Genomic DNA, 141,336 nt, shown 5'->3' on the forward strand with positions numbered 1-141,336 from the left:
GTTTGGGGAGTTCCAGCAAGTGAAAAGGAAGAATGAAGATACCTGGAATGTAGTTTCTTGCACAGACACTCCTAGCATTTACCACATACCTGGTAAATGCAAATGCCTGGAAATGGGGTGGGTTGCTGCTGATGGTCCCATAATCACTGGGTGAGACATTTGGGTTAAGACACACATACCGTGTATATACCTCAAAAGCAGTCAGATGGTCTATCTTACACTGAACTTGCGGGTTATTTGTAGCAGCTGGGAAAAGAATGGTAACAACCACAGTCAGCAACTTCTGGAGATAATTTTAATATCAAATGCATTGACATTCTCATAGCACATATGTAAGAAATCTGAAAAGGCAATCCTTTCGTGTTATAAAATCAATTTAGAAAATTGCATACATTTTGTTTTTAAATATCTATAAACCAGTCAATCTAAAAAAGAACCAATTGCTTAGTGGTAAAATCTAACTTTACCATAAGAAAAACCCCAAACTCTTTTTTATAAGGGAACACTGAAAATATTATTCAATTAAGAAAGGGAACATATTTCTGCATTTTATCCTTTGTTTTACAATAAATACACTTATTATTCTTGTAAGTAATGCTGGTGTGATTTAGGTGCCGAAGGACACAACTCTGGAATAAGAAGATGTTGGGAGGCAGGGGAAGAAGGGGCAGTGATAAACTACAGAACTAAACTAGAAACCAAGACAAGAAACATACAGTCATTGCACAAGGCTGCTCACAGCTATACAGAAGGTAACTGTGCTCAGCAAATTGTTGTTTCAAAATTGTGTCTCTCCCCCAGAAAGAACGCTTCCTGGTTTTAGAAACAAAAGGGGGGTGGAGGGGTGTTGGATGACTGTACAGAACCTGAAATAATAACTGGATTCTCCAAATATCAGGTTTCAGAGCAGTCTTGAGGGAAGGGGCCCTGAGAATTTTGCTATGACATAAAAATGCTCACATCTTTGGGTTGCCCTCAATTTTTATTTTAACTCTATTGTACTTCCAGCTTTAAGAGCTCTGTTTTTGTAGACTATTTTATGACACAGGTGGTTTTGGTGGCTATCTGATACAGTCCTTTTGAAGGGTCATGTCACTTAGGTATACTTATGGGGGGAAAAGGAGAAAGCATCCTTTTAGAACAGTCACCTTCTATCATGCAGTGGGTACAGAAAAAAGTGCACACATCAAAATATGATCACTGTTCAAGGAAAAGCTACATAAATACAAATTAAGACAGTGATGAACTTGTGATAGTTTATCAAATCAAGTCTGAGCTCAAACACTCAATATTCAGTCATCTTTACTCAATTCTCCTGAGCAAGGTACAAATCCTGTTTCTCTTATATGTAAATCACATATCTTAATGACCTTACTTTCAGTAAAGCACCTCAGACTTTTGAGGTTGTTAAGCCACAGCCTGCTTGCCTTGCTAATGCAGGTGATGTCTTAAGATTTGTAGGAATTATTCCCCAAAATCAGGTGAACAGTGTTAAAAGTCTACTGCCTACACATACTGTATTGGTATGTACTCTGAGAGCAAGTTTGTTTCTAAAATCTGCTAAGGAAAAAAAAAAAAAAAACCTTAAAAGCAAATACACTCCTGACTTTGAAGTATTTTGTCACTCTCAAACAAATGTCTTCCACTTGTGGAAACACACTTTTATGAAAATGCTAGGAAGGGGGAAAATAATTTTTTAAAAAATCATGAAAACTTATCAGCCTCAAATCTTGGCAGAGTTTTCTGACACATGCAGATTACTTCTGTTCATAATCAGAAACAAAACAAAAAATACATCTCCAAAGAGAGTCAATATAAAAGCCTTAAAGTAAAACAATACATAGTATTCACTCTGTCTGTATCAGCTGGAAATCAAGACACAATATAGGATCCAGATCCTGTCTTCAGGCCTGACTCCTACAGGATCATTTAGGTTTATATAGAATTATAAAGAGCAGGTTCCAAAAGACAAAAGTATTTTTACATCCTTGAAGCTGTACCTGTACGCAGATTTCATATTCCAAGACTCAACTAGTAATCCATATGCACTGGCTTTAACTTACATATTTACATTCTTATCTACACCTTCTCCTTTCCCCCTTCCAGCGTTGTAAGACCACACAACACCAGTGGAAAAAAAATAAAAATCTTTAAATAAATACATGCTGAACAAAAAGTACTCCTTATGCCTTTTCTTTTTTTCTTTCATTGCAAGACAGGGAGAGACCAAACATCACTAAGCAGAGTTCCAGTTATTTTATACAGCTGTGTCCTTTGCCAGGACTGCCTTATTAGATTTATTAGCTGCTGCTGCCACTTTGCTGTTGAAAGTGCAGTTGCAAGATCAGGTCTCGAATTTCTTCTCTTTTGTTTCTGATCAGCTGACGAGGGAACCAATTCTCCAGATGCAGTGGTTGTTCAAAATTAACTATGGGATTCTGGTAAGAGAAAAAGGAATATTTATGGAATGAATTTACTAACACAAGTTTCAGAAAGAATTTCAAACCCTTTCCCTGCTGCTGAGATCAAGAAGGCACAAACAAGTTTCCATACAAGACTGACAGCCTTCAAAGTAAAACTGCAGTTCCTTCATCGTGCCCTTACCAAAAGGTACTCATGGTAAACACTGAACAGGTTATCATCATTCTCCTAAAGACACATCAGTATTAACACACATTAAAGGCAGATTTCGTGTATTTTGACAAAGTAGCCATACTTTTGATATCTAACAAGGAACAGATGCATTTTAGTCACAAAATACATAATTACAATCATACTATAGCAAAGAATCGAGCATACAGTGGTTAAGCATGCTGAGATTTTGTTGTCTTAAGCACGTGTTTGTTCTGTCGTGAAAAGAAAATAGAAGACTACAAAAAAGTGAGAATACTGATAACAGTTTAGCAGGACATGAGATGGGGAGAATTTGGAACAAAAGAAGATGGCAAAATGAAATAGCTGAGAGGTGCTGGCAGACTTGATAGTTTAGACAACAACATCACATCTGACTTGCCAAAACAAATTTTTTTTCAACTTTCCCTCTTCACTCTTTTGCCATGCTTATATTTCACTTTCTCCTTCCTTTGAATGAAGTAATTGATGATAAATTGAAACAGTAAAGAACACATCACATTTTGCAGTCTATGAGTCCTGGAATGTTTAGGACAAGTTACAACCACCTTGTCCCAAGCCTTGCTTCTTCAAGAAGAAGTCCCTATTGTTAGAGAATGGGCAGTTCAAAAGCTTTGGCAAATAATTTCATTTTCCACCTACACAAGAGCCCAACTCATCTATTACAGAACCAAAGAATGGCTGGAGATTGAAGAAACTTCTGGAGTTTTAGATCCCCAACCAGACCTTCCTGGCTTCCAGCAGAGCAGCTCTCCTCATTGAGTCACCTGTCATTTGGTCAGGAACTCTCCAGGAAGCTGTCAGGGTAATGTCACCCAAAGGGTCCAGTGTCTTTGAATGTGAGGCTACTTTTACCTGTCCAAAGGTGTTCTTGTTCTTCCTGATCAGGTGGGTGACAGCAGATGCCCACTGCTGTGTCACCCATGGTACTCTGCTCTTTACTCACTACCCAGAACCTCTCAGATGGCTCCTCAGCCTGCCCTAGGCATAGATCCATGCATTCCAGCTGACCCACGTGAAGGACAACTCTGCCTCCTTGTGTTCTGTGCAAGCGCTTCCCAAAGAGCCAGTATCCACCCACAGCACTCCTGCTGGACACGTGATGTATCCAACAACATCCCCATGACCTGGACAAGATCACAGCAGGCAACTGCACACGGAGTTCCGATCTCTGCGCCCTCCCTCAGCACATGTACCCGTGTACAGGTGCTTTGGAACAGCAAGCTGTTCTCTACAGCAGAAAATCCTGTCCATTGCCCAAGGCCTCACACAAGGCTTTGCACACACAGGAATCTCAGAGAATGCAAACCACACCCATCAGGCGTCAGACAAGCAGAGCCGTTTGAAGGACAGAGCAAAGGGCAGTGTGCTGATCAGAGGGAGGAAGACTTGGGGACACCCTAAAAGACAGTGCCTGAAGCCCAGAATCTGAAGGTATTTAAAGGTACATGCTGAAAAAGAAAAAGATGCTCCCTTAGCTCTACACATTCCCTTTTAACAATTTCCCCTCTCCCTCTCTCTGCTGCCTGCAGACCCCAGTCAAAGACCAATGCACAAGCTGACAAAGTTTTAGATACTGCAAAAAGAGACAAAAAGATATTTTTGTAACATCTGTAGGGCAGGAGTGCATACACTAACAGGCTTCAAATATACTCAAATAGTCAGGGATACTGCATGCCTCAATATAAAAGCAACATGAAACTACAAAGTCAGAAACATTTGAAGATAGACACATATGAGAAGCCAGTCAGACAGACCCCTGCCATTACTTAAGAATGGGTTTCATCTCCTCTTTCTCAAATGGCTTTGACACGTTTGACACTTCACAGTTTTTTTTGTGTCTGGCCATTTTGCTCAGTAAAATGGGTTTTTGTGGTTTAAGATAATTTGGGGGAAAGGGGAAGGTAGTTTGCATTTGTACCTGAAAGAAGCTTTCCACATACTGCAGTAAATAGACACCACAATCACTGCTGTTATCTTGTTTAGGCACTCTGGGAGACAGATCAATCATTGTTGATTTACTGAATTCCCGATGTGTTTTTCGTTTAGCTTCCCATTCCACTTCAAGGTACCTACAAAAGAAAGTAAACAGTTTAAATACTTGAGAAATAACTGCCAAGCTCAATGCCTTTTGGAACACTACTCAAGGTTGTTCCAAAGCTGGCCAAAAAACTTAGATAGCTTTAGCCAAATTATTTCACCAAATTTGCCAAAGAAATTAATGTACTATTTCCACTATCCAGTTTCTATTGCACTCAGAGGCATTTCTAGCACATAATAGGCAATATACAAAACAAATATGCATGATGTCATTTAAAATCAGCTACTTCTGCAGCGTTTCTACAAGCTATCAGGATACTAGGACAATTTTATACCTTAACTAAAGGAGTAATTTTCTTGGCTATCACACGTTTTTCCTGGGTTCATTCTAAGACGCCAGCAGTGCTTTTTCAACCTAAGCAAACCATTAAAGCCCTGCTTAAACACCTAACAAAAAACTTCAGTTACAATTGCACCAGTATAACCCTTGCAATCTAATAGTGCACAAGGTATTTAAAACCTTAGAAAAGCTCTTCTGTAGTGATTAGGACTTATTTGTCAGGGTTCTCTATTGTTCTCATGCTTCAGTAGCAACTCCCTGACCCCACATTCAGGGCTGACTGCTGATTTTAGAGATGGGATGGAAAACCTTAAGATCTGGTTTTCAAAGGCAATAGTTACCTATATTTTTCCCCTAGCTTTAGATAGACTTACGAAGTCGCAGAGCTTCTGAAAATCAAACATAAGGCCTCTTAAGAGAATAAATACAGGCATTAAGTCAGACCTTGTGTTTGATTTCACATTTGATAAAATGATAAACCATTTGATCAAATGATAAATGCCCCAAGTCCTTGCAGTCATGAGAATAAAAATACATACAGAACACTTAAAACAGCTTTCGGGGAAAATGCCAACTGTGAAAAAGCACCAAATGTGAAACAATTCAAAGATTTAAGACATTTCAGTGAAACACATTTCCTAGCAACTGCATGAACCTATGACTGTAGATTTTTTAATTCATTTGTTTGAGCCTGACCACTGCCCAAAGCACAACCAAAATCAACTCAGAGAAAAGAAGATGTCATAGAATCCCTGCATAATTTTCCTTAAACTTCTGCTTCCAGGGTGTAACTGGAAATTGAAGGAATAAGAGGTTTGCTTCCCAAACTCCCTTTATCTCACAACTCCACAGGTCTTCACTTGTTTTCTGACTTTTTTGTGACATCTCTCTAAACTCCAAAAAACCCCAGTCTGCAATTTCAACCTCAGGAGTAGCTCAAAGAATACTGCACTAAAATAATACATCCCACAGAGATTTTTTTCAATAAATAAATAGAAATTGCTATTTCATTCTTCCTTCCAAGACACATGGCAGGAAGGCCTCTCTATTTAGGGAAAATATGGTTTCACAAAGATGTCTAAATCTCATCTAAACTTTACATAGCATTTTGAAGAATTTACTTTTACAAGAAGGTGGTGCTATTTAGTTTACAGGTTTTCGTACCTTTCCGTGAAAGGAATAGCAAAGAAAACAGAAAAAATAATTGCATTTAGCTTCAGATATTTAGCAATTTTTTAGAAGTTGTTGATAGGCATTAAAGTCATTAGAAGTGTGTAAAAGTACTGAAAGTTTTTATTACATTCTTGCAATACTCACATACTTTTCACAGAATAGAAAACTGAATAAAATTTTACACTTTTCAAAACAAATACCATTCCACTATAACTCTGCTGACACAGCAAGATTTTAGACAGCTTCAGTCTAGTTTCTGCATTTTTGCACATAGGAATGGATTTAACACTAATTCTGTAAGTGTCATCAGAGACACAATCCCCTAGAAAATGATCATTCAGGTTTCAAAGTATTCATTTCATTAGTTTTCATTTTAAATGTTTTTCTACCCTTAAAAACACCTTCAGTTACTAGACTAGATGGGATAAATCCTCCCTCCACAAAAACAACACTAGCAAAAATCCCTCTGTTTTTCTTTTTTCTCCACTCTCTACTTCACAGTTTTTGAACCATATGTGGATTGCAGAATATAGGCTTTTCATGGAAGCCTCTGTATTATAATTACAATTTCCTTAGTCATGACTCTTCATGGATTTTCCTTTAGCATTAGAAATATACAGTTTTCTAGACAAACTTATTTTGTATATAGTAATTTGACCAGCAGCATTTACTGCTACACGACAGAAACTGTAATTACTTACTCTCTCAAAACCTGAACTGTTTTCTGCACAGAACATGCTTTCAAGGAGTCTAAGATGAGTATACAAGGCCTGTACACAACAAAAACAAAAACAAGTCATTTCAGTCTTTCATCACCAACACTACTGAAGAAAGTATTTTGTTTGCATACAGCCTACCCAAGAGTATCACTATCTGAACCAATGTGGTACATACAAATGAACAAGTACCTACAGATGTGATTTTATGACAATACCTGAATTACTACAGAATTTCATAATTTAATATTACAATACTAGAAAGAAAACAGAAACATACCTTTTACAAATCTGCTTTTTGGAATTACTTAGGGAGATCTGAGATAAGAAAAAAAATAAATCTTAAAAACCAACATCAATTATTAACTCTAAGATCTTCATAAATTAAAAGGTAGTTAGGGAAGCTAATTTCAGAAAGGTAGAAACTGATAAATCAATTTTAAAAACAGGTGAAATCATAGCAGAGCAAATAGGTAAGCAAAGGAGGACAATGTTAATTTAAAATGCCTTGCACATGCTGCAGGCCATGCAAACATCAGTAACTACTGCAAAAAGATGATGCAAAATCCCTTGGACAAGTCTCACAGCCTTCAGAAATTCAGTAATATATTCTCTTTATCAATACAAAAAGGAACTTACTTTAGAAATAGCTGAATATAGAACTGAAGCAGAAGCAGCAATTTCATTGCCCCCTAGTACAAAAGAATAAATAAAAAAAAGTTAAGAAAATAATGCCTAAGCGAAGTATTTTTATTTTCAAGTTCATGATTATTAGTATTCAAAATATGAAAGTAAAGAACTAATTTATAGACAAAATTTTAACATTCCCTTCTGAATCCTGAAATATCAGAGCTACCAAAGGTCTTCCCTCCTGCTAAAATTCCTACTGAAACCGAATGACTTTCCAATCATTCCTCATTTTCCATGTCCCTCCCAGTGTTTTCCAGAGTTGTATAAAACTTGCAGTCCTTACACTGCATGGGTACATAAAGACATACTACATCAGTCTGGAAGTTTTAGAAGTCATCTTTCACATAACTTCCCTCCTTCAAGGACTAAGACACTTAGAACTGTTTATGGCTTGACATGACTTTCTCCTAGAGGACGTACCTTTAGAGAATAAACTTCTGTTACCATCCATCTCCTCCTCATCCTTGAAGAGCACAGAACCAGCTCTAGGGTTCTCACTCTCTGGCTCAACTGGAGACTGCTGAGGCCGGTGAGATAATGAATTCTGATGGGGACACTCCTCATACACAGCTTCTTCTAACCAAGGAAAACAGATAACTGCAATGTACCAATGAGACCTGCCCAGCAGTGAGGAGAGGGAGGAAAAAATGTCAGAACTCGGTAACATTTGGTTCTGAAAAGGCTATGGAAAGCTTTTATAATATTGAGAGCTTGTGGACAACTGTTCTGTGACATACAACCATCGTTGCCATGTTCTCTTCATGGCAAGTCATACTAATCCTCTCCCTCATTTTTTTACTCTGCACTGTGGCATAATAGCAAAAATAACTATCAATTCCATTAATTTTTAATATTTAAATATCAATTTAAAAACCCCAAGAAACCCACCACAGCAATTTATTGACATTTGACCACCCATTCCACACTTCAATCAAAACACAAAATAAAAAAGTACTAATAATTAGTTATGGTCATCCCAGTTTTGAATAGAGCTGAAAGTGTGCTACCTTTCCACAGCTGTTTCACATTATGTACCTTTCAATGACTGTTCAGTTTTGTCCATGTGCAGGTCAATTATTTTACCAGGGAAAGGCACAGATTATGGATGTTCTACTTTTATCTACTGACACTCTGAGTTGCTGTGACTTCTTTATAGAAATATTAATTAAGTGCATAGGAATCATCATAATGACACACAAATTATTTTGAAAAATACCTAACGGTAATTTTCAATAAAACAAAAACCAAAGGTACAAAGTTGACAGCTGAATAAACATTTTATCTTTTGCCCAGTTTTCACATATTACTCATTCCAATGTGTTACTTCTTCAAAATCTGATCTATCATGGGCAATGATCCAACTTTACAGCCATAATTTTTTACCACCACAAAATTCACTGAGATCTTCAAAAATCAGAAAAGGTGTTGAAAACATAGACTTACTCCTCATTCACAGGCACAAAGATATAATCTTTATTGAAGATATTTATATGGCGAGTCCATGTTCTTACTCTTCTGTGTCTTCTCTGTGCCACTCTGAAACACACAAATGACAATTGCTGTTTGGTTTTGTTCTTTTTAGTTAAGGCAAAGCATAGGGATTAGTACTCCTACTCAATGGGTTTTTAATTTACTCTAGAAATTTCCTAGAGAGATAAAAAATAAATCAGCGCACCATTGAGCCCAAGTGACTAATGAACTATTTCTGAACCATCTTAAGTTCTTAAAAAAAAAAACCAAAAAACCAACAAATCACGATCATTCATAGATTTGAATATATTTCTTGAAAATTATTAATTACTGCACTAAAGGCAAAAACCTCATCTACACCAGTCAGTGTAAATACAGATCTAAAATAATTTAAAAACCTCATGAATTAAGCTTCACAACACCACTTTTGAAGGCCTATCTGAATAACCTTATCTCTTGAAGGGAAAAAGCTAAATGCTTTGCACATGCATCCAGCACACCTGTAGCAAATACAGGTGAAACACATGCCCTCCAATCCTGAGATTAAAATGCTGGACCACACTTCATTTCCAGCTCTGCAGACAAAGCATGAGGACACAATACAAGGAAAATAATAAAAAATGAGAAGATATTTAAGTTTGGATTTAGTTTGCTCAAGCTGAAATGGAAATCAACATTTCACAGAACTTTGCTCCAATATGAAAGCAAAATTCACTCAGCAGACATCCCTATTATCATTGTGATTCCATTCTCATCTTTGATAACGAAGCACAACTTCAGAGTAATAGCAACAGGAGAAAATTAGCGAGGAGTGGAAAATCAAACTCGTGTAGGACTCTGCATGGGCCAGCATTAAGACTTACTGCAAATTTCCTCTGCTATATGACTGTAGAAGCACTGGCAAGTTCAAAGGGGAAGGCCTGTTTATAATCTGAGAAAGCACCTATAAAAGCAATTTGCTCAATCCAGTGCCTGAGCTGTGCGAAGAAAGTGAAGGAAAGGGTCTTTGAGTAGCTACATCTGTTGAGATTCACTTCATTTACAACAGAGCCAAGATTTTCACTAGCCATTTATCCACAAGAGCCCACTGAAACAACTAACAACCCAAACCATCTGCAGTCACCAGGTGAGTATCTAAGCCCAAACACAAAACTAGACTTTCCAAAGCTATCTCCTAATCCAGAAAAGCCACAGTCCTTGAAATGTGGTAAATTACAAGTGCCATTCCTGTTCTTCCAGAAGATTATGGACAGTCCAGCCTCATAAAAGGAATCGGACCAAGGCACAACAGCATTCTTATCACAGATAGTTTTGTCTTCACCTCAGAACATTCTAAGTCAGAAGATGTTCTTTCAAACACAGTTACATGAATTTTCAAGACATCCTTGAGAATGTTACAGAAGTTTCACTTCCCTTCATCACAGCTTTCACCTAGCAATGACTGTCACCTAAACAAGATGGCACACACGCTTCTCTGTGCAGATAGCCTCCTTTTCCAGTAGAATGAAAAATCTGGGGACTTCATGGATAACAGAATATTAAAAAAAAAAAAAAATCACTTCAGAGAGAAACTAAAAAGCCTTCAATAAGCTCAATGATGATGCTGATTGATCTCTGTAATAACCTGGATGGTTTTTAGTGAGGTGGGTGTCCTTCTATTCTCCCAGGTAACAGGCAACAAGACAAGAGCCAACAGGCCCAAGTTGTGCCAGGGAAGGTTTAGATTGGCTATTGGGAAAATTTCTTCACCAAAAATTTTCTATGGACTGGAACAGGCTTGCCCATGGAAGTGGCTGAGACACCAGGCCTGGGGGGTATTTAAAAGACATGGTAGATGTGGCATTTGGGGTCATGGTTTAGGGTAGACTTGATAGTGCTGGGTAATAATTGTTGGACTGTATGATCTTAGAGGTCTTTTCCAACCTAATAGATTCTGTGATGCTGTGGACACAGAATGAAAGTTGGTAGCTTTGCTCTCAAACACCGCTGTTGAGAAGAAATTGCAAGTGAGTTAAGAATGCTTCCACCCTTTAGACAGTTAGCAGGAAACACAATGTGACACAGGGCTCCCGGGCTGCTAATGATATCTCTTTGGGAAACTCTCCAATTTAGTGAGCTCATATCTTAAAAAACAAATGTGTAAGCTGGGTGTACAATAAAATTTTCTTACTAAAACTTTTTTTTTTTACCAATATGTAAAATCTATTTTTACCAAAAATTTTTTACCAATATGTAAAACTAAATACGTGGTAAATATAAAAATGTATTTTATATATTTTTATTATATTTGTTATTTACTATTATAGATAATTATTATAATTATATGTTATATTATATTTATTATTTATATCATATTTATTCTAGTATACAATATTATTATCCTTTTATAATATAAATATATATAGTAGCATAATTTCTTAAAATTATGCATGTCTTTAAAAACTGTGCATTTATGATAAAAATATCAAATAAATAATTGGCTGAAGTAAATATTCAGATGAAGTTGGAGAAAGATGATAACATTTTCATTCATATTCAGTATGAATCACATTGATTTTAAGGAAAAACACCAATATGCTTAAAGTATGAGTTACAATATTTCATCACTAATTCTTTGGAAAACACCAAAAACTATTTTATGTGCTGATTAGTAGATGATCTCCAGAACTTCGAATTGTTTGATAGATAGATTGTTTCTGTTCATAATGGCTTATAAAATGAACTTACGAAACTTTGACATCCCCCTCAGAGTTTTTTTCTGTCCTGGTCAGGCACTTGTAGAAGAAACTGCTAAAAATGTGTGTACGGTCAGCAATATGTTTTGGTGCCTTCTCCAATAAGAGATATCTACCAAAGAAAAAAACCAAGAAAATTATTAAATTATTTTTTCTAGAAAATACTATTACTGCTAAAAAAAAGTTATTCTAATGACTTATCATACTGAAGTTATGCTTAGTATCAGCTGCCTTCACAGCCACTGATCATGCCAAACTTTTCTATTTTAACTATACACATGGATGTGCATCATCAGAGTATGTAACAGCCAAGCAGCTACCAAGAATCAAGTTATTTTTTGTCCCTGATTTTTTCTCCAGTATTAACTTTATTTTGAAAGTTAGGTGCCTAGCCCTTATAATTAAGAGAGACTTGAAAACCTAACAAAGTATAAACCTATAGAAAACTATATTTGTGCAAAATCAAAAAGCATGGAACAGGTCAGTTAAATTGTCCATTTCACTTCTGCAGGTTGTGCATGTGAAAGCTATTATTTAACTGCTGATAATTTTGTTATGAACATCAGCTTCAGTGTGTATTGTCATTCTAGAAAGCCAAAGCTCTCATAATTGCAGTTATCCTACACAAGGTGCCTCCAGCTTCATGTGATGAATTGGGCAACACAGTCACACATGACATTGCTTGCAACAGAATGAAAACTGAGAATGAATGTAGGAAGTCTTAACAAATTTTAAAAGCAGAGGAATTTCTACAACAATTGCATTAAGTTCTTTCATTTAAATCTTCCTTTTCTGTTGAGAAGCTACAACTATTCAGAAGACCATGATACATTATTTAGTTATAGTTTAGACCAAAATACAAGGGGCTTTGCTGTAAAATCTCACTGAAACACTGTTATGCATTTCCTTTTCTTTATCCTCTAGACGAGTCTTCCTATTGCTCACAGTGCTTGAACCCATTTGAATGACAAATAAAATGCAATTCCTGCTGATATGCTTCAAAAGAACCAGAATTCTTCTTAAGTCTAAGTCAACAGAGTGAAAAAAACCCACAGTTTTAGGGACCAGTGGCCACAAGGCCAGTTCTTGAAAAATTGCTTTCACAACCAACTTCAGCAAGATGGCTTGAAGTAGCTAAGCCAAGCAAGATCTCCTCAAGCTGTGTTCCTTTCTGCAGATCTGAAATTGCACAAAATAGCAGAGGATACTCCACTTCATGCAAAATTAGTAAATAAAATGGTACTACAGACCGTCTAATTTTTTCAACTGCCTACTTAGTATTTTCTGTTCTGTAAGGTCACCAAGAAGCTTTTTTCCTCCACTTATTCTGTCCAGTTTTTATCACAGCCCTTCAAAGGGACAAAACCAATGAAATTAAAACAAATTTAACTGCTAAGAACACAAAAAAGCTTTTTTTAAAAAGTCTAGCACCCAATTCGTCACATTGTCATTTCTGAAATTGTTGTATTGTTGCATTTAGTGACCAACATTTCCAGTAACATTCAACATTCAAGTCCACATCACGCCACAGAGAGTCTGAAGGGTACAAGAAGGGCTGAGATTACTTACTTAAGATAGAAATCAATGATGACATCATTGAGAAACTCTCCATATTCTAAGCACTCCAGGTCTTCTCTTGTGACTCCCAGTCCTCCTTTTGCAGGTGGGGGTGGATAAACAATCAAACTAGAAAACAAATCATGCCATAACAGTGACAAATTGGTTTATGTGACATTGTTCTGAGTATGGCTGTCTTATATGCACAAGATTTTCTAGAAAACCTGTGGAAAGCAGTAGGTCTCAAAACTTGACCATTTCCTCCTCCAACATTTAGGTGTTACTAAAGACGTATCACCTCAAGGCACCCTGAAACTTTGAGAAAAACTTTTGAAAAGCACACTATATTTTGCCTTCATCCTGTTTTTCTATTTTTAATCATAGTATTTGAAAAATGGCTATATAAAATGTGAAGAAGTAACAGAGGACAAATGGTTATAAAAAGATTGAGTGTGACAGAACAGTAAAAAACCACATTGTTCAGATTTTATAAAAAGTTAGCTTAACTTTTAGTTAAGTTTGCTAAAATAGACTTGAATGGATATTGACAGAACCCATGAGATCCCTACCATCCCTGTTGATGCACCCATGATATGGCCTTGTAGTCACAGATCAGATTTGCCCTAATTTCTTTGAGACTAATCCTATAACACACCCATATTGTCTTTTAACAGATAACTACACTGATATTTGCTAATATTTTCAATTTGAAGAGTGACTTTCATACAACACTTTCAAATCAACTAGAGAATGGCAGTTACATGAGGGCTTTTATTCCAGTAATTATTTCATTCAATTTTTTTATATTTTACCTTTCTCATTTACATGAAATACACTTACTTCTTAACTGTTCCCATTTCTCTTACTTCTTTCCATTCTTCATTCAGTGCAGAGGACAAAGAGATACAATAGCAGCCACTATTCTGTTTATTTGCAAGGGCATAACTGGGCCTGATCACTTTTAGCTTTGATTCCTACCAAACACAAGCAATTATAAAAAGCATTATACACCTCATAAATACATAAAACACAAGACAAAAAACCCAAGCCTAAGGCACACAGGAGCACGCTGCATCACTGAAGGGAATTTTTGCTAGAGATCCAAAGTATAAACTTTGGCATTTGGGCAAACATGCCATTGGTCAGACAACTAAAAAGTTATGAGTATTTTAAAAAATAATGACAGATCTTAGTTCATAATCTCTCTCTAAAGCTATTCAAGCATTATTTAGCCAAGTGAACCAAAAATTATTCTGGAGAAGAAACATGAAAGACAAGTATCAGATTGTGTTATCAGGAGCTGTATATGCTTGGAATGTTTGAAAAATCTAGTCCTTGAACAATTTGCCTAAAAAACAATACATACTTGGGCTGGCTAGCTTCCTTTTAAATTCCACAATTTCATGGACAAGATTGATCTGCTGTCTCTTGGCTTTTTACTGATGGGAACAAAGATACGCAATTTCTGTGTGACAATGATGTGGGGTTGTGTTTAGACATTTACTCAAGAGATTAAACCAACACATTCATTTGCACAGACTCATCTCCCCAGGAGTCTGAGGAATAATTCAGCATTTTCAAGCTGTGGCAGCCCCACAAGTACATCTAAAGGTGTCTGGAGGGCCATCTACACAGCTCCTCCTCTGCTGCAATTCCAGCTCAACCAAAAAAAATGGTTCCATTACTCATTACTTGATTAACTTCCTGCTTGCTGCCCTAGAGACACCACAAGGGCAAAACACCCCGGTGGTTCTAAATTTACACAACTATGAATTGATCTAAAGCATTGGTACTTGCCCCTTACTGATGTGGTCTACAGATTATCCCTCTGTTGACACAATCCAGCTGACTGCAAATATTGGAGTATCATGACTGGGGTTTTTTGAGCTATGAATTAAGAAAGAAGGATGACCTAAAATTTACTCAAATGTGTGAATGCCACCCAGTGGTGATGAATGAAGAAACAGCTATCCACTAACCTGAATGACAGGGTCATGAGCATCTGAGGTATTCTCTTTTGGCATGTATTGCTTTAGTAGATCCATATTGCAACTCATGAAAGAGCTTTCTTCAGGAGAAAGACCCTCAAACAAGGCTAATGCTTGTTTCAAAGATAAAAACTCAACAAGATCTGGTGCTCTGTTCCTCTTGCTGATGTGTGTAATCAGTTCAGTCAGTCTGTCTTCTTCCCATTCTGTGAGTGGCTGAGACAGCTCAAAAATTACAAATTCATTGGATTTGGCTGGAAAAAGGAGAGAATGGATAATATTAACGATTAGATTATGTGATAGAAACTTGTCTGAACACCCACAAAGGAACTTAGAGAGACAATGGCAAGAGGGGAAGCCCAAACAATACCCTGCCAGGTTCATCACAGGGGCCATCAGCCCACAGAAGTCCCACTTTCACAGGCACAGAGGGGCGCAGCAAAATGGCAGGTAGGAACCCAAATTCAGGACTGAGGAAGAGACACACAATTGGGGTCCTTCCCAGGGTTGTCTCAGCCCAAGGGTCCAGACCCAAAACCCATCAAGATAAGTCAATGCCAGGGCACTTTTTGGACTGAAAGGGGGTTTCTGCTGAAGCATATAGCACACATGAAAGGGGAATAGTATTTTGGGATTGCACAGGACTTAATATAGGCTGTTTAAGGAAATACGTAAAGGCAGCAAAGAGAGACATTAAGGTAATTCAGGGAAGAATTAGTATGGGAAAAGAGAGGGTTAAGGGCATAAGAAGGACCAGTGACATTTAAATACTCTGCTGGTCAGTGCACTTGTCTGGCCATGCCATGGGCATAGACCAGCACAGCCTATCCTGTCTTCTTATTAAAGTCCTTTCTAACTCTCCTGGTTGAGAAGCTCCTCTGACCCCTCTCAGGCTGTCAGATCCACCATGATATATTTTCCTCTAATATTAACACACTAAGGCAGCAGAGCAGAATCACAGTAACCATTTCCACAATCTGCAAAACCACCACTGATTTTTTTCAACAAGTCTCTAAAAACATGTCAAAACATTGACATTACTATGTACAACTAAAAGGTAAAACAGTCAAACATAGAAATTTAATAAAAATTCCTGATGGTTTCTCCAACAAGAATGTAATGAATGTAAATAAACCTAATATTAAAAGATGCCTTGCATCTTCATACTCACATTCCACTCTTTTTACTGGGAACTGTGTCTATAGAAGGTACCAGTAACTTTAATAAACTTGCCTCAACTAAAAGTAGCTCTCTGCTGAAATTTCATCCAGTATTTTGCTTCAAAACTACTTGTACTACTTATGCAAAGCTGACATTACTTAAAATTTTTCTTCATATGTATACTGTATACAGTGACTGTATATGGAATACGTACTATTAAATGTCACACAGACAGTGCTGACATAATCTTTTTCATAGATGCTATTTACAACAATTTTGCTTATGCAAAAACCTTTTATGATTGTGCCACTCCAAACATGTGAGCCAAAGTTATACTCTATTTTTTTACAGAGCTTCATGCTAGACAACTAAATACAATGAGTCCATAATACCCTAAGACTAAACAGCCCATTCAGCCTTCAGTGGAAATTTTCTTTAATAATAATGCAATGGCTCACTGCACTCTTGTCAAAGGTCACCTCAATCTTTACTTGCCAAGCCTTTTGTATAGCATATACAATACTCAAGAGTAAGGTTATTTCAAACATCCATATATTTTAAAGGGAGAGATGCTTTGTTCTGACTGAGACTACAATTAAATTGTTTTGACTTTTTTTATAAAACAGAAGTAGTTTTGAATCATATTATATTAGGAGTTTTTCTTCCAAACAAAATTACAATTAAGCATTTCAGAAATGCATAATTAACCAACTTATCTACACTGGTACAGCCTCACCTTGAGTACACGTGCGCAATTTTGGGCACCACAATATAAAAATGACATTAAGCTATCAGAGAGCACCCAAAGGAGGGCCACAAAGATGGTAAATGGCCTTGAGGGGAAGTCCTATAAGAAACAGCTGAGATCACTTGGCTTGTTCAGGATAAAGAGGAGACTGAGGACAGACGTCATTGCAGTTACAACTTCCTCATGAGCTGAAGAGAAGGGGCAGGCACTGATCTCTTCTCTGACTAGCGACAGGAATGGCCTGAAGCTGAGTCAGGGGAGGTTTAGGTTGGATATTAGGAAAAGGCTCTTCACCCAGAGTGTGGCTGGGAGCTGGAATAGGCTCCCCTATGAAGTTGTCAAAGCTTCAGCCTGCTGGAGTTAAAGGAGTATTTGGACAAGCTATCAGGTATATGGTGTGATTCTTGGGGATGGTGCTTTGCAGGGCCTGGAGTTGGACTCTATGGTCCTCCCAACCCAACATCTTTTCTGATTCTGTGGTCTTTAAAATGCTATAGGCTTTCCTCTGCATTCAAAAAACACAACTGTCAAAGAACCATTTTACTGACATGACCTTTTCATTGCACTTGGGGAAAACAATTACTCACATGGCTTGCTGGTAACTAACTTTCCCATCTGGGTTTCAATCTTTTCTACATAATCCGCAGACAACCAAAGAAAAATAATTGTTGAAGAACAGTCACCACCACTTTTCCACCAGCCAAATCTTCTCAGATCCAGTGTATCCACTGTCAGCTGAATATTCTTAAAAGACACTGTAGAAAACAGAATTCATAAAAGCCATGCTCTTAACAACCACAGATAGAGTCCTACATGTTATAGTAATTACATACTGAGAGGTATGACCGGAGTGTATTAACACAGTACTTCTAGATTTTATTCCTTGCATTGCATAAAGAGAACTCAATATTTAAGTCAATTACATCAAACTCTATAAAACAAAGTTACCAAATTCTAACACAAAAATATAAACACCTGCATGCAAGATTCTTCCTGAAAAAAAGTTGGCTTTTTTCCTCAAAATAGCCACCGTTAATACCTACAAATATGGAAAAAAGCAAATCATTAATTCCTACTTGCTTCCAGTCAACTCAACTTAGAACTGCTCATAAACCTTTTCCTACCATACATCATCTTGGCAAATCAACTAAACACCAATCTATGGTTATATTTCTCTTAGCTTTAGTCTACTCATACATTTTTGTAAACCTAAGGATCTAAAATGCTAATTTGAAAAGTTCAGTGTTTCACCTCAAAAACACGCACAGTCCTATCTACTATAGTTCAACACCTAAAATAGACAGGAATATGGGAGGCAAGCCATTAAAACAAGTTCACAAGAAGTTGTTAATGCTTACACTGTAGACACTAAAACTTTTATTTATTGAAAAACAAAAAATTAAAAACTATCTAATATCTTTGTGAACTATTACAAATTGTTAATAACAGAAATATATACTTAGTATTCTAATCCAATACTTTAAATATATAACTAAGAAAAGGCTATAAAAAGAAAATTCTCTTACCCTGAAATGGGATCACAATATTTTTCATTGTAAACTGAAACAAGATTTTAAAAAATATAAATTAATTTACATTTTACAAATTGATTAAAACAATTTATATATTTTTAAATTTCTGCATATCTTTCCTTATAGTGAAATAAACTGAAAATAATATAATATAATCATTCAGGTTGGAAAACACCATTAAGCTCAAGTCAAATAGGCTTAGTTTGAGACTTCATATTGCCTATATCACCTAAAAAAACATTCCTAAAGACATTGCAGAATCTAAAGGACAGCAAGTAATTTCAGAGATGCAAGACACTGAGAAATAAGCAAAGTTGCAGAACTGCCTATATGCTTCTTAAAAAGAACAGAAAAGATGAACACGTGGGACAGAAGGAATTAAAGCCATGTGTGAGAAGCTGTCAGATGTGCTGCTTGAAGTAAGGACACAATAGAAATGGTTCAACTCTATGCTGGTATTACTTTACGTCAATCTTTGAATTAAAGGCCTTTAAGGATTCCACTTGCACTGCTACTATGTTAAAGTGAGTTTGCTAAATGAAAAATGCTTTATTGTCACTTTGACAAAAGGTTATATACATTAACAATGGATGCCCTGTGGAACCACAAGAGGCACAAAGTTGTGTTTCCCAAGGAAAATTTCTACTTCACACCTAAGAGCATTGATTTGAAATTATTTCAACTCATCTTTAAAATTATTTTTGCCTATTAATTTAGAAAATTTCCATTAAATGTTTTTGTAACTGCTGTTTTGTGAGAAGCTGAAATTGTTATTACAATTCAAGATTTCAAAATGTCCTCCTGAAGGCAAAAGTAGATACACAGGTTGAAACATCTCTTTTTCAGTTGCTAGATACAGAATGAACGAGGTTAAAGATCTGTTGAAACTGCTGGAGCTGGTGCTCCATTTAAAGAATACCTTCACCTTTGTTTCTATACCCTGTGAGTAGCATATTGTCTACACTATAAAGCTTTTAGTATTGCTTTTATGATCTCTGAAGCCACAAAGCAAACAATTTTCTGTTTAAAAGGCAAGAGCATGGTATATATCTGAACTCTGATCATTATGAACCACTTTATTAGAACACAATTGTTATTTCTGAGAAAAGTAAGTGGTCTTTCTTTTAAGTGACATTAATTTGCCATTAATATGGCCATTGTGTTCTGTTGGAATTCATTAAAAACTTTCTCAGTATGATTTGTGTTCCAGTACAGCATTTTACAGAACCTTCACATGTGAAAACTGTGGCCACAGTGAATCACAGTTAGCTTTCTACTGACAGCAACCCAAATGCTCAAGGCAATGGACCACACACTCCATTATTTAGCCAAAGAAATTTAATGCAACAGTAATAAAATCTCTTGTGTGTTTCCACACTAAGTACCATTGACTTCGTTTAACCAGAATTTCAATTTTTAAATATTCACAAAATAGCATAATAGAACAACTTACCCTAGCAGGACCTGTTGATAAACACTTAAATTTCCCAATGTGCAGTCTATCAAATTCAACATCCAGTGCCAGGTTTGCCTGCTTTATAGATGTGCTTCCAGAAGGTAAGCTGACAGGACATTTATCTTCAATTAACTCTGTTAAAGACTGGGAAAAAAGTGTATTTATTACAGGACTTGTTAGATACACCCCTCCTGTATACCTTTCTTCATCCTTGTAAGAATTGACTCCCAAAGCCAGCTTCCACATAAAAAAAATCATATTAAAAGGCTCTAAGTGTTATTACATCCATTACTGACAATTTCCTTAAGGGTCTGACAGTACCTTGCTATACTTCCATTACCAACACACAATCTGTGCTCTTGACTTCGTTCTCAGTCAGTAAAAACCCAAACAACAGAGCAACAAAATAATACCCTTCTATTCATAGCAAAGCTTCAGGATCCAATTCAATGCTTCTATAATTGAATTGATTACCTGTGAGAAGAGGCAGCAATGGCTCTTGTGACTTGTTTCAGGATTACAGAGATAACCCAGATCCAGGTCAGAGCAAGCAGCCAAAGGCTAATCAAGTCCAAAATGGGGAAAACAACCTTATGGCTAGTTTTAGATTCAAGTTCTACAGTTAGCCTGTCAGGAAAGGGAACTTCACCTTATCTCTGTCTATTGCCAATGAAGATCCTTGAACTTCAATAAGCACTGAATTACAACAGATGACGGGATGACAAAAAGAAACTATGATCAACGTAAAAGTGCATGGAAACAAATTTTACCACAGATGTATCTTCATCATGTCTATGTCTACCTCAGGTTACTGTTTGATCTTCCTGTTTTCTGATATTAAATATTTCCAAATGTTTTCAAAATAGGAAATACATTATGTAAAGCAAAAACACCCAAGTTTCAGTACCAGAGATATTCTCTGAAGACTGTCCAGTATTCTATCTGTGAAATAAATTACTGCAGTTTCTGCTTGTGGCTGGGACCATAATAAACAATCATTTTCTATAACAAACATTACAGATAAAAATTGAAGGCTTGGCATAATAATACATAGGCCAAAAACTGGACTACCTGCTCTGTGTGACTTTTCATCTTGTCTCCTAATTGCTTGGCTGAGAAACAGCAGTCAGACTGTTGGTCTGTTTCTTTATCTTCACCGATATTATCCTGCATCAGCTCTGAGCACTGTGATTCAGAAGGTCCATCTTCATCATCACTGGAAAGGATAACTAAAAAGGAAAAAAGTATACATATACTACAAATTACAAACTTGAGAATATTTCATTCCTTGCGGATTTCAGACAAGTAAAAATTCTGTTTTGCAGTATGTGATATATCAAAGTACACTGCTCAAACCAGTCAAGATCTGCACGCATGGAAGCGTATGCAACAAGCACTGCTCTGTATTTTTACGAACACCTTTTATACCAGATTCTTAAAATTATTTGTCTATTAAATGAAACAGGACACAGCACAGCTGCTTCAAAGAAGAGAGTAATTTTTCTCAGTTTTAGCATCATTAAAAACTAAAAACTCCATTTTTCCACAGCCACCAAATCAGCTGAAAAAAGAAGATTGGAATTTGAGACTCTTGCTGTCTATCCTGTTTCTCAGGTACAAGATCCAGACACTGGGCACTATTCTCTAGCTTGCACAATGCATTGCTAACAACAGGATGGCAGTCTTCAATCTTTTGTTCCCCATGTCTCAACTAGTCAGTTATGCTCGAGTTCTCCTAGCACCTAAGCGTACCAGCAGTAATTGTCATTAGCACAGATACAGTACATACTTGGGTCAATGGAAACAAGTTGCTGATTACCCCTGCAGAATCTGTTCCGCAGCTTGCTCAGGTACTGCAATTTGTCCATCTTTAATTTCCTGATCGTACTAACTTGTGGTGAAATCACCACCTCACTGGTGGCAGAAAGCTGTTTCTTTGACAAATTTCTGGGAGGAGACTCTGAGGCAGAGTCCTCTGTGTGGCTATGAGCAGGTGAGCGGCTGTGGGTGGAAGAGTCTTTAGAGTCTCTCTCTGCTGGACAGTCTGGCACCAGAATAGGATTAGATCTGTGATCTTGTCCATCCTCACAGGGTATTCTGCAGCCAGGAGACTGAGCTGAACTCAAACTTTGCTTTTCCTAAAACAGGAATCAGAAACAGGATGTAAGTTTATTACTTGACATTTCTAGACATATCACTGATCACTGATATTACCTGTGCCCTAGAAAAAATAATTATAGCTTAACACGGTGACATTTAATACTCGATTCAGGATACTTTCTCTCTCCTCGTATTCCAAAGACTATTATTACGTAAAGGCATGGGGGGACAACCTTTTAAAAGGCTACAATGACCTTGTAGCCTTGTTTCCAGTTCAAACTGAACAAGGAACTATTTCTGATAGCAGCTGTGTCAGTGTCAGACATGGTGAGGCCAATAATCAGTGCTGTTCTTTACTTTCCAGAAGTGTGGCTTGGTCAGCTGGGTTTAACAGGCTTGGTAACTGCCTGTCTCTGTAGGATTTAAATCAGAAGGCTACAGAGATGCCTTTATTGTTTATATACAAATGCTTGAATATAAATCAAACTTTGTACTTGACTGATTCCCTCTGTCTTATTTGTTGGGTTCTTTTCAAATCCTAATGATGGATAAGAAGAAAACTTCAGGGAAAACTACAACAGACTAAGGAGGAAGCAAAAAGATGACATCTGCAAGATTACAATAACCTCAGGTACACTTCGCAGTTTTGCTGTTAATGACCCTTATTCTAGATCATCTGTGAAAGAAGCTTCACTTAAGTAGCTAGATGCCTTATTTTCCAAACTGTTTGAATCTATGCTCCTGTCTGAAGCAAACACTCTCATTCATCTTTCATAAGCTTTCTGCTACAAGAAGCACATCGTGATAATGTGGACAGAAGAACATTTATTCACTCCTTGTGATGCATCACTGAACTACTTTCCCTCAACATGTATGTAGTTGTATATAATACCTGTATAATAAATCCTGTTAATTGGCATAATCCTTTTATTTGGGATATTGCTACTGCTGCTACTGAATCGTGTGTGAATGTGTGCTACGATTAAGTGCAACTTACAGAGAGTACAAGTGACTTTTGTGGAATGTGTGCATTACAATCATCAGAAATATGGCCACTATATCTTCTTTTCCTTTTTTCAGAATCAAAAGAGCTCGATTCCTTCTGACTAAGTGCAGTGCTGTTTGTGTGTCTGCTCCGCCTCTCCAGTTCACCACAGTGCTTGTTTTCTGTGTAAAAAAAAAAAAGTAATTTAACATATTATCCTTAAAAACCTTTACATTTCTTCATATTGTTTATGTGTTATATAAAATGCATGGAAGCAGGTATCCTCCTCAATAAGTTATTTCCTTTTTTAATTGTATGTGGCTGCCAAAGCATTTTCCCTAAAATTATTATTATTTTTGCACAATTAGTCAAGGGTATAACCAAATTGATAGCTCCCTTCCAAACAAGACTTAGCACTTTATACTCCACACTCTTTATCTTCTGCCAAATGCAATATTCTCAATTTCCTGTTCTAATCTGCAAATATTAGTAACCAGCATAAAAAGACTGCACATTATCCCTGGAGAGTATGTATAGAGGTCATAATTCTTCAGCAGTGAAAGCAAATATTGTCTAGCATGAATATTTTAGCAGGATTCACAAACCATTTCAGCATTCTTAATGGACTGCATTCTTTATTATAAGACTTTTTAGAAAACTCAAGATTGTAATAGTGCAGTGAGGCTGCACTCAATCTCATTTTTCTTCCACAGATTTGATTCACCATAGCTTTATTCCTATTTAAAACCAGGCAGTTTAGATATAGATATATTTTTACTGTATCTGTCAAAAAAAACTAAAGAAAACATTCTGAGGAAACATATACACTGTATATAACACCTCAATTTATTTCTTTGCTCTCCTCACAATACTAGAGCAAAAAAGTTAAATATCCCAATACTCTCCAAAATTCATACTTAACTGCCAGGTGACTGCTCATTACAAACCTTTCTTCTGCAGCTCTCGTCTTCTGAGAGTGACAGCATTAGTTCTTTCTACTTCCTTAGAAGCCTTTGTCAATTTACACAGTTCATCATCTGTCCTTCTCAGGCAACGTTCAGACCTGTAAATAATATTAACTATGACTTATCTTTAATTTTGAAATAATACTGAATAAAAATCCCAACAGAAATACAAGTTGGTCAGTCTTCAAAGTTCTGTCTCTCCTATAAGCATGTGGATCCTGCCTAATGAAACACAAATTAATTCAGTCCAGTTGTGGAAATACACAGATTCTCTAACACTATTAATGAAACAGACGCTTCTAAAAAGCACAGTATGAGAGTATGACATGCTTGAGACCAGACACTGAAACATTATTTTGCTGTAAGGAATGACTGCAACAAGAACACGTAAGAAAAAAAGAGAGAACAGTCAGTTGATTATCCTTGCCTTTGTAATGAATATGGTGGGAATGTAGTGTATTTTTAACTTAGATTCAGAACTGCTGATAGAATCCATTGAGTAGGATCCTGAAATGTGAAATTATTCGAAACAGAAATTCCTGCACAAAAGGGCCTGAAACAGTAACTTTAAAGGTGGTGGAGAGAGCTGGGACACACAAAGAAAGAAACAGAAAAGGATTACAGTACTCAATCCAAATAGATTTTGTGTTCATCATTTTATAATGTATTCAAGTCAGAATGCTGCAGCCTCAAATTTTCAAAGAACTAAATGATCATCACAATTCTTGATATCACTGACAGCCAAGCTTCCTAAAAATCATCACCCACCATGGCAAAAAATATTATTGATATCTCTAACCAGACAACCAAAACTGTTGAACACTATTTGAACAGATGACTACTCTTTAGAGATCAATCTGTAAATTGCAGTATCTGTGCTCTTTGGGAATTCTGTATGAAGTTTTTTGGGGTGCTCCAATACTACAGTGATGAGCACTGTGAAAAAATTACTGATTTTCTTTCCATTCACAAAGAATCATGAATTGGACCACATACAGAAGTAGTTTCCAGTAAATGCTATTGTTCATTCTGTATATGGAAGAAAACAGTCTTCCATAGACTAGGCAGGTCACTATAGAAAACTTTAATTTGGAACCCACCCTTCTCTCTCCACTAAAATGTCTGCATGCATAACAGCTATATAGATTTGACTGTCTTAAAAGACCATACAAAACCATCAAGTGTTTATAAGCATTTGTTTCACACCAACATCACAATTCAGGGATTTTAACAACAGAAAATCCCTGAATAGGGCTGTTTCAGCTAACAGCTTTTCCTAAACATATTTGCTTTATACATAAATTCTGCACATTTTATTTTGAATTCCAGCTTTGCTGATAATTCAGTTTCAAATGCACCCCTTAACAGATATAAGCATCACCTATGAAGCTATGGCAATATACATTGTAAAGTGTTCTCAACGACCACGAGAAACAAATACTGTAAACACTTTAGAACCCTAAGTTTCTTTACATTTAAAACCTACCTCAAATTCATTAATTATACTGACAAGTCAGTGCTCACTTAAATAAATGCATTTCACATTGGGTTACAGTAAAGCAACAAAAATCCACCAATTCTGTAATACAAAGAGCAAGAATAGAAAGAGGCAGCTGGCAGTGAGTTCTAGTTGATAGAGGTAAGTTAACTTATTACCACCCTGTTCTGATGACACACAATTCTTTGACTTGATCTGAAATTTCCATAGTACAAAACTAGCACGATTTTCAGCAATACAAAACATGCATTCTAGCTTCTCTAATGGTACAAAAGATTCTCTGTATGATCATAAGCATACATATGCATAACATTTACAAGGGAGGAGCTTTTATTACTCTCCTCCAAAGAAGAGACCCCAAAAGAATCAGTGCCAAGTGTATGTAATGCACTGACTTTACTTACAGACAGGTGGCCAGGATTAAGCCATGACTTTATTGAAATCACTCCTAAATTCTCCATTGCCCATATGGTATCTATTACAAATTGCACTGAGGGAAGGGTGAAAAATCATCCTAATTGGTTCTTGACAACAAGCCTTTTACACAATACATTATAAAACCATGCAGGTACAGAATATTAATCATTCAAACAATGAACCACTCCTAAAATCTAAAGCAAGTTAAGTTCACAACTACTAAAAAAATTTACTAATTTAAACCATTATTGTGTTTAATATATGATAATGTGCTCCAGATATAAGCCAGAAAAAATACACAAGAGGTACCCTCAGATTTAGAGCATTAAATACAAGAGCTCATGTTTTCCTCTCTATAAATCCACTACCTTCCATCATCCACAACTTTACAGAGTGAAAAATTCAGACGCTAAAATATTAGTCTTATCTTGCAATAAAACAAAACAAACCCCCAAAAACCTAAACTCAAAACAATCCAAACACCCCACACTTCAGCCAGCCTTAAGTTACAGAAAATTGTTAGGAAGAAATATGATACTTTAAAATGAGACAGCCTAATAAACTGTTCTCTCTAAATCTCATTTAAATTGCAGCTTTGTCAGGTTAATTTAAGCAGCAATGGGCAACTCAATAGGAAAATAAAAAAATTGCTATTAATTTCAGTTCTTTAAGATGTTGATGTATCAGAATGAGGAATATGACTGACTTTTCTCAGTTTTAACCTGGGAACTGTTAATTACTCCTGCCTTCAAAAAAACTCCACATCATTCTTCTCTTCTTCATTTTTCTACTGTCTTCCTCAGTAGGGTTTTTTTCCTGGGTTGTTTTTTTTTTCCTGTGGAAAATTTGCTGTTGGAGCAAAGACGTAGCCATAATAGGCAAAAGGAGACAGCTCATTTTGAATGCAACTGCCACCTTAGACCAAAATAGATGTTATCTAATGCCAGTATCTGATTTCTTTTAGTTTTATGTGCCAAATATTACTGTGATGCTGGGTCAACCTACATATAGGAAGAAAAGATTAAAAGTAGATGTTAAGTGGTAAGAGGACACACACAGCCCTTAACCAAAGCCACCCTGTTAAGAATACTGAGACCACCAGTGGGTTAATATGAAAAAAAATTCATTATCACAGAGAGTTATTTGGAGAAATTTTTCAAAAGAAGTTATTTGAAATCATGCTAGAACACATTAACGCCAACAGGAAAGCAAGATTTTGGTTCTGGACACAAAACCAACTTAGATGTGTTTTAATACTTGTGCATCTTCCAGATCAAAACAGGGATGCACTGCAAACAGAAATTCTTTCTAAGAAAGAAAAGTAGCCTTTTAACGTCAGGTTCCACAAACCATAACAAATGCAATGTTAAAAGGGCTCATTGTAGAAGCATGTTAATTTGCACTCAGGAAACTGATCTCCTGATTAAAGGGAAGAGTAGAACAAAAGTTGTTTCAGGGAAATTCTTTTCCATTGTGAAGTTATGTTATTTCAGGAAGACTGGAAAAATCAGCAGTGAGTAACATACCTTTCAGAAAGAAAAGAACTTTCATGAGGAGAACTTAATATTTGACATGTCTGTAGGCTGGCAACAGCTGATGAGGGTAGTTGGCCCGATTGCAATTTGTCAGCAGCAGGTAAATTTGCATCAATTATTACGTGGCTTTCTATGTACTTTCTCCCAATTTTCGTACTCAGGACGTTCGTCAAGATAACTTTGGGTTGCCTGCCATACATATAACAGCAAATCATAAGTACTGCGCTGAAATCTAGTGAAACAAACTTCTTGTTAAATTCATGTATCCTAGAGGCTTGACAATTAAACAACATTTTTAGGCCCTCAGAGGTAAAAAAAAAAAAATCAAAAAAAAATCAATCTCATTAAGAAACTTAAAATACAAGGAAAACAGATAAACACAAAATAAGATCAGGGTAAGAAAAACTAGCCGTGTAATTTGCCCTTAGCCAGATACTACGCACACTGCATTGCCTCTAACATATCACACAGTATTGTTTAGAAACTGGTAAATATTTATCTCTAAAAAGCTTTCATGTAGTATCTGTATACATTTCTCAGGACTCTGGAAGGAACAATCTTGATTTTCTTTTGAACAAGAAGCCTCCAGTAAAACAGAGCAAATTTTCTAAAGCCCTTAGTGAAAAGGTAAAAATGTAGCATGTACCAAAAAGGTAGCATTAGATTTTATTCCACTCCTCAACTATGACGTGGCACTCTACAGTATAGCAAGACCCAGAAAAACACCCCCAGGTGTTAAAACAGACAAGCATCAAAAATAAGCCAAGCAGAAACATAAAGATGCAACTCCCATTTGAACACACACATGATGCGTAAGAGCAACTCAATTTACTTCATACAATGCCACAGTAGCCAGCTTGCTGTATAGCCCATATCCACTTCCTTTCTCACATTGGGATTTAAATTCTACCACTTCCATTGCAATTTATTTTGGATTAGATTGTAAGGCTACGGCCTTTTTGAATGTCTTTTGAACACCACTGCCTTTTGGGTATTGACTGCATAATTCTGTTGTCTGTCTTGATCCACAGAGCACATTCCAGCACAGACTGTGTGATGTCTGGAGAGCACTCAGATTTCCTCTTGCACCAAGATGCAAATTTAGTTTTCATCAGGAGACTACCTTCCAGACATGATTGCAGAGACCCACAGGGGGTAAACAATTAAGAGATACAACTTAAAGAGCAAAATTCTAATACTGAAAAACATGTAGGCTGGATGTAACCTCCCGTAAAGGAAGCCCCTACACAGTCATCAGAAGCTCAGACAGAAAACCCAGCCAATAAAGAACTCACTCTCACCATACTTTTCCCTGAATTTCTACAACTGACCACTGCTTGGAGGGATGCAAAGAAGATACTGGACTTGATATGCTTTTCTTCTGATCATTTATGCCAATTTTCCTATTTTCATGAGTAGTCTAAAGCAGTAACACTGAAAATACACCTTGATATTTTCTTTGAGAAAAAGGCTGCAGTTAAATTCAAATGTATTTTTTTCATGAGAATAAAAAAAAGCCAAACACCTGGAGAATCCAATGGTTAAACTAGAATCAACTGGTCTTGACAGTACAGGACCATCTAGAAGGCATTTTACCAGAAAAAAACACTACAGCGTGCCTGGCACCATCTCTCCCAATGATTATCAAAAGGAACCAGGTACAAGTGCATTCATTGATGTGAGATAAAATACAGTTCATGAACAAGGAAGCTGTGGTACAATAAAGAACACTTTCTCATAGAGAAATAACTGCAAGGAAAATTATTTTGTTTAGTGACATGAGGCAAAGACAACATACCTTTTAGACAGAAAAAGACTTTGGAGAGTAGGGTTTAAAATCTGCCATATCTTTACGCTGGCAGCAGATGATGAGGGTGCTTGATTTGACTGCAGCTTGCCAGCATCAGAAAAATTAACACCAGTTTTAGGTTGCGCCTGTGTATATTTTCTTCCTATTTTCGTCCTCAGGACATTCGTCAAGATAACTTTGGGTTGCCTGCCATACATATAACAATACATTAATAATAGGGTCCTGAGAACTTTTTAAGTCACATGAATTCAGCTAAGATATTCTGTGAGTTCACTGTCTCTGCACCATACCTTAGAGAATTAAGGTCACTGCCCTGGCAATTTAAAAATCAGTCCTCTTTGGAGAAGAGCAATCAAGATCAAACTCATCTTTTGATCAGGACAACCTTTCAAGGTTTCTTCTTCTGGCATGAATGACCAACATAACCATGTGTCATACTGAAGAGGTAAACTTTCAGTGCAGAAACACTGAAATGGGAATTTTGGTGCATCTTGTTATCACAAAATGTTGGATGTAGTGTCACTATAGCCTTACAAGCTATTCTGAAAGTATATGCATGACCATTTGCAGGATATGAAAATAGGCACTTATTTTGTGTCATCTTATTTTAAAACCATGAATATTATTTGTTCCCATACAGCAGATTAATTATGATCTTGCTGGGGAAAAAAATAAGTTATTATAAATCTCCCAGTTCTGAAGCTACAATTATTTCTATTCAATTTCACTGAACAAATTACTTAGAATTATGAATTACAAAGTCAGTAAAAATGCCCTACTGAAGGTGTTTAAAGAAGTATCTATACTTTGGTAGTTCTGCTAGATTGGTACTGAAATCTTCACATAAAGAATTAATTCTGCAGTATAGCTAGTAATTTAGAGAGTTTTCTTACAGAATCATAGGGGTTGGAAAAGATCTCCAAGATCAACAAGTTTTCAACTGACTACCAGCATGTCCACTAAACCATACTGTGAAAGTCCCATGTCTACTCGCTTTTGAACAATTTCAGGGATGGTGACTCCATTACCTCCCTGGGCAGGCTATGCCAGTGCTTAACTACTCTTTCAGTGAATACATTTGTCCTGATATCCAACCTGAACCTCCCCAGTACAATTTGAGTACATGTCCCTTTGTCCTGTCACTGACTGTCTTGGAGAAGAGACCAACACCCACCTTGCCACAACCTCTTTTCATGTAGTTTTAGAGAATGATAAGGTCTTCCCTTCAGCCTTTTCTCCAGAACAAATAAGCCCAGTTCCCTCAGCTGCTCCTCACAGGAATTATATTCCAGACTCTTCACGAGCTCCACTGTCCTTCTCTGGACTCGCCCCAACACCTCAATGTCTTTCTGTTAATGAGGGGCCCAGAACTGGACAGAGCCCTTGAGGTGGCCTCACCAGTGGCGAGTACAGGGGGACAATCACTGCCATGGTCCTGCTGGCCACACTACTGCTGATACAGGCCAAGTGCCACTGGCCTTCTTGGCCATTTGGGCACACTCTGGCTCATGTTCACTGTGTTGGTTTTGTATTAATCAATATTTAGTAAAAAAGAAGACACTACTTACAGAAATTATTTTTCTGAGAGAAGCTGCTGAGAGCTTCCTCTGTGCCTAGAAAAAACTAGTAGCTGGCTAGTTCTGAGACAGACAACTGATTAAACTATTTAGAGATTAGATCTGCTTCTCTGAGATCTACATTTTAAAAACAGACAAGCCTGAAAAAGCTGTCTTGGCTTCTGGCCTCAAAAGGTAACTGAGCACCATTAAGGCCTTTTCCCCCAGGCACTTTTCCAGCCCTTCTTCCCCCAGCCTGTAGTGCTGCATTAAGGTGGTTGCGACCTAATGGCAGTGTTGGGTTCAAAGGCACAGAGAAATGTGCCTTTATCTGTAATACCTGGCTCTGACACCCAAGAGAGCACTGAATTTCATATAACACCATGGAGACAGCTGTTAAAGTAGAGAAACTGGGAATGTGAGTGTGTAAGTTAGAGTTTTCTTAAGTCACTGGATGAGAAAGTTAGAATTTATGATTTAAGCTATTTTAGAAAACAAGAGACAAGATGGAGGATTTAGGCTGTTGTCCCCTTCTCCTTCATCTTCTTCTAGGGATTTTTGGGTAACAATAAGTGATTGGACAGAAAATGCTGCAGTGCAGCACACAGGTGTCAGGTCATTGGGTCACTAAGAAAAATAATTTACTTGGCATTTGTTAATTGGACAAACAGACATATAAAAGACCTTGAAGAAGTTCTTCATTAGCCATTTTGTACCTCTCTATTTTACTGTCTATAGCTCCTTGTACTCTGTATATATGTAATACAGATAAGGAAAGAACTACCAAGTCCAAATATGAGAAGACAGCCTCTGTCTCATCACTCTCACTCCCGGGGAAAAGAACCCAGTTACCAGTGTCACATCCCGACATGGCAGGACTTCAGCTTATAAAATTTATAAATAAATAAATTTATAAGCATTATGGATCATAGATGATTTGTCAGGATTTACTTTATTTTCAAACCTCTGAGTACTAGACTTGTTTTCCAAGAGCTGGTCCTACAAAAACACTGAAGTTCAGGATGATTTGTTGGGTTTTAAAAATTACTGAAGCGAGAATTGGGTTTTTTCCTACTGCATGCCTTGCCTAACAAACAAAAATATTGTTCTCACTGTAGAACAAGCCTTTTTTTAATAGCTAGGAAAAAAAAATCTTACTACTCACATAGCTGTTACACACATGCTACAGTAACATTTCCTAAGCAAAGGGCTGCTATTCCTCAGTGCATTTACAACTCTGCAAGTGACTCTAATTGTCCCACTGACATGCTGCATCCAGCTCAGCAGCCCGGCTACATGGTACCTAGAGACAAATACAGGTACAGCATGGAACCCTTTTTTGGTAAAGGACAGACATGCTAGAACCTCCACTGAGGGCTGGAACTGCCATGCTAGTGAAACGCAATGAACTTGGGGCAGATGTCCCACACAACCCCTTTATTTTGCTCTTTCAATCTTGACATTGAGATTTCCTTTCCCTAGTTACTTACCATCGTCACAAGACACATAACCCCTCAGAGAATCTGAAGAGACATGTTCCTACCCACTTGGCAGGGGACAGCCTTGGACAACTTGCCCATAAGATGGATGGCTGTCAACCTGATGAGATCTCTGTACCCCTGAATGCCATAATGTGCTCTCTTAGAGCTCTGCGATGCTTTTCCCACACCAGCAGTCTCCAAAATGTTTTAATCACACATCCCTATCAGGAATAAGTATTCTGAGCATGTGCCTTCTACAAAGTTTATTTAATTAAAATCTACAGAAAAGTACTAGTGACAGGCTGATCTTAAAGGTCTTTTCCAACCTCAATTCTATGATTATAAAACACAGGAATAGAAATTTTGAAAGGAATGCAATAAAGATGATATAAATATTTTGTAATTGTACAAAAAATATTTCCTTCCTGTATCCCAGTGAATTGTCTCCACACTTTGCAGACCACTGCAAATGCACAATAAATCTAAATGGCTCCTTTTCAAACCTAAGTAACTTAAGCTCAAGTGAAGGCAGTTTCCTTCACTGTCTGAACTTCTATGAGAAGTTTCCTGAAGAAAAATTGGTGCAAAAGAGCTAAGGCTTTATCTCAAGTGAAAAAAAAAAAAAAAAGCACCAATAAAAAATAACCCCAAAATGCACTTCAGGCACTCTGATCCCAAGGACATGGACACCGGACAAAGTATTATGTAACAGATTAGCTGTTGAAAAAAAAAAAATCCTGGGTTTTTCAAGTGAGACATTGGCTCTGTGAAAGCAATAAAAAGTCACACATGCAAAGGCAGTCTCATTTCAGTACCAATATAAAGCACAGTAGAGCTCCAGAATGTTTTATTCAGTCTGGGAAAGGCTTTAACCTTTATTTTCTTTCACCTAGTTCTGTATGTAGTCTATGAATGCTAATACAAAAATGTGTTCCAAGAACCTGCCTCAAATACTGCAGATGTCAGAGGCTTGTCCAACACTGAGGATCCAGAGACTGGAGTTGCATTTCAGGATATGTTTCAATTACTGAAAAGCTTAGAAAGTGAACACAGATCCTGAGTTTAGGTATATTAATGTCTTAAATGGTAGAGCTCAACTGTAGCAGCTTAGTGAGCACATCCCAAGTCCAGTAAATGCTCTTGATTCAGCACAGGAAGCAAAAGACTTATTTTCCTATAGAAATCCCTACTAAAGCTGAAGTTCTGTCTTTCTTCTGGACTTCTCAAACATTGAGTTTACACATGAACCACAATTTAATACCTCAGAAGAGCTTATAGCAACCAGACTTCTTACATCATTTGTTGTTTGTCCACTGTAATGTATATAAGAAATAATAAATAAATAAGCAGAATCCAAGGAAATAGAGAACACATATTTAAGAAACATGGTCAATTAAAAATTCAGCTACATAAGAACTTATTAGGCTGTTAGGAAAATTTACAGCCACTGAAGCAGTTAAGGGAAATTTCAAGGTAAAAGTCATCAAGAAAATTTATACAAGTTATCTTTTGAAACTAGACATTCACTCTTGTTCTGTCAAATTCCTCCCTAAAGACAAGTACCCAAACTACTTTAGAGGGCCAGTACTGAAGACTAAAGAACTGAAGTCACTTCAGGTCTTGGGATGCCAGAAGAGATGATGCAATCAAAGACTAAGTCAGCTATTTCCCCTCCTCCTCCAACAGGACTCAAAATTAAAAATCAAACCTTGAAGTAACTAAATGGAGTTTTTTCTTCTAAATAGAGAATAGTCGTAGAAGTAAGCCCTAGCAATATGCAGATGTGAACCAGAAAATTGCTTCTTAATGTTTTAAAATCATTAAAATCTGGGGAACATGAAACAACATAAATGTGCTATTCTCTATGGAACACTTCAGCTCTCCTGACTAAAAACAAACCAAGGCTATCAGTTTCCCAGATCTCAATTCTTTCAGTTTTCATTGTTCTACCCCACAGAAATGACATATTTTTTTCTTTTGATTTCTCAAACATGATATCACAGTGAAATGTTACTAAATTAGGCTCAAACAGCAAGGTAATTAGTCCAGTGGGTACACACAATTGAAATAAAGACACTGTGACCATGTACAATCAAGACTTGTAAAGATAACAGAAAATATTCCAACACTGAGTGTTTAAACAACATAAGGAAAAGCCCACAGCACAAGGTAAAGGAGTCAGAAGCAGAATTTCACTACCTATAGGTTTGTTGGCCGTCTTGAAAATCCAGGTCTGACATCCCTTGCTCACACAGTCTAGACCTTAACAGACTCCAGGGTCCTCTATTTAATTACTGATTGTAATTATTTAATTACTGATTGGTACTTGGAATTACTGAATGTTCCCCATGCCCTTGATTTAAATGGGGTTTATAGATTTTAGGCAAGTACATTAGCAAAAATGAATGTATAATTTCAAGCACACACACATACCATGAAGCAAGCTTTGCACTGTCAATCTTTTCAAAGGAGGGGAACCTTAAATAGGGAAGTCAATGGTACACACTTGTCAGTGCCAGGCCAAGGCATCACTTCCTATCTGGCACCAGGTTTTGACTGAAGTTTTTGAACCGGTTATGACCTAACCTTCAGAGCAGAAGAGCAGCATAAGAACTTTCAATGGCTTTCCTTTCTAAAAGGGATATGGCCTCTGGCATTGTTTCTTGAAAATCATAATCAATCTATACTTCAATGAGACTGGAAGCATAATAGATTAAGGGAAATATCTAAACTTAAGCCAGCCTGTACATCTGTAAACAATGGCTGGGACACAGATCCCTAAATTATCTGTTAAATTGTCCACAGATTAAAGTGAGCAACTCAAGCAAAAGACATTTCAAAATATTAAAGTAAGTGTCAAACAGAAAAAAAGCAAAGCATATGTTAAAAGCAAGATCCACCAATAGACCCAGCAAGCAATTTGTAAAACAATTACACTGGAGGCATCTTGGTGAAGGAAAATCAAAGACAATTTTTTCTGTTTCTAAAACAAGTACCTACCATAGTCTCTCATTTACCTCCCCTAAACTGAAAAAAATACAAAAGCAAAGGCAATGAAAACATACTTATGCATGTAATGATGGAATGACAAAAAAAAAATATATTATGAAAAATGCTGTTAGCTGCTCCTGACAAGTCTCATACTGCTTTTCACAGGGAAGAAAAGAATTATCCTACCTTATAAACCACAGGACTAAAAGCTATTAATTGTTTATACCTCTTTGGGGAAAATATTTGACCTCTATTTCACACAATAATGGCAGCTGCTTGATATGGTTCCTTACCCAACCATCATATTGTGTATACACACCAGTGCTGGAACTCCCGTCTCAAATTCATTCAAATTTGTATTAGAAAGTGATCAAAATGAGACAAGACTGGCTCATTTGGGACTAAACTACTATTAATTGTCTACACCACTATCTTCATGGCCATATTATTTTACCCCATATCCAGACCAAATACACTTGTTAGGGCAAGGGGGACCAGTATGTAAATGATTGCCACAAAAACCTGATTGCTACAGGGTCAGTATTTGATTCAGCTGTAACATCTATTTCACTGAACACTTAAAATATTGACCTGAAAGAATTGCACACATCTTATTTAAGTATTCCTTCCACCCTTCCCTCTAACTAGGGAAGTAACCTACCCCAGGAGCCCCCTCTGGGACCACAGACAAACCTCCTGACAATCAACTCTCACAAGCCCAGGAGCAGAGCTGTACCAGTGAGATCAGCTGCAGTTGCTGCTACAAACCCCCATGAGCTCACATCACAGCACAATTGACAGGTAATTGACTACCAAACTTTGTAATCCAGAAGTTGAAAAAAAACTCCATTTGAAGGTGTAAGTTTGTGCTAATACATCCACTTTGTCCTTTATGACTAAAATTAGGTAACAGTCCTGAAGCAACACTTCAGACAAAACACATCTCCCTAAGCATCTGAGATTGGCTCCTATCAATACATAGATTGCTTTTAAAATATCAGGAGCTAATAGGAGTTTGTCATTAAGACTTATTTCCAGCTTTGCAAAGCAAATGAAAAATTCCTCACTGGGAATAAAAACTAATATACCATAAAGACCTGCAGCACATAACTTCACTCTTTTCTGAGTTTTGTTAGCTCTCAGACTCTTGCTCAACAAACATCAGCTCTTCAGAACCTGTGTGCTCTTTTCACTTATTATGCAATGAGGTCTCCATGTTGATGCTAACTTACTGAGAAACACTGAGTACCCAAATGGAACACTTAGCACAAGCTTCATTTCAGACAGGAGAGTAAATTTATTTTACAGAGAGGCTCCAGCTGGTCTCTAGACACACATCTCTTTTCAAGGAATTGAAAAATGTACAGGCTTAATATCAGAATATTTGCTGTATCCTTGTAGTCTAAATAAATTCTCACTATTGCACTACTAACAATTTGTGTACAAATTATGGAACACCTAAAAATGCTATCTGAAAGTCTCTAACATACTGAAATAAGCATATGCAACTGAAAATTAATACACAACAGATCTAAAGATAGCTTTAAAGAAACCAAACTTCTCAATGTTTGAAGATCAGTTTAAAGTTTCCTGAAAGACCTTTAGAGATTGATATCTTGATACCATATATCAACCATGCCACAACATAGAATTTAATTGCAGTTTCTTGAATTTTATTTGTTAGGTTGACCCTGTAAGCTGGTCTCTCAGTTAAGAGTTACTGACAGAAGCTTTTTGAGGCAAGTACATGTAAACAGACAGCTATGCCTCTGAGGAGGTATGAAAAATAAACTCAGCATCTTCTACAATTTTAGCTCTTCCCTGCAACTTTGAAGCATTCTGAATATACAGACCAGGCTAAACAATGACTATTCATAAACCAGAAGCCTACAGAAATCAGCAGTGTCAAAGTCACCTGCATTTTCATTACCCGTGCACTTTGTTTTTTGTGAACAGCCTCTCCTGAAAAGAAACCACTTATGGGTAAGTTTAGTTGCAGCCAGAAAACAGGGCAGATAATGCTTACTCATTTATTTAGAATTAAGTGATTTGGGGAATAACAATTGTTTCATTACAACAAACATATTAATTTTGTCACAAAGTCATTATGTTTCCTAGCTGCTGCTAATAAATCTAGTTCTACTATCTATTTTCATTTCCATTTGTTAGCTACAGAAATTACAGCTTCAAAATATTCTTGGATAAACAATTACCTAGGTGACAACTCTGCAGATGATGATTTATCTTATAATACATAGCATATCAATTTGCCATAATCTCAAAGAAACCAAGATATTTGCTCTTGGCAATAGAGAATAAAGAAGCAGCACATCAGCAGTCTTAATTACTTAAATGCCATGACAGTAACACCAAGCTGAAAAAGATTTCATTTTTTTTTTATCTTCCTTCCACTACTAATCACCATATTGTTTAAGGTTTTTTTATATTGTTTTAAAGAGTTGATAAAGCTTAGGCTAATGGGAGTGGAGTACAGAACAAAAAGGGATGAGAAAAAGAATTCTGGGAAGCTTCTTACATATCTAAAGATATCTAGGGCTAGAATGACGATTTACACTTAAAGAGCAATGAACCCCTTCCAGGACTCCAAGCAGGTTAACAAGCAGTAATTCCTCTAGTAAGCACTCTCATTCTAATGTCAGTCTTGTGCTTCCATTACACAAAGGAAAGGTTACAGCTGCCATTAGACCACTGAAGCATGATTGTCTGAAGGTGAGGCTTGAAAACCATCTCTGCATGACACAAATAATTAGCTAGAGACCAGAGACACTCATCTTCAAGAAAGACTCTGAAACTCTGAATATACAAATAGAGACAAACTGATTTTGAGATTACTTCTTACCCAATTGATTCTTCATCATTAGAGCTTTGTCTGTTGCAATCCTTTTGCTTTTTCCCTTTTGTGGAAGGCTTTCTGTTGTTGGCACTTAATCTCCACTGAAACAAAACAAATAAAATTAGCAGATTTCAACAAACCTGAATATGTCATAATGGATAATGCACTAGAAAATTGGGACACAAACAATGCAGCTGACCAAATATATCGAAGTTATGAAGAGCATATACAGCAATTTTGCAAAGAATTTGCTTGATTGAAAGAATCCACATACTACCTGATCTTGAATATAATTTTTTTCTCCTGAAGAAATATCTTTATATATTATTATCTATATATTTCTATTGTTTCCCAGTTTCAAGAGGGACTAGACTAAACTCAGACATAGGCCTGTTCCACATAATCACAAATACACAAGACACAGAAAGTAGAGGCTAACACTGTGCATTTAGGCAAATTGTACAGGTTACAACATGGATATAAAAGATATAAAATTCTGAGAAGGAAAAGCAATTTGAAGGTGTAGTATTTAGGTGGCAAACCCCAGAACAGCAAGACTTTATTTTTCCCAAATTGTCTTACCTTACCAGAAAGTACTTATATTTTCAAATCAAATAAATGAAGCTCCATAACAACATAGTTATTGCTGCAATTCCAGAAACCACCAGCCTTCCAACCCTTCTCCTATCTTCCTCATTTCTTAAAGTTCAAAATATAATAAACCCAAGAGATGCTTGAAAGTTAGGTTCAGGCTACCACTCAGGCTGAAAGTAGACAAACTTATCTTCATTTTTGATTAAGTGTGGTTTGGAAGGGCACCTGAAAAGTTCATGCCCATCCACATTCTACATACCTTAGTGAAGCCTGAAAGGTGCATCCCAAATCAAACTTTTCATTACCATAGGGACTAACTCTAATGCAAAATAAGCCCATTACTAAAGGTGGCAGCAAGAAATTGTCTTGGGCTCTCCCCTTTTCCTGCCTTCAAACATTATCTAGTTCACCTCATACCACTGGTGTTCAAGCACAGGAGAGATCTATACATCCAAATCACTGAAAACTGCACAAAGTTTCTCAAATAACACGGTCCAAACTCTGACAACTCATGACCAAGTGTTTTTAAAATAGAACATAAAAACTAGTCAGTGTTTGAAGCATTTGAAATCTCCCAGTATGTGGAAAAGTTCAAAGTATATAGACATAGGTAAGAAAAATAAGAAACAGAAAATTAGACAACATCCAGGAAATAACAAGGAAATGAAGTATTTTTCAATTCACCCATTCAAATCATTATTTTTATAGAGGCAGAGATAAATACAGGAAGAACTCCATGCAAGTGCTGTGTGAATCTGCCTGAGAGGTTGCTGCTGTAGGCACAAAGACATCACCTCCACTTCAAAACCTGACTGCAACTGGATGCTCTGCTCACTGAAAGCATTACTAGCATAGAACACAACCCCACAGCAAGGCTCTATTGCAATGTTCTCAAATGACCAGGCCCACCAAGAGACCTGGGTCACATTACCACCACTACTGTAAGTCAGAAAAAATTCCTACCTTCCCTCACTACACCTTTCAGCCTCCTCTGAGGGGGAGGAGGTCTGTTTGTCCAGGCCCATGATTCTGAAAGCACTAAAGCCAGCAAGAAACTCTGGATGCTGAGCTGAAGGAAACAAGAGTAGCAAAATATGTTTCCAACACTTGACATCTGAAATGCTTAGTAAATTCGGAACAGATTTATAGAGGCAAATATTTGCTTCTATGTATGACTGAGATGATCCAGACACTCAGTTATGATAAATGCCGTAAGACTCTTACAGTCTTTTGGTCTTAATACAGTTATTTCTGTATTAGCACCTAAAATTCTGTCAAGAGGCATACAGTACTCTGTATATTCTCTTAAAAGCTAAGCTCTTGGATAACTGAATACTCAATGTAAAGGTTATTTCCATATAACAGTAAGTTTGGTAAGTGATCTGAATATAACGTACAAGTTCAATAGTCAGAAGACAATCAACTAAAAAAAATTAAATATCATATTTACCTTTAAATTAATGATTTTCGAGATAGTTTCAAACTTACATTTGAATACAAACTGCTTTTCAATTATTTAGGCTGGAAACATGGTACTGAGACTCCCATTTCTGTAAATGCACGCTTGCAAACAGATTTTAGACTTAGACACCCGTCTCTCTCAAGACAATCTAGATGAGTTATTGGTCACAAGGCAGTACTTATTTTTGAAAATACCCAGCCTCCAACACTAAACCAAAACCTCATGTAGTATTCTCCTACACACTTTACACTCTGAAGAACTTCTCTTTACCTCTTTTAAAGGGTAGTCACAATGGTGGGAGCTTGGGAGCCTTGCCAAAGGGGACTGAACTTGGACAGCACCATCCTTGGTGTTTTTCTTCTTTGGTATACGAAACTGAAAATAGATGATGTTACACATGGTAAAACTAAAGTATCCACTGTGCTATGAGCTGACATACAGCCATGTACAAAGCTGTCTTAACTGGCCAAAATAAAGTTGTAAGGGAAGCCCTGACCTGTGACTTTACTTGAAATGCATCCTCATGAATATTTGATCCCAAATCATGTGTCATACCACATGATGAGCTAGTTTTAACACATGAACCATCTGACAAAGCTCTATTACATTAACTTTACATTTTCAAATGTGACACAAAGGTGACAAACAATCCACTGGCACAGTTTTCTTAGTTCATTCTGATTTGTTTACACTCTAGTTTAACCGTCTCAGTTTAGAGAATGATAAAGCAAAAATGAAATAGCTGAATGTCACAACCAGGTTTGCTTTCTCAAAAGAAAAGATTCAGGATGAAGAACAACTACATATTATAAGAGTCCAAGTATTCTGGTAAGATAATTTAGCATCAAACAGACTTTAATGTACTCAAAATGGTACCAGCTATTCTCATTGCCAACACCCACAGAAATGGAGCCAGCACTTTTAAAATAATTATTGAAAGAGAAAGCAGTTAGTAATCCACAGAAATTCACTGTGTCTGAAAAGAAGATATGTAGGAAATAAAGGTTTGTTTATTGAAAATCAAACCAAAAATAATCAAACTAAATTTGTACCAGTTCAAGACAAGGGAACAGGATGATATTTCCTATCAGTTAATTAAATCAGTTAAAATAGTACGATCTGAAAGAATACAAGTACAAGCATTGCTATTGCTCCAGGCATCCTGAGAAACAAAACCTGACATTGCAAATACTACCAGATGAGGATGTATCAGAGAGAGAATGCAACATCTACACCTCTTAGATAACTGAGTCTAGCTCAGGCAGGAAAAAGCTGAAGCTACTGATGGACACTGTAAAGCGTCCAATAAACTTGATTTGCAAGCCACCAGATGCCTTGCAGTGTAACATGAAATTACAAGCAGGGATTCCAGAACAGTGACACTAACAACTTAATTATTAGCAACATAACTGCATTCATTAGCTCAGTAGGTAGTCCTTCAGACACACCATAATGAAGCATGCTGCACATAATGAAATAATACTTCAATCCTTCAGTCTGAATCGTGAGTGCTCTTACTCCTTCTCTACACTTCTTTGAAACTAAGATTAAAGTTTTTTTGTAATTAGACCCAAATTTCTATACAGTACCTCAGGCTGCCTTTGCTGGTCAAACACTGTAACAAATACAGATTCCTCAAACTCTAAAGGATTCAAATATCACACACAGGCAACAACTTCTCATACAAGCACCTCCCTTCATTTTTCAATCAACATGGAAGGATTGAAACAAGGTATTTTGTTATTCAGGAACTTTTATAAGTAGATTGCTTCAAATTAGTTTGGTTGGTTTTGTTTTAGAAGTGGCCTATAAACACGTTTATCAGTCAAAATGTATGTTTCTGATCTGCACTGTAATGGCTAGGAGCAGATTTCTTACTTCAGACCTCCACCTGCTGCCTAACAGCTTCTGTTAAGAGATTACAAAGAACACATAGTAATCAAAAATTTTAACATACATTTAAAATTAGAGATGTTCTGATAACCTCTGTAAAGACTTAACAGACAACATTAAGTACAGATAAAGTCAGACTCAGTAAAAAGAAGAGAAAACTGACAGAAAGGGATAAAAAGCACAAAATACATTAACCAGCAACATCTCCAGCTCACCACACAGCATCTTCCCAATGCTTGCACGCATTAAGAAGATGTCAGTTTACAGTGCCCACAATAAACTTAAAGAACAAACACAAAGTCAATAGGCAAAGAGAGGTCTGAATCTATGCTAAACGTGAGGTATGCAGTTACCTCAGCTTTTCCCAAATAAAAAGTGACTAACTCTACACATATATGTGCATACGCACTCAGCAGACTCATCTAAATCAGCAATACTTTCCTGAAGGTTCCCACCTGTAAAAGCAAGGGCCAGAGAAAGTGCATAAACACAGTGCTGGAAACAGCTTATTTCTAAACCACTAGATCACCCAGACCCTACCCAATGACACCAGTTCCTATGTCCACCATTTATTCTCACCAGTACTCCCACTGCTAGAAACTATTTCTAATAGGGATATTTTAGGAAAACGTATACACCAGCATAAGAAGCCTCTGAGTACATCTCTGCAGATAACCAAGTTTTACACCATTTGCATCTGTTCTACTTACTTCAAATTACTCTAAAATTTGAGGTGTTAGCCTAGGTCTTAAAATAACTTGGAAAACACCCTGCTTATGTGTAATCAAATACTAAGCCTATAATGTATTAATTGATGTACAACAGTAGACATTAGTACTGACTGCTACCACGATAAACAGTTTCCCAAGAAAGCATGTTACAACAAAGCAAAAGTTAGATCAGTGAAGAATGAATTTGGTTGTGAAAATACATCAGAACACCCTAGGAAGACCACAGCCTCAAAATAAAATGTTGAAAATTTCAGGAACACTTACACTGACATGACTTGAAGATGATGTTCTTCCTGACATGGTTTTCGCTACTGAAAAAAAAAAAAAAAGAAAAAGGAAAAAAGAAAAAAGAAAGAAAGAAACTTAACAATTTCTGGTATATTGATTAAGAGGAAAAGTAAAATCACAGTAGTAGGCACTAAGAAAGAACAAGAAAATAATTTTTGAGCAAACTATAACAAAGAAAACACATTCATAACGTAGCTTGAGTTGGATGGGGATTTTAAATTATTTTATAGCCTGGCCCTCCTGCCATGGGCAGGGACATCTTTCAACCCATCAGGCCTATTCAGCATGACCTTGAACACTCCCATGTGTTGGGGCACCCACTGCTTCTGTCTCTGGGCAACCTGTTCCAGTTTCAACATCCTCATTGTAAAACATATTTCTTCCTCATGTGCAATGTACACCTACCATCTTTCAGTTTATGACTATTCTATCTTGTCCTGTCACTACAGGCCTTGGTAAAAAGTAATTGACAGCCACAATACAAGCCAGACACGCACCTAGGCAAGGCTCTAGATTGTCAGCATAGGCAGAATTGTTAATGAAATTGTCCTAGAATTTATCCTTAGCTAAGACATTTACTGATTAACTCCTTGCTGCAAGCACACAACTAACAAGCAGTTCACACTTGGACTACAGAGTAAAAAGGAGTAAAAGAGAACATCTGTACCACTGAAACGGCTCCAAGAATAAATAAAAGGCAAGGATTCCTGTTAAATCTATAAATTTCATGACTGGAAGAACACAGCCTCAGAGCTTCCAACACTTCGAGGCATTCTGTTTATACATACCCTATGTGACTGTGGTATAAGACCTTCAAAGATTACAGCTGGCTTGGAGTCTATCAAGAGGCCAAGTTCGGGGACTTTTACTTATCTCAGCGTCTCTTTTAACTCAGAACCATAGTCTCCCAGCATGGTGAACAGACCGATAAAGGAGAGCTAAAGTGCTGCCAGTTCCGACGCCTACGATGAGGAAGCGCCGACAAACGGGGGCCGCCTGACAGCTGGGGGGAACAGGAACCGGCCAGGAGCGGCCGCGCCCGGGCTGTCACCGCATGAGCCCGGCCCTGGCACACGGCTGCCCGCCGGCGGAGCACTGCGGACCCCGAGCTCTGCAGCCCCGGCCCCGGCTCCTCCCGCTAGGAGGGGAACGGCTTCCCTCTGACAAACCCGCAAATCCCGAGGGCCTGAGCCAGCGACTCCACTTTTTCACACTCTCTCCTCAGCCTTCTCCCGGAGACGCAGCTACGCCGCCACCAGCCCTCCCTCCGTCCCTCGGTGCGCCCCCGCCCTGCCGGCTTCGCTCCTTCGCGGCAGACACCAGAGGTGCTGCCGGCCGGGTGCAGCCCTGCCTTCTTCCCCTCTCCCCAGCCGAAAAGCCGGCAGCGGGTGGGATCGAGCGGCCCCGGCAGCAGCACACAGCACTCACTCACTCACCGCCACTGCCGGAGCTGTTTACCCAGCCCGGCGCCACCGCCGCCGCCTGCGCAGCTTCCCCCAGTACTTCCGGGCCGGGCCGGGCCGGGCCGGGCACCGCCCCGCCGGGCCGGGCGCGGCCCCTCCGGCCCTCCGAGCTTTAACCTGCTCGGGACAAGCTCGGCACTGACCCGCTAAAAGCCACGGAAGAACCGAGAAAACCATGCTTTTAAAGAAGCAATAGCGAGCCCGACACAGGTTTAAGTTGTACCTTGCTAATGATGTTTCCCTCAGCTGACAGCCACAGCCCGCCAGGTTAATCCCCTGACGGGAGGATGAACAGCCGGGGAGCGCTCTCATAACCCCGGCTGGCCGCGGTTTGTAGCTGCTGCCCTTAGAAATCCTCCTGCAGCCAAGGGAAGACGAAGATTTGCTGGGTGGGAGTTTTTGTTCTGTGCTTTGTTTTGGGTGTCTGGTTTTTTTATTTTTCTTTGTGGTTTTGTGTTTTTTTTCAGGACAGCTTCAGAATTGTAAGTTTTCCATGGAGCTTTCTGTTTTGTTTTCTTCTTGGTAGTGGGACTGAAAACTGGTGTGGACAAATGTTCAGCTTCATACTCGAGGTTTAGCTTTAACTTATTGTCGGGTGTGAATTACAAACATAAAAGGTTAGTTTATAACTGGAAACTATTTGGAGCGCTTTACATGACCACAAACTAAAAGGTATTGGTAGGTTTTGTAGATACACGCCTAGGTACGTAAAGTAATGAAAACTGAAACCATGACTTGGTTTATTTTTTTCACGCAGAGGACTTGTCTACACTCTACATTCCCAGAGTGAAAAAGATTTCCCTCTATGATGATGACAGATTTTACAGGAGACCATACGGTAATATCAGGCTTTAGTAGAATAAGGTGGTTTTAAATGGAAAACTAAGTAATATTTATGGATATTTTATAGTACTGATACTGCAGTAGTGTTTAGAATATGCTAAATGCTGCAACAAGCACCAGCTGAATTTACATCTGAAGCATTTCAGAATCTGAATAGAAAAGTGGGAGGGAAGGAGGGATTAATTTTCCCCCAAAAGCAAATTTTTAAAATTAAGGTAGCAATTGTATATGCTGGCAGCCTTTACAACCTTGAATATTGTGTTTATCTATAGACAATGAAGTACAAACAGCTATCAATGCTGATTTAGAATGCAGACTTACAACAAAGAAGTACATGCATTATACAGCTGTATCTAGAACAATCTGTAATTGCTACTTTTTAATTCTATAATTAATTGTGTTACTACCATAAAATCAGTCCTCTGGAATAATAAGCATATACTTTTAAGCTGCTATTTAAGTAAACTCTTAAGTGATAACCCATTATTAATTGCCTCAAAACTTTTCATTTTGCATCTTGAAGGCAAAGGAAAGTCATATGTGCACCTTATATAAAACTGTGTTTGTTTGTTTCTGCCTCCAGAAATCTTCAGTAGCCCTTCACTTACATGAAAATATTCAGATCACTTTTTGTCCTAGTAATTGGCTTTATCAGATGGTACAGTGACTGTTAATATAGAATGTAATTTACTGTGTTCTATAAAACTTCTTTTAGTTCATGAAGAAAAACTTACACAGTCTAACTTACCAAATATAACTTGATTTAGATAATTTACAAAAAAACCAAACTGTATTAGTAGTAAACTTCTGTAAAGATAGGATTCTGACCACACCAAAGGTTATACCCTATTTGCCATTCTACAGCCAGTGACAGTCAGTAGTAGATTGAAGAGTTACTAGGAAAATAGAAGGTTCTGCTAAGCTTAATTTCTCAGCTGCACAAAAATCACTTCCTGCTATAATTCATATCAGTCAGTACAGATAACCTGACATTAGAGACCTCAGTCCAACATCATGATAGTTTGCTGCCTGGACTTTCTTTTCTCTGGCTCCTGGACCACAGTGGCTAGTTTATTCTGTCATCCATTCCTATATTTCCATGTGGCAAGTGCTTGCAAGGATGAATGACTAACTAGAGTGATTAGCAGAAAGCAAACACATACATGTATTTATCTGTTCTAGCACAGTTGAAGGTAGAACATGGAGAGTATGCTGGTACACAAGCAACAGGAAGGTTGGAGCCCTTAGTAAGTGCAGCTTCTTTTCTTTAAAAACTCAGGATCCAGTATGACTTTTGGACTATTTCCAATTGCCAAGGCCTGTATTTCAAAGGCGGCCTTGGAACTCGTGGAGTTCCAAGAAAATGGCTAGGACACAGTGCAATAAAAGTTGTCCAAGTGAACAATGAAACATGTACATGTGCCACCTTCTTAAAGCCTTTAATTCAAACTATTGTAAACAGGTCTTTAAATAAACATGCTAGCTTACAAATTTTTAACTACCAAACAAAGTAAGGCCTAATAAATGCAGAGGAATTACTGCTGTTGGAACTTGGCAACTGACATCTCTAAGAGAATTTAGAGGCAGCTGGTTTATTATACATCACCACAAAATACTCTGGATCAGCAAGTATTTCATTTTTAACAGGTTTTAAATCTGAATTCTAATGCAAGGGGCGGGGGGATGTGTAGACAGGTGTTGTGTGGAGGTCTATCACTACTTTGCCATGATAGTCTTCTTAATTTGTAGTGGTTACAAATACAGCGTGAACTCAGTTTGAGGAAACTAACAGAGGGTTCACAGTATCAAGAGGAACTAAAATATGACTTCAATATAAAAGGGGAGCTGAGGCACCTGGATACAAATGAGTCCTTTGTTTTCAATTACTACAAGAATGGACATGAGCAGAATCATAAACGCTACGAAGTTCTGGGACATTTTATTACCCAGTATGTTTATGAGCTCCTGGAAAGAGTCTGCATGCTGCAGAAGGTTTATATTCCTACCGATGCTACACAGGATGAACCAAGAAGTTTCTTTTTCATGAGCAAAAATGCACTAACAAGTTCCTCTAGCCTAATTATTCTTCTTCAGGACCGTGGAGTTTTTTGTGCTGGACAGTGGGGGCGAAGGGCAATTGTCAGTGAGGGCCTGAGACATGGAACACAAATACCATTCATCAAAATGGCCCTGCAAAGCCAATGGGAAGTGATTGTACTGAACCCCAATGACAACTTCACTGATCTGAACACTGAAAATGAGAGATTTTCTGCCAGGGAAGAAGCACTTACTTTTACACAGTCTGTCTGGTGGATCCCCAAGAGGGGCAGCAGCAGCCCTGACGAGCATACCATGTATGTATGGGATCATTTCATTGCAAAGAGTGCAGCCAGGAATGTGGCCTTCATTGCCCATGGCTATGGGGGGTTAGTGTTTGTTGATCTGCTGGTGCAGAGGAAACATGAGGTGATAAATAAAGTGTACTCAGTGGCATTCATCGACTCCACGCACAACATGCAGCACCAGAGCAGACACGATCCAGAAATACAGGAATGGATACGCAGAAACTGCCGGGAATGGGTGTCAAACAGTAAACCCCTAAATAAAACTGTGGGCTTTCTCATGAGAGTAAATTGTCCTACTTTGTCTGCTGGAACAGAAAAGTATGGTTTAGCACCCTCCTGCTGCTTACAACCCATCTTTAAGTACCTGAAGAACAAGCTGAAAGCCAAGATCACAACAGCCTTGAGGAATTCACCTGTTGCAACCAGAAGCAGCACATGTAAGAAGAGAGACAATAAATAAAGGTACACTTGTTTGTTTTTGATAAAAGGAAGTGGTCTCTTCCTTTTGTAACTGCCTCTGCAGCCTGCCGTCACCTAAGCACCTTCATCTCACTGGAGAAATTCACAGTTGTTTGAAACTAGTTTGGTTTTGAGAAGGAAAAGACAAAAGTTAACTATTAGGAAAGAAATGCATTGTTGAAAGCCTTAAGCCAAAAGCCTTTGGCTAGCTGTGAAATTTAAAGTTGAATTAAAGATGTTAAAGTGCACAAACTCTCATCTATCATTTTCTATAATAAACATTCTATAGTTACGGCTGTATAATCAGACTAAACTATCAGGAAAACATTTGCTTAAGTACTTAGCTTCATTAGAAGGCCAAGTTTGGAATAGAAAGAGCATGTACAAAATCTGTTTTCTCCCTTCTCTGTACCATGTGTTGTTTAAAATCTTTCAAGAGTTGGAACATTCACCTTCCTCCTTGAAACATTTGCTGTTAAGCTGAACAATGCTCCAGGGAAGTACACACTACTTCCTTCCCTCCAGTTAGACTTGGTGTGCCCCAAACATGACACATGGAGGTGAAATAATTTCCATTTTAAAGCCAACCAAGACAGTGAGAATTCTGGACGTGAGTTGCTATAGATACAATAGTCCAGCAACCTGCAGTTACCAAACTGATGCAAAGTACTGACATTGCTGTTTCCTCTCAGCTGTTTGACTTTAGACAGAGATGGGAAACAAAGTTTTTAAATTTACATACCCAAGGCTTGCAATGTGTACAAGCAGAAGTTCAAATAATCTTTAAAGTGAATGTAAACAAAAGAGTTATTCTTAATTTTCAGTTCAAGCCCATGGGAATCATAAGTGTTCAATAGCCACAAAAATCTCTTGAAGGATGACAAAACCTTCTCCTACAAGTGTAGAACATTCCAATCCCAGTCAAAAAGAGACTAGCAACTTCCCTTTATATCCATTTCAGATTTCAGTCATCATCTCTCTCAGAAGAAACTTCTGTCCTGTTTCGCAGCAATGGGTAAAATGTAAAATTCTATGGGAAAGGCACATTCAGTTGACTGCTCTTGAGAGCAAGCACAGCTTTTTTTATTAATGTCAGGTTTACTGTTACTACATCTGAATGAAAATGGTACTAAACAGCCAACTAACAGAGTGCCTCAGTTCCCTGAAGAAGGTTGCACTGGACATGGAATAGCTGAGGATGCACAAAGCCTGCCTGTTTTGTAAGGGCTGGTCAGCATGCAACTCAAAGAACAGTCACTTGTGTGAACTCCGTTCATGAACATGTAGCTTTATTTATGAGAGAAGCGTGAGGTGACAGAATATCTGTCTTCAGAAGGAGACCAATATGATCCTTCAGGATAACTGCTCAAACTGTCCCACAATGCCAGAGGAGGCCAAAATCGCTCAAAGGAAAAAGGGATATACAACATCATCCATTTGTGCAATTCTTAGGTCAACCCATTAAATTCCTTGGTAGAGAAGGTCATATTTAGGAATGTTGTTGGGGTCAATAGGACTTCTCACAATGAGTTTTCCCCGCATTGCTCCACGGTAGATCACTTCAATCAGATCTATAAAGTCTTGCTTTGTTTTGAAGCTTCCTACAAATTTGGTGTGATCTGGAGACCTAAATATAAGCATAAGACAAAGGCAGAATTTAGAAGGTAGAAAATAACATTAAAATATTCAGAGAAAAAACACCTAAAAATGTGAAAAGATGCCCAAATGAGATAAGGAGCTCTGATCTAGTCATTCTGAAAGAATGAACTAACTTTGTAACAAGTCAGGAATATGCTGTGACCTCCAAAGGTCAAACCGGTGCACTGTCATTTCTAAGATTTTAACCATTTCTTACTATTTTTTGCAGAGTCCGACATATTTCACCTACTTATTGTATCAGAGCATATTTCAAATTACTTCCCTATTTTACATACTTCTGGCTTCCTACAGAATTCTCAATACAGATGCTGGTAACAACATTATAATTTTCAAATGTCATCTTCTCCAGACATGGTAACATAGACTGATAATTCTTACAGGCTTAATATACAATGGTAGGATGACTTACCCATAATCAACCTTCATGTGCTGTCCATTGAAGAAAAATACAGTAGATGGAATATAACTGATGTCAAAATACTGGGTGTACACTGGGACATTGTTCACGTCCACCAGGTAAATGACTGCCATTTTACTCAGGTCATGAGCTGTTTTTGCAAGCTTGGAAAGAGTGAGAAAGGCAGATGACAATTACAGTGAGACATGAGGAAAAGAGGGTGGCAAGCTTTATAAAGCCTGTTTCTCTTATGTTACTAGCTTAAGCAGGTATAGAATATTACATCTTGTCTACCTCAAGCACTTTGTTCAGCCACTACAGTAGTAATAACACAGATGCTTACTTTTCAAACTTTTTTATAAATATAATTTCATTCTATATTTAGCACCAAACTCTTCATGAGTCCCTATCTTAGCAAAAGCAACATTTTCTTCTATGCACCAACTATACTTGTACAATCCGTAAAAAATAAAAAAAAAATTTAAAAAATTGTCTTACAATATCATCGAGCTGCAGACAAACAGCATCATTATCTCTTCCAAAACGGAGAACCAAAACCTTCTCAGCGACGCTTTTTATTGCCTGATCCACTTCCTTCTTACAGGTCAGTTTGGGCAGCAGAAAACTCATCGCGACAGACCACGGTCTCCACTAAAATCCCTACCTGACAGGGGAAAAAAACCAACAAAACAAAGCACATCAAACAACAGCAACCTGCGGGCCAAAAAGAAGCGAAACTTCTCTGTGCTATTAAAATCTTTAAAAGGAAAAAAGGAGGGGAGGGGAGAGAAGAGAGGGAGAGAGGGAAACGGAGAGAGACTTCACAGATCACCAGGCCGGGCTGACAAACCCTCGGGCCCAGGAGATTGCCGCACGCCCCGGCCCAGCGCGGCGGCGGGGCTAGACCCTGCCCCGCACCAGGGGCGGCTGCAGAACCCACCGGCAGCCCCCTCAGTGCCCGGGGGCTCCCCAGGAACGGAATACGGGAGAGTTGGGATCGCCGCCCGCCGCAGCTCCCGCCGTGGGGACGCAGACAGCCCGGAACGCTGGCGGCGCAGCCGCGGAGCGCCGGGGACAGCCGAGGCACGCACCGCGGCCGGGCGGGCGCGCCCCGCGCAGGCGCAGCGGCTCCGCGAGGTGAGCGGCGGTGGCGGCGCGGTCGGGGCCGGCGGTGACCGCGGGGCGGCTCCGGGCCCGCCCGGCCCGGCCCCGGCCCAGCCCGGGCCCAGCCCGGCCCTACCCCGACCGAACCCAGCGGGCGGGAGCGCGGCCGCAGGTCGGCAGGTGCTTCTCGCCACCCGCGGCGCGCTGCCCCGAAGGCCGCGGTCCTGGCGGGCCCCCGGCGCAGCGCGGGGAGTGGGCGCGCCGGTGTCCCCGGGAGGGCTGGGGGGCACAGCGCGGGGCTGGGGACTGTGAGCGGGCGCTCCGCGGCTCGGGTACTCGTGGGCTGGTTTAACAGTTGTTAAAGAGCGTGTACGTGCAGTGCTGGTCCCCTGCAGCCGGCCTCATCAGTGAGAGTCTAAAGCGAGTGCCGAGAGTATGGGTCCAGGCTCTGCCCCGTGGTGCCGAGCCATGAGACAAGAGGCAGCGGGCAGATAGTGGGGCACAGAAGTTCCACCTGAACGTGAGGAAGAACTTCTTAACTCTGCAGGTGACCGTGCACTGAACAGGTTGCCCAGAGCTGTTGTGCAGTCTCCCTCACTGGAGCTATTCCACACCTGTCTGGATATATCCCTGTGCCATGTGCTCTGGGATGACCCTGAAGGGTTGAACCAGATGATCCATTGTGGCTCTTTCCAACCTTAGTCAGTCTGTGATTCTGTGGTTTTGAGCGGACAGTTGTGCTGGAGGAGTAAAGCAGGTTGTTCAGTCTCTGAAATATCAGTGAAGAGCCTTTCTGTTACTGAGATGAGTTGCAGTGAAGTCATGCTAGCAAAGAAAGAAGAAGAAAAATACTTTCGGTGCTACAAATCTAGATTCTTCAAAGAGCCTTAGCTTAATTCGTACAGTAATGATGTTAGCTTGATTGACACACTGGAAGGCTCTGTCAAAAGCTGTCATCAGGTATTGTAATGGTGTAAATTCAGTGTTCAATATTGACTTAATTTGAGCTCCAGTAATGTAAGTTAATTGAGGAACTGATCCCTTGATTTCTCCATGCTTTTTTGATTATTACTTTTGCCAGTAGGTTTAATGCCTCAATGTAAAATTAGGGATACTTCTGTTGTAACACTTACAGATTTTCACATTGTTAGGTTGCTTGGTGGTTCTTGTTTTTTTATCTTAATAATGGTAGAACATGAGAGGTAAGCCACCAATTTGACCAATTACTGTATAGTAAAACACAGGCTAGGTTATATAGCATTTCTAGATCATACACTGCGTCTTCTGTGTACGTATGTATGTAAATACATACCTCCATCTGAGCAGGTATGTATTTACAAACCCAGTATTCAGTTTAACTTCTTGTTCTGTGTATCACATTATTTTCAGTTTATTAGGAAGATTGTGAGTTTTGATCTAAAAATTGGGAATTAATTCTAGTTTTGTTCAAATCATGTTTCCTCAAGCACTGAAACTTCACTGATACTTAGTTCAGTCGTATGCATAGGCCAAGGAAACTATTAAATGTTCTTGGGTGTTTTTCTTTCTGCAGGCCTTTCATATTTATATACAAATGTGGAAAAAATTAATGGGACCGGGGGGGGGGGTTTATGTCCTTAGCTTTATGTGCCTATTCCAATTTCACAAACAATTTAGAAAAAAAAAAAAAAAGATGGTCTTTTCCTGTACTAGTTGTCATTCTTCCATCTCTTCTTTCTGTTTTCACAGGATAGATAAATTACTTAAAAATACTTCTGGTTTCCATGCAGTATTTTCACTGACTTTGGTTGTGAAGGCTTGTCATGTGATACAGATAACTTAAAGAGATCTTGGACAATTCTTGAAGGTTGTTTGACTACATTTTGAATTGCAGTAAGTATAGTTGTTTTAAGCTGGTTTTATTTAGGAAACAGTAAAAAATTCATAGAAGGAGAAATTTCTAGCATCCTTCAAGAAGTAACCTATTTTCTGTCAGTGTTACTAAGAATAAAAATCTGCATATGTTTTCTTTGTGATTTCTGACAAATTTTTTTCCCCTCTTATTGGTGTTTTGCAGATAAGAGTTGCAACACAGCACATGCCTAAGTATGCAGTCTGCGAATATGCTTCTTAGAAAAATTTTAAGAAGTTCTGGCCTTCCATTTGCTGCACAACATGGGATGAAAAAGGATTTGCTTCCACTCAGTAGAACTCTGAGTTTATCACTTTGTCTGAAGCAGGACAAGGCATGTGAACCCTCAGAAAAACTAGATTTAGATGAGTGGAAGAAGGTAATGAAATCCGGGTTGCAAGAAGAGGTCAGTGAGATGGTCTCGGAACCTAAGGAGCTTTCCAGTTTGGCTGCTGCACGTGAGACTTTGGAGATGTGGAGACTAGCTGGCAGAGCAGTTCCAGAAAATATTAGTGAAGAAGAGTTAAAAACTTTTATGGAGTGTCCTTCTAAGTCAGCCAAAAAGAAGTATGTAAAATATTTGCATCTCAAAGAACTTCACAAGAAAAATGACAAAAGAAAGATGGATGAGAAGAGGGAAAGGAGGCTGGAAGCACAAGATCAAGCTTCAAAAACAGATGAGACGAAAAAGAGTCCATTCATATGTATGTGGTCCAGCACTATGGATAAAGCATACAACTGGAGGGCTGCTCAATCCATGATCTTTGGCCAGCCTCTAGTATTTGACATGTCTTATGAGAAAGAAATGTCTGTCCGAGAAGTCGCAAATACAGTGAGACAGATAGTAATGAGTGAAAGCTGCAATCGGAAATCTGTGGATCCATTCCATATCCACTTCTGTAACTTTAAAGATGATAGCCTCTATCATAGGGAATTTATCAAGAATTATAGAGAGGCATGGGACAGACTGCTTATCACAGTGACAGACCGGTGCTACACAGAAATCTTTCCAAAGGATAAGCTTATCTATCTGACAGCTGATTCTCCCAAAGTAATGAAAACATTTGATCACGATAAGATCTATATTGTTGGGTCAATGGTTGACAGGAGCATAAAAACAGGAGTCTCTTTAGCACGGGCAAAGCGATTAGGACTGGAGACTGCAGCCCTTCCACTGGAGAAGTATTTGCTTTGGAGTAGTGGTGCCAAAAATCTCACACTGGATCAAATGATGCATATTTTATTAACCTTGAAAGATACTGCTGACTGGAAGAAGGCTCTGGAATTTGTTCCAAAAAGGAAATATTGTGGTTTTGTAAACAAACCTGTAAATGAACTGAAAAAAACGTTAGACCTGGTCAACACACTTAAACTTGGAAAGGCACGAGAAGAAGTAGAAAAGCGATTTGCCAAGAGCTACCCCAAGAAGTATAAACTAAAGCAAAAGTAGAATGATGGGGAGGAGAATGAAATTTTTACACACAAGCTGTGTCCTTTAATGCTTCGGCTTCTCGGTACATCTGGAACTCTGTTCAGCTCTTCATCCCAGAACATGTTTTGTTGCTTACATTTGAAATGATCATTGTTAAGAGTTGGGTTTTTTAAATTACTTTAGTAGTCCAACTGTTTAAATTTGTTCACACATTATTGAAATTATGTAAGAGAAATGAGATAATCTGTTGTAAAAAAAAAAGAATAACTCTACACGAAGACTGTCAGTCTGTTCAATAGAACTGTGCTTGGACAAGGGTAATTGTTACTGAATGCAAAGGTCTTCAGAGCTCACTACTTTGGAGGCTGTCTACAGTTTTATTCTAAAAGATTACTAAGATGAAGTAGAAGAGACCTCTCCCATTACTTCCTGAGTCCTCTTCTGTGCAGATGAATTGACCTTTGGTAGCTGAACTAAAATGGTTAGAACCTTGCATGAGTTTGGGGTACTGCACCATTTATTTCTGGATGTTCTATCTGGCACAAATCAAGTCGCTGTTTGGAAGGAATAAGGAAAATTTCTTGACTGCACCAAAAAAAAAAAAAAAAAAAACAACCAAAAAACAACTTACCTTCTTTTGTGTAAGACTTTTATCCCAGAGTACCTGTGTTTTCAGGCCATGTAATGTAGATTTCCCAAAGTGCTGGAACTTACGAGATGGTAAACAGTCCTATTAGTAAATATTTGGAGGAGCAGAGAGCCTTTTAATATTTCTCACAGCTCAAAATGTTTTGGTGTCTGTGAAAGTCTGTGTTCAGGCTGCAGAGCTGCCATGGGCAGCTAAATACAGGCCTGCTCTGCTGTCTGTAGGATGAGGAGGGTTTTCTTTGTGAGTGATGGTTGAAGTCAGTGATGGCAGATGATGAGCTGGTGCTGACCCACTCCCTGGGGACCTCTTCCTACGTGCTGTTGCAAGGTGGGGGTTGGAAGGCAGAAGGTTCACTAGCCCGATACTGCCCTTCACTGCCTGTTGTGAGGTGCAGGGACCTCCAGGCATGGATAACCTTGGCACAGGGAAAGAGCTGCTTCCTTTCAGCTTACAGTGGTTGGGAAGTACACAATGCTTCACCTTAGGGTGGTGTTCCAGGTGATGATTGTGAAAAATGAGGGTCACATAATTTTTATAGAATTTAAAAGTTTAATAAAAAAAAGACAATTCGGAGGGAAAAAAAAAAACTATACAGATACAGTCGGGTCTCTGCATTCAGCCAAGAGAGCACACCTTACTGACAAAGGATTATCCCTTAAAAACAGAATCCTTAAATCCAGAAACATAGCCATAAATTCTCATACATATTCATACACTCATCTTAGGATCTTTGGTGTTCTTTTGTTTAGTTTTCTCTTGCCCCCTTCCCAATAGATCAATCGTCTTGGCGCCATTGAGATTTACATTCCCTGATACCAGAAATGTAATAAATTCCTCCCCCCCAGAGTTCTGGTAACTTCTGTCTTCATCTGGATAAGATAGTTTACAAATGCAGGAGTTCTCTAGCTATTTCTTTTTTTCTCAGTCTTTGGGTTATACAAACAAAAGCAGTTTTTATTTAAATACTATGCTGTAGCCTAACATATATGTATTATACTACTATTTCTAAGTTTTATCAATAACAAAAATAAAACTATATTTACACAACAAAATTTCCCATTCTTATACACATAACATTCATTTTAATATTTGTGAAAAGCCAACAATATAATATGTATCTATAACATGATTGAGAGCTGCCTTCAGCTCATGGGAAGCCCTTAAGTGTAAGGACTGGCTGTGTGAGTGTGTGTGTGCTTCACTCACTTTCTGCAAAGGAGGAAGAGACAGCAAAGGTGCTACGTGCTGTTGAATGTCAGAGAACTGGGGAATGGTTTGGGCAGGAAGGGGCCTCATCTAATTCCAACCTCCTGCCATAGGTTGGGTACCATGTCCCTTCTGTCATTTGCGCTCCCTCGATACAAACAGCCTCTTCTGATCTGCAGACTGGCTTGCACGCTGGGGTGAGGGGAAGGTGATGTCACTGCTCACTTGAACTCGTGTTACACAATCACAGACTGGGTACTTTGGAAAGGGCCACAATGGATCACCTGGTCCAATCTCCCAAATCATGCAGGGTCATTCCCGAGCACATGGCACAGGATTGCATCTGGAGGTTTCTTGAATATCTCCAGTGAGGGAGACTCCACGCTCCCTCTGAGCAAACCTGTCCCAGTGCTTGGTCACTGCACAGTAAAGAATTTCTTCCTCAAGTTCAGGTGGAATTTCTGTGCATCAGTTTCTGCCCGTTGCTTCCTGGCACCGCCGAGCAGAGCCCGGATCCTTCTTGGCGTACCACCTCCACACACTTTAGATATTTATAAACACCGAGGAGGCAATGAGATAATACTTGTGAATCACGGAAGGTAATCGTTAAAACCACGCGCAGTGTGGAGGGCGCGGCAGCGGACGTGGTTCCTTCGCACCCCCGTGAGGCAGAGGCTCAGGGTGCGATGCCGGGAGTGCCGGGGGGGTGACCGATCCCGCCGCTTTCCCCTGGGGAGGGAATGGAAGCCGTGCCCACGTGCGCAGCGGCTCCGGACGAGTGTCACATCGGCGCCGCCCGGCGCGCTCCCCCCGCGCCATCTCCGCGCGCCGCAGGGGCGGGGCCGGCCTGGGCGCGAGCTGCGCCTCGCGGGGGCGGGCCCGAGCGGCGCGCGTGCGCGGCGCGTGAGGCGGCGGAGGAGGCGGGGGAAAATGGCGGACAGCAGAGCCGAAGGGGAGAAGGCGAAGCGGCCGCTGCCCGCAGGAGGTGAACATGTAGCGCCTCTCGCCGCGGAGCTGTGGGGTGGGAAAGGGGTCCGGGCTGCTCCAGAGGGGGTGGGGGGGAGAAGGGTTGGTCCAGGTGTGCCTCACCCGGCCATGAGTTGCCTGGGCCGGGCCGTGCGGTGCCCGGCCCTGCGGGGATAGTGGGTGGACCGGGCCTGAGGGGGCTGCGCTGAAGGAGAGGCCGAGTCGGGCCTGCTGTGCTCAGCTTTAAAGGCGCTTTTGTGAAAATACACCAGCTTCTCCTTGTCCATGCGAATGCGCTATTTCTCTCCCGTAAAAATACATGGAGTACTTACGCCGTGTTCTGAGAGAAATACGACTGTTGCTGGCTGCAAGGATGAAGACAGAGCCTTAAAGATTAACTTCCAACAGTTATGATACCTTTTTTATTAATGGGTACAGTGAATATTCTTTAATTGCTGTTTTAATAATTTGGGTTTTTTTGGTTTTTTTTACCTGGCAACAATCTGTAAGTTTCCTGTTTGGTCTTACAGTATTTGTATTATGACTGGACATTCCTGTCATTTCTGCACTATTTGGTTCGAAAATTTTAATTGTATGTTTCTTTTCTTCTTTCTTTACTTAAAATTGAGAGGACAGTGTGTTTGCTTTTCTTTTTTGGTGTTTTGTTTTTTCTTTTTGTTTTAGTTGGGTTTGGTGGTTTTTATTTTGTTTCAGTATATCTGTAAAGAGAGGGCATTTCTTAGATATTTTGAAAAATTAAATCAGGCTTGTAAACCAATCAGGATAGCCTCAACAGTGAATGGTTTTTTTTATAATCGCTGACATTTGAACAATACTGATTTTAGGTAGTTCCTTGACCCTTGGTTCTCTGTTGGGCCTCAGTGGCTTTTTGGTTTTTATTTTTTTGTTGATAGTATTGGGTGTTTTTTTGTATTAGTAGTACAGTAACCGGACAGCATCAGTGTATCATTAATTCATCCTGCCCTGTGTACTGTTCTGTGTGCTGAAACATGATCTGAATGAGTAGAGAAACCATGGCTCTGGGGAGGAATGTTACCTGAGGATTTTTGAAAGCAATTTGCAGTCTTTAGCTTTTGCCAGGATAGTGGGGCTTATATTAACATTAACTTATTAGTGTAGTTGTGACTGGTTTGTTCCCACATGCCCCAGTGGTCGCACTCCCAGGGACAACAGATCCTGAAATGCTGTGCAGCTGGCACTGTCACTCTTGTCACTTCAGCCACCTGGACAGTGGAAGTTGTCCACTTGTGTGGTTTGTTGATTCACATGAGTAAAACTTAGCTGTGAAGTAGGACAATTTTTTACTGCAATCCATGAAAAGGGCACTAGCCAGTCTAGTTTGGAAATAGTACTGGTGCTTTCTGTAGGTGAAGTGTGACCTCCAGGAAACAATAAAGCAGCCTTGGTATCTTGGAATATTTATATGGACTGGCATGGGAGATGGTAGAGACCTGTTTAATGGTTAATATGTCTGCATTTCTGTTTCCTGCAGAAATCAAACAGCACAACGGCTCCCTCCCCACCTTCCCCAATTGTCCTGTGCCCCTTACAGCTCTTGTCAAACATCAGCTTTTCTTTCAGCAGTCTGGAGTTCATCCTTTGGCAAGCCCATTAGAAATAACACTCAGAATGCAGTGCTGATAGGAACTGATCCTGAGAGAGTTGCTCTTTAGGATTTGGTGAGAAAACAGATGTGGGTAGGTTGTACTAGGCTTCACCTTGTGCTTAGCAGCATTTGAGAATTTGCAGTTAAAAGAAGTAAGCTGTAAGAGGCAGTGTAATAACCTTCAGGCTAGCAGAAGGTCCTTTAGTCCTAGGACCTTTAGAAGGTCCTAGACCTTTAGTCTAGGAAACTGGACTGGTTCCCTGTGCCCTGAATTTTGGGCTGCTATGGATTTTGTATGTCATGAAAAAGAAGACTTAACCCTGTGGTTCCAGCGCTTTTAAGGCCAGTGAAACTTTTACCTACACTAGCACAGTCCCTAGTGTACTGAGGCTGGGCTTGGAACATTCTGTTTAGTGTGATTTCATGGACTAGCTGTAAGGATGCTCTCTCATAGTATCTGCAGACTGCTGTTTGGTAAACTGTGCTAAGACAGCTACCAGTGCCCAAGGTCACTTGTGTAAATTTTGATTGTTTCTCTTTCCTCCTTTGTTTTTCATTTTTATATCTATATTTTCTGGATCAAATTTTAGTACCATTTTTTAATACAGTGAAACTGATTAAAGTTACAATTTTTTTTGTGATCTGCCATATTTCTGAAGGTGAATGATAAATCAATTTTGGTTTCAATCACTTACTATCTTGATACCCAGAAGAGTGGGATAGAAATATTCTGCTGCTTATGATTTGGGAAATAGCAGACAAATATATATATAGATTGAGTCCCTAGTTTTTCTCTTTCCTGATGTTGTTTGCTTCTTTTTTTTTTTTCTCAGAACTACAATCTTGTTGACCCCCAGTTCAGACTTTCTTCTCTCTCATTGCTTCATCCTAGTAGCTTTTTGCATTAGCAGTGCAAAGAGCTTTTTCCCCTGATGGTCGGAATTTGCTGTGCATGGAAGGTGCTGTTCTCCATTTGATGTGATGAGGAACTTGTGCTAGCTCCAGTTGTTTTAAACTGCTACTGTGAGCACTTCCCTGTCCATTCCTTAATGTGTGTTGGTTTTTCCCCCCTTCTGCTACTGCAGTGGTTTGCTTATTTCAGCAGCAGGGAAGTGTCTTTTTGCTGAAGCATTTACTCTGTTCAGTATGAGTTTTCCAAGGACACCTTTGTCTCTTGGTGTAGCTGAAGAAGCTGATTTTATAGGAATGGAAGCGTTACTTGAATGTTTTTTCTCTGTGGATCACTGTTCAGCTGCTATGTTTTCCATGACTATACAAAAACAGAAAAGATGAAATCCATATATATGTTTTTTTAGTGCTGATTCCTTCCTCAAGCAGAGCTTGGCAGATATATTACAGATGAGATGTGGACAAGCAGTGACTTGAAACATGATTGAGACAGCCGGCCTCACTGTAGTCACTCCCATGATTTTAGAGTTGTGCCAGACAAGCCTAGAGACTGGCATGGACATGATTTTGTAGAAATTTAGTAGAATTAATTTTAACTTAGATTATCTACTGTAGATTTGGAATTGGGATTCCAATTATGAAAGCTTATCTGTGGCAACTTAAAAACTTAAAAAGATTTAGTCATCTACATTTAATTTACTACGTGAACTTTGACTTCCATACTAAATAAAGAGATGGTGCTTCAAGATTGTTTTCCTGGCTCATACAAGAAGTTCTTTACAAGTAGTGGAGTGCTTGCAGTTTCTTCTCCTCTTTGTGTTTTGCTGTCCACTAAATATACATTGGTGGAAACTGCTGTCACTAAAAACATCTTACCTATTGCACCCAAAGTATAATGCTTTTTGAGGTTGCTGCTCCCATCAATCTGCTCAGTAAAAGTAGCTCATCTTGGTAAGTTGTTTCGACTTCACCAGGACCTGAAGAAGAGGCAGAAAAACCTGTGAAAACTAAGACTGTTTCTTCCAGTAATGGAGGAGAAAGTTCGAGTCGCAGCGCAGAGAAACGGGCAGCTAATGAAGAAGCTGAAGACTTCACCACAAAGCCTGCTCCTGCCAAAATGTCCAAGTTTGGATTTTCCATAGGCAGTCAGACAACAAAGAAGGCATCTGCAATATCCATCAAACTGGGAGCAAATGTAAGTTACTGAGAGCTTTTAATTTTAGGGAACTGAGGGAAAAGGGAAGTACTTTGGGGAGGCTTCCTTGCAGAAGGAAACCTTGAATTCCCATGAGGGTAACTTGGGTAAAGTTTAAGCAGGCATTGCAGGGCCAGCTAGTCATGCATGTGTAAGTACTTCAAGGTGATTAATATCAGGTCAGTAGTCTCAGGAATCATAAGACTTGATTGAAATGAACTGTAGATCTTTGAACATACAGAATAATTTTGTAATGAGATTTGATAAGTCTGCAATAATTTCCCGAGGGAAGTGAGCAGACTTGTTAAGCTGTTGAAGGTACTTTGAAATGCCTGCTGGGAGCTTCATTGCATAGGATGCTTAAAGCTAGAAGAAAACATCTAGATGGTTTAATAGGTTGTCTTCCACTCCAAAGGTCTTATTTTAGCAGGGGGAGTTGTAGCATATTTCCATGACTTTGCAAGGTCAGTATGATTTATTCATGTTAAATGCAAGAGATGGGGCTTTGTTACATAGGTTTCTAAGAATTCTGATCCACTTGATTTTCCAGCACAAGATATCCTTGTTCTTGTTCAGGTGGGAATCTGATGACTGACTGTACTTCCAGAGTAGTCCTCCACTGGCTTGGCCAAGGACAAGCCAGGGGCTGCGTCTCTGTTTAATAGAGTTCATTTACAATTCCCACCTGTTTTTGTGATGGATATGTTATGAGTAGTTGTCTGCACCAAACTCAAACTCTAATCATGAAAACCATGTACCCGCAATGCCAGCATTTTAGAGACCTGCAGTGGATTAAAAGGGTGCTCGGTTATTTTGAGATGGAAGGGAGATGTGGGCTGGCAGCATTCTTGGGTATAAATGCAGTCAGGTCAGCTCAGACTTTGGAAAAATAGACAAGGCTTCCTTCTCTGAGCTTCTAGCATGCTTTAGTTTCTCATGTCCAAAGTGACAATAAATTTGGCTCAGGATTACTGGTTCACTGAATTTAGTGGGTGACTGACAGTGCACCAGATGGCACAGTGCTGAAATTTACCCTGTTTCTTTTCAGTCATTTTTACTCCCCTAGTACATTCCCCATTCCTTGGGCGCAGATGCTTTAAAAATGGTGTGGTATTTATATGTTGTGCAGTATCAGTAAAGAACAGCTGTAGGCAGTTGCATAAGGGCTCTACTGCAGTACCAGCTTCTAGGAGTGTGTTTTAAAGAATTGCCAGTAAAGGCAAAATGGAGAAAGCACTGTACAGGATTGATTTAGTACCATAGTGGCAATCTGTTACTAGTAACTTGTTTTTTTCTCAGTGATGTTGAAGTAACTTTTGGTACCACTGCTGTGTAACATGTAACAGTGACAGCTTCCTACACTTCAAATAGAAGAATGAAAAATTGGAAATAAAAGAAATACTCTTTAAAGGAACTTTATATTAATCGGATTTTGTGCTAGATACTATTATTATCTCTACTGTTAGTTTAAAAGCATTAAATTGTTTTAAGCCAGAAAGCTGTCATGTTGTTAAAATAGAAGAAAATAAACATATTCATTTTTTTCTGACATTGATGGATAAGAATATCCCAAAAGAATAATGGAAATAGTGACACAGTAAAATTTTGAATACCACAAGTTGTTCAGGTTCTGTTTTAATTGTTCACGTCATGCACCAATGGCTGAGTACCCCTGCAGTGTGCTAGAAAGTTAAGACCTGCCTGTGGAGTTGTAATATGAGAGGGCTCAGCTTGCTGCTCGCAGTGGTCACAAATAAATGAGCAGTCCTTTTCCTTTTTCATTAGAGAATCCTTTATATGCTTGATTCAGACAAAAATTTATCCCCCTGGTTGCCCATTTTAGTGAAGGTGTTTGACTTAATTTTACCAAAATACTTTAAAAGCCAAGGGTGGCTTTTTTGAGTTAGTAGACTTACGTTACTTGTGCGTTTTGTCTTTTCCAGAAGCCGAAAGAGCCTGTTCCAACCCTGGCTCCAAAAACGCTTTCTGTAGCAGCAGCTTTCAACGAAGATGAAGATGTGAGTAATAAGCCAGTGATCAGCACAAAATACCATTGGTGTGGTAGGCAGAGAGAGTGAGTTATTTAAGGTTCTTAACATAAATGTCAGGAATTTTCAACCTAGAAGCATCTCTTTTGACTCTGATTTAGAACGTACAGTAGCTCTGTGTTGGTTCAAGAAATCATTAAAATGTCGATAACTTCTCCCTGCAAATGAGATGCACAACATAATTTGAATTAATACTTGCTTTCTCTAGGCTTGGTTGGGGGAGACAAAGGAAAGTTCTGCTTCTGGTTTGCTAAATATTTTGTTACATTACTGCTCCTTCTTACATAGAGTTGAACGGAGGAATTTGTATTTTGTTCTATAACTGTGTAGGACCTCCATTTTGTCCAAAGTCACTTTGCTGTCCTGTAGGGCTGTAGTCCAGCCTTTATCGTGTCAGGCATTTGAAGTGTTGAAACACAGGCGCTCAGCCCTCCTCTGACCTCCTTTGTCCCTGCAGAGCGAACCAGAAGAAATGCCCCCTGAAGCCAAGATGCGCATGAAGAACATCGGAAGGTAGGGCAGCTTTGAACTATGCTGTGGAGAAGGGTGAATGTGTGAAGTACCTCCCTGGCTCAGGGCAGATCTTAAGGATGGTTTGAGAATACAAATACCTACAGGGAGGTAGAATATGTTGAAGAAGTATTTCTCCAGAAACAAGATTTTCAAATGTGTCATCTACAGGTTAAAAATAGTATATTTGCATTTGAACTTTGAATCTTATTTACCTTTTTTGAGGAAGTAATTGAGTTTGCATTAAATAGAAACTCATTTGTTTCTTGTAAATGTAATAGGTAGGAATTCCTGCTTGTCTCTACTTTGTATTTTTCTGGTTCTCCCTTTTATAAATAGCCTTGAAGTAGGTAGTCTGGTCACATTTTTAAACTCATGTGCAAGGGGAAGATAAGAAACATCTCTTAGAAAAACAAGGACTTCATAATTAATCATGTAATTCTCCTGCTTGCCACAGACACGGTAGGGGACCAGTCCTAAAATAAGTAGGGACCTTTTCAGAGGAGACACCACTGGAATTAGGGGTGAATTTTGAGAATTTGTATTTTAGAGGTGTTTATCATGACTTCTTTTAAAGTCAGGCACTCTGGAAGTTCTCTAGTATGATAGTTTTTCTTTTTTCTCCAGTAGCAGATTTGAATCCTTAAGTTTCTTAATCTTGGTAGCTGGCAGCAATTACTGCCACTGCAACCTCCTCTCCTGTCCCATCTCATCGCTCTGTTTTGACATACTGGGTACAGATCAGTTCTGTGGCCAGTTTACAGTTGCTAAGAGTGAAGGCTCCTGATGTAGCAGAAGGAAATGTGTGGTAGTTTCTGGGGCAGACAGGGCTTGAAATTGTCATTTTCAGGGTCACATGGCACAGTCTACTATATTTGAGCTGGCTTTCTCAACTGCTCTTGTTTTACTTTTCACAGGGATACACCAACCTCAGCAGGACCAAATTCATTCAATAAAGGAAAGCATGGATTTTCTGACAACCAGAAGCTATGGGAACGAAATATAAAATCTCATCTTGGAAATGTCCATGACCAAGAAAATAACTAAATGATGTGGATTACAAGTTGGGTGTTTTGGGGGGAGGGGAGGGTGTAACATTAAAGGAACAGTTTCCTTTTTTAAGAATGGTATGAGACTATCTTTGGAGCCACTTTTTTAAGACTTTGAGTGGTACACTAATAAATGAGTTTGAAATTAGAGGTAATTTATGTTTTGTATACAGATTTCAAGGCATTTGCTAATTTTGTAGTTCATGTGATTAGTTTCAAAAGGTTACAGATAATAAAGAAATTGGAGTGGTACCTTTTTAAGATAATTTTTTTGTCAGTGATTAAATAAGGTGGATGAAAAAGGTTACTGTCTCTTTAATCAGGTTAAAATTGAATGCTCTTGCATTCTCACTTCTGGCTCCCTCCTCATAACAGGAGAAACACTTGACTCCTAGGAATTCTGCTAACGAGAGCGAGCATGGTCTTGTGCTAGAAGTGTTACTGGACTATTAATTTGAATATAATCTTACACAGGAAATAATAAGAACCTGGATTTTTTTTCTCCCTGCAGTCACCTTTTGTTAAGTCTCTGCAAACTAGGAATTATGTTGCTCTGAGTGGCTCTGGTAACTTAGCTCTGATTTTGTTTAAAACTTCATGTAGGATGTGTAACCTTCAGTGGCCTGTTCTGTCCTAAGGAAATGGGCCTTGTCTGTATATTAGATACAGTCTGTAAAGAATAGTCACTACAAAGGTAAAATCAGTCTTTTCAGTGTGCTCCTTTTAAATCATTAGCCTTGAGTAGTGCTTGTTAGCATTTCCTAGTGGTACACAAAAGCCACCACCAAAAATACAAGCTAATGTACATTAAGCTTCACCTTTGGTTGAAATATGTTTCTTTACTATGCCTAGAAGGAATAAAAGCCACACCAAAAATCAGTAACTCACTGCTTAAGTATGAAAAATCTAAGATGCACTTTCCCTGTCTTGCCATTTAAGACAAAATGCCTTGATGCCTATGACCTCAGTGGACACTATCAGGTCGAGGAATGCTGTATCACACTCCTGATGTTTCTAACAAGTGTCAACTTTGGAAATAAAACTTGACCTTTTCCTGCCTGTCTTCCTTTTGCAGTGATTTTCAGCAGTGACATGAATCTGGTCAGTTTATTTCTTAGCTTCCATACTGCAGGAGAGTGCTGAAGGATTTCGGTGCTAGTAATGACTGTCTAAATTTCAGTCTAATTTAGATTGTGTATTTGTAGAACATTTTACTAACAGAACTGGCTAAATATAACATCAACAGCAACACCACCACCTCCCCTACCCCAAACAAACATAATATTTTTTTAAAACTCAAATACCTGATAGTGTCAACCACTAAATTAATTTCAGCTGGAAAATGGTTGTAGCATTCAATACATTAATTGTTTTCATCTTGCCTCTAAAACTGTCTTCTTGCTAAAGTTGAACTTGCAAGTGCAGAAAGGAAAGTGCATCTTGAAATGTATTTTTTTATCATTAGTATTATTATTATTATTATTTTAGGAAAGCTCTGACCACTTAGACTTTTGAGTTTGTAAGTTCTAAAAATATTTTTTTGTATTTTTGTATTGTATGTGTAATCTTTTTTCTTTTGAAGTCTGATGCAGTTGAATACCTGTAACTGTTTTCTTTTAAAAGCCTTGTTATAAACTTAACATAAAAATGTATACATTATTTTTCTTCCATAGCAGAAATATTTGGTTTATTTAAAACTAAACACAGTTTCAAAAGTGACTTTCAGGACTTCCAAAACCAATTTGGGCATTAATGGAACGAGCCAAGACAAACTTTTCACTTTTTTTCATCACATGTGGTTTTGTTTGTCTAAATAAATCCCTTTAAGATAGTGGTAATCCATAGTGAATAGCTATTTTCTCGTGCTCCTCAGTAGCTGGTTCATTCTGTATCAATCTCTTGTATAGGAACAAAGCAAAACAGAACTCCAAATACGAGAACGACTCAGAGATCTGTTCCTTGTTTGAATTAACTTACCACCACTTTTTTCCACATCTTTGTCTCAAGTAGATGTTCATACCCAGAATTTCATTTAGGAAAGAGCTAGGCAGAAGAGCAGACATGCTATGAAATACCTTCCATGCAACTGAGGGAGCAAAAGTTATATTTATCTTCTTCTATGGTCAATAAATAATCCTAGACCTTGTGAGAGACTGCAGAAACTTGTAAATCTCAGCTGAAGGTGAGCCATGATCCTGCCTCACCCAATGCAAGTCTCCTCTTCCTTCTCTGTGCTTCATGGGAGCAAGTCCATCAGGATGGCCTCAGTCTCCTCAGGACTGGGGACCAAACAAGCTGGATTTTGTCACTCCCAGGTGTCTCTCCTGGTGTTTAATGTCTGATGCTTGTGAGGACAAACTGATCTGAACAATATCATCAAGGCAAATGTTAGCTGGGATTAACTTGAAGCTGTAGGCTCTTGTTAGAGTAGTCATGTTTTTTGCATGCAGAGAGCCCTAGCTTGTTTTTGTTCTTGGTGTGATTTTTTTGTTTGTTTTTTTTGTTGGTTGGTTTGGCTTTTTTATCTAAGGATGTCCAGGAATCCTGTAACTCATGATAAACGATCTGATGTAGTGAAGTGCTTCCTGGAGGTGTGCTGCAACCTTGAACTGCTTAGAACAGCACACTGTGTGCCTGTCAGTGGTTGAAATGCCAGCTTGTGTGGTTTTATCCCATGGGGCTCATACTTGCTTAGCAGGAATTGACACCTGAGCAGCCTGCAGAACATTGATGACATAAGGTAAAGCTGTGAGTAATTACCCAGTAACCTTCTCTATGCTACCCTGCAGCTGGCCTGTTCTGAGCCTGCTGGCTTGTAAATGGAGCCAAACTTACCTAACTATATTAAAATAACCAAAAAGCTCAACAACCCACCCCCTCAAAAAAAAACCAAAAAAGGCAAGAAAAGTCCTCACCCAAAAATCCGGAAACAAAATAGCCCCACCATACGGTGCGGTGAACTGCTGGTGGCCGTGTTTCAGGCAGTGCTGGGCCTAGCCCCTTACTAATTTAACTCCTTTAAAGCATGGCAGGCGTGTTGTCCAGATTCTCAGAAGTTTGTATCAGCAGGAAGGAGTCCCCAGCCTGTCTCTAAGGTGGGTGCCAGTTCACAGCTTGTGCCATATTGGAGATGACCCAATCCCGGTTTTCATTGAACTTTGGCAAAACCAGCTGTGGTCCTCCTGGGAGCACCACGGCAGCAGCCACAGCTGCCATCAGGCCTGGTGAGCTTCATCTCCACAGCTGCCAGGTTTGTAGAGCACCCCTTTGTCCGAGCTCACAGGACTCTGCTGAGTTCCACGTGCTGCCAGTGGCTTACCAAAGTTGGCTTTTCAAAGAGACTTGGAGGAGGACAAGTCAGCTTTTGAGAAAATGGCAACTTCTGTTTCCTGAAGAGGCAAATGGGTTTTAAACTATTTACTTACTCTGTAAATTAAACTATTTAATTCTGCTGTAAGATAAGATAAATCCATTAGGAGAAGTTACAGGGTTTCAAGAAGGCTTTTTATCTGTGTATTTGGTAGCCTTAAACAGTGTTCTGCAAAGAGGTTTGGTTTTTTGGAGTTCCTTATATAACTACCAAGTTGAGGAATGCTGAGTAGTTCTGCCCTTAAGCTACACAAGGGAAGGTTATGTTCTAAACTCACCAGAATTTGTTGTCTAGTGTCTCTGGCACAACTCATTAGAACACCAGAAATATTGGATAATTAACAATTTGCTTTTTCACTTTTTCCTATTAACACATCCTTTATTTCTTCTAGTTTCATTAACAAAAAGATTTACTGTTGTCTAATTTTGAAATATTTGCATCTTATATAGTGCTTACTTAGGAAAGCTGCTCGTGTCTAATAATGTAGAGCCAGTGCCTGGGGGTAGGTGCATAGTTATCCATGGAATTAAAAGCAGGGAACATCAACTGTTACACTTTACCTCTGGACACAGCATGTTCAGTTTGTGTTTGCAAACTTGCATTTAGAAGTCTGTAGTGGTGGGAGCCCAAGATTTACTGCCCAGACCTCTGCAGCTCTTTGAGGTCTGGACACTCCCTGAGGCTGGGTGAGGAGGCAGGAGTGGCTGGTAGTTGGAGCATGGACTTCCTGATACGGTGGCATGGAACGAGGTCTGGAAAACCTCTGCTTGGTGTGTGGCTCAGTTTATAAATTTGCTTCTTGGGATTGGATTTCCTGATGAGATGTATATGCAAAAAGTGTGGTTCTATAGCAAGAGCTCCACTGAAACTTGAAGTCATGAGCCTGTATTGATGTTTTCCTGTCAGTACAAGTTATTAACCTAAAGTTAATGAAAGTTATAATAAAAATGTAATTATCTCTCCTTTTCTCCCCCAGCTTCCCCTAATTTGTGAACATGGTAGTCACATGTAAGGTGTTGGCTGATGCTCAGTAGGTCAGTACAGAATTACAGCAGTGCCTCAGTGACAGAAGTGTGGCTGTGGGAGCCCTCCCCACCCACAGCAGCTGCGATCTCTCCAGCAGCAGGCACTGAACAGGTAACTGAAACACGGGCCTAAAGGGCTGCTTTCGGTCTGTTACTCAGGTGCTTGTGTGACAATCCTGTTCACGTGTAAAATTTAAAGCCGCGACAAGAAGAGCTTGCACTACGCCACATCTAAAAGCACCACTTAAGTCAGCCATGCTGGAAGGCAGGGCATTTGACCTCTGAGGAGGGACAAAGCCTACAGCATGAAACTTTTCCTGGGGGAACACCTTTCTGCTAAATCCTTTAAAGGTCACACAGGACTTGTAAGGATGCTCCCCAACAGCCCTGCACTTGAGGGTGACAAGAGAGTGACCAGGGCCTCTGGCCTGCAGCAGCTGGAAGTGTTCTGCAGGAGAACAGGCCTTGATCAAGAGCTGCTCCAGAGATGCTGGGGGGTCCCACCATGTTCTTCGGCTGCAGCTGTAAGACTGGCTCCTGAATGTCATCATTATACTAGGTGCTGTAGAAACACATGGTGCTTCCTTTCACAGCAAGTAATGATGTGGATGTAACTCCAGTAGAAACAAAGCTGGGCACAAAAATTATCCACACATCACTTGGCTTTTGTGCACCTATAGTTGCATCCCTGTTGAACTGTTCAACAGGAGCTGCCCTTGCTCCTTTTAGCACTCGGCCTTTTGAAACGCCCACTTTTGTTTAATTACAGACTTAGCTTGGTTACTTACAGGGGCTCACAGAGGAGTTCAAAAGCTCCTACTGTTCCCATAGGATGAGCTTCAGAAGATAATCAGGCTTTCTGCAACATTGGTGCTGCCTTGAAGTTCCTGTAACAGCAAAGGGAAAAGCACGGGACACTTCCCAGACCTGGAGGCAGCTGGACAGCTCATCCTTCAGTCAGGAGAGTGACACTGGAGGGCAACTTCCACACCACAACCCCTGCTCAAATATCCATCCCAGGGCAGAGACCAAGATGGAAGTGCTGGCTGATGCTTGCTTTGGGATGCAGTGTTGTGGACACCCAAGTCAAGAGAAACACCATCTGAAACAAACCAAGATGGTTACAGCGGGGTACCAGGGGGCCAAGCAGATAGCTCACCCACCCTGAGGACTTGCAGCCAAAGCAATTTCAGTATCAATATACACGTTCTTTCACTAGCACTGTGCTCTTGTACAGCCATGTTCTGACACAATTCAGGAGCGCAGTGTGTTTCCTTTCTTCACACAACATAAGTCTTTGAGCTTTAAGCAAAAATTAAAAAGTAGGTGTTGCCAGAACTATCCAGGCCAGAATCTGTCTGCATACGGAAAGGGAAATGCTGAAGAGAAACCTGCAACACCTTCTTTCCCTGGAAAAAAAAAGTTTCTTGAAAGAGCAATTCATGGCATAGCTCAGTTTATTTGATGACAGAAATAACCATAACTTTATACATGTAACACTAAATAAAAACAGCAGAATGTACAAATCAAATTCATTATGTACAGGAATTCACTAGGAATACTTAATGAACGGACACTTTTCATTATCTTTATTTAAAAAAAAAAATCAAATACCAACTGCGTATTTGCAGTCTGATTTTTGCAGAAGGGTAGTGAATGTCTTAAGTGCTGAAGTCCAAAGAAAACATAAGGCAACTCCACACAGATGGGAACAGCAAAGCCAAGAGTGACACTCCCTGCTTACCTCATGCCCTTCTGAAAAGGTAAGGCACAGCATGTTAGGAAAGGGGTGCCACAACATTCAGCTTTGACATTCCTTGCTGAATCTTGTTTAGAAAACAACCTTTTGTGATTAGTTTGGTTGGTGGTTGTTTTAAAACAGCAGATCACTGAGTCAGTACAAGCATTTTGACAGTGGATAAGAAGGCTCTGAAATTCAGATTCACTTTTGCTTCTTCCATAGGTTGGGCCAATAAATAAATGCACCAAAGATTAAACTAAGGTGCTGGTAATATTCTTTTTTGTAAGGTAACACACTAAATATACAAATAATGTTCTAGCACTATTTACAGCTATTTTTCCTTGAACACTTCTTCACTTTAGTAATACATAATTATTTTTAGGATACAAATAAAGTAAGTTTTCAAGTTTACCTAGTGCTTTTTTAAATCTTTTTCCATCATAATGGCAGTATTTTAATTTTAAGCAGGATGGCTATCTCCAGATCTTTTACCATACAAAAATTCAAGTTATAGCAAGCAGTATTTTTTTTTTTTAATATTCATTTTAGTTTTACTCCATTTGGTAATTAGAAAATAATACAATTGTAAAGGGGTGCAGGATATATAAATAACTACATTATTTCTCTGAAATAAGACCCTGACTTTTGAAATAGGCATCTACAAATTAATTTGAATCCAAGACAGGAACTCAAACATAAAAAATTTTCAACAACTGCTTATCTACAGAATTGCAAAGTATAAAAAGAACAGTCCATTCTGTAGCTTAGTAGACAGATATCCACATAGTTAAATAAGACAAAAAGTAGAAATACTAATTCAAACGAGGTGGTTACTTTGCCACAGGGTTTGCTGAAATTTCGTTCAGCGGATCTGTTTCACAAGTAGCAGAGTTATATGCATGTCACTTTATTTATGAAGTTTACCCTGCCATATTAAAAGTTTCTGACTGTTTGGGTATCTTGCTGCTGTCCAGGTTAGGAAACATGTGATACCACTATAGACTGAGAAGAATTTAAAGACTACAGCTCTGATTGTTCACATGCAAAGCACTTTCAGTTTCCTTGACAGACATGCTGCTTGCTTAAAAAACCCACACAGCAGTAAAGGAACCCATACCTTGTACAGATAAGCACATGCCCTGTTTGTGGTATTAATCCAGGGACACGGAAACCTGGGCCAAGCACAGCTGTCATTCACACTTGCAGGAGCACCAGTAAGGATTTTTCCAACAATGTGGTGTAACACCAGGTATCAACTGGCCCTAGGAGTATTTTTTTCAAGCAGCAATAATATGGTCTTCTAGAGATTCTGGTAATTTTGAGACAAATTTAATTTTTACCCCATCCTAAGATTTTTGTATTTCTCTGTCATGTGTCCTGCTTGGAAATTAGCAGGGCTCCACCCTTCAGTACAATACAAGATTAGTCTGTAACTAGCTGGACTTCCTCAGTTCCAAAAGAAGTATGCCATTAGATCTTTCTCCTTTGACAGTTTCTACACCAAATATAAAGCAAAATTAGAAGCATCCATCATCAGGCTGCCTGCTTTGGGTTCACACATCAGTGCTGGCAATAGCTTCCAAACAAACATGGAGTTAAACATGGCTGTGTGCAGAGGCTGCTGTGTCAACTTCTCCCTTACAAAATAAAAGGAATTTACTTTTCTAACTGGTCTCCCTGTGGTGGGCCATCCTCTGGTCAACTTAAATTCACAACCATCTTGGAGAACCACTTCCTTGGACTTCAGCAGATCACTGCCCATTATCTATAAAACATTTTACAGGATTTTGCTGAACCTGGGACCAGCCATGCACACACCTGGAATTAAATTAAGCTCTTCAGAACTGGGATTCACTAACTACCAATGGTGCATTTGCCCAGAGAAAAAAGCTTCCGTTTTTCTGTATACCACATGAAGCACAAGCCTACGCAAAGCATTCCACCACTTCCCTTGCCTTGGGAGTAAACAGACAGAATCCAATATAGGTAATTTGCTCACAAACTTGATGAAATGCACATCAAAAAAAACAAAAAAGCTACCAGTAGTTGTGCATTTCTAGTTTTTAGTGCAGCCTTTTTATGTTTTTTCTTTTTAATTTTTCAGAGTTATAGTATGATACCACATACACAAAAACATTATTTTAACCTGTTGTTTTTGTTTGATGTTTTTTTTTAAGATATAGCCAGTATAGAAATCTTAGCTTTCAAAGCCTCGGGCCACACTGGAGTATTGTACTTTTTCCCTCTAATGCATGGTGCAGTATTCTGTCATCACAACATTCAATACTGAGGATTAACCATTTGAAAATAGGCATCACTGAAAGCCTCAGAAAACCCATTAAATACTTGGCTGTTACAGATTATAGAACCGTACCCTCCTTGCTCTCTCATATACTAAATTGACTCTGTCGTTGTTACATGGGCCACTTCTACTTCTACAGTTTCAATGGCCTGTGCCACTTCAGCCATTTTCTGTCCTTGCTGTTGTGCCAGCACGTAATTTACCACCTGCATGATGCTTTGGTCAGAAAGGGTAGAGACCGACGTGCATTCCTCAGAAGCTGCAACTGCTTCGATGGCTTCGAGCGTCTCTCCTGTCACTACCACAGTCTCGCCCTCAGCGGCGCCAAAGCTGATCTCAGTTTCTTGTTCCTGCATGTCTGACGCTAAGATGCTGATGGCGTGTTCCACCTGCGTGCCCTGGTTGTGAAACTGCAGAGTATCTTTTTCCAGCATGATTTTGCAGGGTATGTAGTCCCTGTGGAACTTGGTCATGTGCTTGCGCAGGGTGCGCGCGTCGATGTAAGCCTCGTTGCACACGGGGCACACGTAGGGCCGCTCCCCCGTGTGCGTCCGCACGTGGCGCTTCAGCGAGCGCGCGTCCGCCCAGGCCACGCCACACGTCAGGCACTCAAACGGCTTCACACCTGCACGGGGCAAAGCCAGCAGAGGTGACACAGCTCACAGAGAGCAGCAGTGACACAGAGAACAGCAGTGTGGAAGAGCTGAGCAATACTGTCATGTTTGCCGTGTAAGAAAGAGATCCCGATTACATTTCTGTGTAACAATACAATGCAAGCATAATGCATTCAGGGGCAAGAGCTTCCACAAGTGCCCACCCCAATCCAACACCTTACTTAAAAAAACTTCAAGATTCCTTTTAATGCAGTTTCCTCCTTATTTAAAGTGCAAAATGCTTAATGTAATTCTGATCATTCTGATGCCTTTCTGAAGTCATGCTTTACTTCACAGAATTTGTCACATTTCTAGTCACCCTTGCTTCTGTAAATCCTTCTGCATACCTACAGCTCTACCCCTTCTCTTCCACACATATGTTCAAATACAGCACCTGACGTTTGAATGATCTTATTTTCCCTCATAACATCTGAGTTCTGTGGTCTGTAATATTGAATGGGGCGTGTGGGTGGTGACAAACACCATCTCACTACTGGCTTTGCCTCTATGACAGTTACTGGAGATTTAGGCTAGGTAACTACAACAAGACACTTTCTCTGTCTAGAAACAAACACAAAATCTCTATTTGAATACTTAGACAGCTGTCAGATTTACTCTTAGGAACTCTTTAAAAGGAGACATGCTTTAAAAAAAAAGGTGGGTTTTGCCCTGGGACAGGAAAATATACAGACTCCCAAAACAGCTGAAAGAACCAAATACTCAAAAATAAATTTCTGACTTTATATCTAACATGAAAGTGTACACAATTATTTAACAAAAAATATAAAATGTTTTCATATTTTCCCCAAACATCATATAGTTTATCACTTGTCATAAATTAAGCTGATCAATTTCCAACATCCATTTTTTTTTTTTTATTTTAAATTTAGGTCAATCATTCTGCTATTTTAAGAGTACTTTGTTAACAGTGTGCACCTTTGAAAACATGAAATAGTGCATCCAATTCTTTGTCAGATTTACCCCTCTTAATCACTTGTAAAAACATTCCTATTCAGGTTCTGAGGACAAACTGGCACAGTCCCTGTGTGTGACTGGAGTTTTAGGAAGACTCCAACAACTTCTGGGAATCACTGGTAGCAAGTTACCAAACCAGGATTTGCACAGAATGGAGAATCTGTAAAAACCCCTCCATGTCTTGCCAAACAGGACACACACAGACTCAAAGAAACAATTACCCCTTGAGCATTGTGTTTTTAGGGGTTGAGGGATGTAATGACTATTTGTGTTCTACATACCTTCATGGTTGTTCATGTGTCTCCTATATTCCCGAAGTTGTGTGAATTTTCTTCCACAGTGTTCACAAACTCGTTCCAGATTTTGTTTTGCTCTTCCTTTTTTACCATGTGTGGCTTTCTTTACATGTCTTCTGTACAAAGCTTTCTCATAAAATTCTTTTCCACATACGTTACACCTAAAATGTGTTAAATGAGAAATCTATTAAAACCATTATTGTACACTTATGTTTTTTAAGCCAACATCCACTTTAATTATGGTAGCCAAAGTTTAATGACAATACCATCTCATTTCCTTTTATTCACAGCCACAAAGCTTCCACTTACCCTTTCAGAGAAGTGAGATCATGTTTCTAACTTCACTGATTGTATTTATCCTCTTATGAATTCCCATCTTAGTTCAAGCACTGTGCCCCAGGTTAGCAGCTAACTCACACAATTTAAAGTCAGCCCTCCATCCTCAAGGACTCAAGACCCCAGTCACCAACAATGCATTGATACTTTAAATGCAGACTAGGCAGTGGCTTGCTGACAGGCTGTGGATCTCTATAACCTCACTTTGATTAGTACGTTTCAGTTGTTAAATTAATTTCCTCTTACCTGTAAGGGTCTGTGACAGAATGAGACTTTACATGAGAATACCAGTCTTTCTTCCAGCTGTAACATTTTCCACAGAACTGACATTGAAATGGCTTCACACCTAAATGCTTATTCATATGCTGCCGAAGATCCCGAGCTTCATAGAAACTCTTGTCACACCTGTAACAGCAAATGTTTTAGCATCCCCTACAAAAAGGGATTCAGGACTGATTTCAAAGGCACAGGGACACTCTTCTTTAATGGCAATTGAAGACTGAGAACACCTATTGCATCATCAGTATTTATTTAAAGCACAATCCCATTCTAAACTAGGAAAAATGAAAAAGAACAGCACTTTTATTTGAAAGCCTGGAATAAAACTTGAGGGCCTCTGAAACCTTTTTGTCTGCTAATGAGTAACTATATTCTTTCTGCAGCTTTAACAGTGATTAATCTAAGGCAAACCAACTGGGAGACATCAGAAATTTGTATTATACCATATGAATGTATGAAGACAGCAACAGCTGCTTCTTCCCTTAACCATGAGGACTGACACATAGACAACTGGAATTTGTTGTTTTTAATGCTCAAATGTAGGGAGTTGTAAGAAATTAAAAAAAACCAAGTTGATAATCCTTCAAGAAAGCATCTGAAAGCAGTGATACCCATTCTTTAGGTTGCTGCTCATACACATCTTAACCCATGCTAACTTAAGGTTTTCCTTCACTTATACTTTGCTGTAGCAGCTTCTCTTGGTATGAAGACTACAGAGTTTGGTCTAATCAAAAAAATGGTTTCTCCATTTGAAAGAAATTCTGCTGCTCATCTCTCTCTTCCTCATGTGACAAAATACAGCTGCATGACTCAAGAAATGACAGAGCGATGCCAGCAAGCACAGGCAGATGATTCAACTTCTATAGTATCAACCACTGGAGTGAGGGAATCTCAGAAGTCAGTATCCAGTGGAATCTGAAAATGAAAAAAGCTGCCATACAGGAACAAAGCATTTGATATTACATGGCCTGAATAATGGGCATTCTGGAAACAAAGAAAGTCTGCTTTTGAAGGAGAAAAAAAAAATGGGTAACAGTCCTTGAGCCACCCAAACAATCACCTCCCCCTCCTCCTTGTAGGCTGGAAAATCTGATTACTCCAGTACAAATAGGGTTCTTGGGGATCCTCAGTTTGGACATCCACATAAAAAAGTATCAGAAAGACCCCTCAGGGGCTTAAGTGGGGTTGGCACTTGGTGCTCTCTCCTCAAGGACTGCGTATTTGGAAAAGCCATTAGAGAAGTAAAAACCTCAAGCAACCACCACCCTCTAACATTGTCACGCATTACTGCAATTTAATCAAACACATACTGCAAAACTTCCAGGAACATTTTCCTAAAATAACTCGTGGTCAGCGTTGCTTAACTGGGTCAGAAGTTCAGACTGAAGCCTGACAGGGAGGTTTCCATTCCAAGTCACCAAACTAAAAAACTGAAGTCTGGTTATTGCTTACTGAAGCTCTCTAAACCACGGGTGACAACATGAATTATATCCTTAGTAGAGACCTTCGCTGGAGAAGCAGCAAGGACTGTGTCTGTTTTGAAGAAGCTGGGGAGACAAAATATCTTTTCTGTCAAGGTGATCTCTTGCATCCATGGCCCTACTGCTTTGAGTAAAAAAAATTTTGCTTTATAAATATATATCACCTTCAAAACTAAAATTGCCTTCCATAGTATGTTTCATGAAACAGTGTCTGTGCAACCTATTAGCTCTGTTCTTTGTATTTTTAGAATTAATGCTTTTAGCATTAAAAATCATGAAATAAAAACACTGCTGACAGAAGTAAGTTTTCATCATTTAGAAACTGTTACTTTTGCTGTCATGCAGCAGCACCGAGAAACTTTAACAATTCTTTAGATTACTGCTTTCTTTAAAACCTTGAGTTGATACAGGCAATCATAAATTGTACCACTCCTCTTAATATCTGACAAGGGACCTCACTGTGAGTTCCAAAATTAAACATTATTTGTCCTTCTGCAGGGCACTTGGAAGGAAAAAGTAGCCATGTTTTGCTAATGCACTAAGAACACATTTTCCAGTTACAGTTTCTTCTTTGCTCAAGTCCACAATGCTGTCATTTAAATAATAATAAATGTCATTATTAATAAAATACATGCCATTTATTGCAATATTTGAGTGGTCATCTGTATTTTATAACCAAGAGAACTGCAACAGTCAGTAAGTCTCAGTTTGTGATGTTCCTGCAGAGCTGTTTGCTAAACACAGCATGTTTTGGCAAACACTGCACACAAGTGCAGGACACTGCAGACTCTACAGGACAGCTTCAAATCAAACTGAAATCAATTATCACACTACCAGAGGGCAAGAATCAGGCTGAAGGCTGGGCCTCTTACAACCTCACACTCTTTTATCTGCCCTACAAAAAAGCTCTATATCCACACAGCTATTGATTACAGCACCAGTTCCAGTGCAAAGTCATTAAAGAACAGCTGCATGAAACTAGAGCTAGGTAACAGCTTAAAACCAAGCCTTTGTCTCCAGCACGTGCATTTAACAGAATGCATTTTTTTATTCTCATGGTTTGTGAGTCTTATCCCAGGCCAGTGGAACAGTTTTAGGCTGCAACAAGGAGCTGCTTTTAGTCTTGAAAATGACTAGGATCATTAATGTGAAGAAAAAAAGCCCACCAAAACCACCCATCACCTAACTTACTGAGTACACTGATATCCACGAACTTCAGGCTTTGGCTGATGTTTCTTTATGTGTTTACTGAGTCCTGATGCCCTGTGGAAAGCTTTTCCGCAGATGGAACAAAGATACTTGGATTCTCCTAGCAAAAACAAAACAAAATATGTTACCAATATAGGCCTCCATTTCTTTGGAGCGCTTTATGAGATGGATTTTTAATTCATATATAACTTTTTAAATTCATATTCATAACATTAATTTAATTCATACATAACTTAAGTAATCAGCACTACAAAGAGAAGCTTATTTAATTACACACTGATGGAATTTTTAAGTGTATTTCATATGTGCTAATGTAATAATACACAACGGGGGGGAGTAGCACCTCTAATTTCATGTTTTTAAACACAGGTACATCACTGCAACTATGATTTAGTGAGGAAAAGCGAGCAGCCTAAAAAACTGCCCTCTTGTGAAGAAAAACACAACTTCCTGTGTTTTTATGCATTATGCAACTTCTTCAGACACACAGCATTGCTTATGGATTATTGCTTATATCTTGGATTTGTGGAAAAACACCTTGAAATAAAAGTTTCTGCTCCATTTTATCAACATAGGAGTGATGACTACTAATATAAATTCCTTAATTTCAGGAAGAAATTATCGTAACTGAATATCTCTCTTGATTCTGCCCAGCCCAAAAAAACAGAAACACAGACAACCTTTACAAATTACAATTTTAAAACTCTGATTCTATTAAATTATTATATAGTTATCTTTCACATGCTAAGATCTTCCCAGACACTACGCTTTATAAAATGTCAGTATTAATACAGAAAATCTTGTAAAACTTATATGGAGATTCTGAGAGATTTAACTTAGCCTGTTTTCCTCTAAAAGGACAGGCTGGAAGATTAAGTGCACTGGAACATTCCAGCCTGTTGCCTATTTCATGTTGAATTGACATGATACAGGCATTAAACATATACATAAGGCTACAGGAACAGATAATTCCCTGTTCTTGTATAGAACATTTGTATAATAACACTAAACTACGGTAAAACAGCTCCAAATGACTACTAAAATGACTACTTACTTCTATCTCAGCTGCCTGACCAGAAGAAAAAGAACAAACTACATTTTTTATACAGTTCCTTTGACATTGAAGAACAACGTTAAAGTTCAGCAGCATACAATAGCCAAGCAAAGGAAAAGGATTTCCTTTCTCATCACTTACCTGTATGAATGCTCATATGTTCCTGAAGACTTCTTTTTGTGACAAAAGACTTCTCACACAAGTCACACTTGAACTGTTTCTGTACTTCATGGAGAGCTAAGTGCATTTTTAATCCATGCTTATATGTAAAGGTCTTTCCACAAACCTAAAAAAATCCGTATGTGGTGGAATAGGACAAATAAAACTAATTATGTAATAGGTGTTTAACTTCAAACAGAACAAAACCTCCTGTATTTCTTGGAAACTAGGATGGCCAAGCCTGTGATTTTGCACCAGTCACAGAACAGGTCTTTTAAAAAAAAAGGAATAATAGAAGGAAGACATTCTTCTATACACAAGAATATGAACTTGCACAACTCAAATTAATTCTAGTTTTCTCACTTCTGGACTGCAAGCAATTTCATCATGAATGTTACACTAGTTTTCCCTATTGCAAAGTGACCGAAATTAACATAAATTTTAGGGCAGAGCATCAATAACAAAATATTGGTAATAGAGAACATTACTAATCTGACTAGAGAGCAAAAGGACTTTACCTTGCATGCATGGGGTTTGACACCTGTATGTTTAAGCATGTGTATTCTGAGAGAATAGAGCTTAGGCAGAGTTCTCCCACATATGTCACACACAAATTCCCGTTTGGTTCTCCCTTTCACTGAGGACACGCCTGTCCCCTCAGCACCTGGAGCTGCAGCGGTGGCTTCCGTCTTCCGCGTGTGCCGCACCAGATGGGCCCGCAAGGAGGCACCGTATTGGAATTCTTTCTTACACAACTGGGACAGAAGATATTACAACTTCACTTTGCATGCAACACACAGAATTACTTAAAAAAAACCCAAAGTAATCAAATGTTTTAAGTACAGTAACATGATGAGTTACATCTATAACACAACTCCAACAGCCATGTTGTCTGAGGCCAATGAATAGTTGTAAATTTTTATTTTATGGCTACTGACAGAACCACTGATCACTTCCCAGCGAGACTAACTTCCAAACTACAACACACATTTGAACACAAATTTACTGGTAGGGTTAAAAGCAAATCCCATCCTAGCACTGTCTTGAGCAGCAAGTCACACATGACTGTCAGGCCAAGTGGCTGCACTCTATTCTACCTCATCCCATCAGACCTAGGCTGTATCCAACTCTGAAATCCATAAGGAAAAGATATGTATGTACCAAAAAAGGCAATGAAAAATAACTACTAATATAATTATTGACTTAATTTTCATGAGGAGGAAGGTTTACACAGAAATAAAACCCCAACCCCTCAACTTACCGGGCATTTATATTCTTTAGATCTTTCATGTTTCAGTGTGTGCATAATAAGTGCATAGCGCCGATGGAACACCATTCCACAGTCAGTGCATTTGTGCTGAGCTTCCACTTCGTTATTTTCTGTGGTCTCTCTTTTGGGCTGTTTCATTTTTTTCCCTCTTTGTACCAGCTTCATGGCAACCTAAGTTGGAAAAACAGAACTTCTGAATGAATTTTACTGCACTGTACTTCATGCCTTGTCTGAAGTTTGTATTAAAAGCCGATGTTCTGTGTTACTGTAATACCTCTTAATTTTGCTTAGCTGACTTAGTTGCTCAAAAGTTACCTTGTTTCAGTTCACTTCAAAATTACAGATCTCAAGGTGAGTAAAAAATTTTATTTTTTCAAAACTATAAACTTATTATGATGATGGTCACACAGTGATTTACCAGTTCAGGGATAACGAACTCTTCAGCCCCGAATAATTGCCTAAGTGACAGCTATGGAACAGTTACAAAAGAATCACAGAGTACTGCCAGTACAGTTCAGAGCATTTCAGCTTTCCTAGAGACTTTTCATCTAGGAATAAGGCACTAGTTTTTATTAGGTGGTACTGGCAGTACTACATGGAGCTGATAATCTCATCTTCCTTTGTAGAAACTTGCTGCCAAATTCTTTAAAAGCCAAATTCTAAGTGATCAGCTTGAAATGTCCGTATTAGGTCTGTCCCCTTGGGGCTCCTGAGAATAAGGCAAGGGAAGGAAGTACAAGCATCCCCATTTCTTCATCCAGTTCTCCCAACAAGTGAGTTATCTAGCAGTTTTTTAAAACATGCTAGCCCTTCCATGCCTCTGAAAACCAAACTGAAACTTGACACAGACAAAACTTTTCAACGTATTTTTTTTTAATTTTCCTGTTGCTCTGAAAACTTACGCAAACTTGGCTAAATTGCAAAGCCACAAAAATAATTTTGTTCAGTACCCCATTAATAAGAGCTAGGAAGATAATTCCTACAAAGCACACCTCAGCCCCAATATCTCCACGCCAGGTTCAAGTACTGTAATTTAAATCAACAGCAATTTTATGCAATCTTGTTATTCTTCCAGCATCAAAACTGGGAACTCAGGAGAGCTTCTCCTTCCCGAAGCTTGTATGACATCCCATGCCATAGGGGAGTTGAGGGATGCACAAGACAAAACACTAAAAACTACAAAACAAGTTAGAAAAGCAGAAACCTATTCCTGAGTCCAATCCGGAGCAATCATCTAAACCAACTGCTTTTTTCCACAAGTCTGTGGACTTCATCTGTCAAGCAGCTGGATTTAAAAACTGCAAAACACCTTAACAGGAACTATTCCCAAAAATAAGTATTCCCCTTTCCAAAACAGAACAGAACTTTGGCGGTCTCCAACCAGCATAAATAGGTTACTCAAGTATTTTGATTGTGCTAGATTTAGCGTCTGGGCTTTAAGCTGTCCATCTGTAAAAAAACACTAATGCTACAGCTTCTATCTACCAGAGAGTTGTAATGATAACAAATTATTGTCCTGCGTGTGGGACTGGTGGTTCTAGTATGCAAAACTCTCAGGATTCCTCTGGAAATTAACAGTTCTTCAGAAGACTTTGCCAATATGCAGTGAAGTGCACTCTGTCACAAACTAAATGCATGAATGTTCAATGAGACGACTGCCAACTATCCGTGGGGACTGAAAGAGGGAAGGCTCTCAAAGGGGAAAGAGTAGTAAGATGTTTTCATAAAAAAAAAAAAAAAAAAAAAAAAAAAGTAACTGGAACTAGTTCAATTACTAAACATTTAGTATGTTCAGGTGCTAGTTTTTAACACCAGTGCCCTTTGATTCTTTCTCTGAACTGACCCCCATCAGAAAGTATCAGGAATGCATTATTGTGACTCATGATTACATCTTAAGATCTACATGGGATGTAAAATTTTTCATTCCCAATACTGTTGTCAAGTCTGAACAAATGTAGGATCTCACATCTCTAATAGACAAATGTATGTATCTGTGACTGTCTCACACATGAGCTGGCTCAGAATTAAATTCACATATTCAGAATTTTGGGGAGATGATACAACTTCTGTGCAACCATAAGAAGCTGTGAGAAGAGACTCAATATAGACTCTGGCCACTGAGCATTCTAAGGACCTTCAACATGGAAGGAATACTTTGACATTTGATGCCAAATCAACAGTTTTGGGATTTTGTTTGCACAACTTTCACAGCTTAGAAATTACTCTAGCAACTACAGGCCTAATAACAGACAGAATACCTGCTGCACTGCAGACTTAGGATTTGTCTTTCTATTCTGCAGTTTTTTTTCAATTCCTTTATGCAGCCTGATGTATCCCCCCTCACTGACTGAACGCTGGCGAAGCTTGCTTTTGTAAGTATCATCTTGACTGGAAGCGAGGCTTTCCGGCTGGGAAACCGAGCTGTTCTGCTCATTACTTTTTTGCTTGAGTGTCTCTGAGGAGTCTTCAGAAGCAGAGTCCACATGTGCTTTATCACTTTGATTTTGAACTGTCTCAGTTTCCCTTTGACTCTGTGTGTCCATGGCTTCCACAGCTGATGGGCCAGAGGTGAATGTGTTGCAGAGGCTGTTTGAAATGCTCTCCACCAGCTGGATCTTGATGCAATTTTCACTTGTTTCACACCGTTCCACAGGTTTGGAAGGATCACCCCCAGTGGCCTCCAGAGGCTCTGGGTGCAGGGGGTCAGGCTGGGGTGCTGCTGCCTCCTCTGTCCCAGCAGAGGAAGGAGCTCCATTCACAGCTATTGGCACTTCACTGGCTGTGAGTTTAGGCTGCTCAACACCATCCACGGGCTGCACCTCCACTTCAGCCTGCTCTGCTAGGTTTTGTGTTGACTCTACTGTTTGAATATCTCCCTTTTGGTACACTGTAATTTGTTTCTCTTCCATCTGTTTGTGCACATTCTCACAGATTTCAAGGACCTCTGACATGAAGAGATGCCGGGCGAGCATGGCAACTTCTGCCATACTACAGAAGTCAAAGGTTAATTCTGAAGTATAAGCAAATTCCAATAAAGGCAGGAAACTGGACTTGCAGAAACCTATCAGGAATAAAACAAGATGTTTTAGAGCAAATAATGATGACCTGAAATTACACCAAATACCCCATGATGAATACAACAGTTCACCTTTGATACAGTTAAGTCTGAAATTTAGAGCAAAACACACTTGGAAATAACAAGTCCATCACTGGGACACAGTTAATTATCATTTACACTACTGATTCCTCCTCATGTAGTTTCTATGTGCGGGTAAGCTCAGACAGCTTTTCCAATGACTAAGTAGAACTTAGGTAGTTCCACAATAAAATTCTTTGAGGAATACTTCAAGATGCTGGGAGAGCCACAGTAGTTATGGAGCAGATTAATTGAACCAAAGTCTTTCTGGATCTGCTACATTCAGAAAGTACTCAGAAGTACTTCAGAAGGTCATAGGTAACAAGTGATGTGGTAGAAAAATAAGAAAGTAGCTATCAAAAACGATAAATATATGGATAAATGGATAGAAAAGCTTAAATAAAAAAGTCTGGTATAATTTTCCACAGTTGCATAAATAATAAATCAAATATTTAATGTGGAAAACCTTCTGGACCATCCAATTAGAAAATTATTGTTCACACATGCCTATTATTCATGCAGAGACAGTTAATAAATGAGAAACCAGTGCAGAAGGCATATGTTCTGTACGCTATTCCTCATCACTACAAAGCTATTTTTAGAACATTTATTTTAGAACTGTCTCCTGTCTTTCATGTACCAGGTCTGAGAAATAAGCAGACATGTATAGTTCTGCTTCACAGAACTAAGAAGCAATTTAGCATTTGTTAAGCTGAACAACTCTCCAAGCAGCTTGTCAACATCCCTGCTTGATGTATTCAAGTATTTGATTTTGCTTCCTTTTTAACTTTCGTAACTAATCCAAGGAGGAAACATGCCTAAGCAAGGTAAAAATCCAGCAAAAGCTTCTCAGAATTTTAAGATTAAATACCACAGTCCATGGACAATCAGATTAGGCAAAATCAGAGTGATCACTTTTGCATTACAATCCACACAAAATACTTTTAGACTAAAAGAGAAAAAAGCAGGATTAAAATTCGGTTGTCTTCAACACTCAAAAAAGATTGAATTAAATACTGTACACCTTACTTAGAATAGAATATTATGATTTCTAGCTTTGAAACCCACAGCAATTCACCTGACAGATCCACTACAGCTTCATGACTAGTGACAGCTCCCTTTTCAATGAAGAGCTCTCGGAAGTACTCGCTGTTGGCTGCCAAGACAGATTTGTGAGCTTTGTACTCCTCTCCTTCAATCAGCAAAGTCACATCACAGAACTGATTGGAAAGCCTCTGCTGATTCAGTTGGTTTAAGACTGACAGACAATGTTTGGAAGATGACTGCTTCACAAGGCCCTTACTGTCAACCTGTCATAAACAACATTTGAGAACTTCATTACATTTAGATTGTGCCTTTGTAAGCATTCACACTGAAACACAGAAAGGATTATTTTCTGCAACCATACAATCAGTTCAAGCCTGTAGAATACAGAGCTTAACTTTACTATTGTTTTCTTTCATTAAGTTTCACCCTCCCTCCAAACATAATTAAAACAGACTGGAAAAATGGGAAGACACATTCAAACAGCTCTTTGACTTCATTTTTGTATGCTACAGTCTGAAAATGTTTCCAAATTCAAATGTCTTCATGTGCATGTGAGCCTGCAGTTATAAACAAGAATTTTATATATCTGTATAGCATCATTTATTAAGGAAAAGATATAGAGCCCATAAGAATCTTAAATGTGATGTTTTACTACTGGCAATTTTGCCATTCGTTTTATATGCATAATATATAGGGTGATTTTATTTCCCAGCAATGATGTTCCATAATTAATTTCATGACATATATACCAGTATGCCATGTCTACATATTCAGTATCTTTGGCAAAATTTATAGTCTTAGTGTTACAAGATTATCACAAGGGAAAAGAAGTACATGACCAAGAATGCAGCAACAGAAAATGCAAATCCATTCAGATGTAAACAATAATACTTACAAACACAAGCTCGTGCTTTGCTATTGGCTTCTTCTTCACAGGCTTTGGGGATGCAGCTGGGATTGATGCTGTGTTACTCAATTCATCATCTGTTTCATTACTGTCCTCATGAGATTTTGCATCCAGTCCTAGCTCCTCCAGCATTTCAGAAGGATCTGAGAGAGATCTAGAGCGATCTAGCTTTTCCTGGCACTTGCTGCATTCTTTAATGTAATCTTTAACCTGCTTAAGAATACCTAAGAAAAATTAATGAAGCTTGATTAGGCTTCTAATCTTAATTCAGTTTAATATGAACAAATAACTAAGTATGTAGATGATTAGCAAAACTAAAAGATGGTTAGTATGTAATATTTTTTATTACAAATCAAAAATATTACATACTAACCAAGAAAAATAAAGTCAGTCACCTACACTCTCCCTCTCTGATGCATTATTACTAATTCTGATTCTCTCACACCACTGTGTGATACTGCATGTCACTAATGCTAATTTGAGATAGAACATTTAGAATGTCACTACATCAAGCAAACCCTCCAAGAAAGATTATTAAGGCTAAAAAAACCATATTGGTATTTAGAGATTTAGTCTCATAATCCCAAGGTAATGATTGATGTAATGTAATTCTGCATTTAGCCCACGCAAATTGCTTGTTCCTCCTGAAGAGGACAAGAATTGGAAGGCTCACTTAAGAGCTTTCGCAAAATTGGCATCAACTGTGCTATATGCAATGACACTGATTTGTATTATTAACACTGATTTAAATCAATTGCCTATGATTTTGGAATTTAAATAAATCAATTTCCCATCAAGACTTTAACCAGTGGAACCAAATATAAGTGACAGGATCCAAGGAAATAGCCTGAAGCTGTGCCGGGGGAGGTTAAGGCTGGACATCAGGAAAAGGTTCTTCCCCCAGAAGTTGGCTGGGCACTGGAAGAGGCTCCTCAGGGAACCAGTCACAGCACCAAGCTTGAAACATTTCAAGAAGTGTTTGGATAATGCTCTCAGGGATGACCTTTGTGACTTTTGGGGATAGTCCTGTGAAGAGCCAGGAGCTGTATTCAATGACCCTTGTGGGTCCCTTCCAACCCAGCACATTCTGAGATTCTGTAAATAATTTCAGATACTCAACATGTCCTAAGCCCAGGGTCCTCTACTAGACACCAAGGCATTTTCCATGCATGGCTTTCAGTCCAAATTAATTTTCTTCACTAGGACAATAAAAAAGCATATATTGCAGCTGGGCCTCTATGGTTTAAAATCCAGGAGAACTCAAAAGCTTTGCTAACACAGACTTAGACTTGCTTGCTCACATCACCTCAGAGTATGACTTGCACTATCATTACATACATATCTCTGTAAGGATCAGGAAAACAGAGACTTAAAAAGACATTCATGCCCATTTCAGCACTTGTACATCTCCTTGATTTCATCTGAAATCAGACAGGTATCTGGCCTGCAAATCACACCTCTAAAACCCTTCCTTGCCCCTGAGCCATTCTCCAGTCCATCGCCTTGCAGTTACAGAACAAACACACACCAGGCTGATGTCCATCCCAGGATGACAGCTGGGCCAAAGCTGCTGTCCACTACCAGCCAAAGAATACTGCAATGGCAGGGAAAACAGTCTTAAGGGTGACACGTGTAAGAAACATAACATTTGAACTAAAAGAATGGAATGGATTTTATTATTCTCAGTGCAAGAGAAGTAAGAGGACATAGGGTGTGCAAATAAAGGTGATCAAGAAGATTATAAGAATACAGAATGTCCTCTCCTGACAAACAGAAGCTACAGTGAGGCCTATGGAGGAAGCTTCCAGCACAGGATGAGAGTAGATAACAGAATAGTACAATGTTGGGCAGACAATGAGAATGCAGATAAAGGCAAGGAAACCACCATCCAGAATGGGTATATCAGCTTTGAGATGCCAAATCCTTTTTCACATGAAAAGATCTTCAGGTCAATGAGATCTGGACTGGAGGGATCAGCTGCAGCTAGAGCAAAGTCCCTCCAACTGAAAATAGGGAAAACTAAAGCCAAAATTACAGACTTGCTGATGGATGAAGAAAGCAGAACAAGAGAAGCAATACAAACACACACTGGGCCTTTGGCAAGTGAAAAGCAGGCAATTTGTTTAATGGATATCTAGAGCTAAAAATAGAACACCAAATCCAAAGGGAACAAGATAGCAAATGATTTCCTCAGCCAAAAGAAAGTCACAGTTGGGAATTACTGCTGTTCAGGTACCACCATTTCTAACAGCTGTGGTATCACTCAGGACCCAGCTGACAATTAGTCTGGTCTTTTCAGCTTCTCATTGCAAGAAAGAGACAAATACAACAATGAGTGTCAGGACTGCCAACCACCACTGGCAGCTGCAGTACTTTAACATGAACACCATCACATGAATTAATGAGGTCAAAAACTAACCTGGGTCACCTGGAATGGATTATCACTCTATCCCAAGGGCACAGCTGAGATGTCACTGTCTTACCTGGGCTGTGTCCAAGACCTGGAGGGGACAGCTGCACTCCGCGTTTCCATATATTCAAGGTACCATAACCAGATAAGCCCTGGACAATTTGCTAACCAAGATGTAGTGTGCAGAGTGAGCCCTGCCTCTCGGGGTGTGACACAATGTCACTGCCCACAGACCACGTGCTTCGAGGTGGCGTTTAAAGGCGCCGGTCACTCAGCAAGTGACAGTCCCCTCCTGCTCCCGCCAGGGAGGACACACGGACATCCCTTCAGTACAAGGGAGACGCCTAACTCCTGGAGCAGGTACAGCGGAGGGCAACAAAGATAATTAAAGTGCTGAATCGTCTCTTTTACAAGGAAAGGCTGAGAGAACTGGGCTCGGTCAGCCTTGAGACGAGACGAGACGACTGAGAGGGGACCCCGTTAACGTGTATAAGTATCTAAACAGAGGGTGCCAGGAGCATGGAGCAAGGTGCCGGTGGTGTTAAGCAATAACACCAGAGGCAACGAGCAGAAAGCGATGCAGGGGAAGTTCCACGTGAACACGAGGAAATATGGTAAAGGTGACTGTGCACAAGGTACAGGCTGCCCCGAGAGCCCGTGGAGTCTCCATCAGCGGAGATGTTCAAGAACCGTCTGGACACAGTCCTGTGCCCTGCGCTCTGCAATGACCCTGGGACCCACTGCGGTCCCTTCCAACCGCGCTCCTGTGGCTCCGTGCCCCAGCCCCCGCCCTCGGCGCTCACCTCTCCACCAGTATTTCTGCGAGAGCCCCTGCCAGGTCTGCAGGCGGGTGCGGTGCGCGCCGTCGGGCGCCAGGTGCGCGGCGCGGATGAGGCGGGCGCGGCGCTCGGCCTGCAGCACCACCTCCAGCTCGGCGAAGCGCTGCTGGTCGCGCTGCCGCCGCTGGTAGTACAGGGTGCCGCCGCGCACCACGTAGCAGGCGGCGGCCTTGCGGATCTTCCGCTTGGCGTTGCCCTCCGTGCCCGGCGCGTACGGCTCCCGCTCGTTCGTCAGGTACCGCAGGATGGCCAGGTAACTCTCCTCGCTGGACATCGCGCGGCAGGGGCACGGGAGCCGCCCCCGCGCCCTCAGAGCCGCGCCGGGGCTGCGGGGGAGCCTCCCGGGATAAGGGAAGGGGGATCGGGATCGTCCCCGGCCCGGCGGGAGCCGCGCCCGGGGGGGAACTGGAGTGTCGCGGCCCGCGGCGGCAGGAGGGAGGGAGAAGCTCGGGCAGCAGCGGCGGCGGAAAGACAAAATGGCTGCTGCACAAGCGGAAGTGAGGTGGAGCCGCGCGCGCGCAGGAGGCGCCGGGAAGGGGCGGGGGCGCGGAGAAGCACGCGCGGGAGCGGCTCCGCCATCTTGGAGCCGGGCAGAGGCGAGCCCGGGCGCAAGGCCGAGCCCGCCATAGGGGAGCCGGGCAGAGGCGGCCGCGGGGCTGGGGGCTCTCCCGAGGGAATCCTTGTGCAGCCCCGGCTCCGAAACGAGCGGCTGCTGCTCCAGAAGTGCCTCGGGGGCAAAAGCTGCGAGCAGAGTAGCGGGGTCGTTCGTGCCGACCAGGAGCCGCAGCCGTGCCTCGGGGCGCTTGGTGCCCGCTTTTATTTGTAAAGTTTAATTTGTAAGAGGCCAGGAAGAAAACCCTTTAGATGTCAACTGCGCGTTTTACTTGTCCGAGCTCTGCGGTGTTTTTTATACCCGCAGCAGAGCCATGCGAGGCAGGAGCCGCGGGATGTCGCGCCCAAGGAAAGGCGCAGCAGCAGCGACCCTTCCCCTGCGCTCGGTACCTGCAGGAGCTGGGGCACAGAAATAACCCACCAGAGCGAGACCGGCCAAAGGCGCTATTGATATAGAAAAAGGGTTCTGTATTTAGTTTTTCGGTTTATTTTATTTTAACAATGGCAGTGGTCGAATATTGGAAAAAGTGGCCCTAGGCGGTTGTGGAATCTCTGTCCTTGGAGCTGCATTCAAGGCTCGGCTGGATGCTAAGCAATCTCTTCTAAACAGACACGCTTTGAACAGGGAGTTGATGTCCTCTGGAGGTCCTTTTAAACCCCAATTATTTTGTGGGTCTGTGACAAATTTAGGCGCTCAATTTTTTCTGACAAATACTTGATAGTGGATCGATTATGTTGCATTAGGTAAACACAAGGGCTTATATTAATTTCCATGATAATTCATTGTATTACATCTATGTTTGAGTTGAATAACATGCTGGTACACCAGGGTAAGGCCCTGCTCTGGAACAGCCTGCCTCACTCGAGGCATAGTTTATGAGTGGAGTAACCTGATGGCCTGTTATTCTTTACTTCTTCTCACTGTATCAGTCAGAACTCAGGAATAAACATCAAGGAAGAGTAATTGTGAAGCATTTCTGCGTACCACTGCAGTGACACCAGGCAGCCAAAGCCTGCAAGCTTCAAAGCATTAACAAATACTAACTTATTAATTAGTCATATCTGCCAATCAGTTTCTAGATTTATCATTAATGGTATTATAAGCAGATGGTAGAAGCTCATATTGATTTTCAGCTTCTTAGCTGAAAACATTTGCAAGAAATATCTGGGGTACCAGGGGCCTCATACAAGACACTGATGTGGCTTTCATAATCATCACTAGCATGGGTAATTTTCAGAGGTGTTTACAGCCTTCAGTTTTAAATGATTAAAAATTCCTTTCCCTGTGAACTACAGGCCATTTTTTCCCCTTTCTTTCCCCCTTGTTTCTGGCTCCTTCACTTTCAAATGTGTTAAACCAGTTTAAAAGCCTTCAATTTCACTCTAAACGAGAGTAGCACTGGCTTTTTTTGGTTTTAATAGCAAAAACCAGAATTACTTGGAAGATCATGGTGCAAATTCCATTACTATTATCAAGCTGGACCTTTTTAAAATGGGTTGTAGCCTTCATCCAGACCCATATCTATTTTACTAAAACCCAAACAAGGTATAACTATAGCCTATAACCCAAGTGCTCATTACAGCTATTGTTTCTGAAGCCCAGGACTGCAGGAAGTTGAAATACAGCTGTCTTCTTGACTGGTGTAAGATAACAAACCAAGCTCTCAAAGTATCAAGAGAAAAGTAACTGATCCAGAAAATAGTGAAGGTTTGGTTTGTTTTGGTTGTAGTCAGGATGTTGCTTTGCCAAGGCTATTGCTGTCCAGCAAAACTGGCAAAGTTTGGGCACACTGTCAGCACAGTGTACTTAGGCAGACAGAAGAATGCCCATGAGGAATTTCAATCCCTGTACTAAGGGAGTCCCTAACTGCATTCAGCAAGTTAAATATGAACCTTAATGAGTTTTAACTGTGTAACATCAGCTGTATTTGAAACTCATTCAGTCTTCACAGGCTTCCTTTACCTCACAAGAGCTTCCAGCAATTCATCATTTTGTAACTTCCTGACCCAGAAGTTGCATCTGAATCTTTGTGTTTAAGAGCCATGCAGTCTGTGAAACCATCCATTCATTCCCCTTTTTTAATCTTTGCCTTATTTGATTCCCTCTATCTTGCTACATGCTTTCCACAACACAGGACCTTTTTAAGTGATTGACTGATGGCATTGCTTTGCACACCCTTTTATCTTGGATCTCTGAGCTTAGAAACCTCTTTTTGTCATTTTATGATAGATGCAGAATGAACTCAGGTGCTGTTCTGTCCTCCAGGCAAGAACACTCCTCAAATACCAGCATCATCTTCCCTGCTACCTGAGCCACTCAGTAAATACTGGGGAAACGTGTGCTAATACAGCAGATGGTCTAAGAAACAAAGTGTTTTATGGCAGGAAGGTGCTTTTCAGTCTCCAAAACCCAGCCGTAGTTATTTCACAGATTCATTCCCTTCAGTGTATCTCACACAGCTGAGCAGACCATGGCACAAGCAGTGGAATTTCATCAGACGTTTATTCAGCATAACCAACAGTTTGGCAAGTTAGCGCTTTCCACCAACACGGGGAGCAGAAACCTTGACTGGTTTCACAATCTTCTGCTTAGGTGCTGCCTTCGTGGGGGCCTGTAGAGAAATAATGAAGACTGAGCAAAAAGAAGCTGTTTATCTGCAGTCCTAAAAGTGCCCCTGTATATACTCTTGACAGAAATCAGATCAGACTAGAATTGCAATCTGTAATACTGGGATCATGTTAACAGATGTTTACACACAACACTAAGCCAACATATGGTATTAATTCATAAGTGATAATGAAACACATCAATATATTTTTACCAAGTTCCTAGATAGCGAAGATGTCACATTCAGACAAGTTTTCATCTATTAATTATCTCTAATATTAGGTCAGAGAATTGTTTTACTGTAATATTTACTTATTCTGTAAAGAAGATTAATTTTATTATGCTGTTTGGGTATCAGTACAAAAGTCCAGTTGACTAGTTTTCACATCAAGAAATTATGAAAATGCTTCCTCAAAACAGAAATGGGAATTTCCAATTAAGTGCCACAGCACAACGTTGTGTGTTGTGTTACAACACAGTGTATTCCATTTTATAATTTCTATTTGCCTACTGCATCTCACCTTTGCAGCAGAAACTGCTGTTTTCTTGGTTGCCTGCTTAGCCTTCTTGGCTTCCTTTGCAGCCCTGTTAATTCACAGAAAAAGAGAAAGTTATCCGTGTCTGCCATTCAGTGTTTCCTTGTTTCAGCACTGTAAGAACTTCCCAAGATCATGAATTGAATGCATTACTGCAGACTTTTTCTCTATATTCACTATCCCCTGTGGGGGAATTTATACAGAGACAGCAGAACTGTGAGTGACAAAAATACAAAGAGAAAGGGCAAGGAGAGACCCTTCTCTGCTGCCACTATCTTTTGTGAAGATTACTCATTATTACATACAACTAGGTAGATTAAAAGCAAACAAAAAACCCCATCAAAAAATCTTATAAAACACAGAGCTCACCTAGAATTTAAGCTTTTGTATGAAAAGTACTGTAATCTTTGAAAAGCTTGGGACAGCTTCACTGATCTGACTTCTCACCTAATAGCCTGTTCCCTCTGTGCCTTTCGTACTTCAGGCTTCTGGTTCCGCTTGGCCATAATCTCAGCTAGAGAGGCACCAGTGATGGCTCTCTGAAACTTCACAGCACGGCGTGTGCGCTTCTTTTGGACCTCTTCCTAAGAGGGCAGGAGATGAACACAATTAGCATCACAGGACATTAAATGCATGGCTAAAGACAATTACAGAAACAAGCTGCTACTCAAATTGAAGCTATTTAAAACTATACACTGAAGTAGAATTTTACTCCTCACTTTACAGAATCCTTCTGTTGAATACAGAGAAGTGCTGCCCTACCTCCATATGGCCCCTTCTCCAGACACATCCTGTACTTTTCATAGGGTGCTATTACCAATAACCCGTGGCTGGCTCCCCAGCTGTCTAGCTATTAGTGTTGGAGATGCACACATTAGACCCCGTATCTTCTAGGCTTCTACAGCAAAGTATGGAAAAAAAAAATTGAAAGAATGCTAGAAGTTCAGCCATCTGTAATTACTACAAGAAAAAAGGGGGGAAGGATAAGCCTTCGATAGTGTCTTCTGAAAGGAAGACACTCTACACCTGTTCAAGTGGATCAGGTGCTGGGGAGCACTGTAAGCCATCATGCATCAACTTACTTTCTTCAACCAAACTGGCAAGAACACTGACTAATTGCACTGATGTAAGCCTTTCTCAAAGCTCCTCTGCTGTGCAAGTTTAGCTAAGAGCACTGTAGCACACCTCATGCTACATGCCTTCATGATTTATCCTTTCCATGCAATGACAGCTACATAGGAGAAGACCTCCTGCTAAGCTACAGCCCAAAGTTTTCAAGGACAATATATCAGAAGTGTCATCCCTGCCACTCCAACCCCAATATCAGCTCCCTATGCTGTCACCATTCAAGAAGTTTACCAGACCAAACTATTATGAAGTCTGCATATTAAACAGCATTACTCAGCTTCCCAAAAACTAACTTTTAAAAACATATGCCATTCCTACAATTATTAAAATCTACTAAACATACCGTGGCTCTGAGCAGCCCCTCAAAGAAGTGCTACAATACAATACAATGCTTTTGTTGAAGTGATGTATAAACTCACATTTTCACCATTAACCAGTCTTCATCCTGTTGACTCGGGTCATGCTTCTGCTCAACACTGGTACACTTAAGTGACCTCTAACAGACCAGTGACCACATCTTTTGGTTGCCAACTTACAGTGCCATTAGCTGGTATGTACTTACTGACTGTCCCTTCTTGTGCTTACGCCTGTACAGAACAGTCCAGTTGATCTGACGAGGGTTTCTCTTGGAAAGGAATGCAGACTCACATTTTGCATTCAAGAACTGAAAAACCTGGGAAGGCAAAATGTTTTGTGTACACTTTGTTTCCATGAAAGACATTATCACAGTTTGCATTAAGTATTCTTTGAGTCAGTGTTGCTTGACATTGACACTTTTGGAATTCTTAAACACAGCTCCAACTTCAAGTTTTGCATTTTGTTACACTGGCCAAACTGATGTCTTGCAAGGCATTCTAGAGCAGCTTCTTTTTTTCTGAAAAAAGTTCAAATTACCACTTGCATCCAGTGCTGCTGTGTATTTCATGCACAGCATGAATAATTGTGTCCAGCATCATACTTTTCAAGTGTCTGTTCTCAAGCAACAATGTACTTCCTGTATGTGGGAGTGACTCAAAACTTGGCCTAGGGAACACAGGGAGACCAATGCTCCACCCGATTTCTTCTTGCCTAGTGACACTAACCCGTTTTGTCTAAAACAACAGGCAGAATGTGCAAGCTGGTTTGTTATTAACTATATAATTCCATTTGAAGTACAGCCTAATTCCCAGGAGTGCTCACAAGGATTCAACCAGTCCATCTCCTGGTCATTTTGCACGGAATTCTGTAGAGAAAGATGACTGTATTGGGATACTCAAAAGCCAAGCCCTCCTTTCACAGGCAGGGACAATCCTGTCTGCATATGACACGACAGCTTGAAAGGGCTCTCCACTCTATTCTACCCCAGATTTCTACTCAATTAATTTGAAAGACCAGCTGTTGGCTCCAGTAAATCTTAGCTTTTGATGCAGGACGTCTAAGCATAATTTTCTACATAACTTTGTTACTTTACACCTGCAGCTCTAAGACTCCCTTTGGAAACTTTGCATTCTAAAATCCAACTCCAAGCTGCAGCACGGCACGGATCTCCTACGGAGCAGCCACGGCACCTGCACCGCGATGCTGTTTTCTCATACGGCTCACTACGAGCGACTCGGGCAGACACAACAACACGGGCCACATCAACACGACCGCAGTCTCCGAGAGCCCCAAGTGCGCGGCCCCCGCTCCCCGCGCATCGTCCGGCCGCTCTCCCGTCCGCAGGGCCCGCTCCGCCCGCCCCCGCCGCTCGAGGGGCTCGCCCCGGCCTCACCTTCCCGTCAGTGCGGGCGTAGCGGCGGCCATGGCCCGGGTAGATCTTGTACCCGCTGAAGCTGCACAGCTCGACCCTGCGCGGGAGAGAAGAGTTAGGGGAGGGCGCGGGTGCCGGGGGAGGCGGCCGGGGCCCCGCGGCGGCCTCCCCGCGGCGGATGGGCCCGGATAGCAGCGGACGGGGCGCTCACTTCATGATGGCGGCGGCTGCGAGGGGCCGGAGAGGCGGAGGCGAAGGCGGGAGGCGGTGTCGGGAGCAGCGCGCGGGGCCCGACGGGAGCGGAGCGGGAAGGGCAGGGCCGGGCAGCACCGCCCCGCCTCGCCCCGCCCCGGCCCGGCCGCACCGCGGGGGCTTCGCGGAGCGCTCACCCGGCCGGGCTACCCCGGCGCAGCTCCGGACGCGGGACCCGCCGCTCTAGCCAGCATAAAAGGCGCGGCGCTCCCGTGGCGGAGCGGCCTGGCCGATCGGTGCCTGGCGCTCGGTTGTCTGGCGGTGTTGTCAAGCGCGGGGCATGGCGGCAGCCGGCGCCGCGGCCAGGGCGGGGGACGAGGCGGCCGGAGGGGGTAAGGGCAGCTCCGGACAGGTGCTGGGTGCCGGGGGGCGCGATGTTGGGGGCTGCGGGTCCCGAAAGGCGCTGTGGCGCTCGGAGGGGCGCGGGGGGCTCGGCACTGCGGAGGCGGCGGCGCCCCCTCCTCTCGGGGTGAGGGGCCGGCTCGGCCGCTCCGCTGCCCCCGCTCCCTGCCGGCCCCTGAGGCCCCGCGGGCGTGGACGCGGCCGGGGCAGCGCTGGGCGAGGGCGGCGGCGCGGGCAGCTCTTCCCGCCCTGAGGAGCGCCTCTGGCTCGGGGCAGGACGGAGCGGCTGTCCATCGTGCTGGAAGATCCCGCAGCCTTGTAGAACCTTTGTAGGCCAGGGTTTGAATGATATATAGGGCCCGTTTTCACTAGAGGGGAGGGCTGAGAGGTCTTGGAGACAGCGCCGCTTCTGAGGGTGTAGTTCCTTGCTTCCTGCCAGACGAGAAATAAGCAATTTTGAAACGTTTTCCTGAGTCGTGGAAGCCTCTTAGCAAAATCTCGTTCCCCAGATACTATATCAATGAGTCTTTATAGAATGGAATGTATTTAGTGGGGTTATATATGTATATATAGTTCATGCTGTATACTGACCTGCCACTCTTGAGCAAGCAAGCTGAAGCTTGTTTCAAGGAGGACAGACAACGTTGAAAGAGGGACCTGTTCTTCTCTGAATCTTGAAGGTGCTCATAAAGGATACCCCCAGACAAGGGAGACAACACCAGCACCCTATCTTGTTTAACACCTCTGTGAAAACCTTCCTTTGTCTAGCATCGTGGAGAAGTGATTATAGCAAGTCTAACTGCAGGGATGTCTAGTTCAATAGAGAAGCAGGTGGATGATGTCGCCATAGAAATACAGGTTCTTTGCAAATGGTTGTGTGTATTAAGTAGCAATTGGTTCATGTTATATTTGAATGCTGGAAATCTATGAGAGCTATGTGTAAAGCCACATTCCAAGTGCCCTGGTTTGAATGGGACACCTCGTTGCACATGAATAAAAGGATTATTCTTGCAATTCAGTACTGTGGGTCCTTGCCTTTCTGCTAGGTTGGAGGGGCCAGTTGTGAATTTTTGTAACAAACCCTTGGATGAATGAACAGATGCAAAGTTTCTCTGTTCAATTAAAGTGACCAAGTGGTTGCAGAAGTGACTACTTGAGTGAGAAACAAGTGGTACTTTCTCCCTGAATATGCAAAGACAGGAGTGTGATGGTTGCTGGCTCTGTCTTGCTGCTCTCCAAAGCGCTTGGGGCAACCATGGATTTGAAAAAACAATGGAAATATAACAAAGACATCTTTTTTTTAGAACTGCATGTTCTCTAGCTGACAAAACAGTACATAAAAAAAGCTTGTCTCCATCCACAGCATAACTAAACCCTAAAAACCTGTAAAATGTGATATTAATATGTGCAGCATATTAGGGTGAAAACACTATTTGGGATATGTTGTTGAAAAAGGAAATTTTATTTACTGAACAGATATTAATAGAACAAGAAGCTCTACAGCGGTGTTTGTACACCAAATACACTGCAGAGGCTTAATGTATGAAAATTACTATGATTATCAGGTGTCACTTTGGGTATCCCATGATTCAAGCTCCCTATAGATGGCAAATGTTTGCCTTTTAACTTTGTAGTCACCCTTTTTGCATGGAACATTTGAATTGTGCATTGCATTAAGTAAATGGTACGCTAGCCTATTTACAGTTTGTTCCCAATGCCCCCAGTACTGTAGTGTTGCTGCGTGAATGGCTTCTTAGTTTAGATGGAATGCTTACACATAGTTGTCAAGCTGCTCAAAACTTAAATTCTCTGAAGAATTTTAAAATTTAGGTTCTTTTGAAATTTGGGGTTTTGAGGATCACACCTTTAAATTTAGCTACCAGAATTTTGCTGCATCTCACTTCAAAGGATCTGTTGTGACTTTCCCAGAATTCTGCCAGAGTTCTTAATTGGGACAGTGTTTGGTATGTATATCTTCCAGTAACTGGATCAGTTACTCTTAAAGTGTTCAAGCTGAAGTAATTTGCTTCAGTTTTATGTGGAAAACAATGTTAATCTGTTTTTCCAAATTATCTGCATTTATTATAAAACAAATCTATTTATCTTTTGTTACTTTTTCAGCACATGTTCTCATATATAAACTTTGTGGTGCTTTATTTTTTTTTTTTCTTGTGTTTTTTTCAACTTTTTATTCTAAGGCTTGTTAGTCAACTGCTCAGGTCAAGGATTGCAAAAACTGGGTCCAACCTTGCCCTGTGATGCTGATACTCAGACTCTGATTCTGGACAAAAATCAGATTATTAAATTGGAACACTTGGAGAAATGCAAGAATCTGATGCAGGTCAGTGTTACTTGATTTGAAGTTGTTATCAAATGGCGGTGCTATGATGTTAGCATCTTCTGCCTTCAGGCCATATTATGTAATTGAAATAAGCTAGACAGTTATTGTCTTCAGAGGAAAATAATGGATGGCTAACTAAAGTAGAAAGCTTTGTTTTCAGTGGCGGCCAGCAGTTGATAGTGGAGGAGACTTGTGAATTACCTGGGTAACTAAAAATGAGCTAAATAAATCCTAATGGGGAAGGGACATCATAAGAACACTTAGAAAAGTCACTGATAACTCAAATTTTGATACTTCTTAGCTTTTGAGTACATGAGCTTTGTAACCTTAAAAATAACTTCATATTATCACTGAAAGTGCTTCTGGAAGCTGCTTGAGAACTCCTACAGAACAGCTACACTGAGTTGGCAGAGGTGGGGTTTGTTGCTACAACAAACCTTCACCACACTGCCAGCTTGGTGATCATGTTACAGAAGTGTATGTCTAGTCAGGATTTACCCTTTTAAAAGTTAGTGGTTCACAGTCCTGTTAGCACAGGACCTGTTTGAGAATTGTGTGAAATACATTTTGTCCTCTGCCATATTGACAGTAAGTGCAATTTTACACCAGGAATGGGGCGACAGTTTGCACAATGAGTTGGCAATTCTGGTATTAAAACCTTATTTTCATATGACACAATTCCTCATTCTTTTTCCTTTATTTAGCTACTGCTAGGAGAATTTCCTCTCAAGTTTGTGGAGTGAGCTGTGAGGACTTAGGTTCTTTGATCAGTAATTAATTTCCTGGCTCTTGGGGGTTTTTTGTCTGTGTTACTTACTTGAAAATTAAATAGGTAGATTGCACAAATATCTGTTGGAGTAGATGTTTAACTACTAGAAGTAAAATCTTACTCTGTCTGCATAGTAAAAACAATTTCTTTTGTGTGTCTGTCCACAGCTGTCTGTGGCCAACAATCGTTTGGTGCGAATGATGGGTGTAGCAAAACTGACCAAGCTCCGAGTGCTCAACTTACCTCACAATAGTATTGGGTACGTGGAAGGGCTGAAGGATTTGGTGCACCTGGAGTGGCTGAATTTGGCAGGAAATAACCTTAAGGTAAAGTATTTAGTCTGTTGCATTAACCAGACTCTTGTGTTATAGAAATTTGGAAAATGCTGTAAAGAAATCTGAGTATGTTTTGGTTGGAACAACAGTGTTAATGTTTTGTGCCTACTGGCTTATAAAATAGAAGAAGGCAGCTTTTGGAGTAGAGTTGTCTAGGAAAAAATAAAAGGTTGATATCAAAATGAAATGAAAATAAGGAAGTGATCTTCAAAATAGGAAAAAAATTACTATCTTTAAAATACAGCCATATTAAAATGTGGTTTTTATTTTGTGTTACTTAGCTAGTGTTTTTTTTTATCTTTCAAAAGAATTTATAGTTATTGATACTTGGTTTTATTTAGTGGCTAAAAAAGAGTTATTGTGAGTAACTGACTTTTTTTTTTTAGGTCATTGAACAAATCAATTCCTGTCTGTCACTTCAGCATCTTGATCTGTCAGACAATAACATAGCCCAATTAAGTGACCTCTCCAAGCTTACCTCGCTGAAGGTAGATGTTATTCTATCTCTGTTTTTATCATTCTTTCCATAAAGAAATTTGCTTTGAAAATTGCTGCCATTAGACATTGACTATTTGAACACTAGCTCTTAAAGCATTTTAATTAATTAACTGTAATTTCTAGAGTGAGGCAGGTAAGAACTCTCTTCCTTGTTTTCAAATTGCAGGAGCTGAGGCAGGGATTTTTCTATAGGCACTCTAATGATTTTGATAAAAATATGGTGGCGATACCTTCTTCATAGCTCTTTGTTTTCTTTTCTCCTATCATGAATCAAGACAAAACATACTGTTAACCCTTCCGGCATGCACACCATAGAGAAGAATGTTTCCAGATGCATTTTTTAGGAATTGTAACCAGAAAGCCTTAATTATAGTTCTTTTGCCTTTTTGTCAGGTGATGCCTGAAAAATAAATCTGTGGGTTTTGACCATTCATTTAATCACTGTATTTTTATTTTATAGACTCTGTTGCTACATGGAAATATTATAACGTCACTTCGCACCGCCCCTGTTTGCCTACCTCAGAGTGTGACTGTTTTATCTTTGGCAGAAAATGAAATCAGAGACTTAAATGAGGTAATTTCTAGAAGATAGATCACCTTGTCTTTAGGTAGACTGAAAGAAAGATGTTGAACATTTTTTTTGAGGTTGTAACTGAAAATGGGCTCTCATCTTTGAAAGAACCCAGCTTTTAATAGTTTGTTTATATGTAAAAACCATGTTTACATTAGCTGCACAAGCTAGGTGGTATCTTTTGGAATTTAGTCTGGCAAGAAACTTAGCCTTTTTTCTGTTATGTTTTTATATTATTCAGGGACGTTACTTTCAGGCCTGAATTCCTATCTTTTGTGGTTGTCTGAAAGTTGAAAGCTGAGCTGATTGACTGCTGCAGAGAGCTTCTGCAGCTGCTGTGTTTGGAACAGAGGTTTGAATTGCACTTGTTGCCACTGACCTATTTTTCAAACACTGTAAAAAGAACAATTTTTTTTTTCTTTATTTGTTTTCAAAGTCCAGCAACTGTTGTAGTAAAGAAGTACTATACCTTTCTATACATAAAGCCCCATTTCTGAATTTTAAGAGAAGGTAATACTTTCCAAGGATTAAATAGCGCTTACAGAAGAATTAATGGGAAATTATAGTAGTTGATAGAAGGTCCTTTGTAGTTCTTTGTGTTCAAAAATAAAATGTAATTTTTGATTTATTTGTCATTCTGTTGTTTTGCATGAGCTGTCCAGCTGTAGCTAGGAGAAATGTGGTATATTCTGTTCAGTTAGCAAATGTATCTTGTTTTCTCCAGGTTTCTTTCCTAGCTTCTCTTCGCCAATTGGAACAGCTGTCAATTATGAACAATCCATGTGTGATGGCCACACCTTCTGTCCCTGGCTTTGACTACAGGCCTTATATTGTCAGCTGGTGTCTGAATCTTAAAATTCTTGATGGATATGTGATTTCTCAGAAGGAAAGGTGATGTAATAGTATTATTAAATCTCTAAAATTATTAAATTAAGTTTGGCTAAGCATAAATTGCTCTAGTTAATTTTTTCGTCTTTTACACTGGAATTATTATGTCAGATCACCAGTTTGTTTAAAGAGAGGTATGAAGTTAAGCTGCTGTTTTGTTGCTCAACTCACACAAATGCTTCCACAAAGCAAAACCCTTGTAGCGATTCATCAGTGGTCTGGTACCTTTTCTTAACAGCCTCTTTGGCTTTGTAGAATGTCACAATCAGCAGGTGTTAAAGCTGTTGTCTTGGGGCAAGTTCAAACATTCCCTTCTATTAAGAGCATGATTTTTGTGTACATTTCTGGATTTGGCTCTTTTCCATTATCAGTTAAATATTATTTTGCTCAAATTACTTGTTATTGTATCACTGTGCTCATTGTATCACTAGGATATCTGCATGACAAAGTTCTTGACATCACAATGGTCCAAGCATAAACATTCTCCAGTATAAGTATATGTCGTGGTTTCAAGCTAGTAATAAAAACTTATTTATTTTTTGCTAGAGATATGGATTAAAATAAGAGCAAAACAGGCTTAAAACTTAAAGGAATAAAGACAGTTTATTAACAAACTACTAGAATAAAAATACCAAAATAAACTTTCAGAGAACCCTTTTACTTTTCACTACTTGATCATTTCTTTGTACACATAACAACATAGAGACAAAAAAAGTTTTACAATCTTGGTGGTCAAAAACAGTTTTAATTTTAGAGTCTTTTCATCAGTCCCCGTAGAGAAACAGAAGTCTCTTTCTGCCAATCCATGGAGTTTCTAGAGTCCACTCCTCCCATTTCACACCACTCTGAGGTGTGCAATGGGTCAAATTGAATCTAGGGATGCTATTTTTAAGGATAAGTGATTCAAAGCAGAAATCTTTTTCAGTTGTCCCTGTGAGCCCTCCTGGAAAACAGCCATCTCCCTGGCTCCTTTAAGGCTTTAAAATCTTCACTTCACTCGCAAGTTCCAGCAACTCACAGGATCATAATCATTTTTCTTTTCTTTAAAGTCCACACTTTGAATACTCTATTCCTCCCATACTCTAGCCATGAATTAAAGGAGTCTTTAAACTACTGTCCATCTCCATAGCTGCAACAGAAAGACTTTTCAGCAACAAGCATCTTCTTTTTCTCTCTTTCTTATTTAAACTTAACTCTTTTCTTCACTGTTTCTGGTAGGTTTATGATGCCTTACATGTTAATTGTCTCTCTTTCTCTGTTTGTTCTAAGAAAAAGGAGTAATCTGTTGTTTATCTAGGTAATAAAGGAGTTAAAAGAAGAAAGCTACAAAAGTTCATAGTGTCCGGTTTCAGTCTAGCAACAGACTTTGAAAACTAAACAAAACTGCTAAACTGCTTTTCTCTCCTCCCCCCCTCCCTGCGGCCTTGTCCCGGGCCTGGGAGGGGGGGGGAAAGCCAAGACGGAGCTTGTTACCTCTCCAGAGCCGGAAACAAAAAGAGAACGAGACAGCTCTGAGTGTACTTCTTAAGGGAGTGTTTACAAGTTGAATTCACTTTTTAATGGTCAGATCTGCTGTCAATTCTTGAAATGACTGATAATTGGTCAAGAAGAAAAACTCCCATCAGTCACCAGTAGCTTCAACTTCCCTTTTTTTTTAACTCGGTTTTAAAGGTGAAGCTAACCTACGACAACATTGTAGTCCAGGGCATGAATATATTCTAGGAATTCATGTCCTTTTTTCCCTGATACTAAAATAAAAAAGGTGCCCTTTTTTTGGTCAAAGGTAAACTAATTCTATTTCAGTTTCACCATAACATGTTATGACTTTCCTGAAAAATTGCCTATTAGAATTCTTGAGTTTTTTTCATGACTGCGTATTAATTGTATTATTACGTGTAGATGTATTATATTAAATTTTCTTGGGCAGAAATTAATTTAACTTAAAAACCACACTTGTTGAATACTTTTATCAAGATTTGCTCTGCATGGTTTTATGAACTTCTCTGTTTCTGTGAAAGCGATGCTGATAAGTTCATTGAGACAAACGTGTTTTCAGTGCTCAAAGACTACACACAAAGCAAAGATTGTACAGTTTTGGACAAGTGGGGTTTTTTTTTATTTGTTTCATTGATGCTTAAGTGAGTGAATATTTTATTCATTGTTTTGGTAATGACATTCCCAGTTCATTTGGGCACTGCACATGTTCCAAGCTTTGCTTAGATTCGTAGATTAGCTCTTGGGTACCCAAGAGGGAGACAGTAATGAAAACAGAGTTACTGGTTTTATGCCATTCATTAAAGGTTTTAAAACCGTTTCCCCCTTTCCTCACAGTTTGAAAGCAGAATGGCTTTACAGTCAAGGGAAAGGAAGGTCATATCGACCTGGGCAGCATGTTCAGCTGGTTCAGTATTTGGCTACTGTTTGTCCTCTCATATCTGCATATGGACTCAAGACTGAAGAGGATGCAAAACTGGAGAAAATACTGAGTAAGCAAAGGTGAGAATTTAATTTCTTTCTTAGAGAATGTAATTGAGAACATAATTATATATCTGATGTGTTAGTAAGATTTCATTTTAAGTATTTCGAAGCAACATTGAGGGCTGAAGATGCAAAATGTAATGGAGGTATGGGATGTGGCCTAAATGGGAATAAGAAGCAAGGCAGCAGCAGGAGTGTTTTCCTGTTTTCTGGGCCATCTAAGGGAAAATTCTTTATATTTTTCAGTCTATGCTGAAGGTAATTTGTGTTAGAACTGTGATTAAAATAAACTATATACTGGGATTTTTATTTTTTTTTTTAACCACACGAAAAATGATGAAAACTTCAAAGAGAAGCTTAGCTTTTCTTCTAATACTGAACGATGACTATTGTAGTACACTGGTATATTATCCACTTTTTTTTTGCTAGGATGTTCTTTCTTGGCTTTAGAGTTAAGGTTGTCCTTTGAGGGACACTGTTCCCAGTGATGCATTTGTCCATCTGTATCTGGCATCTGAGGTCTGTCAGCAGAGACCTCTGGAGAGCCTGCTGGTTCTGTCAGCAGTAGCTGTTTTGCTAAGGTCTGTGCAAAGTAGATGAGTAGAGTTATCATGCTGCATTTTTTGTCCATGTAAAGGTGAACTAATTTTGGTTAGAAGCCAGAATACATAACAATACAGGTTGCTCTATTCCCCAGGACCTATTGAGAAACTTTTGCAGAAAGAGCAGAAAATCAATCTCTCAGGAGCAGGCTACCTAAGTGGCATAGTGTAGTTAAAAACTTAAGCAACAAAAAAAAACGTGTTGTGGTTAGCAGAGGGGTATCTCATCAAAAGGGCCAGAAAGTTGTGGGTATCCAGAAGGAGTTACTGCCCACTTTGCAAGTGTGGATTGGTCTCCAGGAGGAAATTATAGAAATGTTGTAGCTATTTCTGAGGAGAAGGTGTAGTCAAGGCATCTTGACCTTGGAATCTCTAGCAAAGTACTCTGGCATTCACATGTATCTGAGAAAAATTCAGGAAGTTCTTCTGCTAAATCTAACTCTTTAAAAATAAAAAAAAACTCAGAACAGCCAAGCAAAAAAAAAACCCTAGTAGAAAAAGCAATCCCCCCCAAATGCTCACCTGTATATATGCATTCCCATATTTGATTTGTAAGACATTGTAGTTTGATCTCTGCCTCATGATCTTCTAATTTGGCTGGGCTGAAACAACCTGTGCGTTCTCTGAGTTTGTAAAGGATGATTTTTTTTTTTTGTGGCAATATTTGTTGATTTGTATTAGGATTTTGGGCCATTAGTAACAAGAGCAGCTATTCCTTAATTCACTGACTTTGAAATCTAAAAGTTACTCCCACCATTCCTCAAGCTCCTCTATACCTACACACATAATGTATTCCACATTAGACACTAAAAATATCTGCACACTTCCTTTGTGTGTAGAAATACCTTATGGTTTTCAGTCTGTAGTCAGAATTGCATGTTGGGTTTTTCTCTTTTTTATTTATTTTATTTATTTTTATACATGAAATGAAGAAAGGAGGAAGGAGAGTAGGAAAAGACTGCAGTCTCCTGCTTTGTGACTAATCTTGTTAGTGTCTTGTGCATATAGGAGTCTGCATAGCTAGCCTCATGTTTAGAATGTTTTGATCACTTGTTTATTTTGAAGTAGTCCATAGTTTCTTTTAGATGCTTTCTGTACAAAAGAAAGTTTAAAAGAAGCATAAAATTTGTTGTTGGCACTCTGCTTAGGCTCCACCAGAGGCAGTTGATGCATGAAAAACAAAATGAGGAGCCACCTACATCTTCTCTTCCCAGCAAAACAGTTCCAGTTGCTCATGAGCACAGTGTCCTGGCCCAGCCATCACAGATGGTTCTTGAAAAGGGTAAGTAGTTTATCTACACCTGTGATCTAACCTGTGGAAATTAATATTCTGGTTTTGAATGTAGGTAACTTTGTGGAAGGAATTTCAGAACAAAGCCCTGTTAGTGTTTTATTTTATCGATCTTTGATTTTCTCAACTGAAGTTATACTTTGTTTCTAAAAAAATTCTGCTCCATGCTTATTTGTGTCTTGAAATGCTAGTAGGCTGGTTAGGTAAAAAACCCAACCCAACAAACTGGAGTTACTACTTTGACATTTCCATTTTATACAAGTTTATTCTCCTAGGAAGTGCAGTTTGTGCAATTCCCTGTACCCAGTATTTGCCAAGTTTGGATGTTATTGTGGTAACTATTGTCCTGATACAGAAATAATTCTCATCATTACTTACATCTTGCCTACCCAGGTGCTAACTGTCAAAATCAAATTGGGAATCCCTATGAATTAAACAAACTATTACTATTATTGAAATAATCTAACGCTATAATGTGGCTTTCTGCCTATCCAGAACCTGTCATCAAGAGGAATTCTTGGGTTGGACCAACTGCAAACAATGATCATTCTTATGCAGAAAAGAGCACTTTTCTTCATGAGAGAAGCTTTCCCAAGGAGCTACACCTTGAAGATGTACAGACAGGTGAAGACAAACTAAACAGCAGCCTTTTATCCTCAGAGTCTACTTTCATGCCAGTTGCTTCAGGATTGTCTCCAGTGTCTCCCGCCTCAGACCTGAAGCTACATGGAATCAATTTGGGCCTAGAAGATGATGTGATTGAATGTGTGAGAGGTGTTAGTAGTAGGGAAACAACTAACAAGCAAGAAGCTTTGTCTGTTATAGGAGAGCAACCTAATAGAGCAGCAGAAAGGGTGGAAACACAGGAGAGTATCAAAGAGATCCTGCAGGTGCCTGCCCCTGATCCAGTAACAGCTGGCCTGGCTGCAAAGACTGGCAACTCTTTAGGCGCCTCTGAAGGCCAAGTTCTGCACGGTCACTCCAGCACCTCGTTAGGTGCTGAATCAGGAGTAAAAACTCTTTGTCCTGAGTGGGTGACAGAAGAAAGGTCTGGTTCACTGGATGTGCAAGGTGCAACACCAGCTGATCAAAGTGCAGCTGAGCTGCAAAGGATGACTGAAGCAGCTACCAAGCTTCAAGCTTCCTGGAGAGGATTTTACACGAGGAACCACCATCCTCGAGCCAAGGAAGTGCGGAATGAAATTCGACTAAACAGAATGCAGGAGCACATCATTTGCTTAACAGCTGAAATAGAAAAGTAAGTTGAGATCATGCTGTGTGTTTTCAAGTCTGTATGGATATAACCATCATTCCAGAGAATTTCAGAACAGATACAGATGGGCCTTGATATAACTACTCACAGTAGAACCTAGCATCAGAAACATAAAACTGATTACATTACAGGATCACTTCCTGTTGGTAAGCACAGTTGTGCATGTAGCTATTCATACTCTCAAAGTGCCTTCTCTAAGTGGATTGGGTTAGAACACATTTTTCTAGTCCTCTATTAGCAGGACTTGCATATTTCAAAATAGAAATTGCTGAGTGGATTTTTTTTTTTTACTTGTCTTCTCGCAATTAGAGTCTATAAATCAAATGTCCATATTGAGAGTCATTCTTCTGTTGCTGGTGAAAAGAATTTCCTCTACCTTGTATGATACAATTTTGAAATGTGACTCCGTGTTTCTGTTTTAATTTTTGATCCTGTAAATCCATGTTTGGAGAAGGTCATGGTCAAAGTTCCTCAATTTGTAAGACAAAAATTCTGGATTTACTTGATATTTTTCTGCATCAGGCTGGATCTGTCAGTCTGATAGGCTCTTTTTCTTCATTATCAGAAGTGACAAAAGTTCTGTGAATCGAGTGCTCAGAACCTCTAGAAACTCCCAATGCTTACACATCATACTCCATCCATGTATCAGTGGGGACAGTATAATTTGAAATAAAGGAAGTACTATTTGTTGTAGGGGAGAGTGATAGTCCTGCAGGAAAAGATAAGAACTCGGGTTCAGTTTACAAAAAGACACTTTATTGCCAAGTCAACAAATGTGCTGCAGTAAAAGGAAACAGAATTTAAATGTAACTGAAAAAGAAACTTGAAGTCAGCAGCTGGGTATTTATGGCAAGCCAGACTGCAGTAATTTCTTAATGTTAGGCTTTGTTGTAGCTTTCAAATGTGCTGTTATATAAGTAGGCATTTTTATGTATTCTTGTTGGTCTTGTTACCCAAATGTTGCTTATTTAAGCCACATAAATTTTGGATGTATGTTCTTGCAGACTAAGAAAAGAAAGAGACGAGGATAAAATGCAGAGGCTTGTACAGGAAGAAGCCATCAAATTTCTTTGGAACCAGGTAAGTAATTTTAGTCCTCTTGTTTTTTTGCTTAAATGTGAATTTGGAATTTGAACCTGCTTATATGTGAATTTGCATTATTTCTTACTGTAGATCCTAAAGAGACAGTCAATATGGTTCAGTTTTTCCAATGATGATTTGTGTGGTTTAATAAAGTCTTACTGCTGTGTTGTCTGCTATACTGATATTGTGGGGGAAAATAACCTTCAGAACATTTGTGCAAGAACACTGGTTTTATTAATAAAGACTAAAGTGTGGCCTGGTGTGAGACGGAAGACAAAACACAAGAAAAGCTAAATAAACATAAAACTGTGAAGCATAATGTGACTGATAATACCTATGGCACATGAAATTATGTCAAGCTGTGTTGCTTGTGAACAGCTCATTTTTGAAGCAGAGAAGTTATTAATACACCTTTTAATAAGCTTTACTTCCAAAAATAAGGCTGTTTTCTTAAAAACAGATAAACCCTTTCTGGGTTTAAGAGCAGATTACTTTTTTTTCAGGTACTTGAACTGGGAGGTTGTGTGGTCTGTCAGTGTTTGGCATGTAGGTTTAAAAGCCATGATTTCACAGTGGGAAGAACAAAATTTCCCTAAAGATACAGAAAACCTTTTGTTTGTCACTTGGTCTTGGATTTATACTAGAGCTTGGTTGTTGAATGCAAGAAATCCTCTAGAAATCAAAATACATTTAGCTGCATTTCATAATGAATTTTTCTCTATACTTTGCAGGTTAGATCCCTTCAACAATGGCAGCTTTCAATGATGCAGAATTTAGGTGGTGCTGGGATTCCTTCAGCCAGTACTTTAAGTTCATCTGAAGCACCTATTCAGCCATCCACAGTGGAGCAAGAAACCCCACCAGCTGTTAGTTCTGCTTTGTTCGTTCCAGCTAGTGAGGATGATCCTCAGGACAAGTCTTCGCTGCAGTTCCCAGATTCTGGCTTTCATTCTTCTGCGGCTGATCAGACTCATGCCAGTGACCTGTGTTCCTCTGAAAAGAGCTTAGCTGAAGGAACTGAGAGCTCCCTTTCAATGGAAACCATCAAACAATGTGGCAATTGTGTTTTAGCATGTTCTTCAGATGTAGAGGATGGCCCTGGGGAGTGTGGACAGAGTAAAGAGAGCTCTAGTAATGAGCAGGACAACGGACTGATACAACAGTACTTAAAATCTGTTCAGCAGCTGGAAGAGGCTGATGAAGACACATATTGCAATGAAGAAATGGAGAGCAGCTGTCTACAAATAGCTGTGTCAGCAGAAAGCCAAGATTCTTCCTCTGACACGGTCTCTGTAGAGCTCCCTCAAGACACATCTTCCCCTGTCCGAGGTGAAATCTGTCAGACACCACCAGAAAGCTACAAACTGAATTCAGGAATAGTAGAAGGAAAGCAAACAGATTGTGATTCTTCGTTTCAGATGCTGCATGTTGGGATAGCTGTATAATAGGATCATTTCCACAAAGGACTAGGGATTCCATTTCACTTTCTTTTTCCTGTTTATGTAAACTTATTTTTCATGTGTCCTGTTTCAGATTTTGACTCATGTTATGAATTTATGTTGTAATTACTATTTTATTGATGTTGCTGAGGATTGACACTAACTATGCTAACCTGAAATCAGCAAAGTTCTCAGTGACAATCATTATGCACTTTATTTTCAAACATAAAACTGATATCCTAATAACTGGCCTCCATTAAATTAATTCTGAAAATTGAGGGGGTGGATGGTGGTGGTGGTGGTAATGTTTGCTGTAAATTCACTTTGGTGAATGTGCTAGTTAAGTATTTGTTTGGTTTTTTTTCCCAGAAAAGAAAGATTTAAGTTCTTATTTTGCAAGGAGAAGCAAACAATATTGGAAGAAATTGAGTCAATACAGGTAGTAAATCCTGTCATAGGGAGGATACAGCCTTCTGAGAAAGATGAAAAGTTGCTTTTCAGACTTCTTTTGACTTTAACAAGAGTAACTTGGTCTGTGTATCAAAGATGCATTCCAGAAAACCAGTGTCCAAGTCAGTGACTTTTTTGTAAATAACTTGAAGCTGCTGGCAAGGAATTAGATCATTTACATACACACTGAAACAAGGACTTACAGGAGAGACACCTCAGGGTGCTTCAAACAAGCCTTGACCTTTGTTTGCCCCAAGGTTGAACTTCTGTGCCTTCTCAGGTAAGACTCAAAATGGAACCAGTAGCAGCCAGGACTAAATAAGAACTTCAGAAGGGCATGTGGTTTGGGAACATCATTTCCAAGACTGCCCTGCTGGGTTACAGCAGCAGACTTGGTGGTGTGTGTTTTTCTCCAAAAGGATGCTAATGTCCTTGCGGGATTTGGATTTTCATGGTTTTCAAGACATTAGTGCATTTGAAGGATCACAACTACTCCTGTCTACAGGTATAAATACTAAAAGCAAATGCCATGACTTAAAACTATTTCCTGATATCTCTGTTGGGTTTTTTGGTTGGTTTTTTTTCCCTGTATGTCCAGTATTTGACATTTTAATTAGATGTGGATAAAAAGTTGTATTTCTTCCCTGTTAGCAAATATGCTGAGATACCTAGACTTTGCTTTCCACTTAAACGCTGGGAAAGCAGCAGGATTTGTATCTTACCTAGCCATTGTTATGTTGGGTTTTTTAATGGAAAACGATCAGGTATCTTAGTGTACTTAAACAATGACAAGGGAAATCTGTTTTGCCATGTGATTTGTGATGGACACTAGTGAAATAAAAGTTGATGTGATTTACAGGGGTCAGTTGCGTTTGCTGATGCTGCATTTTGCAATGTGTACTGGAAGGCCAGTGTTGCAGTAGTTTGCTAATGTTTAGTTCTCAGTTACAAAGACACATGCTTATTGTAATTCTCTGGATCTACAGGTTAACTTCTGGTGCTGTGGTGTCACTAAAACCTACTAGCATTCTTTTAAAATGACTCTTATGGCCATGTTACCATGTAAAATAATTTAGTTTTCGTGAAAGCTTTGGTTGCATGTCTGCTTTAGGTTCCAAGCTGAAATTTACCACTACTCAGGAGTTTGGTATGAGGCCAGTATCTGCTTGGGGCCTCAAAATATCCTTTATTTAGAACATAAATGGTGTATTGGACTTGTACCAGCCATGTTCCCAGTGGTGAAGTTCACCTTGGAAGAATAAAGCTTGCCTCTGTGTATAGAGTAGCCATCATCTCTTTTTCTCCCACTCCAAAAAAGTTCTAGGGCACCAACTTCTCCAAAGAACTGTCTCTGCAGTCAGGCTGACCTCTGCTTGTGCCATGCATATATGGGAGCATTAAAGAAAACACAGGACAATTGAGGTGGTAGGTTCTTAATGTGCTGTCTTTCTAACTGAATGTAGTTGCAGCACTTTTGTAGCACGACCTCATTCATAGATCTTGGAGCACAGTTGTGCTTGGGTATTGAAAATGGCACAAGTACATTAATGTATCACAACATCTGATAACCTGGGCAAAGCAGTGTCTAGTCCACAGGATCATACCCTTGTCCCCTGAAGGTGCTGATCTTGGCTTTAAATCTGCCATGCTTGGGGATCTGTAGTTCATAAGACTTAGCTCTTTGAATGTCAGCATGCCATATAAAAACCCCCAAACTTCAAGGAGACTTTCTTTGGATTTTGAGAGAGGAATTATTTCAGTCTGTGAAACAGTTTGGATCTTGCACTCTGGAGGCAGTGGTCAGGTGTAATAACACAGTAAAAGTTCTCTTTCATGGCAGAGTGCTTTATTGCAAGACCTGAGAGAAACTAGACCACTGCCTGGAAAACAATGTTTTACTTACTGGAGACGCTGAGGGAGCATATGTATTTTGCTGTTTTGGATTGTCACTTTTGCTGCACAGTTAGAGGTGAAACAACTTTAATTTTGGAGTTGTCAGAGGGGTAAAACTTGGTTCAAGTAAATTTTTCATGGAAGCCCTAGATATTTCTTGACATTTCCTTTGTTATGAGGACTTGTAAGCACAAAGACAAGGCAACTTACTTTAACTAATGCCGAGGTCAGCTGTTGTCCTTATTAATGTGTGTAACCTGTATATCCAAAAATGGTTTTATGCAGGTACAGTGAAGCATGTACCGAAAAATACTCAGCTTTATCTTACTTTTTTTGGGAAACAGTGAAATACTGGAATTTTTTTTTCTAATGTTCTAAAAAGTATCTTGCATGTGTAGAAGATGAGTTGCCTAAATATAGAGAAATCAAAGAATGGTGAAGTTTTGATTAGTTTTTACAGGGTTAAATGTAATTAGTTTGTATATACAGAAAATATTTTCATCCTGATCATTAAAATACATACAGGGAAAGTCATAATGAGGGATACAGTGGAAAAATAAGGAATAAAACTGGATGTATACTTAAAATTGTCTTCTTTCAGCCCTGTTTCGGGCTCTCAACAAATCATGATGTGGAAGTATCATAGTTTAATACGTGGTTTAGCATTTGCTCATCTTTATTTAAGTAAGTTTCCTTAATCTAGGTATGTAATATTCTTTGAGCTGGAAAGGGGTGCACAGTTTTCCTTTGGAGGTGATGAAAATTTCATAAAGGAATTGGAAGGCCTAAAATATATCTGAAACTTTCTTGTGTTAATATTGTATTCTTTCCTTTTGCAAGGCTTCATATGCAGCAGAAGAATGTACTTTGTAGAAGAAAAGCTTATCTCTTGTGTTTTGTCCTGGGCTGATCCTCCAGTGTTAGTGAGAGAGATAACTTGGTTATTTGCCCGGTAATGTTGCCAGCTCTGCCGTGAGTACAGTTCAAATGCTTCTTTAATTTGCTTCTGAAAAATCAGATAAATATAGCTCAGACTATTTAAACTGCACCACACAAGTAGTTTTGCCCCAAATGAGATAGCTGGCACATGCAAGCCTATTTTCACCTAGTCTGTGGCAGAAATGACTCTTTTGCCTCTTACTGAAAGCTGAGACAAGTAGTTTCATATACCATAAAGCAAGAGGGCATTAAGACTGCAAATTTTGCTGCTTCTGAGCTACAAATGTCCTTCAGCAAATACTTGAGAAAGTCCTTGCTAAACTAAATTGCAGAAGCCTAACAGTTGTTGATAGTTAAGTTTCCTAAACAACCATAGGTTCTACTATTTGCATGCAGCAGTTTAAATAATGCACCTAGCAGCCAGTCTCTATAAAAAAAGTTTGTTTTTTTCTGAATAATGTTTGTATTTGAGCTTGCAAACTGTTCCTGTTTTTTTATGGATTTGTATATATCGTCTGAAGAATTCCAATTTTAGTTTCTACTTGTAGCAGGTTATCTGATGAACAAAAATGGAATATATGTTCCTTTCAGATTACCTGGGTAATTTTTTCTGCACTTGATGTTCTAGTGTGTCTCACACAGATACACTTTTTCGTGAGAGGCTAGAATTGTAGCAGCTAGGGGAAACTGACTGATTAACAATAAAATGTAAAAACTGGTCAGTTCCCCTGCTATGGAAAATACACTTTTTTTTTTCCTCTCCTGTTGTATTAACTTCCCTCCATCCCTCCCTTGACAACTGTGCCACCCAAATAAGTATGCATCAAGTATTCATAAAGTCTTTCAAAATGTCTTCTTTTAATAGTTATACTTTTTTTCCCTCCCCCCAGATTGGCTTTCTAGGACAAGTTACTGAGAAACACTTGCTTTCTATATGCCTACCAAAAAGTTGGGACTCTGTCTATTTTTAAATGTTTTCTTTGTCAGTAATGAAAAGAGCATAGGATCCCTTTCTTGCAAAAATATAAACCAGTATTTATCAGGAAAGGTGCTTTATCTCTTGGAAAGTGCCATGCCAAATTTTATTGTACAAGAACTCTCAGTACAAGTACTCTTTTTTTCTGCCTTTATTACGTTTATAAGTATATGGGCCAAATTCGTTTGTAGCATAGTTCTACTGGATAAAATCTTTTGAGACTTTCACAGGCATATTCTACCTCTAAACTAGAATTTGAGAAAAAGGAACAATTGGGTATTGATTTGTCTTTCTATTTCTTGCTGTTTTCTGTGAAGAATGGTGGGTGGTTAAATTGGTACAGTTAATATATTTTCTATAAGTGTTTACATTTTGGATTTATTGTTTCTTAAGTATTTTGTTTGTATCTCTGAGTTTTGAATTTTAAATAAATGATTTGTACATTTATTGAAAATTTTAAGGTGTATCTTATATGGACTCTTATGGCTATAGTCATAATCTTAAAATTGGAGGGCTCTTTCTGGACATGGGAAGCTCAGGAATAGAAAGCAAGTGATGACAAGGTAAGCATTGGCATTCTTTAGTTGGTACAGCTGAGACATCTGATGGCCACTGTTGCAGTGCCTAGGACAGTAAGTGTTGTAGGGTACATGAAATGAGTTTGCCAATGACTCTGAAATTGGTCTTTGTGATTTGCAGTCCTTAGTTTCTGTTGCTGGCTCTCTTTCGTGTTCTTAATTACCTGTTGTGTTTAAATTAAAATATTTAATTTAGATTTAATACAGTATTCTGTACAGAGCTTTCTAGAGAGAGAATTATGACTAAGGGCTTATCAAGAGAAACACAATTGCAATGTGTGGTGTTGTCTCTTGACTTAGTCAGATACCTGCTCTGTTTTTAAACAAATTAATTAAACATCTTTCAGGCTTTAACAAGAAGAAACAGTTGAGGAGTTCAGACATACATGAAAGTCATGTTTTACTGCAACACAGTTCTCTGAAAGGTAAAAACAAAAAATACAATAAAAAAACTGAAAAAAAAAGAAAGCTAACTTTGTTTTCACTTAGCTTGTAACACGTGGAGGTTAGCGGACATTCTTAATTCTTTACTATGTTTTTCTACTTCATTACACCAAAGAAAAGATTTTTTTTTTAAGTGGGACTCTTCTTGCTCTTCTGTGAAGATATTTACTGTGAGGGTGGTGAGGCACTGGAACAGGAGGTTGCCCAGAGAAATGGATACCCCATCCCTTGATGTATTCAAGGCCAGGCTGGATTGGGCATTGGGCAATCTGGTCCAGTTTCCTGCTAAGGGCAGGAACACCCCTGCCTATGGCAAGGGAGTTGGGACTAGGTGATCTTTAAGCTCCCTTCCACCTCATTCTAGGACTTTATTTAAAAGTAAAAAATAGGCATAGCTAAAGTAACTTCAGGCCTGAAAAGAGCAGTTCCTTTTTTTTTTTAGAGTCAAGACCTTAAAGCTGTACTAGTAAGTTTAAATGCTGTGTGTTGTAGGGATAGTAACCATAGCACCTCAGGAACTCAGGCTGAAGGGCCCTCTTGTCTCTGGCTTTTATTCATATTTGTAATAAGATCACACATTAAAATCTTTGGCTAGATTTGGAAAAAAGGCATGGCTAGTGGATGGGCCCATTTTGTTCAAATGGAAACAGTTAATTTTATGGGCTGAAATCCTTACCTATGCTAGGACATATTGTGTGCCCCAGCCCACTTGTTTGCGTGGTGGTGTGAGAAGCAGGAAAGCCCTTGGCTCTATAAGTACTGCTCAGTAGTAGCTAAAACAGCCCTATGTTATCACACTGTTCCCAGCACAAATCAAAGACCTACCATAGTCACTGTGAAGAAAATTACCTCTATTCCATCCAAAACCAGTACAGCTGCTCTTTCTGATATGTGCAAGAAGATATCACCAAGGGAAGGAATATCAGAAAATTGTGCGCAGGATGCCCAAATCAAACGAGTCACAGCCTCTGACTTCTAAGATGCTTAAAATTGTGAAAATTGAGAAGGCCATGATCATAAAGGATGCTCTGGAAAATGGAAAATCTGACATATTGTATTTAGTGTTCATGTGTTGGACTGAAAGCAATAATAAAAAAAAAAAACATTAGAAAAGCCTAAACAATTCTCAAACGGTGTACTGCTGTGAGGAGCAGCAGTCAGAGCTGTTTGCTTGGCATTGTGCTAAACTGCATTCAAGCAGCAGCCTTTGGGAAATTTCCTATCCATTGTTGCACCAGCTGAAGCTACCCAGTCGTTTTGAGCATTTGCAGCATGTTTTCTGGTGTGGGAAGTGTGTGGAAGATGTGCTGAGCAGGCTTATGCCTTAAAGTCTGTGTGACCTGGGGAGAAACAGGAGACACTGGGAAACTACAACAGAATTCACTTTTCTTCTTTACATCAGTAGTTCCTACAGCCCCATCAACCTGAAGTTTAGGGAAAATGCATGTGATATTGGAGTGTTTTCAAGATTGGCTCTCTAGCTGTCTTGTACTGTTGAGCTCTCCAGGATAGAGTTCAGGCACTTGTCCTTGCTTGCTCATTCTCAAGCTCAGTAGTTTTACAGCAGATTGGCTTTCCTGTTGGTCTTATTTTTTGGCTTTACTCACAGATTCTGAAATTTTTAAGCACATGAACTAGGCATTATTTTACTAGTAAGACATGTAAGCTACCTTTCTCTCACCTGCTTTCTCATATTCCTAGCTGCCCGAAGCTTCCCCTCCTTTGGTGTAGCAGTGTCAAACTGGCAGGATCTGCTCTGGGCAGCCTGTGGCTGAGATGGCTGTGGCCATGTCCATTGTCTGGTGCAGAAATAGAATGGGAGACCAGGAAGAGTTTCTCTTAGTCCCAAAGGGGAGCAAAGCCACCTGGAAGAAATGGAAAGCTGCGTTCCCTTCTGCCTGTCCCTGGAGTGGGAATGCGGCACAGCTGCTTGAGGCAGGTTCATGGAAAGGCTGATGGCACCTATAGGAAAGCTGCTGTGTAACCTTTTGGAAAAGGACTTGAGGAAGCAGCAAGAGGATTCTTCTAGCAAAAGCATTATCCCTTTACAACCATTAGATGATGTGAAAACCATCTGGATGGCACCAGGTCAGCAAAAGACTTTTCCCAACAGTTAAATAGGCCTTAATTGTTGATATGGCTGAAACCAGGGGCTATGCTGAACTTGTGTAGAAGATGAGAGTGGAACTTGCTGTTCTAATGACTTCAGAAGAGCAAGACCCAGATGATTGTGGAAGGGAAAAAAATATTAGAGAAGTGATACAAGGGTAATGTAGCAAAAGGAGACAGATTAAAGGTGTCTTTAGAAAGGGAACAGTGTGGGTTGTGCTCTTTGCAGACTGTCCAATGCATTGTTTGTTAAAACTCACCATACTTCAGCACAAAAGCATTTATGGTGAGTTTCCCTTTGCCTCAGGGAGCAAACTGAAGCATTACTCAACACTTGCCTATAATCAAGAATGGGTTCAGTAGTCCTATATATATTATCAAATATACTGTGTTTAATTGATTATTCTTTGCAGGTAAGGGAGAGAAGGACAGTGGGGCCAAGGGCCCAGCATAACTTCATCTTACTGCATATAATTCTGGAAAAAGAAATAAGGAAAGACTGATTCTTTTTCATTATCCAGCTTTCTGTACTCATCTCAAAATAATTGCCAAGTGCTTCTGGTGTGATAAACAAGGAGAGATGTAAGGTGAGCGACAGCTGCTGAAGTTGTACTTCTTTTAGGACTAATGACACTTAGATGTTGCATGGTGACAAGGTGGAACAGACCTCACTAATGCTGTTGATACTCAACCCAAACAGCCTTTTACATGGTGCTTTCTGTAGACCATGGGGGCAAACACTGAGTAATTGGTTTCTGGCCTCTGTGCAAAAGGGTTTACCATGTTAGAGATTAGAAAGGCATATTTGATTAATTACTGGACCTTCATCAAGACTAACTATAATGATAACTGAAGAATTTATGGAGAGCAGTGTGGGGATCCCTTCCCATCTCTGAGGGGAGGTGAAATGTAAAATGTGGCTGAAGATAGCATAGCAGTACCTATTTCCTTAGAAGTGACAGGTTTACTTACTGTTGTCACCTTCCCAACCTTCACCCTCAACATCACTCCAGATATATTAAGAGATGGGATAATGCTTGGCATTTGGCACACAAGTTTTGCCTTAGGTTGCACCTTGAGCTGCAAAGTCTGTAGGGGAATTTGATGCACTGCATGTCTTATGAAGGAAGAATGAAAAGAGTCTGCTATAGAACTAATAGACTGTGTATTGAAAGAGGAAAAAAATCAGTACCAATTAACTTTCAAAGTACTATCTTTTTAATGTGTTATGCTTGTACAGCCAGATGGTTTTCAATTATTGACCTACAGTGTATAATAGAAATAAGAGCTGGTGCCTGTTGAGATTTTGCTTTCTATCTCTACCAAGTGTAACCACTCTTGTAAGATGCAGGAAGGAGAAAAATAGAGTTAAGATCACTTCATCAGCTATGGCTGATGGGGGTGGGGGCAAAAGTAGGCAATTTCTAATGGCTAAAATAATGTGTTCACAAGAATATTTCAGCAGCTCTGTCTTGCTTCTAGCAAACCCCATATTCCTTAGTAAAAATAAGCTCAAGGCCCTCAGCTGTACTCATACAAAGAATTGCTGGCAGGTGTGTGTTTTGGCATTCCCAAACGTATGCGGTGTTTACAAAACTAATTGCAGATGCCCTGCAGATTGGAAGTGCCGCCTGGCTTTGGTGCAGGGTGCACAGCTCAACACTGTGTGCATGTCCTCATCGAGCATCTTGAAGTCCAGCCTTCAATGCAGCTGCGTTTGCCCAGTTCTGCTGTGCTGGGCCGTGCCTTTATCCCCCGCTCAGCCTTTGCAGCTGCTCTGGGGTCAGGCTCTCACAACCTTCTCTCTGTCCAAGACACCGCTTCAGCTGCTCCCTGCTCCGTTCGCCTTCAGGCTGAGCAGCCTTTGAGCTGCGCTGGTTCGTGTCAGAGCCTTCGCTCTTGCCGGGGGCTGCGGCTGCGGACCGTGGAGATGCCACCCGGGCCATAGTGCCCGGCTCCGCGCCACCCTTTCACATCCTGCTTTCTTAGGCTTCACCTGCAGTGGATCAAAAATCACAGGGACGGTGGCATTGTTTTTGTCAGGTTTTGTGTCTGTTTTCCTTTTCACTGCCCCTTCTCGGCAGCGAGGCTGCGGCAGCGGCCGCGGGGCCAGAGCCGGTATCGGGGCGGGGCAGGAGGAGGCGCGGCGGCCGCCGCCGCTGTGTGGGGGGCGGGCAGGAAGGAGGGGCGGAGGGAGCCGGGCATTTACAGCCAGCGCCTCCGGGCCGGGGGCGAGGCCGCCGCCTGGCCCGGGGGAGAGCCGGGGGCTGCGGTGAGGGGGCGCGGGCGGTGCGGCCTGCGCGGCGTGTGCAGGGGGAAAGCCTGGCGGGGCAGCCGGGGGGGCGGCGGGCCCGGGGCCGCTGAGGGAGGCCCGGGGCGGGAGGCGCGTTCGGGGTCCCGGGGTTGGCGGGTGCCCTGCTCGGATCGCTCGTACCCGCGGCCGGATCCGCCCGCCCGCAGGGCCGCGCTGCCCGCGCCGCTCGGCGTTCAGCGAGGCGGCGGCTGAAGGTGCTTCCTGCCGCTCCAGCGGCTGCCTTGTGCCGCTCCCCGGGGATGGCCACTCCGCGGCACCCTAAAAAGTACCTTTGAAGCAATAAAACAGAGCCGTGCGGTTCGCATTGCCGGCAGCGGTGCTTCCTGCTCGCTGCCTCCGTCCCTGTTTCGTGGGTGCGTGTCCGGTCCCGTGCTCCCCGGCCGGGAGCGCTGCCCCCAGACTGTCAGCGGGCCGGGGGCTGCCAGCTCCCCGAGCCCTGGGGACCAGGGTGGAATCTGCGCAAAACAGATGCAAATCTGATTTTTCCGTGCTGGCAGCCACGCGAGCATCAAGCCTGGAGCCCCTGTGCCTCGGTGACACGGTTTGGGCATCGCCAGAAGGAGCGGCTCCTCTGTGCCTTTGCGATTTGCATGACAAAATTTGGAGAGGTTGCCCTCATACCTGCTTTTGTAACGCTGCTGGCTTAGAGAGCTGTGGGGATAGAGATCTGACGGCAATTGACAACTTGTAAAAAACGCAAAGCAACAATCCTGTATTGGAACATGAGGCATGATTTAATGACGTATTCATAAGTATGTCATTAAATCGCTTTTTGCTTTTAACATTGGGTAAAATTTGGCTTGTGAGCTGGGAGAGGTAATATTTAGAAGAAAATTCAAAGGCACGGCATTGAAGTTTAAATGAATAAAATACTTTAACAAAATTCTTGGGTCATTGTAGAAACTAAAGTGATTTTACAGGTAAAAAAGTTGTAACCGCCATTTTATTTTGTGCCACTGTAAGCAAACCACCAATGTATTAATTTTATTTAAAAATATTTGTGGGTGTTTCTATAGATATACTTATTTTTTTTGTGTATTGTTTCCAAGGTTGTCTGGCCTTTCGTGTGGATGGCTTCAGAGAACATTTCAGGAGTAGGGTAAGAACCTAAGGCTTTTGGGTGTACTTTTGGGCTTCCCTTTTACAAAAAATGAACAGGATCAATTTTTCATCAATTGTGATAGAACTGGCAGTATATTAAACCTTTAGCATATAAAAAGCTCTAAGCCTGTACATTTAAATGTTTTAGGACTTTTGATACCTACATAACATGGAAAACTTTGAATAAAAATGCATGGAAAAGCATTTGTGGTCTTTTTAGGCATCTGAAATTACAGTCTATTAATTTTCAGTGTCTTGTGCTTTTTGGTCATGTGGTAAGAATTCTCAGCAACAGAATTGAAAATTCTGGTTTTGTCTAATGTATTTCTCTTCCTCAAATGTACATATGCATCCTTAAATTAGCATTTTCATGTATTTAGGTATATTTATTATCAATTTATGACCTAAGCTGTTGTTTTATGTAAAATTCATATTAGTGCAGAGCAGCTCCAACAAAGCTGCATTTTGGTGGCATTTTGGTACTTTCACTTTAATGGATGTCTTGCTCTTTCAATGCTAGTTCATTGGTCAGAAATACAATCTCTGTAATTCTCAGCAAAGCATTTGAAGTTATAATCCCTATAATCCTTTTAAAGCAATTTGATGTGTGGTCTATTTCAGGGCTGTCCTGGTTATATCAATAATGTATTTCAGTTTTCTAGCCTGTGTTCATTTGATAAATAATTTTTTAATTTTTATGTTTAATGTATCATTATCTTTCATTTAAATTTACATAGCATTTTTCATATGGTCTTAAAACTATAGTTACTATATATTTTTATTATCTTAATTGTATAAATCCTCAGTTATACTATTTATAGAAAGTTATACAAAGTTTATATAATCATTTGATTATGTTGTTGCACTTGGTGCATGGTTGTATGACTAATGCTTCTCTGAGAATATTGGGTTTGGAGAGATTGGTGTCTTTTGACTGTCTCTTCTTGCCATCTGTTTTCTGTTTCCAAGTTTAGAGCCTCTGCAAGAACAGTACCCTTTTTGCTTGCAAAAAGACTGCATCAAAATTGTCCTTCTCAGAAAGAAAGGAAGGTTTAAGAGTCATTCTGAGCAAGCATTGAGAACTTTATCAGTGGCTGTTAAGCCTGTGATTTTATAGCAGATCAGCCATCAAGCAACCTTAAAGGAACAACATTGTATGAAAGTTAAAGTTTATGAAAGACAGTGCTATTATTAGATTTAAAGAACAAGAAATACCAAATTCCAACACACTGTATTCCTTCCAGAAGTTGATTTTTTTTTATTTTTAGAGCTGCATATGAGTACCTGAGATAAAAGGAACGATAAAAAAGCAAAACAGGGAAGATGTAATGTAATGTTATGGGTGATGCATGAAGTTAAATTTCAGCGCTTTCAATTCTCTTAAGTATCTCCTCTTTAATGCTACAGTTGATTTGTTTTTTCCCCTCTTCCCAAGCAGAAAACTGGATGAAGTAAGTTTTACCTTGCTTATCTAAATTTGTTTCAGACTTCAGACATTAGTGTTTAATAACAATTTATTGGAATGTGTAAACAGGTAAATGAAAGTTGTCTAAAACCACAAGTTTCTGCTTCGGTCTGGTAATGTCTGGATGGTGGTGGTGTGGCCTAACAGATAAATAAGGTGGTTGTTATTTGTTTTGGTCTTTTTGATTGCCAGAACAAAATCTTGCACTCTTCTTTTGTCTTTTTTTTTTGTATCACCTACAGGTGAGACCAGCTTTATGGTAACAGTTTGCTTTGGCACATCCAAGAGATTTATGTAACATGATAAATAATGCTGTTCAGATTAGTTCCACAAAATAATCTGTGCTGACAGTTCTAGTGTACTAGTTACTGCCCCACCTTTTAGTTGTAGTAGCATTTTTGGACTTAATACAGTTTTTGTAAATGCACTTGCAGGAATGAAGTGGAAGTCAACTGAATTCTCTCGTGCTCTGCTGAGACGAAATGACATTCGTGTTTGTGGTGAATGGAAGTCATGGCAATGTCTAACATGGGAGGGAAAGACACGAATGGACCATGTGGCGTGACTCGTTCAGACTGCAGCTCTTCTGCCTGCTTATGGCAGTGCTGGCTGTTGTGGTCCTGGTCCATAATTTTTTTCAGTTAGAGGTAAGTGGAGCCCGTTTCTTCTCCAGGATGGCTTGAGCAACATTGACTTTTGAGTGTAAGGTTAGAATTGTCTGACTGACAGCATTTAGCTATGAATTGGAATCACAGAAAATTCATAGTTGAAGGCATGTCTGGAGGTATTCCAACACCCTCCTCAAAAGGCTTGCATTAGAGTTAGCTTGGATTGCAACAGGGTATTTTGACTTTAGGCAGTATTCAATGACACTCGTATTTCACAACCTACCTAGGCAGCCTATTGCAATGCTGCGTCCCTCATAGAAGGAAGAATGTTTGCCTTATGTGCAACAGGAGGTTGCCTCTTATCGTATTAGAGTGTACTTTAACTCCAGTTCCTCTGTGGCTCTCCTGTAGGAAGTGAAAACTGCAGTTAGATCCCCTTTTGGTCTTCTCCAGATTTAAGAAAGGATCCTTTGGTTCCTTTAGTGTCATTTCAGTTCCCTAATCGTCTCAGGGGCTCTTGTCTGGTTTTGCCAGCTTTATTCTGCCGTGGGTTGTCCAGAAACCAGACACAGTGTTCTAGGTATGACTTCACCATTGTCAAGTTGAGGAGGACTATAACTTTGCTCAATCAGCTGGTTCGGATCTTGTTAATTCCTTGCCACAATGCTGTGCTGCTGACACACGGTGACTTTGCTGTCCCCTGGAATCCCTAGGTCTTTTTCTGCAGAGCTGTTATTAGCTTGTTCAGCTCCAGCCTGTAATGATGCAATTTTATTTGCCTTTACCTTTTTCCCTTCACTGTATCTGTCTTGCATCTTCCTTATCACTTCAGTGCAGAGGTGCTTTCAAACTGCTTAGTCAGTAGCCCCAGATTAAAGTCAAGGCAGATGAGGATCTGTCTGAGGGAGCCCTGACGGCTAACCCTGCCCATTGGCTGCCTGCCTGGCCAGGCATTCCAGTGCTGCATTAGGTGGATGAGCATTGTAATGCTTAGCCTAACACCTCGTCAAATTATAGCTGTCCTTTGTGCACATCAGCCAGTCAGTAATTGCTTTATGCTTTTAAATTCTCTGTATGCTACTTGCAGAATCTTCCTTCTTCCTGCCTAGTGGTGCCCAAATGAAATGTTCTGAAAGAGGGGCTGTAAAGCCCCCTGACCCCACGCAGAATATAGCTGAATCAGAGGAGGATCTCGTAAGGGTAAGGAAGATGTTTGAGAAGTCTAAAATCACGAGCATGTCAGGATCAATAACTGAAGAATGAGCATTTGCTACATGTTCCAGTACTAGTGGACGCATTAAATAAAAACTGCAGATGCTGATTTTAAAGGAAGCAGGGATATTTCTTATGGATTGCAGCAAAGCTGCAGAAACCCTTGTAGTAGGTCTTTATAGTTACTAAATGCATATATTCAAAAAATCTGGATGAATGCATAGAAGAAAAATCTATTAGGGGATACTAGATCTAAAAGATGTTTACCCTAGTGTTGAAGAAATCTAAACCATAAAGTGTTAGAAAGTGTGTTCAGTCTACAGGAGGAAATAGCACAACATGTTTTCTTTTCCCACATACTTGCTGTTGGAAACTATTGGCAATCAAAATACTGTGTTTGATGGACTTTTGGTTCAAGTTAGTGTGATCCATTTTGTTCATAAGAGGTAGCTTTTGTTTTCTCTTTCTGTGGTTCAATTTTGCTGTTGCCTGAGGAATGTTGATATTTAGGGTCTTAAAGTGTTTTCTTTCTATTTTAAAATTTCATTTCTTGGAGAAAATGGCTCTGGCAGTGCTTTGAGAGTGAAATGGAAAGTGCAGGTTGGGTATTTGCTCTGTGCTTTTCTTGCCACTGTGCATGATAAGTGTCTGTGGCATTGTTGCCCTTTACATGTCTGCTATTCTAAATTCAGTTAAGTATTGTGTTGCTGGTAAATCTTTACACTATAACATGCAACTCTAACCCCTTCTGTTTTCATGACTTTTCTGAATGGACCTGCTCCTGTATTTGTCTTGGCTCAGTTTTCCAGGCACTCTAACATAGGCATTTATGCTGATTCTTTTCAGTCAGTGATCAAAGCCAGAAAAATCTTACAAAACTTTCACAGAATATCTGTAACCAAATCTGTTCAGGCTGTGGAAGGAGAGCTTATTGTTGGTTACTCTTGAGAACGTGTTTGTAAATCCATCAGACATACTTATTATCCCCAAATCATCCAACATAGCTGGCTAAAGCTCAAGATCTAAGGCAATTCTTTTTTGCTTTAGGATTTTATAGTTTTTCATGTTGGAATGTTTCTGCTTAATTTCTTAAACTACTAATGACACTCTCCCAGTAATCATACCCAAGTCAGAATTTTACTTTCCTTATCTTGTGTTTAAAAAACCCAAAAAACCAACCAAGCTGTCCACAAAATGTTTGGTAGCCAGCTTATTATTTACTTTGCTTTTTATTATGGAATAGCTATTCTCTTGAGGTCACACAGGTGATCATATAGTACCAGAATAATATTTTATTATATTTTTTTTCTGGGAATATAGCCAGACTCTTAAAATGTACAGTAATTTTTGTGAAGTATCAGGATGTTACCCCATCATCAAGCTCTCACGATGCAGGAGGGTTGGTGTAGTTGTACTAGTGGCCTTTAGAGTGACAGAACCACTTTGGGATTGGTTGTGAGAACTATTTTATTCAAAAGCACCTTGAAGTGAGAGTGTATGGGGAGAAGGGAAGGTTCTTGCCAGGACAGCTTATGAAATAAGGCAGCTGAACAAAAGAACTGCGTAACAAAGTTTTAAATTTTTGCTGCTAAATTGCAGGTGCCTACAAAAGATAACTTTTTCTGATTCCAATTATTTCTGGAACATTTGACTGTCAGGTGATGGCTTTTGAGGATTGGTGTTGTCACTTAGAGTAGTTTAGCAGCCATTCAGTGCTGTGAGGTGGTAATGATAGAGAACTGATTTCATATCTGTCATAGGTAACAAAGTACCTGGAGTGTAAAATTACTGAAAATAAGATGATTGATCTTTCAGGAATTGGTATTTGTTCAGATTCAGATGTTGTCTCCTGGAACTTTTATTTTTCCACTTGTGCCTGTTGCCTGGGGATCTCCTGTGTTGCTTCCTGCTCTAGTGACAGTGGTTTACGCAGGTTTGCAGCAGCTGTTTGGGATGCACCAGGCCAAGGCAGGAGTTAACAGCTGGTGGAAGATACTGGGCTTTGAGATGGAGTTCCACCTTTTCAGCAGCAATGGAAATACTCAACATTTTCATCAGCCACCTACATTGTGGTGTTTAACAGAGGACAGGTGTTCATTGCAGATTTTCCCAACACTCTGTGACCCTTCTAGAATATCTTTGAGAGCATTATTGCCCGAGTTAATCTATATGTTGTATCTAATTTTTGCTTAGTTGGCGGTGAGAACGCCAAAAGATGAGGAGATGAGCTGAAACTTCCATTAGTTCTCATAAAAATATAGCTTCCTTTTTTCCTTTTTATGACATCTCTAATGCAGGAACTGCTAGTAAATTTATTAGTGCTTAACTGACATGTAATCTCTTCTGTCCTGCCTGTGTTGCTTGGCAGATAGCCATTAAATTACTTTGTGGTCACATTTGGGTTCTGGTTAGCTTCAAAATGCAGTAAATGAAAAAAAATAATGATAGAAAAAAGCTCTACAAAACAAAAACAAACAAACAAACTCCTCTCACACAAATACAAAACCCTCAAACCCGACAAACAAACAAACAAAGCCCATTGGGAATTGCTCTTAAATTACGTGACACCTTGAATGGAGTATACATGGAAATAGGCAAAGCAGGTGTTATCCAACATGGAGCTGTAATGAACACTAAAAGAATCTGTGTCATAAAGGAAGAGCACTCTTGAGAAATCCTCTTTATCTGTTTTTCAGAAAAGAATTTTATTTAGTTTTGGTTACTAATTGCAGTACAAAGCCCTCTGTTCTGCACAGTCTCGGTATGACAATGTAGAGGAGCCAGAGAGATTTGGAAATGCCAAGAGGGAGTAGGAAATGGAATGGAGACAAACTAAGCTAGTTATTTTCCTCAGGGCAGGCCTTGTGTATCTGTGGAGGCAGGAGAACTTAAGTACTTGTTTGGAGCTGAGCCTGGGAAACACTTAAGGAAGAGGGTTTGGAAAGCTTTTCTATTCCGGTCAAGGACCTTTGGTGTATTAATTGACTCTGAAGCTTTTTCTGCCTTTACTGGCAAAGAGAATCTGCAATATTTTCTCCTGTGAGTGGCGTACATTGTATAGCTTATTTTCACACACAAGCTTATAATTCTGCAGCAATACATGGTCCTGGTTAGGCTTGAAAGAGGGCTGTAAAGATGAACAAGGATGCTGGAGAAAAATTGGTCTTTCAGGATGTTGGAGAAGCTCTGCTCTTACCTTCATGGATCTTCCTTCTCAGGCCCTTTCAAGATAGACTGAGGAAATATTTGTGGTATGATCTATTCTGCTTAGTAGAACATAACCTGGAGATGCTGAAGTGACAGTACTTGTCCTTGTTCTCAGCTGCATACAAGTGAAGAGCTTTGGCCTTATGCTCTGCTAAAAATCTATGTAGGTGGACTGATTTGGAGACATCAAACCATGTTCTGTTTTCTGAATGAGTTTGTTGGCTTGGTGTTCTTTGCACCCTTTCCCACTGAAAGATATAGGTATGCCTCTGGGAAGACTTCAGAAAGGCTAGCTAGGCCAGAAATGGCATCTTCTACATCTCTGACAGAAAGACTGGGTCTAAAACCCTCAGGAAATTTATAGAAGACTAAAAATAAGGATATGTCAGTTTTTAAGCTGTCTTAGATAACCATCTCTTCTTAATTTGAATGGATTTGTTTTTCCCATGTCCCCCAGCCCAAAGTACCAACCACTGAAGAACCAACTGAAAATCAGAAACTTTCTCTTGGGAACCTACATTGGAAACAACAAGTAATCACACCCCCATATTCTCCCTTTCCATTCCTCTTTAGGAAAACAACTAAATATGTTTGCTCAGACATTGTTACCAGCTTATTAGATGCATCAAAATGTATAGCAAACTTTAAAAAATATTTCCATGCAGTATATATTTCCATGCATATATATATATGCATGAGCAAGTGAAGGGAGGAAGTTATAAAGGTATCCAAAAATAGAAACTTGGCTCAATTCAAGAATTGCATGTAGGTAAGATTTAAAGTAGAACTGTGCCTCAGATTTACTCTCAGCTTTGGCTGAAATTTACTGGAGTAATAAGAGTAATGTGCAGCTTACATCTGCAGCTTGGCTTGCTGTGATGGAAAACAAAAATAATTAAGAATTATCTCAGATGGCCTTCAGGGAAAATCTATGATATCCTGGGTGGGAATATAAAACAGAAGCAAAAGCTTCTATTGTGATGTTAACATCTGGTGTATAGATGGGTATGTGTCAAATTATGTTTTAGAGCTACAGTGTAGCAATTTACAGTTTCAGGTTTTATAGTTAACTTGGATATCAAATGAAGGAGATTTTGTGTATCCATCCTACATCGTCATATGCTCATCATCCTACTCTAAAGCTGATCAAAACCAACTTATGTCACAGGCTTCAAACACCTATGTGTTTCTACTGCTTGTTAGGTTTACCTTTCTTCTAAAAAAGTATGTTGAATCTCAGTGTGGTTCAAATGATTTTAAGACACTTCTGATATTTCCGTGGCCTAACAAAGGTTTATAACAATGAATAAGGCTTTAATATGAGTGCTGTGACTTTTATTACATTACTGAGTTAGTTATGGAGGAAGTAAATGGAGAACACTGGGGTATTAGTAATATCGTACCAATATTTAAATATATTTTTAAGATTTCAAATAATGTAGTTTGAATTTTTTAGCGATATTTCAAATCTAAACTAGCATATCATCTGATGCCATGTGAATGGTACACTGTATAATTTTAATCTTTGCTTGAAAAACTATTTTCCTTCTTTGTCAAATAGAACTATGGAAAAGTTCTACTATATATGTACCTGGTAATTAATTGCTCATTAACTGCTGATTTTGTGTGTATTTGAAGGGTGTTTTTTGCATTTCTGATTAGAAGTCTCATGGGTACCTCTGGAGTCTCAGACTGCTATTTTAAAAATTTTCCTAATGCTACCATGCAAAATTATGTGATGTCATAAAGAAGATAGTATCTGCAGTCATTTGCATGAAAATACAGTTTTTGCACAAAATGCATTTTTTTCAAGTTTCAGCAGAATCCCTCTCTCTTAGTCTAATTTTGTACTTAACTATTTTAATTTTTAAACTTGTGTGGATTAGGGGATGTTTTGCTTGCTGTTTCATTTAGTGCTAGAAGCAGCTGTATATAGATTTTAAAATCTTATAAATAAAGCAGGTTTTTTTGCCTGTTTAGTCCTACCTTGTCCTGCACTATTCTACTTGCCACCTGGCTCATGAATTCATTGTCCCAGGAGGGTCTGGGCTTTTGTTCTTTTATTTCTTCCACTGTGCACATTACAGGGAAATATGCATTTCAGATAATTAGCCAAGAAGTGATGTGAGTGTGACCAGATAAATGACTGCAGCTGCTACATGCAGCAGACTTCTCTGGAAGGCATGTGCAGGAGTGCGTCAGCTTAACCTGCAGTGTAACATCTCAAAGAAACCCTATTTCCTTGCATTACATGGGGCAGCTATTTGACCTCGTGGTGCTCCCAGACTAAAATGTTACTGCAGAAGAAAAGAAAAAATGAGTTATAACTTAATCATCCAACCTTTTGTCATTTTTTCCACATTGCTTGTTTTTAGAGAGTATACTGCTAGCTGAAACACTGCCATACATTGGATGTGATCTCTTTAAGTGCTTGTTTGCCAAAGCAGGTTGCCCACCTGTTTCCTTAGAAATCACATGGTCAAAGTAATAGTTTTGGGTCTTCTAGTGAAGTTGCTTCATTTGGTCAGCTTCAAAGCTCTGTAAAGCAAAGCCCAGTTCTTGGGACCATTTCCTGACAAAGCATCCATTATTCACAGCGTTTCATTTCATAGCACAGCTTCAGGTAATCTTTTTCTCCCCAGCACCTGGATGATGACACAGTTTCAGGATCGAATTGGATAACAGAAAACAATGTCCAGCATTCTCTTTCACAGACAGCCAAAACTACCAGGAAGCCTTACTGTGGGTACACGCAGCAGACCCTGTCCAAAAGGGAACAAGCGGAGCAGGAATCATTGCTTGCTGCAATACAGTGGCCAAAGCCCCCTGATGGCAAAATCGCCTTTGAACAAAGCACTGATCCCACACACAGTGACTTTGTGATTGTGAAACCCAGCAGGTTCTTCAAGGTGGGGGATCAGTTAGAGGTACTCGTTCGTATGAAGGATTTCCAAGGAAAACCCAAGCAGTATGGTGGAGACTATTTACAGGCACGAATTCACTCTCCTGGGCTGAAAGCTGGAGCAGCAGGAAGGATTGTAGATTGCCACAATGGCCTTTACAAGGTCTTCTTTACCTTGCTTTGGCCAGGAGAGGTCAAAGTTTCTGTGTCACTTGTCCACCCGAGTGAAGCAATCCAAGTCCTCATGCGCTTACGAGAGGAAAGGCCGGACAGAGTCTATTTCAAAAGCTCATTCAAGTCTGGGAGGTATTCAGAAACTACAGAGTGCAACGTTTGCTTGCCTGGAGGTCTCCCAGTCTGTAACTTCACAGATCTCTACACGGGTGAGCCATGGTTCTGTTACAAGCCTCGAAAACTGTCCTGTGCCAGCCGAATCAGCCATGCCAAAGGTGGATATCTGAAAGGTCTTCTGACACGAGAGGAAAGCCTCTTTTTCCAAAGGTTTGTGTGTTGTTAAATTTATATATCCAGTCAAATTGTTTTGTTTGGGGTTTTTTTTTAATACAAACTTTAGCCTATTGTTTAAATATGACACATTGCCTTAGAGGGGGAGTGTATCTGCAGGATCAAGTGTTTGGTATGAGTTGTTGAACTCCATTCAGCTGTGCAAAAATCTTAGCAATCTTAAAGAAACTTGGCATATAGTTTTCTTTCTGTGCTTCTCTTTCTGTGCTACTGAATTTCACAAGAGTGTGCTGTCTAAATCTGGTGGTGGTTTGGGGAACTGTTTTCTTATTTTCTATTTCCATACCTACACTTGCAGTATCAGTAACAATGCTTTGAGAAGTGTTTTTAGCAAAATTTAAACTCCCTAAAAAGGGTCTGGGTATTATGCTTATTTTTACAGAAATTACAAATTGTTTTTGTCCTCATAAAAAATTATCTTAAATGTGTTCCTTGTTGCTCAGTATGACTTTCCAATCTTAGAAACGCTTTCATAAAGAAAACACCTGGTAGAACAAATTGCTGAGCAATACCCATGCAAGTGGAAATGATCTGTGCATGTTATTTCAAGTATCAAACTAAATTAGTTTCACAGTCATATTTTATTTCTGCATTCAGCATTAAAAAAAAACCAAACCCAAACCATCTCTTAGTGCCTGAGTACGTGTGACAGAACTGCTTCTGTATCAAATTACACAGCTGAATTTAGATAAAGTTAGTTACTGTTTAGTGTCAGAGTTGTAGTTATAGACTACTGCCTTGCTCTCCAACAAAAATGTTGTAGGAAACATCCTTTTGGCACTATGTTCACTTGAGGCTTAAACTGGGAAAGATTTTAGAGTAGCAGCTCCAAATTTAGGAAAGTATGTGTGCATGTTCGTAACCAAGACCAGAAATAAAAAGTAAGCATCAGTGGAATTTTTTTTTTTGGCTCCACCATATGAAGTTTGTACATGGGTCTTTTGACTTCATGTCTCTGCCAGTCCACCTGTAAAATATAGCTTTTATTTATTGGTGATGTTTTCATATGGGAATGGGAAAGGTGTTTGTTTTGTTTTGTTTTCATTGTTTATTTGTTTGTTTGTTTAATTCAGCTCTGAGATCCTTGACTGAAGTCGCTTATAGAAATTCCAAATAATTTATTTCTCAAATGAAAAAAAAAATAGACAAGGATTCTCTTCAAAATGGTAGTAAAAGACAGAACAAGAGCTTAGTATTAGTCAGCTGGGAGCTGCTGCTGCAGCCCTGTACCCTTGCAGTGGTTTGTCTGCAAGGTTCTGCAAGCTGGGAACATCTTTGGGACAAATCCCCAAAAGCTTTCTGCAGACCTCCGACAGCTTGATTGCTTTATTGAGATTTGTGTCAGTAAGATTTGTGTCAGTGCCATGAAACTTTGAATTTGGATTCAGAATAGTGATGGTGGTTTCAAAGTAAATGCAGAATGAATTCAGCTATAGGAAGTAGGATAAACTTAGAGTAAAAATTTGTGGTATTATGTGGTTATTTGAAGTAGAGTAAGAAAAAATGAGATTAATATTACTTTCAAGTTTCACAGTAACTTTTACAAATATTGATGTGTTCATTTTTTGTTCAAGTGACGTGAATATCAAAAGGCCAATACCCTCCAGTGGACCTGATTCAGTCATTGTAAAGCCCAAGGCATTTACAGGTAAAGTGAACTGCATAAGATTCTTGTTTGTAATTCATAATTAAATTTATAAAAAGAACAGCAGGTATAAAATAATAATTTGTTTGTTTTTTTAGCGTGGTGCAAAAATCAGTATCAGATTTCTGTTGAAACGATGAAGGCTTTTATGTGTTATCTGTACTACAAGTTCAGAAATAATGAAACTTTTTTCCTAAAATTACGTACATAAATGGGATTTTTAGCCAAGAAAAGGAAATCAGAAGAAGAGTAGTTTGTTCTCTTGCCAAAAATGTCTTTCATTTCCCCTAGCATTTACTCACACTGTAAAATGTCTTAGAGTAACTGTTTACCAAACTCTAAATCTAACGAAAACAGCTGTGTGATGTTTCTTAATTTCTTTTTTATCAAGGGTTTTGATAACTTGCATTCAAGTATTACTGTAATTTGTGTTACCACAGGATGTCAGAACCTACAGTTCTGGACCAGAACCTAATTGTTCTGTGCCCTTTCTAAGAACAGAACAAAGATGGTCTGTACTAGAATAAACTCAGAGGTTTTATCTCATTCATATCCAAATGTAAGCTTTTTATGCTTCTAAAAAGTCTGTATGAAATATGATACACAGAGAATTATTTCTTAAATTAAAACTTTCCTTTTTTTTTTTCCATAAGGTTATAGAGACTTTTAAGGTAGAGTTACTGACCTGAGCAATAAAGTCTGAACAGAAGACAACTTACAGCATTTCTTGCTTTTAGTTTTACTGTTCACTATAAAATACAGTTCTACTACTAGGCTTGCAGCATTTTACCCTTTACCTCTTTTCTTTGTCCAGATCCTTTAGCGGATGTGTTTTTGTTGCTTTTTTTATCTTATATATTTCCTGACAGAAACTGCTACAAATTCAAAATTTGATTGTCACTCTTCTTCCAGGAGCTATGAATGATCAAAACCTGCCTACAATGTTGTGAGGATTAATGCTGGGTTGAAAAGTGTTGGTAGGAGTAGCACATTTCCTCAGGGAAATTCCTTCCAAGAACAACAGTCTCTGAATAAATAAACTGAACTTATTGGTATAATGCTCGTGAATGTATGGATTTGTTAGGATTGATGGTACACACAAACTCATTGTTCTGCTGTTGTTCTTTCTGTATGTGTTCTTCTGTATGGTGGTAACTGCAGATCAAGATTTTTAAAACCTTTTTTTTTTCTGAAATACAAGTTTTTCTTTCTATTCTTGGTTTTTAACTTCAGGTTGGAGCTTTTATTCTCTTTTATAAAATTGCAAAGTAAGGGCCAATTCTGGGCCAAAACTAGTATGATACAATACCCAGACTTGAAATGCTGATTTACTGGGGGGCACCAAAAAGTTGTTCTAGTACCACTGTTGCATCTAAAAGGTAAAAAATGGAATTGCTTTTACATCAAAACTTAGAATCAAATAAACTCAAGCTGTGAATTTACATTATGAATTAGCCTTTAACGGCATAACCATGTGAAGGCTTTTTTTCCTTTCTCCTGTTTATAAATATTGGATGAATCCACATTATTATCCTCCTTGTTCCTGCTGTCAGATTAAAGAATCAGAATCTGGAGGTAGAATTTTCTGATGGCTTTGTTCTGTGGTAATTGTGATTATATTGTTTGCGTTATACAAATGTAATTGTAGTTTGCTTTTTACAGTGTCCCTGTGAGGTCTAAGGAGGTTAACATTCTCTAACCTCTAAGGTTAACATCTACTAATATAACATGCAGAGGATATTGAATAGAAAAAGAGCAATTAAAAATGCTTATTAGGAAAGAAGGTTATGGTTGGCTCTATCTGTGTTATAATGAAACATCTATCAGAGGGTGCTTTTGGGCCCTGGAATTCCAGTGCTTGTACTTTTACATAATTTGAATGGTCCCTGGCATGATTTTGGCCACGGCAAGGTGTGCTTTTATCAAACAGCTGTAAGTTATGACAGGGCATGGGCTGTTCTTAGCAGTCTCCACACCAAGGTGAGTAGAAGTGTTTAAACAGCTGGAAGTGTCTGCTCCATGCAGCTGGTGTTTGTGCCAGGGAAGGTCTCCATGCTTGTTCAGCTGAGGTATCTGAATACACAAATGGCAAAGGAAGAACTTGGAACACTCTCACAGAACTTTGATGTGCCAATATCACCCTGGTTACTAAGAGAAATACGACAATATTTGGCTAATATAACCATGAGATTGAGGTTTGTCTTCCTATAATCTCCTGTAATCCTGATAACTTTGCTTGGCAAGGTATTGCTCAACTTCTGCAAGTTAAAAAGGTATCCTGTGGAACACAGCTTCCCTGGTGTGTGGTTGCTCCTCGGGGGGCTGCCTGTCCCAGGCAGTAAATGGAGAGGGGGCTACATAGCAGAGACAATATACAAAATCCTTGGAATTAGAGACTCTCATAATTATCATGTTCAAATGGCACATAAACCATTTTTATTTATTCTGGTATTTTCTGAGTTTGGAAGCATTATGGTTCAGACTTCACTCTTCTAGAGTGCCGAGGTATGTGTTATTCCATAGGAGGAGTTTTCTGGGGGTTGGTTTTGGTCTGTTTGGGGAGTTTGGTGGGTTTGTTTTGGGTTTTTTGGGCGTTTCTCTGAGTGTTACCAGGTTGTCCCCGCGGGGTCGCTGTCCCCGGCGAGCAGCGCTGCCGTGCGCGGGCCGGGCGCTGGAGGGCAGCGGTGCGCCGTGCCGGGATGGGGAAGGTGCTCCGCCGGTCTCCCTGCCTCCGCTCCTCTCTGCCGGGACACACACCCGCCACTCAGCACTTCTAGAGCAGGGAGAAAGGTGTCAGATACGTTTTTACATTAGCGGCAGAGATACCGTTTAATTTAAACCGAGCTGAACAATAATCGGCCACCCAGCTCTTGTCAGCGGTCACTGACTAGGTGTCTGTGAAGATTATGGAGGCTGCTTTGGTTGCATGTTAATTTCAAAGGATTTTTCTCTTCCAGATTTAAGCAGTATGGACAGAGCTGAAGATCCCACTGCTTCCCCTTCTGGCTATTATTATGAAGACCAGTGGAGGTCCAGAACACATTGGATCCATAATTTCAATAAATCAGATGATATAACTGAGTGCTTACAAGGAAAAGTAATCCACTTGTTTGGAGACTCTACAATAAGGCAGTGGTTTGAATATTTGACAGCATTTGTTCCAGGTAATTTTTTTGTTATATAGCTTTGTCCTTAAGGACCTTTACAAGGCCTTATTTCTCACATCTCAGACACAGAGCTGGTTTTACTAAGTGACAGTGACAAAACAAAGGAAGAGGAAAGACAAAAACTCATTAGAAGTCCTGGCAGACAGCCAAATGTTTGAGCAGACACTGAAAACGTGTAGGCCTTGTAAATGTGGCCATCAGGTATCTGCAAAGTCCTTGGAACAGGACTGCTGCTGTGGTTGTGAGTTAAGGTGGCCACCCCAGGAGGCTTGGCCACGTGGGTTGCCTTTGTAAGGCCTTGCAGCATCCCAGTCACTGGAGAGATTTTGGAATGAAGTAGCAAATTGCCTCCATTGCTGTTTATATGTTTTGGGGCCCTTTTCCTTATTCAAGTTACTTAAACAGAAGGATTTCAGTAGACAATTAAATATTCCTGCCTCCCTCATCCCTTTCAACCAATTGAAGTGAAAAAGCACTTCAGTTGTGTTGGAATACAGTCTTTGAGCTGTCTTAATTCCTGCAACTTAAAGTAATCTTTCAATTTAATGGAGTCCTAAAATTGCTAGAAGGGTTCTTTTTAACGCTGGATTCAGAGAGTAACAATGACTATTTGGAAAATTTCTTTTTTATAAGAGAAAAGGAAATAGTTTGGGAAACTTGGAAAAGGCATTGACAGCTTTATGAAATCCAAATGTGCTGTCCTGCAGATTTCAACCCCCATAAACTCCACTCTGAAAAATGATGCTTGCTTCTGTTTAATTTTAGAGTTCTTTGAAATATGTTTAGATTTCCTTATCTACTCCTGCTTTGCCCTGTGGTCCACGCATCTTGTTGACAGTTTGAAGTTCTTGCACCATCTTTCACTAACACTTGCTCCTGGGCTTTCAGATCTAGTGGAATTCAACCTGGGGAGCCCGAAGAATGTGGGCCCTTTCATGTCTGTGGACCTGAAGCACAACATCCTGCTGAAGTTCCGCTGCCACGGGCCGCCCATCCGCTTCTCGACGGTGTTCAGCAGCGAGCTGCGCTACATCGCCAACGAGCTCAACAGCATCGTGGGGGGCAGGAACACCGTCATAGCCATAACCATATGGTCCCACTTCAGCACCTTCCCCGTGGAAGTGTACATCCGGCGGCTCAGGAACATCCGCAGAGCCGTTGTTCAGCTGCTGGACCGCAGCCCCAAGACTTCAATCGTCATCAGAACCGCTAATGTTCAGGAGCTTGGGCCAGAAGTGAGCCTCTTCAACAGTGACTGGTATTCCTTTCAGCTTGATTCTGTCATGAGGAGAATGTTCTCAGGAATTGCTGTGCACTTTGTGGATGCTTGGGAGATGTCTGTGGCTCATTACTTGCCACATAATCTGCACCCTAATGAAATAATTGTCAAGAATCAAATAGATGCATTTTTATCTTATGTGTGCCCTCTGCAAACTTAGCACAGATGGGTATCCCTATGTCGTCTTTAGCTATAGCCAAAGTACACTTGCTCTTTTGAGCTGTGGAATGGGGCTGGATGATATGGAGGAGCTCTGGGTACTGTACTTGCATGCAGGATAAGTTGGGTGGCCTTAAGTCTGGGTAGCTGTGAAGGGTGGTAAAGAGGAGTTGACTCTTCAGGCCATGTCTTCCTGTGAGGTTGATTCCTTCAAGTTTATCATTCATACCTGAGATTATTAGAGAGCACCTTAAATGAAATTGGCAGGATTCAATAAGAAACTTATTTGGGTTACGAGCTTTACTAGTTGTCTGCACTGTACGCCTAATTTAATCCACGTGACACTGATTCTGTTGCCAGGGTCGTGTTTCTCAGAACAGTGTGTGAAACCTGCGAAGGATTTTGGGAATGGTCTTTCAGCATTGCAGAGCTTAAGGGATGTCTCCTCCGATTGTGTGTCAGAGAAGCAGAGTGTCCTTGTTTGTGTCCTTGTTTCAAAGTCCTAATTAGAAACATGAAGGGAGTGTACTGAAGTCACAAATAAGGAAGTACAATCACAATATCTGTAGAATTAAGTCATGAAGAATTTGATGAAATTTAATCAAACACACGAATTCGGCACTTTTGTTGTTTACAGATGGCTGCTAAATAGTGCAAATAGCCAGTATTTTAGTTTGGTTTCCTGTACTACTGAATTTCTTTTGAGCTTTGATACACTGTCTACTTCTTGATTTGTTGTGAGGATATGCGTGTTTTATGACCTCAGTGAAAACACTGTCTCAGGCAGTTTCTGCAAGTTCGAGTTGCGGGCTGGCCTACTTGAAGCTTAAAGCATTTGCCAGTGAAAGTGTTTCATTTGCCAGTGTCAGTGTTTCCATTCCATTGGAGTTACAGCTCTTCCCTTATGGCCCTGCGAAGCCGGGCTGCCCAGAGTGTCTCTGGTACATCCTTCATACGCCGTGTCTGGATGGGGAGCCCCAGTGACCCCAGGGCCCTTGGTGTGCTTTGGCAGTGGTGGTCAAGGCCATGCAATGGCTCCTCTTCAGGGTCTGGCAGTTCTGTCATTTCTTCATGAACTTCACTGCTGCCAGTACAAAAGGTGGAATACCCTACCCCAAAAGCCAAGCGCGCCCAGGGTTGCTTTTATTTATCTGCTTGGCACAGACCCAGGTTTGCTGGGCTGACAGCTGGTGGCTCTCCAGCCTCCTGGCCTGGCATTTCCTGCTGCTTATTTGATTGAGCCTGTCTACAGTTTTAACTAGAAGCACTTTGGAAACAGTTTTTTATTAAACTCAACTCCCAAATTAAACAGCAGAGAAGTGTTCCATGCTTAGTTTTGGTCCCACTCAGGCCGGTTTCTTCACTGGCTTGTATCAAAACCAAATTGAATCTTTGTGAGCAAACTGAGAAGATTAATAAGGCAAATTGGCAGGTTGCAAAGAGTGAAATAATCAAAATGTCTTTATGTTAGAAAAGTTTTACCCTTTTTAAGGTTTGCTGCTCTCCTAAGGAGGTTTGTGCTCTTATTGCCAGGGCCCTAAGAGAGCCAGCGCTACCAGCGTCAGCAACAGTGCTTCTTATTGTGTTCATTTTAAGGGGCAACTGAGAAGTGGTTAAAAAACAAATATAAATGATTTTAGCATGTAAAAGGCATCAATACTATCCATCTATAAAGTTAACAATTTTAAAATGTTTAAGCATGTCTGGAGGAATTGTGTACACTGAAATAGCACCTATTCTTAGCTTTTCAAATCAACAATTAAGAGATCCAATTTGCTGGTTCCTACTGACAGCTGCCTCACACAGCATCTGCCCATACATTAGCATTAGGTAACTATTTCTTACTTTAATATGGTAATGGTAATTTATCCACTGCTAAAAAGAGGCCACACCAATTCAGGTCTGGGAAAGTAAACTACCACAATGGAAAATTACCTTTCATCTTTTCCAGGTGTGATTTTTAAAATAGGGAAAGACTTTCATCCTGAATAACAACTCTATCCTAATAATGCTCATGGAAATAGGACTTTAGACTTACTTTGAAGGAAACTACTTAACTTGTGGACTGACCATTAGGTTTAACTCATAAAGCCATATTGTGTGTGAAAATGTTGTGGCTGCATGTGTCTTCTCTGGGTGTTGTAGTACTTGCTACTGCTCCTAAACAGCAGCTTTATATCACTGTTAGCTACCAAGCACAGAGAGAGAAGACAATATTCTTTTGGATGCTTTGACAGTTGAGGGAAAGAGAACAGGGCTGTTATTAACAAAGGTGTCTAATTGCCTTCTGGTAGACCCTCATCCTTTAGATTAATTAGATTAATTTTTTAGTAACAGATGAACTAACTTATCAGTAATGAACTTCAGGGAGATTGCCAGTTGGTTTAGAATGAGGATGAAGATTTTATTTCTTTGGGCTCTAAAATAGACAGGGAAGAGAAATGAAGAAACTGAGGATTTACTCGTGTTTGGGGACACTGTGCTTTTAGATGTTATTCAGGTGATCTATGAATGATTTTTCATTTCTATTCTCATCTTGTTACCATCACACCAGTTGTGTATGTATGGGATATGCAAACACAGAAGCAATAAAATATTTTTAAATCAGTTTCTTTAAACTTTTAAGTGGATTTTAATAGGGACTTAGGTTAAGATGTTGGTTATTTTTGAAGTTACTTGATGTGAAACGGGACTGGAAAGGAATTTTTCAGCTTCTGTTAAGTATCTTCCTTGACACATAAAAAAACTAATTCACAAGGTTTTTCAAAACCCTGTTGGCCTTTTCTTTCATTTTTCTTCCTTTGAAAGGAAGAAATTGTGTTATTTTTGATATTTTCATTGTTGTGCTGATCATTTTGATTATTAATCTTTCAATAGATACTTTTTAAATTTCTTAATTTTAAATCCAGCTGTCTCAAATTCCAGTGAAAGAAACTATTTTTGTGTTTGTTAGAAGATTTCAGAGTAATTTATTTATAAAACGAGTAAACTCCATTTTATATTTATTAGTGTTGCATCGTATTATTTTGAGAGTCTTGTCTCATGTATATCTTCTTAGGCTGATTTCTTTCTACTCGAAATTTAGTAAAAATGTGAGTTGAATTGTTGATGAGGAGGGAGGACAAAAAGCAGAAGTTTCCCTTTTTTCAAGTTTTCAATTGCTTCTAATTTCATCTGCAATGCAGCACTACTTCATGAGATTTAAATCACCATTTTACATTGTTCTACTTGTTAGGGGTAAGCAATTAAAAATGGAAACTTTGCTTACCACAAGTGTCTGTGCAACTTTTAAGGTACTACAGGTGACAATTTCATGTGTACATGACGAAAACAAAGGTTTGAAATTGTCTTCTAGAGGGGTGGGGGATATTGGGGTTTTGCATTGGTTTTGTTGCAGAAGTGTGAGTTAAAAATGAATTCTTCCATTCATGACAGTTTAAGTAACAGCAAAAAACTTCAATCACAAACATGTTTTTCATTTATAAAGCACTTACTAAAGTCCAGATCATTTAATACATGTTTGGACTGTTTGGAAGGCTCTTACTCTCTGTTGGGAGCAGTGAAAACTCTGTATGTTGGAGAAAGAACTTGTTTTTTTCTAATATATGTATGTTATTGTAATGCTTACAATATGCAGAAGGCTCTATTGTCTTATTTCCTGATGTGATCAGAAAAACAATTTAAATAGCCAAAAAAACTCAGAGAATGAAAAGTTCCTAATAAAGAGGGCAAGTTTACTTGAACCATTTAATCTGATTTAGTCTCAGTTTATCTTCTTTGCTGTAACCCTGCGTCCTTTATATTTTTATAGCTGCATAGTGATTCCCTTAGTTTTACCTATTATATTTTGTGCTGTGTGTTGGGTAGGAGTTTCACACTATGGTTTATAGATTAAATTCATTCTAAGTGAATTTTTTTTTTTAGGTGATTTGTATTTGGAGAGGAGTGAT

The 141,336-nt window shown here is 39.7% G+C and overlaps 9 protein-coding genes across 24 annotated transcripts; 5 read left to right on the forward strand and 4 right to left on the reverse strand.

The window, feature by feature from the left end:
* Positions 1-281: 281 nt before the first annotated feature.
* SENP7 (SUMO specific peptidase 7) lies at positions 282-45,199 on the reverse strand. 10 transcript variants are annotated; one of them, XM_058862730.1, is made up of 24 exons: positions 44,834-45,199; positions 43,374-43,420; positions 40,756-40,860; positions 38,436-38,530; positions 29,536-29,733; positions 27,729-27,926; positions 24,270-24,385; positions 23,335-23,504; positions 22,057-22,375; positions 21,309-21,466; positions 20,235-20,381; positions 18,776-18,809; positions 17,837-18,004; positions 15,332-15,594; positions 14,193-14,326; positions 13,365-13,481; positions 11,788-11,907; positions 9,034-9,126; positions 8,011-8,207; positions 7,540-7,592; positions 7,181-7,218; positions 6,886-6,954; positions 4,553-4,703; positions 282-2,438 (listed from the first exon to the last, which is right to left on the reverse strand). In XM_058862730.1, exons 2-24 carry the CDS (start codon positions 43,407-43,409, stop codon positions 2,301-2,303), a joined length of 3,117 nt encoding a protein of 1,038 aa, XP_058718713.1. In that variant the 5' UTR covers positions 43,410-43,420; positions 44,834-45,199; the 3' UTR covers positions 282-2,300. The 10 variants fall into 10 exon arrangements, with proteins under 10 accessions (XP_058718713.1, XP_058718695.1, XP_058718705.1 ...); XM_058862712.1 differs by having other exon boundaries at positions 22,027-22,375; XM_058862722.1 differs by having other exon boundaries at positions 22,027-22,375; positions 43,374-43,417; positions 44,834-44,879.
* Positions 44,452-48,525, forward strand: LOC131580276 (putative protein FAM172B). Its single transcript, XM_058841354.1, has 5 exons — positions 44,452-44,916; positions 45,198-45,249; positions 45,618-45,698; positions 46,886-46,950; positions 47,453-48,525. The coding sequence occupies exons 1-5, from the start codon at positions 44,452-44,454 to the stop codon at positions 48,506-48,508; spliced, it is 1,719 nt and encodes a 572-aa protein (XP_058697337.1). The 3' UTR covers positions 48,509-48,525.
* A 1,111-nt stretch (positions 48,526-49,636) lies between these two features.
* TXNL4B (thioredoxin like 4B) lies at positions 49,637-51,641 on the reverse strand. Its single transcript, XM_058855173.1, has 4 exons — positions 51,504-51,641; positions 51,062-51,227; positions 50,576-50,727; positions 49,637-50,134 (listed from the first exon to the last, which is right to left on the reverse strand). Exons 2-4 carry the CDS (start codon positions 51,191-51,193, stop codon positions 49,969-49,971), a joined length of 450 nt encoding a protein of 149 aa, XP_058711156.1. The 5' UTR covers positions 51,194-51,227; positions 51,504-51,641; the 3' UTR covers positions 49,637-49,968.
* Positions 51,575-56,486, forward strand: TRMT10C (tRNA methyltransferase 10C, mitochondrial RNase P subunit). Of its 4 annotated transcripts, none has more exons than XM_058855155.1 (3): positions 51,575-51,700; positions 53,396-53,539; positions 53,724-56,486. In XM_058855155.1, the coding sequence occupies exon 3, from the start codon at positions 53,755-53,757 to the stop codon at positions 55,006-55,008; it is 1,254 nt and encodes a 417-aa protein (XP_058711138.1). In that variant the 5' UTR covers positions 51,575-51,700; positions 53,396-53,539; positions 53,724-53,754; the 3' UTR covers positions 55,009-56,486. The 4 variants fall into 4 exon arrangements, with proteins under 4 accessions (XP_058711138.1, XP_058711118.1, XP_058711128.1 ...); XM_058855135.1 differs by lacking the exon at positions 51,575-51,700 and adding an exon at positions 51,747-51,839; XM_058855145.1 differs by lacking the exon at positions 51,575-51,700 and adding an exon at positions 51,760-51,847.
* A 1,238-nt stretch (positions 56,487-57,724) lies between these two features.
* PCNP (PEST proteolytic signal containing nuclear protein) lies at positions 57,725-66,987 on the forward strand. Of its 2 annotated transcripts, none has more exons than XM_058842003.1 (5): positions 57,725-57,830; positions 61,322-61,542; positions 63,486-63,560; positions 64,048-64,103; positions 65,018-66,987. In XM_058842003.1, the coding sequence occupies exons 1-5, from the start codon at positions 57,776-57,778 to the stop codon at positions 65,145-65,147; spliced, it is 537 nt and encodes a 178-aa protein (XP_058697986.1). In that variant the 5' UTR covers positions 57,725-57,775; the 3' UTR covers positions 65,148-66,987. The 2 variants fall into 2 exon arrangements, with proteins under 2 accessions (XP_058697986.1, XP_058697975.1); XM_058841992.1 differs by having other exon boundaries at positions 57,765-57,866.
* Positions 66,988-70,983: 3,996 nt separating this feature from the next.
* On the reverse strand, positions 70,984-90,392 carry ZBTB11 (zinc finger and BTB domain containing 11). Its single transcript, XM_058829955.1, has 11 exons — positions 89,603-90,392; positions 86,378-86,613; positions 85,514-85,745; positions 83,558-84,360; positions 81,291-81,470; positions 80,548-80,784; positions 80,012-80,156; positions 78,799-78,916; positions 76,094-76,252; positions 75,497-75,672; positions 70,984-74,212 (listed from the first exon to the last, which is right to left on the reverse strand). Exons 1-11 carry the CDS (start codon positions 89,910-89,912, stop codon positions 73,680-73,682), a joined length of 3,129 nt encoding a protein of 1,042 aa, XP_058685938.1. The 5' UTR covers positions 89,913-90,392; the 3' UTR covers positions 70,984-73,679.
* Positions 90,393-92,734: 2,342 nt separating this feature from the next.
* RPL24 (ribosomal protein L24) lies at positions 92,735-96,529 on the reverse strand. The gene is made up of 6 exons (XM_058829957.1): positions 96,463-96,529; positions 96,273-96,348; positions 95,085-95,195; positions 93,842-93,978; positions 93,380-93,443; positions 92,735-92,862 (listed from the first exon to the last, which is right to left on the reverse strand). The coding sequence occupies exons 1-6, from the start codon at positions 96,465-96,467 to the stop codon at positions 92,782-92,784; spliced, it is 474 nt and encodes a 157-aa protein (XP_058685940.1). The 5' UTR covers positions 96,468-96,529; the 3' UTR covers positions 92,735-92,781.
* A 180-nt stretch (positions 96,530-96,709) lies between these two features.
* CEP97 (centrosomal protein 97) lies at positions 96,710-115,622 on the forward strand. The gene is made up of 11 exons (XM_058829956.1): positions 96,710-96,835; positions 99,044-99,186; positions 100,123-100,281; positions 100,677-100,778; positions 101,249-101,362; positions 102,084-102,250; positions 104,579-104,743; positions 106,476-106,609; positions 107,114-107,876; positions 108,896-108,971; positions 109,706-115,622. The coding sequence occupies exons 1-11, from the start codon at positions 96,784-96,786 to the stop codon at positions 110,417-110,419; spliced, it is 2,589 nt and encodes an 862-aa protein (XP_058685939.1). The 5' UTR covers positions 96,710-96,783; the 3' UTR covers positions 110,420-115,622.
* Positions 115,623-119,991: 4,369 nt separating this feature from the next.
* Positions 119,992-141,142, forward strand: NXPE3 (neurexophilin and PC-esterase domain family member 3). Of its 3 annotated transcripts, none has more exons than XM_058852659.1 (7): positions 119,992-120,074; positions 121,166-121,215; positions 123,117-123,329; positions 130,352-131,112; positions 132,711-132,784; positions 135,739-135,945; positions 136,837-141,142. In XM_058852659.1, exons 3-7 carry the CDS (start codon positions 123,237-123,239, stop codon positions 137,385-137,387), a joined length of 1,686 nt encoding a protein of 561 aa, XP_058708642.1. In that variant the 5' UTR covers positions 119,992-120,074; positions 121,166-121,215; positions 123,117-123,236; the 3' UTR covers positions 137,388-141,142. The 3 variants fall into 3 exon arrangements, with proteins under 3 accessions (XP_058708642.1, XP_058708633.1, XP_058708649.1); XM_058852650.1 differs by lacking the exon at positions 119,992-120,074 and adding an exon at positions 120,835-120,868; XM_058852666.1 differs by lacking the exons at positions 119,992-120,074; positions 121,166-121,215 and adding an exon at positions 122,479-122,838.
* Positions 141,143-141,336: the final 194 nt, after the last annotated feature.

Source organism: Poecile atricapillus, chromosome 1 (genome assembly GCF_030490865.1).
Source record: "Poecile atricapillus isolate bPoeAtr1 chromosome 1, bPoeAtr1.hap1, whole genome shotgun sequence".
Taxonomy (NCBI): Eukaryota; Metazoa; Chordata; class Aves; order Passeriformes; family Paridae; genus Poecile; species Poecile atricapillus.

Excerpts from the sequence above, each read along its gene's own strand:
- SENP7 (XM_058862712.1), bottom strand. The coding sequence starts at position 43,409 with ATGTCAGGAAGAACATCATCTTCAAGTCATGTCAGT. Across the intron at positions 4,704-6,885 it reads ACAGTTCAGGTTTTGAGAGA|GTACCTTGAAGTGGAATGGG; the intron begins GTAAGTAATTAC and ends TTTCTTTTGTAG. Across the intron at positions 2,439-4,552 it reads ATGTGGAAAGCTTCTTTCAG|AATCCCATAGTTAATTTTGA; the intron begins GTACAAATGCAA and ends TTCTCTTACCAG.
- LOC131580276 (XM_058841354.1), top strand. The coding sequence starts at position 44,452 with ATGAGCCCGGCCCTGGCACACGGCTGCCCGCCGGCGGAGCACTGCGGA. Across the intron at positions 45,250-45,617 it reads GGAAGACGAAGATTTGCTGG|AGGACTTGTCTACACTCTAC; the intron begins GTGGGAGTTTTT and ends TTTTTCACGCAG. Across the intron at positions 45,699-46,885 it reads ATTTTACAGGAGACCATACG|CACAGTTGAAGGTAGAACAT; the intron begins GTAATATCAGGC and ends TATCTGTTCTAG.
- TXNL4B (XM_058855173.1), bottom strand. The coding sequence starts at position 51,193 with ATGAGTTTTCTGCTGCCCAAACTGACCTGTAAGAAGGAAGTGGATCAG. Across the intron at positions 50,728-51,061 it reads GTCTGCAGCTCGATGATATT|CTTGCAAAAACAGCTCATGA; the intron begins GTAAGACAATTT and ends ACTCTTTCCAAG. Across the intron at positions 50,135-50,575 it reads CACATGAAGGTTGATTATGG|GTCTCCAGATCACACCAAAT; the intron begins GTAAGTCATCCT and ends GCTTATATTTAG.
- TRMT10C (XM_058855155.1), top strand. The coding sequence starts at position 53,755 with ATGCAGTCTGCGAATATGCTTCTTAGAAAAATTTTAAGAAGTTCTGGC.
- PCNP (XM_058841992.1), top strand. The coding sequence starts at position 57,776 with ATGGCGGACAGCAGAGCCGAAGGGGAGAAGGCGAAGCGGCCGCTGCCC. Across the intron at positions 57,867-61,321 it reads TCTCGCCGCGGAGCTGTGGG|GACCTGAAGAAGAGGCAGAA; the intron begins GTGGGAAAGGGG and ends CGACTTCACCAG. Across the intron at positions 64,104-65,017 it reads CGCATGAAGAACATCGGAAG|GGATACACCAACCTCAGCAG; the intron begins GTAGGGCAGCTT and ends TACTTTTCACAG.
- ZBTB11 (XM_058829955.1), bottom strand. The coding sequence starts at position 89,912 with ATGTCCAGCGAGGAGAGTTACCTGGCCATCCTGCGGTACCTGACGAAC. Across the intron at positions 78,917-80,011 it reads ACATATGAGCATTCATACAG|GAGAATCCAAGTATCTTTGT; the intron begins GTAAGTGATGAG and ends TGTTTTTGCTAG. Across the intron at positions 75,673-76,093 it reads TCTGTCACAGACCCTTACAG|GTGTAACGTATGTGGAAAAG; the intron begins GTAAGAGGAAAT and ends AACACATTTTAG.
- RPL24 (XM_058829957.1), bottom strand. Across the intron at positions 95,196-96,272 it reads ACGCCCGCACTGACGGGAAG|GTTTTTCAGTTCTTGAATGC; the intron begins GTGAGGCCGGGG and ends TTGCCTTCCCAG. Across the intron at positions 93,444-93,841 it reads CAGAGGGAACAGGCTATTAG|GGCTGCAAAGGAAGCCAAGA; the intron begins GTGAGAAGTCAG and ends GTGAATTAACAG.
- CEP97 (XM_058829956.1), top strand. The coding sequence starts at position 96,784 with ATGGCGGCAGCCGGCGCCGCGGCCAGGGCGGGGGACGAGGCGGCCGGA. Across the intron at positions 100,282-100,676 it reads TGGCAGGAAATAACCTTAAG|GTCATTGAACAAATCAATTC; the intron begins GTAAAGTATTTA and ends TTTTTTTTTTAG. Across the intron at positions 100,779-101,248 it reads CCAAGCTTACCTCGCTGAAG|ACTCTGTTGCTACATGGAAA; the intron begins GTAGATGTTATT and ends TTTATTTTATAG.
- NXPE3 (XM_058852659.1), top strand. The coding sequence starts at position 123,237 with ATGTGGCGTGACTCGTTCAGACTGCAGCTCTTCTGCCTGCTTATGGCA. Across the intron at positions 123,330-130,351 it reads ATAATTTTTTTCAGTTAGAG|CACCTGGATGATGACACAGT; the intron begins GTAAGTGGAGCC and ends TTTTCTCCCCAG. Across the intron at positions 132,785-135,738 it reads AAAGCCCAAGGCATTTACAG|ATTTAAGCAGTATGGACAGA; the intron begins GTAAAGTGAACT and ends TTTCTCTTCCAG.